General features: G+C 41.9%; 1 protein-coding gene and 1 pseudogene across 1 annotated transcript; one reads left to right on the top strand and one right to left on the bottom strand.

Moving 5' to 3' along the window:
* Positions 1–30,051: 30,051 nt before the first annotated feature.
* GSH1 (glutamate-cysteine ligase) lies at positions 30,052–132,793 on the bottom strand. Its single transcript, XM_087661470.1, has 16 exons — positions 132,105–132,793; positions 131,641–131,791; positions 131,340–131,447; positions 131,164–131,256; positions 130,930–131,013; positions 94,516–94,584; positions 94,339–94,409; positions 93,456–93,524; positions 88,737–88,830; positions 88,239–88,328; positions 88,014–88,094; positions 53,212–53,304; positions 52,924–53,004; positions 52,770–52,839; positions 31,290–31,381; positions 30,052–30,763 (listed from the first exon to the last, which is right to left on the bottom strand). Exons 1-15 carry the CDS (start codon positions 132,365–132,367, stop codon positions 31,293–31,295), a joined length of 1,506 nt encoding a protein of 501 aa, XP_087517596.1. The 5' UTR covers positions 132,368–132,793; the 3' UTR covers positions 30,052–30,763; positions 31,290–31,292.
* LOC148017792 (uncharacterized) lies at positions 117,043–118,995 on the top strand (annotated as a pseudogene).
* Positions 132,794–144,179: the final 11,386 nt, after the last annotated feature.

Here is a 144,179-nt window from a genome sequence, read left to right as displayed (position 1 = left end):
AACATTCTGCCCTTCTTCTTTCCTTTTGCTATCAAGCGACCTTTGTTTTTCATATCCTCAACAAAGCATCCATGAGAATTAAATTTGACCTGCAAGCCCTGCTCAACCATTTGACCAACAGAAACCACGTTCTTGGTGATATTCGGGACATGAAATACATTCGACATCCTTGTCACTTGTATCCATTCGACATCCTTGTCAACATACCACACATCGTTTCTTTCTTCTACACTTGTCACAGAATTGGTTATATGCTGCACCATAAACAAATGCTCATTTTTGTCATCACCCTGTCTACTAGAAGATGCATAATTCCCTTGTTGCAATTTTCCATTCATGATGTCATTCTGCTTTTTATAGCAGTCTTTAGCCATATGACCCATTTTACCACAGTAGTAGCATTCAACATTGCTGTTTGCATTTTGGCCTCTTTGCCATCCACCACGACCTCTTTGGCTCCCCTTGCCTCTAGAGTTACCACGTCCTCCTCCATAGGACTGGTTTTCTTGAGTTTGCTGCATATTCTGATTTCTACCACGGCCTCCAGATCGGCCTCCTCTACCTCTGCCTGTATCTCTTCCAGCATTTGAGTAGAAGACAGCTTCTTTTGAAGTTCCTCCTGAAGAAGATGCACCACCATTTCTCTGCTCCTCAGAAATTAGAAGAGCAATCAACTCCTCAAAATCAGGAAATCTTTCACGGACGGAAATGGATGTTCGGAACTGTGCATAATCCTTTCCTAGACTATTCAAGGTCACAGAAACTAAATCATCATCTTCCACTGGCGACCCAATGGAAGCAAGTGCATCTACAATCTTCTTCACCTTCATGTGGTAGTCATTGATGCTCATACTTTCTCTTTGCACATTGTGCAACTCTTGCTTGAGTTGCATTTTCCTGGCTTGCGTATTTGTGCTATACATTTTTGACAAAGTATCTCATGCCTCCTTTGGCGTACTTGCATCTTGAATATGCACAATCATAGAGTTTGAAATGCTGATAGACAGCTAGTACATAACTTTCCTGGCTCTCTCATACCATGCTTTAAATGCCTGCATTTGCTGTTGATTGGGAACATCAGGAAGAACTGGTTCTTCTTCATTTCCTGCAACGAATTCCCAATATCCTTTTCCCATAAGGAAATTCATCATTCTAAACTTCCATGCTTAGAAGTTTTCTTGTCAAGCTTTTCAGTGACAATCTGTGAAAGAGAATCAGACGCCATTATAGAACACTGTAAAAAATTCTGTCACTGCAAAGAACACAGCTTCAGCCTCACAAGAGCAAATCTGCAAACCTGACGAAAGTGGTATTTGACCACACAGTCACTTCCTAGTGACGATTTTGCATCAACAGGCAACAAGGATGATTCTGTAACTCCCAATGTCTCTGCGCACAAGCATACGATGCAATTTCTACAGTAACTTTTCATCGACCTGTAGAACAGTGGTCACACAGCATTAAAAAATACCTTTTTCTGAGTGTGTGCAGAAAACTTCCGCCTCCAAAACAGGCCCCGAAATGGCCTCAAATCAAAAAAACAGAGCAACCAAGGACTAAAGCCCTCTCTCGCAGCATATACTGCCCTCTTGCTACACCGCGAAGGGAGTCTCAATCTGAGACAATGCACTCTTGCACTTTCTGGCTGTGCTACCTGCAGAGACTTGCTCCCAAAACAGAACAATGAAAGCAACACTGGTCCTCTTACCAGAACACCGCGAACTTGGTTTGCTTTCTTGAGCTCCTTACCACAAACAAGGCTCTGATACCATGTCAAGATTATGGGAGAGATGGAAGGAGTCTCACTTGTAGCTTTCTTTCTTGCACAATGGGGGAATACACACACAGGTGGAGACTGAAAACAGTTTTCCTCTTCTTAGTTGTGTAAGCCAAAAGAACTCTAGTACAAAGAAATAGAAGAACCCTATATATGGGTCTCAAACCAAACTCAACTAACTAAGGTGGCATACTAACTGAGCCACGAACTAGAGTAGATAAGGATAGCTGTCATCTAGCTATTATTCATGGGTGGTGTACCAACCGCATCTCCAGCTAACAAGTCGGTGACATAAATGCACAACGGTCACCCTGGCATATCACGAGTGGAGCTCAATATCTCAACAGACTCTACATCGGGGATCTTGGATTACTACTCCAACACTCCCTTTTTTATTAGGGCCGCTGGACGCTCCGTCAAAATATAATGTGTACGTCCACAATGGGTTTACATAGCCTGTCATCACAAACTTCTCTATTCATAATTATGATAGTCAAAAGTTAACATGTTTAGAGGTTGAACTGACGGCTCCATCCCACCTTCTTCATTAAACTCGACAGGGATACTTGTCAACATTCGTAAGTAATGATGGTAGAAGACTTTGATCTCCCACACAAAGGTTCTGTCTTCATGCTCAATCACTTTGTATCCTTTGCTCCACCAGATGAGTTTCCCCTGATGGTATCTCTGCTCCAGATATGGGTGCTCCAAATAATGAATTAACCACCCCATCAACCAGCTTTAAGCTCTTTTGCAGGTCTCAAATCAGCCCCAGCATGGACCTGCAATGCATTTTCCCCGTGTTGGCATTCTTAGAAATAATAAGGTTTAATCTTATTAAGATTAACCTTATTTTTAAATTCTACTCCCTGCAAATTAGCTAGTAGAGCTGTAGACCTATTTTTCCCTATCCTGGCAATCTTGTAGGGACCATCCCATCTAGGTTCCAGCTTCCCTGGAAACAGCTCCCTACGAGCATCATAATACAAAAATAATTGTCCTTTTTTAAAGGTACACTTCTTTGCTTTAAGGTCGTGCAACTGCTTCATTCGACGTTTAGCTACCTCCTGGTGTAATAAACTCTGCAATTTTAGCTCATCCAGGTGGGCTATGGTCATGAAACGTTCAAAGAGTGAATCGTCATCTCCCAAAGAGTGGTTAATTGCAAACCGTATGGTTGGCAACTCGATTTCGAGGGGTAACACACACTCTTCCCCATAAACTAATTTAAATGGAGTATGGCCGGTAGCTCACTTGAACATTGTATTGTACGCCCATACTACCACATATAACTTCCTGTCCTAGTCTCATTTCTTTTCCAAGACTATTTTAGACAAGATACCCACAAGCTGCTTATTAGTACTTTTGACTTGCCCATTTGCTTGCAGATTATAAGGGATCATTTTATTGTGCTTGATTTGCCAAGCTTCAGTCAAGCTTTTGATCACTTTATTCAAAAAGTGAGTTCCACGGTCCGACACTAGTTCCTTCGGTGGACTGAAACGGTAGATAATCTGCTCTAAGAGAAAACTTGCAGTCTCTTTTGCATTGTCCTGCCTCATCACCCGTGCTTTTGACCATTTTGTAAAATAATCAGTTGCTACTATAATGTACCTCTTCTGAGTAATAGACGATCGGGTGATAGGACCCACAAAGTCAATGCCCCACTTCTCAAATGGAAGGTTAGCTATGATAGGCGTAAGTGGGCGTTTTCTATTCTCTCTGCTGTCATGTCTTTGACAGGTATCACATCTCTTAACATACTCAAAGGAATCTTGAAAGATGGATGGCCACCAATATCCAGCTCTTAAAGCTTTCTGTGCCATCAACCGTCCAGCAAAGTGCCCTCCACATGGAGAGTAATGGCACTCTTCCAAGATGAAAGGAACCTCGTCAGGCATCACACATCAGCGGTAGATATCATAAGCACCCTACCAATATAGTGTTCTTGCGATCAAGGAAAACTTCAAAGCCTGTTGTTTGATTTTCCTCTTTTCTGATTTTGACAAACCAGCTCCAGTCTCTCCCGTTGATAGATAATGCGTGATAGCAGCATACTAAGAAGGGATAGAAGCTATCTATTTTAAACTTTTCTTCAATATCACTTCCTTCAACCAAAGTCTCTTTCGGCTCCCCAAAATCCACAAGGCATTCCACAATCCCTTGCAACCTCGGTGGCTTACTTTTAATCTCATAATCGAACTCCTGCAAAGTGATTAACCACTTTGCCAGACGATCAGGCGGTTGTAGCTTGTTCATAAGAAATCTAAGCCCTTCCGCCTTCGTATAGAAAACTACCTTCTCATAAAGGATGTAGTGCCTGAATTTTTTTGTCGCAAAGACCATCGCAAGGCACAACTTCTTCATGTAGGTGTAGTTAATTTTTGATATGCCCAATTTTCGACTAGCAAAAGCTATCGAATGATACCACTTTTCCTCCTAGATTTGGGCTAAACAGCAACTGATACTATGCATGGTGGCTGTAGAAAATATGTAAAATATCTCACCTCTTTTGGATGCTTTTAAAACTGGTGCTTTTACTAGCTCATGTTTCTTAATGGCAACGTCCTTTCTGCCAAGGTATTTATAAACCTCTGATAGTACCCTATCGATGACAGAAAACTATGTACCTCTTTCGTAGTGTGTGGTGGACTCATAACGACTATAACCTTGATCTTTTCAGGGTCAGTTGCAATCCCTAATGAACTAACCATGTGGCCTAGAAATAGCCCATAAGGCACTCCAAAAACACACTTTCGTGGGTTAAGAGCGATACAAAATTGTCTGCAGTGCTGAAAGCACTTTCTTATATAATCAAAATCCTTTCCCTTATAGTGGCTGCCCCCAGGTAATCGATAAATACTTTCAACTCATCTAGGGCGATGTCACCAAAGGTCTTGTCTGCTGCTTGTTGCCATGATCCATGTGCATTGCATAAACCAAAGGCCGTCACATGGTACGCAAAAGTACCAAAGACAATAATGAAAGTTGTTTTCAACTTATCCTTTTCTGCAATTGCCATCTGGTTGTATCCTGCAAAGTAATCCATAAACGAATATATTTTCCTACCCGTTAATTGATCCAAAATCTGGTCAATAAATGGCAACGGGTAGTAATCCTTAACCGTATGCTTATTCAGCTCTCTAAAATCTACACATAGTCGGATTTGGTTGTTTTTCTTCTTCCTAATAACAACTGGTGAACACCATTCTATGTGCTGTACATGGAAGATTAAACCAGCTTTCTGTAACTCCTCAAATAGCCCATCTCTCAATTCAAAAGGCATACGCCGTACTTTCTAAAGCACATGATGACTGGCTTCTTTTATAGGAATAGTATGAACAACCAGGCTGGGAGGAATGCCTCTCAGCTCATCATAACTCCAAGCAAAGATGCCGCGGAATTCTTGAATCAAGGACACATAGTCCTCACTTTCTACTGAACTGAGCATGGAACCTAATTTAATTGGCCGCGAATCATTCAGCGTGCCAAGGTCCAACTCAATCACATCCGCGTCTCTTATCCTATCTTGCGGCTCTATCGGCTCATTTAGAGTTATCTGATAAATATCCTCTGTAGTGGATCCCTTTTTAGATTCATCACTGGATGATGTCTCACTACCAGATGGATCATCTGCTGTTTCTAATTCAATAGAGCATAAAGGAGCTCTCTCACTCTGAGGAGACTAAGGGTAAGCATCGATTATTACTCGATTAGCACCTCTACCTAGAACCACTCGACCGACGGGTATATCGACTTGACAGTCTGTTCGTAAGATCCAAGGTCTGCCTAGCAAGACTCGATAGCTAGGATGTCCTGCAAATCTTATCACCCTAAAGTCCAAGAAGCATTCTACACTTGCAACTGTAACATGGACTTTAGTAACACAACCTTCTGGTTGCCTTAGACTATCATCAACCATTCTAAGAAGGGTGGAGCCATCTTTTTGGATGCCTAGACCCAACCTCTCCATCAACTCTAAACTCATGATATTGACGGAGGACCCAGTGTCTACGATAGCATGCTCTACTAATATTCCATCCACGTATGCTGAAACCCTAGGGCAATTCTTTTCAGTATGATCAAACCAATCTTCCCCTACTCGTGCTATGCCCAAAGGTTCTACAATATACCCAATACACAGGATCTTCTTGAATTCCTTGCGTACTCCTAGAGATAATTTAATCAACTGTAAAAGGTTTACATTTGGTTTGACTTCGCAAAGAGAACATGTTAAATCAAAATCATGATAGGTAGCCAAAGCTCTCTTTTCTCGCCAAACCATCCTTTCTTTTGGTCTCGGGACCGGCTTTGGTGCTTCTCTTTTAGCTCTTTCCTTCTTTCTTGGCACTTCCTCATCCTTCTTAGGATCGACTTTTTTGTCAACCGGCCTTAGAGGTCCACCTTCCATGCCAAGATTCAGGACTTGCGTCCCCTTATCCCCTTGCTTAGGGTTTCCCTCGACCGGTTTTGCATTATCTTTGTCAATCTCTTTAGCCTTTTGGCCTCTTGTCACGGCTCGTAGGTTAGAGGTTTCAGCGTCATTGATGCGTATAGTCTCAATAAGGCTGACTCCATTGCCTTGTGGCAACTCTTCTATAGAGGTCTTTCCCCTTTGCAATATTTGTCTTGGTCCATCATTTTGCTGCAGGTTATTACCTTGCGCTCTATGATTAACTGGACATGGCTGTTTACTCCCTTCTTGGAGGGAACTAATCTTACTCCAACAGGTAGCGGCTAAGTGGCCCGACTTCCCACAAATATCACACTTAACATTTGGACAGTTTCTAGGGAAATGTTGTCCGCCACACCACTTATAGCTAAATCTTCAGGGGCCACCCTCTTCAGGGCATGACTCCCTATCAGATTCTGTTGCTTCTTCAGGAAATTGACGTCCACAGCTATTTGCCAATATTGTTCAGAAATCATGTCAGTGTAGTACTTCATCATATCCTTAACTTCACTAAGGACATTAGGGGCGCTCGACTCATAGCCTTGATCGTCTATCCGTCGTTCCATTGGCCTAACCATTTGATTGGGCATTGGTTGTTGACTCACAGGAACAACATTAGGGTTCAAAACTTAGCCTCCAACATTTGGTGGAGCCAACTGACTAGCCATAGGCATAGTCACACTAGGAGGAGCTGGCAGCAAAGGTACATTTTGAACCATGCTTCCTCTCCCATTAGGGTTATTCATAGGCATCCCTTGACTTCCATTTATCAATGGTAGATTGCCTCCAGGTATTAAACCCTCATTAAGATTTATTTGAGAGGAGTAGGTCGTTTGTAATCGTGACTCTACTCCTTCTGCCCGCGTGATGGCGGTATCTATATCAGCCAAAGCCACACTGCTCAATTGTACCTGAATATTGAAGTCCAATCCATGCAAGAAGTATTGCAATTGGGCAGCCGGCAGAATAGGAATGTAAGTTCGTAACTTACAAAACACTTCCTTAAGCTTCTTGGCATAGGCTTTCACATTCTCATGGGGGTCTTGGCGCATTACATTCAACACATGCAACCAGTATTAGCCACCTCTTTCAGGGGCATATTCTCCTCGGAAAGCTGCATAAAATTGGTCGATGGTCGTTATGGTTCCAGTCTCTATGCTATGATACCGTATTGCAGCCCTTCCTTTTAATGTCAAGTTAAAGAACATCATAAGATGCCCCTCATCTTGGATGCGGTAATTAAACATTAATCTTTGGAATTCACAAATGTGAAACTCCGCATCTTCTTCGGCTAAACCATTAAAAATGGGCAAAGGAACTCCTAAAGTTGGCAGATCCGGCGTCCCTGTAAGAATTGCAATGGGTTGTGCCATGACGACAATCGGATTGACACTAGGAGTTTGAACTGATGGAATCACACCCCCACTTGAAGTGGGTTGACTTGGTAGAAGAGAGGAAGAACTTGTGCTTCCTCTTGCACCTAAAGGACTATATGCAGTAGATGGGTTACTAAGACCACTGCCTATTATGCGAATCGGGCTACTCCTTTGAGGAGAATAGCGACTTACGATCTCTAACCTTCGTTTAGCCTTCTCAGCACGTTCTGCTTTTTGTATTTTGGCTTGACGGTCCTTGTCAGAGGATATAAACCAACTTTTTGGTCCCTAAAAACCCTAGATTCAAGAACCACCACTTGTTGGCAGTTCCCAGCAAATGCACCACTGATGGGACCTAAAATGGGCCGGCACTGGCTATGGCACTAGCCGGGACCTCATGCTCATGATAGACAAACACACCCTCACGGCCTCACGGACCAGGAGCACCTATCTACTGCTAAAGGATGAATTTTTCTAAAGCCTAATCTATGTGTTTATAGTTTTATAGTTTTGTAGTCCAACGTTTCCCTTTCTATAAACTCCACAGAGGGAGAACCCACACATGTTGGCAATAAATACCACAATAATCACATACATGGGAGGCAACCTCTCTGGGAAACACCACGGCCCCATTGCAGCTCTCCTACATCGCAGGGATTGGCCCCTTGATGCATTGCTCAACATATAAAACAAACGAACAAAATCCACTCTTTCATTTTAAAAGTTTCCAGGAGATACCATGTTTCCTTACCAAATGATCCCCCCAAGAAACGAACGACTATCCTATGGCTTAGGTGAGAAATTTCATGATATCTATGTAACTAATTGTCTCGTACTTACAAGAGTACACCCTTCAAATTGTTGTGACCGGAAAAATCTCAAGATTTTGAGAATGTGGCAATTTCATGATATCTATGTAACTAATTGTCTCGTATTTACAAGAGTATACCCTTTGAATTGTTGTGACTGGAAAAATCTCAAGATTTTCAAAGATTCTTTTGAGTGTTACCACCTCGAAATTGATAGACTACTCTTTGAGGGGTGTATAGCCAAGCAACTTGTAAAGAACCTTGTGCTTTTTTACGACTCCAAGTACATAATGTCCAAGGGGGATCAAGAACATGGAATCTTTGAGTTATGCATGTACCAAATCTCAATAGCCCAATATTCATGTATTGTAGATGGATGATGTGTAAGGGTGAATGGTTATGCCTTGATTAAGACACACATGAAAGTACAGCTATAGATGTTATGGTCATCTGTGAGGGTTGTGAGCCCCAAGTGTTGTAAATGGAGGATGATGGCCCTTGAGTAAAATGTACCACGAAATCACACTTTTAATGGAGAATCCACCTAATAGCTTCTATTTTAAATTAGATTGCAAGAATATTCGAAGCTAAGTTGAGGGTACTATTATTAGTGAAAAGTGTGTGGCTTCACATATTTGAGAAATTATAGTCTCCTTAAAAATTCCAACTCCACATTACATACTTTATGCCTAGTTTTCATGTATTGTGTAGATGGAGGATGGTCAAGGGTGAATGGTTGTGCCTTGATCAAGACACGCATGAAAGTATAGTTGTAGATATTATAGTCATTTGTGAGGGCCACAAGCCCCAAGTGTTACAGATGGAGGATGATTAGCCCTTGAGTAAAATGTGCCACAAAATCACAATGTTAATGGAAAATCCACCTACTATCTTCTATTTTAAATAAGATTGTAGGAATATTCAAACTTAAGCTAAGGATATTATTATCAATGGAAAGTGTATAGCTCCACATATCTTAGAAATTATAGAGTCTCCTTAAAATTTCCAACTCCACAAGTTGTAATATCCAACACTTGTAAGCTTTTGGATTTTTTTAGCTAATGAGATATGTCACTTCACAAAATCATATACTTGTAATATTTTAAAATTTTTATTTTTGAATTTATCATGTGCTTATGTAATTATATTCAAAACTATTCAAACATATGTATGTGTACATGTACTTTAAATTTTAAGATAAGATGCATGTGCCTAACTGCACACCACGGGAAGAGAAACACCTACCCTAACCTTAATTCTTTTAAACACATATGCATACATTTTTTAATCGAGACAAGACGCATACATCCAAGCATCCACCTAGGGTTGGGAAGAAGGCACCTCCCTTCCAACCTTAATTGATAGAGTGCATGTGTATTCTTGCAATTTACAATGAAATTTTTGAAAATTTGTAATATCCTTTTGTTGGAAGATGACATATAAGTACACACCTACATTAACGAGGGGAAGGGGAAGCTCCTTCCAGAGCATAGCTATAATACAATGTATAATTTCCACATCAACATGTTTACATATACATGTGAACTTTACAAAGAGACTAAGCAAATCCATAACTAAACATTATATGCAAACAGTCCTTTAATCGTTTAAAACATAGGATTTTTAAGGTAGAACTACTTTAATCTAATTTCATTGATTCATTTCACACATTCTCTCTTCATCTCTTTACATCCATCACAACCCTCCTCTTTGCTACAATGGATGCTTCTGTACACTTTAATGAGTGGATCCATGAGACTCTCTTTACCAACTAGGGAATATCTTTGAGGTCTTCTCAAAGAACTTCAACCTTGAATGTGTGCTCTCACCATTGTAAAATATTACATGGTGCAGCGGATAGAATCTGAGAAAGAGATAGAGAGTACACAACAAATAAGAGGAGAATCAGTAAATTATTTGACTTCAAACAACTGATACAAAGATGGCTCTGTCCACCCGTGCGCTTCCACTGTGTGAAGCTTAGATGGCGATCTAGACAGAAGATAGGTGAAGAGCTTAAGGCTAGCTGGAACAACAACTCTGACTGGGTGAAAGATGAGTGAGAGATGGCTGCGAAGGGGTTTAGCTTTTATAGCCCGCGAAGGTCGTTAGGTCGGCCTGCTGACCAACCTACCATATGAGCCTCCACTAGTCGGCCAGGGAATATTCCCTTTACCATCGGACCCCACCAGGGGGGCCGCTGGCCCCCTAGGACCCCCCAACCAGGGGCCGCTTCCGCGGCCCCCGAACCCCACAATAGGGACCCCTTTTAACTCCCTTACACCGCAACTCGATGCAATGCACCTCGAGTTGCTACCATCTTAACCACTCTGTCTAACCCAAAGATTAGACCCACAATGGTCACCTTTTTGCCATCCGATCACATAGACCTCATCTAATATACAAGTCAGGACTCAACCAATGTCCGGGCTCACATTTGGCTTCTCCTCATAATGGGGGCCTTACAACTTTGAGCACCATGGATCATTGGTAGCACCTAATGAGGGTGGGGCATTGGTCATATCTAACAACCATTGGATTCCCCCCTTCAAGTCTTGGAAGACTTTGTGAGCACTATCACCACCTGCACATACTCCATCGAGGGATCTATCTTGACTTGGGTACGTTTGGAACAACTCATGGTATTTCAAGCAAGGAAGAACCACTAAAAAGTGATGAATAGGTGTCTAACCACGTAGATCCTTCACACAAAGTATGCATTGTTCCCATGGATAGTAGAGATCCATGATCACTAACCAGTTCTAGTGGATAGCCAAAGCAAGTAATAATATTCTCATAAGGAAATAGAGTGACTTCTTTCCTCAATCGGTCTTAAGTGCTTTAGTTTCCACCCATTTAGTTACATAATCAATACATACTAAAATATATCTATTAGAATGATATCCGGTAGCTGGATCAATGGTACTAATAAAATCTATACCCCACTTCTCAAAAGATACAAGTGCTAAGATGGGGGTTAATGGCATCGCATAATGTTTAGTTGGTCTCCTAGTATCTTCACATTTATCACACTTCCTATAATGTTTATATTCATCCTTATATAATGAAGGTCACCAATAACCTACGAAATACACTTTCTTTGCTATCAAATCTCCTACAAAATGGCTACCACAAGGTTTATCGTGTAACACAGTTACGATTCATGGTACCTCATATTCTCAAACACACCTTTGACAAATTTCCTCACAAGGAAAATACTTATATAGATAGCCCAACATCAAAACATAGGATCGTGAGTGCAATAAACTACAATGATATTCATGCTTAGTTGCACTTGTTGTTGGGTATTTAGCCATACAAAGAAAATTAGCAATATCATTATACCATGATATTGTGATAGAAACTTCAAACAGTTGAGCAACAAGTAATTCATCATCTACACCCTTATGTGTATCATTAGTAATTAGGCAAGACACATGGTTTGCAAGACCATGCGATCAGTCGGCAAGAAATTAGTTCAAAATCAATTTCCTAAAAAAGCAACATCCATCTCATAACTCAACCACTAAGTTTGGGTTTATTTAATAAATACTCCATTGCTTCATGATCCACATAAAAGGTAAACTTGTTGCCCAATAAATAATATCGAAACTTAGTAATGGAAAACACCATCGATAAGCACTTTTTCTTAGTTGTGGTATAATTTCTCTTCACATCACTTAGATTTCGACTAGCATAATAAATTGAGTTATCTATGTTCTTATTGTCTGCTTGGAATAGAAAAACTCCCACTGTATCCATAGAAACATTGGCATGAATCTGAAACTCTTTAGCCCAATCAGGTGAAACCAAAATTGGGCCTTCAACCAACTTAGCTTTCAATTTCTCAAATGCAACTTAGCACATTGAATCCCAATCATAGACTTGATTCTTTTTTAGTAAGGCTGTTAAAGGTGAATCTACCATTGCAAATGACTCGATAAAACATCAACAAAATTTTAAATGACCAAGAAACCCTCGTAATTACTTCAAAGTTTGCGATGAACATAAATCACTAATTTTATATACTTTTTCCATGTCCATTGCAATACCATTGCCTGAAATTATATGTCCTAATAATATGCCTTGTGGCACTCCAAAAACACATCTTAGGATTCAAAGGAACTCCTATACTCACAATGTTGGAACACCTCATCTAAAGGATCAGTCATATTATCCTCATCACCATGCACACAAAATCCATCCACAAATACTTCCATCCATTTGACAAAGAATCCTAAAAGATTTCCATCATCGCTTTCTGAAAAGTAGATAGTGCATTGCACAAACCAAATGAAATTACCTTATAAGCAAAGATCCTCGACTCTATCGTGAAAGTAGTTTTGGGTTGATCTTTGGGGTTAATGAGAATTTGATTATAGTCATGAACCCATCCACAAAAGAATATAACTAGTGTTTGGCCACTCGATCTAACAATTGATATAGAACAAGCAAAGGAAAATGATCTTTGCGAGTATGCTTATTTAATACCCGATACTCCACACATTTGCAAAATTTATTGAAATTCTTATTAGGAACAGTTACTATAGGTAAAATCCAATCACTCTATGTGATAGGATAGATAAAACCCACATCTAACAGCTTAGTAATTTCAGCATGCACATTGTCTACATAATTAGGATTTGTGCATCGTTGACATTGGCGTATAGGTCTAACACCTAGTTTAATATCAATGTATTGTTGACACAATTCAGGTTTCATGCCTTTCAAATCTACATGGCTCCATGCAAACACATGAGAACATTTCTTAAGGACATTTCGTAACTTTTCTAGCCACTTGATATGGTTTTCTTTGGCACTTAAGATAACACACTCTTTTTGTGACAAAGTGATCATCAGTACTTTCATTTGCTCTCTTCTATGAGAGTTGAGCTTCATTCACTACTATGATCTTGTACTACCAAGACAGCAATTGGATCATTGAATTATTACCATTCACCCCACCACCATGAGGCTGCACCAAGTTTAATTTAGTCATCAAGATGGATACCATCAAGATAAACATTTAGAGCACATGGGCCTCACCAACACCACCATCTAGAAGTAAATACTCTTGAGAGGCATGGGAGGACAAGATGTTCTGGAGATACCAAATGCAAGAGGTGGAGATAGATTTGCATATCAAGCACTACATATGCAAATGCCCTGCCTATATAAGACATAAGGCCAAAAGCACTACCCTCTCCAAGATGATTTGGTTCTCTATGATAATGATCACATTCCTTGACTAGAAATAGCTAGGAATCTACATTTTGGACATTTGCAAATATAGAATTCCTTGATCAAGCATGGGTGTGGAGGACATGGGATATCAAACATTCATTGACTTCTATATGGTCATAGCACCACATGCACATGTTCAACCACTTACATCAACTCAAACCACTATTTGAGGTGACTACACACAAAATCGGATTTTCTTCAATATGCACCAAGTGCTATCCAATGTGAATTTTCCATCCCTTGTATGGAACAAAATCCAATGCTTCCCTTTTCTGCAATCTATGGCCCAAGCACCTCAAGGATGTGCTACAAAGGCACATATCACACATGAGTAAAAATATGCTCAATAATTTATACAATTTATACACTTTTAAAATATTATCCTAGTACACATCATGTAATGTATGATAGGACCTTAGTTCCATGCTTCCACCATGTTTTTATAGAAGCTATGCACAGCATCAATAAACTCTTGATTATCTTCATCATCAAACACCATCTTTCGAACCAAGGGAGCCAATTTACTAAGACTAATCCAAACCTTGACTTTAACCAACATTGTTTTACCTCCATTACTTTGATCAAGAACTAAGGAATGCAACTTTCTCCACCTATCATAGTCTTGCGGCCTATGAACTGTGGTATTCTCTTCCTCATTCATGGGTATTGAAAGAAACTTCCTGGCCTTTGCTCCTCCAAAGCAATGCTTTTTTGGAAAGTTACCAATTTTTTGCAATCTCTTTCCATCTTTTTTAATCATTACTTGATGCTTGCGTAGCTCAATTTCTGATAGTACTCACTCCACATTCCTATATGTTGCAATGGCTTCTTTTTTCAATTTCATCCTAGAAGCAAAGTAAATATACTCATATACAATTTTCTCCATGATTCTGACAAAAGCATGTAATGAACAAATATGAACACAGGTCAATGAAATATTGAAGATGGGTTTCCAAGTGGGATCTTCTTTATCATGCATTGGTGCAACAGCACTTGTCACCCTTTGCTATTTCTTTTTTCCTTTTCTTTCCTTCCACTCTCTTGGTCAAGTAATAAAGACATAGTTGCTTTGAATTTGCACCATTGGAGATTTCACACATGTATTTTAAAGTTTTTAAGTCTTCTGTAAGATGCCATTCCACCAAGTATTTACCATACCCTTCAACTGAGAGCATCTCATGTTCTTGTGATGATCAATGATATTTGAAATGCTTGTGTGCGTAAAGAATGGTTGTAGAATCTCAAATGTTTTCTTAGAATCTCAAATGTGGTGAGCCACCATGCATGATGCTCTGATTGAATATTAAAATTCTGTGGATTGTTCTTGTTGAATTGTAAAGCTTATTTCATCAAAGTTATACTAACTCTTTCAAGCTTTACACCTTTGATGACCTTACTTTCATCCATTTCATGATAAACTATAGTTTGATTTACATTCCTCAACAGGCATATTATAGTATATTACAATTGCCATCTACACTTTGCATAAATCTAGATAGTAATTTTTGACTTCATTGAACTTCATCTCATATGTATTTTTGGTCCCAACCTTTAGTGTTCACGTGCCTTCATCTCATATATATTTTTGGTCCCAAAACCTTTAGTGTTCCCATGCCTTGAACATGCATAAGATTTTCTATTAGCTCCAAAACCTTTGCATTAATTTGTCGTCAAGCCTCTATTAACTTTGAAGGTCTAAGAAGACACATGATTCTATTTCTATTCAGCACATGATCAAACCCAACCTTCACATCCTTCAATATTTTCGTATAAGTCATTCTGCTAATACTGGCCTTGCCATAAACAGATTGTACATCCACAACTAAGAACTCATTTGAGACATCTTTCAATGTGGACTCAATTACCTTGTCTTTCATAGCCTTGAACTTTGGATTTCTCAAAGCATTTTCCAATGTACTTTCCTTTAGCAATCTTTTAAGAGATGATCCAAACACACCCTCATCTAGATTTTCATTTTGAAGTTCCTTGCATGCTTTAATATATCGCTTCCATTGGTTGTCATTCACAATTAACTCATTGATTGTCTTCTTTTTTCGTTTGTGCTCCTATGTTAGCTTGTTGTTCATCTTTCAAAGGTACTTCGATTGTGTTGCCTTTGCCTCCTCATATGAGATACCAATGTCATGGATAGTGTCATACATTGTGCTAATCTAATTATTTTGTTAAATTATAATCTCATTTAGATGCATCACTTGTCTTTTGAGTTGTTGTATATGAACTTGATATGCAGTTATCACATCATGATAATTTCTTATGGTTGCTTAGGAGATTGTAAACGCTTTGAATACATGATCATTGAGTTGCTTAATGTAATCGAGAAACCCATTGTTACCCTCACACACATACTTCAAAAAAATTGTAATTCTTAAGAAAGTTGGAGGTTTATTGGTTAGGGGATCAATTGGATAGATTCTCCCATCAACTCACATTACATGTGCTTCAGTATCCATCTGCATGTAACTTTGTAGAACGTGAGGGTTTGTCACACTAGTATGTTGGGTCATTTTAAAAAATGGGGCATATTCGACCTCTACCTCAATATGCATCTCCTTCTTTCCTAAATTTATTTTACTTATTGCTCATGCCCCAGTTGCAAGTATATGAATTGATTACACACAAATGCTTATGAGAATATGAGTTTTAGTATCTCAAGAGTTAGACTAGGGAGAAGCTAAATGACACACTTATATGTTAATAGGAATAGGACTATTGAGTTTACAATGATAAGCTAGAGAGGCACAAGTAGAGACACTAAGATAGGCACATAAAGAGGTTAATAGAAATAGTTGGTTTAATGCCTATATGGAGATAGGTTGGAGAAGATACCCAAAGGTATTAATAGAAATCGGGAGCTTACTTGGTTGTCTTAGAAGATAGAATGGAGATTCTCGGGAAAAATGGCTCAAAGAATAGAGGTATCCAAGAGTTTTCATAATTTAGACATTTCAATTTACCTCCAAAAACATCTCCAAAGAAGTGAAAAATTGACCAACATGTTTGTTTTTTTACCAAAAGCTAGGATATAAAAAATCCCCAAAATATCTCAAAAGAAACTTTCAAATTTTTATTTTTCTCATTTTTTATTAAAATATCAATTACTTCATATCTACTAATCATTTTGCATTGAAAACCAAGCATCACACTTCCATAACTAACTCCTTTTTTAATATAAAATTTGGTTTAAAAAGGGATTTGCAATAAGGAGAGAAAAAATATAAGCAAATCCTTTGTAGATATATAAAAAAGGCAAAACGAGATTGCATAAGTGGAGAGAGAAGAGGATTATTTTAATATAATTCTCTCCTCTTTTCCTTGTTTTGAGTGAGGAAGGGGGTAAAATGCTCATCTCTAAATTTCTTTTTTTCCTAATTTCTTTTTGTATTTTGCTACTTAATTATAATATTTCTTATATTATTGGTGAAATATACTCAGGTTTTCCTTTGAGTATCAAGTTTGCAAGTCCCTTTCTAACTTGGAATCTTGCATGATTGCATCAACACACAATAACATAAAGACACCCAAGAACTAAGATACAAAGACTGATACTATGCAACATTATCTAGTTAGTCAAGCTAGCTACTTAGGTGAGAGAAATCATGGAGAGGTCACCTAGCTAGTTAATAGTGTAGTATTCATATTAAATATGAAAATTTAGTTAGTAAGAGTTTGTCCAATATCTAAACTTATCAAAGATGAAGGTAGTTAGTGACATTAATCAAAATAGATTGAGTAGTTGATAGGGTTATTAATTAATTACAATAGATTACTTAACTAAGTTACATGGTTCATTAGTATTGATAGATTTATATTACTTAAGGTAGGTTACAATGGTAGGTTTGATAATGTAAGGTTTAATAAACCTTAGCTAATTAAATCCCTTTCTATCTCATTTTAAAGTGTCGGCTCGTGTCATCTTTGTCTCCCCTATCACAATTACATCACCTCCTCTAGCCTAGCTATATTGGCTATAGGTGGGTATGTTACACATAGTATTAAAGTGAAACCTAATAATGAATCGGTTGATATCATTAAACCTAGCTATCTTGCCGATAGGTGGGTATGTTATACATAATATTAAAGTGAAACCTAATAACGAATTGGTTGATATCATTAACCCTTATTCCAAGGAACTCATAATGCAACTTGAGTGGATTAAAGCAAGACTCAAAAACAATACACTAGTTCTTGTCAAGACAAGAATACCTCTTTCTTGGAATCTCCACATGCTCACATCACACAATAGCACAAAGACATGCACAAGTCAATATGTAAGCATTAATACTAAATAATATTATCTAGTTAGTCAACTTAGAACATAGAGATTACCTAGCTATTTGTTAGTGTAATGTTCATATCAGATATTAAAACTTTAATAAATAAGAGTTAGCCCAATACCCAAATTTATTGCATAATAATTTAATGAATAGGGTTAGTAAGATTAACCAAAATAAAGATTAGGTTAATGAATAAGGTGAATAAGATCAACCACAATAGATTATTAGCCAAGCTAGACAGTTAAGGTGAGTTAGTAAGGTAGCTTGAATAATGCAAGTTTTTATAAACCTTAGCAAATTAAATCCCTTTCTATCCCACTATAAGAAGCTAGCTTGTATCATCTTTGTCCCCCCACCACAATTACATCACCTCCTATGGCGGCCTGACTTTTGTGGCTAGGATTGGGTACATCACAATTGATTTCAAGATCTAAAACGTGTAGAAGATTGTCAAAACTTATTGCATCTTTACTCTTGTTGCAATTATAGGATCTAACATTTCTAAGGATCAATCATTGCAATCATAACACCTTAGTTATTAGTCCGTGCATAATTTTGAGCATAATATTTTAAAAATATCTAACCATAATGGAATGCATCAAAACTTGCACATGCACCACTAAGGTGGCCAATAGTACACATGTTTTGAAAAGTGCTAGAAAGGGCTTGGGCTAAATTTTGGTGTCTAGATCCATTTTGCATTTGGCAATGTTTTTATGTGAAATGGTTCCAAACACCAAACTTTAGTCCAAGCTCTTCCCATCATTCTTTTTCCATGAAAAAAGAACATGTGTGCTATTGGACCATTTCATGAGTGCACTTGCAAAGTTTCAATTGTATTTCAAATTTGAAAACGAGCATTCACGTGTATGATTGATCATTTGATTGTAAAGACATCATTATTTATCCGAATGCAACAAAACTTTGCACATGCACTTGTGAGTGGGCAGCAACTCACCTATTTTGTTTCATAAAAAACATGCCATGAGGGTCTTGGACCTAATTCAAGTGTCTTAAACCATTTTCATGTGATTACAAAGTCATCATTTCTCATAGCTCGAGATGCAAAACTTAGGCCCATAGACTTAGACCCAAGCCCTTTCTAACATCTTTTTTTCATGAGAAAAAAGTTTATAAGTTATTGGCCACATCACAAGTGCACATCCAAAGTTCCATTGCATTCTAATAAAAATTGAGGCCTTTATAATCACATGAAGATGACTCCACACACCTAGGGAAGATGACTCAAGATGTCTAGGGCCTTCCTGCATATTTTTCGTGAAACAAAATAGAAGAGTTATTGGCGACTTCACATGTGCATGTGAAGAGTTTCATCACATTCTTATAGAAACAATGAGAGCTTTACAATCATATGATCAATCATACATGTGAAATTGTATTTAATTATTCTAAGATGTACAATGGTTATTAGTTCATCATTCTTTTCATGTTATTCTACATACATAAACTACATAACATTGCATATATATTGGGTCATGAGGAGGAAAGATGCCCCTAGCCCCCTTGGTAGACATTTTGGATGTATGTGTTGTACCTCAAAAAAGAATGCATGTATACATATTCAAAACATTTTAAATAAACTATACATTATGAGACACCAACTTTGATGAATATTCATCGACATAACAATTGGCTTTATAGAGTTCATCATGTTTGCTAAAATCTTTGTGTTTTAATAATCTATGGATAATAATGTTATTATCAAAGAAAATATTTATAATGCATGTTTAGGCAAATTCAAGGTATGCTGACCTTATATCTTACATAAAGCTTATGTTGTAGACTTAATGCCCTAATCAGAAGCTCTAAAGGGCTACCCAATCTATCATATAATCGTTATCCATCTATCCATAGAATGAAGCATCGGCTTATGATCCTTCATTTAGACCAGGTTGAGCTTACAAGGCTAGTGAGTGTGGTAGAATTTGCAAAACCTTGCAACAACCACCTTTTAAGTGAAATATTTTTTATGAATAACTCATACCTTGTGGCATGTGCCTCACCTCACTTAGGGATACAATGCCTAATTAGGCTTTAGGATGAGTAACTCATACCTTGTTGCATGTGCCTCACCTCACTTAAGGACATAATGTCTAATTGCCATCTTCTCTTCTTTAGTGGTCGTCTCTCTTGGCTAAGGTGCCTCACCTCACTTAAGGACACAAGGTCTAATTGCCATCCTCTCTTCTTCAATGGTCATCTCTTTTGGCTAAGAAAGGATATAACAACTTTGAGAAGGACCCACCTTGTACTCCATGGTGTATCAAAGGAGCTTTCTTTGGTGAGAAGCAGTGTGGCTTGCTGGTGCATTGTAAAAAAAATTACACGGCGCGACGAACAAAATCTGAGAAAGAGAGAGTACACAACAGATAAGAGGAGAATCAATAAATTCTTTAACTCCAAACAACTAATACAAAGATGGCTCTGTCCACCCGTGCGCTTCCACTGTGTGAAGCTTAGATGGCGATCTAGACAGAAGATAGGTGAAGAGCTTAAGGCTAGCTGGAACCCATATAAGCCTCCACTAGTTGGTCAGGGAATATTCCAGGAAATATTCCCTTTATCATGGGGCTAGGGACGCTGCCCCTGGACCCCTGCCAGGGGGGACGTTGGCCCCCTGGGACCTCCCAGCCAGGGGCCACTTCCGCGGCCCTCGAACCCCACAATAGGGGCAATGCGCCTCGAGTTGCTACCAGCTTAACCACTCCATCTAACCCAAAGATTAGACCCCACAACGGTCACCTTTTTGCCATCCGGTCACATAGACCTCATCTGATATACAAGTCAGGACTCAACCAATGTCTAGGCTCACATTTGGCTTCTCCTCATAATGGAGGCCTTACAACTTTGAGCACCTTGGATCAAAGGGTAGCATCTAATGAGGGTGGGACATTGATCATATCTAACACCCCCCCTCAATGTCCACCCATAGGTGAACTATCTCCTCGGCCCAATGCCGAGTCTCTGAAGATGAACTTGAAGCAGATCCTTCGTAAGTACTTTGGTGAAGATATCTCCTCCATTCTCCTCTGTTGGATAGTAGACCAGTTCCACTATCCCATCCTCCATCAAATCACACACATAGTGATACTGGATCTCTATATGTTTGGTGCGTGCATGAAATACCGGATTTTTGGCAATGGCGATGCAACTCTGATTGTCACATCTCAGCATAGTTGGTTCTTCATCCTGCACTCCCATATGCCATAGAATCCTTCTCAACCATACTGCTTCACATGCAGCAAAATAGGCTGCCTTGTACTCTGCTTCGGTAGAAGACAATGCCACTGTTGGCTGCTTCTTACTAATCCAAGAGAAATTTCCTGAACCCAAAGAAAAATAATAACCAGAAACTGACTTCTTGGAATCACTGTCTCCTGCCCAATCTGAGTCACAGTTCCCCACAAGAGAAGTTCCGAAACTGTATGTGATACCATAGTCAAGAGTTTTCTTCAAGTATCTGAGCACCCGCATCCCAGCCTTCCAATGACTCTCATGAGGTTTGTTTGAGAACCTGCTCAAAACACCAACAGCAAAACTGATATCTGGTCTGGTGTTACACAAGTAGATCAAACTGCCAACCAACCTCCTATACCTCCCAATGTCTGCTAGTGCTGATGTATCCTTGACGGATAACTTTGCATTCACCTCCATAGGTGTAGCTAGCTCCTTGCACTCGGTCATGCCAAATGCCTTCAAGATCTCGCATGCATACTTCTTTTGAGAGATGAAGATCTTTCCTGGCTATTGCCAGACTTCAATCCCCAAACAATAGTGCAGTAAGCCCAAGTCTGTCATTTCAAACTCAGAACTCAAAGCCTTTCGAGTTTGGTTGATCATATCTTCATAGTCACCTATAATAAGAAGGTCGTCCACATATAGGACAAATCACTATAGAATTTTTACCATCCCTGTAAACATACAAGTTAGCATCTAAGGCACATCTTTTGAAGTTTAGGTTTAAAAAGAACTTATCTATCTGCTGGTACCATGCTCTAGGGGCTTGTTTCAGCCTATATAATGCCTTCTTAAGCTTACACACTTTGTTCTCAGAATGGGGGGCCTCAAACCCTGTGGCTGAGCCACATACACCTCCTCCTTGAGGTCACCATTTAAGAACGTTGACTTAACATCCATTTGGTACACTGGCCACTTCTTGTGGGCAGCCACCACTGCAAGTACCGTGCAAATAGTGGTCATTCTAGCAGTTGGGAAAAATGACTCAAAAATCAAAACCTTCAACTTGTGAAAATCCTTGGGCAACCAGTCTAGCTTTGTACTTTTCTAAGGTACCATCAGCCTTGTACTTTACCTTCCAGATCCACTTGGTGCCAATAACCTTCCACTTTGCTGGTCGATCCACTAGCTCCCAAGTGTCATTCTTCATTATGTTGTTATACTCCGCCTGCATAGCAACCTTCCATGAGGGATCTGCAAGTGCTTCTTCTAAGTCAATTAGCTCCTTTACTTCTCTCATAATCTCAACTATCAAGGCCATATTGACTATGTGAGCAGAAGCCCTCCTTTGCTCCTCTATTCTCTGAGACCTCCTTGGTCCGTCTGCCTTCTCCTCAACAGATGCAGGCATAGGATTATTGTGGTCATAGAGCTGCTTCACCCAGCGCAGCAATGGATTTTCCAGTGGGGTGATGTCAAGTTGGTGAACTTTTCCCTCATCATCTGAAGATGATGCTTCCTCCTCCTTAAGGATAGGGATAGCTCTCGGGACAGGTTCATAGTGGACTACTTCTTTGCTTGATGATAAAGTGGAAAAACTTGCATTCTCCTCCTCCACTGTATGCGGCTCCTCCTTGAACACCACATCATGGCTCGTGATGATCTTCTTTGCCTCTTGGTCATATAATTTGTAAGCCTTCTACTCATCACTATAACCCAAGAAGATACATTTTCTGCTTTTTGGTTTTAACTTGTTTCTCTTCTCATCTGGAACATGTGCATAACATTCACATCCAAAAATTCTGAAATGTGAGACAGATGGTTTCTTACCAGTGTAAGCCTCATGAGGTGTTTTTCCCTTGAAAGCCTTTGTGTAGCTCTGATTTAGAATGTAGACTGTAGTATTAACAGCTTCAGCCCAAAAATGGTTAGGCAATCCCTTTCCCTTTAGCATGCATCTTGCCATCTCCACAATGGTGCGATTCTTGCGTTCCATAACACCGTTCTGCTGAGGTGTGTGAGGCGTCGTCAATTGACGCTTGATCCCTTTGCTCTTGCAAAAGCCTTCAAACTCCTTTGAGTTGAACTCACCACCACCATCTGTTCTAAATTTCTTCACACTTTTCCCTGTTTCATTCTCAACAAGTTTTAGCCATTCTTTAAACTTACCAAAAGCTTGAGCCTTATCATGAAGGAAGTACACCCACATCTTCCTACTGTAGTCGTCGACAATCAACATAAAATAAGAAGATCCCCCCAAGGCCTGTGTAGGCATCTTACCACACAAGTCAGCATGCACTAACTCTAGAGGAGCCTGTGCTCTATTCTTGCTTTATTGTGGAAATTCCTTTCTCTGTTGCTTGCCCATCATATAAGCTTCACATGGTTCTTTCAATTCAGTTATTGTAGATAGGTGAGCAACCATACCTTGCTTGTGTATCTCCTTCAACATTGCCAAAGCTTACTTGTGCCCACTCCAGCGGTGGCTGTAAGAGCACTTAGCTCATACAGGTTGTTTCTTCTTTCTCCTTTGCCAACAATTGTGCCAGCACTATCAAGAATTTCTGCACCTGTCTTCTTGAACCTCACTTCATGACCAAGATCAGTTATCGTAGCAACTGATAAGAGATTTCTCCTGATTTCGGGAACATACAACACATTTGAAAGATTTTTTACTTCACCATTTGCAGCAACAAAAGAAATAGTACATGTGCCCGCAGCAAGGCATTTAGCATCATTTCCAACCGTCACAGTGATGGATTCTTGTAGAGGCTCCATAGAATTGTATAGACCTTTCTTGTTGGTCATGTGACGGGAGGCCCCACTATCCAACACCCATGAGTCAGTGGTAGATTCTTCTTGTGCCGAGGAGCACACTTCCTCAATGGTCGCCATGAATAATTCCAGCTCTGCTTCAGCCGTATTGGCTGTCTCTTTCCCTTTACTTTTAACGGTACCATTCTTTTCATCTGCCTTCTTGACACGACAATCTGCAATTGCATGTCCTTTCTTCTTGCAGTAGAAGCACTCTCCTTGAAACTTTTTCTTTCCGCCCTTCTTCTTTTTGTCACCATCATTTTTGGTGGAGGAACCACCTTTGCCTTTTGCATTGGCAGAGAATGCATCATCTTCATTGTTGCTTCCTTCTCAGGCTTTCAGCCTCAACTCCTCCTCCATTAATAATGCACAAAACTCCTCAAAAGTCAAAGCTTGAGGTCTCACCTAAGTATTAAGGGCAGTTACTAGTCCATCAAACTTTTGTGGACAAATCCGAAGACACCTAGCTCCTCGCTAGTCTTTTGTATCCCAGCGCCAGCCATCTGGTCGCGCAGATTCTTAATCCGAGTGATGAATGCTTCAACCGTCTCTCCTTCAGCAAACTTCTCCGCTGCTAGTTGATTCTCCAAGTTTTGAATCCTTGTTTGGTTTCGTGTTTCATACTGACTCCTTAGTACATTTCAAGCCTCTGACGCTTTAGTTGTATGCTGAATCAAAGTCAAATCATTGTCAGAACAGCTTGTAACTAAGGCACACAATGCATCTGCATTCCTTCGTTTCCAAGCTCGTAGAAGATCTGCATTCGGAGGAATCATCACACTAGGATTTGATGGGTCGGGGGTAGGCTGTGGTTCTGCGTCAGTCCCCAGCACAGTCTCCAGAAGCTCATAAGAATCAAGGATAGTTGTAATTTTGAACTTCCACAAGGTGTAGTTTGTACCATCTAACTTGCCTTCGCTGAAGGTTGGTGGACGAATCCTCAGTGTTTGAATAGCCCGTACAGCAACACCACCTCCTGCACCGCTTCCTAATGCGCCAGAACCGCTTCCGGAAGTCAACATAGTTTCTCTTTGCTGTTGAAACCTTTGCCTCTTGCACACTCTCCGATCTCTAGAGCCCCCTGGGCTCTGATACCATGTAAAAAAATTTACACGGCGCAGCGAACAGAATCTGAGAAAGAGATAGAGAGTACACAACAGATAAGATGAGAATCAGTAAATTCTTTAACTTCAAACAACTGATACAAAGATGGCTCTGTCCACCCGTGCGCTTCCATTGTGTGAAGCTTAGATGGCGATCTAGACAGAAGATAGGTGAAGAGCTTAAGGCTAGCTGGAACAATAACTCTGACTGGGTGAAAGATGAGTAATCGATGGCTGTGAAGGGGTCTAGCTTTTATAGCCTGCGAAGGCCGTGAGGTTGGCCTGACCGACCTACCATATAAGCCTCCACTAGTCGGACAGGGAATATTCCAGGAAATATTCCCTTTACCATGCGGCCGGGGGCACTGCCCCCGAACCCCCGCCAAGGGGGCCGCTGGCCCCCTTGGGACCCCCCCCCCAGCCAGGGGCTGCTTCCGCAGCCCCCGGACCCCACAATAGAGGCCCCTATTAACTCCCTTACCCTGCAACTCGATGCAATGCGCCTTGAGTTGCTACCAGCTTAACCACTCCATCTAACCCAAAGATTAGACCCACAATGGTCACCTTTTTGCCATCCGATCACATAGACCTCATCTGATATACAAGCTAGGACTCAACCAATGTCCGGGCTCACATTTGGCTTCTCCTCATAATGGGGCCCTTACAACTTTGAGCACCATGGATCATTGGTAGCACCTAATGAGGGTGGGGCATTGATCATTACAAGTTTAGATTCTGCTACCATTATAGATATAAATCTAGACTCTATTCATGGTGGCTCTTATCGCGTTGTGAATAAGAGGCAATTAGAGTTAGAAAGGATTTAAGCCATTCATGTAGCTCGCTAAATGAAGACTTGCAAATCAAGCAAATTGTGGGGCTTTGCAGTAGATCCAACTACTAGGTCTTGATAAACCCCCATCGAATCATCATGCTACAACTTTCACGCATCCTTCTCTCTTTTGTCATAGATTCACGGAATCCGGTTTTGCTAGCCTCATCTAACCAATTGCCTGAGGACCCATGAGATTGCATGGCATAAAGCCAAAGTAGTTTCCTCTTGAGTAGGGCTTATATATCTCCTCATGGGTGGAGAGGAAAAAGAGAAAATACACCTCTACATTGATCCTCATGGTTCGCAATCTCTCTCTCAATATACACATGAATATTCTCTAAGGACAAACCCATCCATCTCAAAATGTGTATTAGCCCGAAGAGGAACCTCTACAAAACTATATATAACATCAAGATTAGTGAGAACACAAATAACAACAATGTAATAACATAATAATCTATGTTTAGCCTACCCAACACCTAAGCCTAGTATATGCCTATGCAACCGAGCTTGCATCTATGCTTGGCCTAGCCTATACCCATGTATATACTTGCCTAGCCTAGCCTGGCCTATGGTTGTGCCTAGTTTGGTCTATGCTTATGCCTAGCCAAACCTAGGTCTACACCTATGCTTGCCTAGGGTAGCTTAGCCTACATCTATGCCTACCACTAGCCTACACTTAGGCCTATGTCTACACCTTGTCTAGCTTAGTCTATGCTAAACTACCTCTACATAGATGTCTTTACCTACGTTTGCCTTAGTTGTATGGCCTACACTTACATCTATACCTACTATATGCATAGCAAATGCCCAATCTTATGTCTAGCCTAGCCTATGTCTATACTTGCCTAGCCTAGCCTAGTATTACGCTTATGCAAACTTCCCTATGCTTGCTTAGTCTAGTGTCCCTTACACCTACACTTGTCTAGCCTAGTCTATGCCTAAGCCTACAATAGCCTATCCTCACTAGCTTAGCCTAGCACATGCCTAAGACTAAGCCTAGCATATGTCTATACCTACGCATAAGCCTAGCCTATAGCTACACCTAATGCTTGCCTAGTCTACACCTACGTCTATGGTCTAGCTTCGCCTAGATTATGCATGTCTAGGCTAGTCTAGCCTATGCCTACACCTAGGCTACGCTAAGCCTGCACCTACGCCTAGCTTAGGCTATGAAGAAAATTCCCTATAAAAACTCAAAGTATAGATAAATTGATGAATTGAAAAAGGGATCACCCATTCCAATACATATCACACCTCTCCTATGTTTGTGGATTGTGGACCACTCCCCTGATGACTGACTCAATGTACCACACACAGTCAAAACACAAATTTCCTCTCAACCTACCCAAAAGAAATTCAACATCTAGTCTACATCTTTGCAAAGCTCACTACATTGAGTCATGATCAACACAATTTCTATGCATTGGTATCTTTCTTCATGTACTATGTAGTGATGTTGCCCAAAGTCTTCAAAATCGACATCTCATTATTGGTTAGCATCTTCGTCACATGAAATATTAAACATTACCCATGATTCACATAAGACAAATCGGAGACGTGTATATTCACGCTTCACTCCTCCATACCTTTCTTTGCAGGTGGGTACAAGAGGATGTTCGGCTGCTCTGGAATCGTAAAACTGGTGGGGGTTTAGGAAAAACCCATAAGAGGAGTGGAACTGTCCGTAAGCCTTGCAGATCCACACAGCAAACACCCCATTTCCTCTCTGTCGGCCATGTCCACACGACGACTTCATAATCAAACAAGGTCCGAAAACTAGACTTCCCCTTCCCTAATCGATCAGATGTACGTGTTTCCCCCATTTATAAGCACTCCAACAATACAGAAATTTGAGCTCTACACTGTTTCCTCCATTTACAAGCAATCAAACAATACAGAAATTTGAGATCTATGCTAATGCACACTTCCATTGGTGTACGCCATTGCTTATACGATTTCAGATGCCTGCTTTGTTTTATTTCTTATGCAAAGAAATGGCCATTCGAAAATGCATGGTATTAGACACTTGGATATGTAGTTTAATAGCCATGTGCATACCCATGTTAATAGCTAGCTGAATACCCAAGTTAATAGGTGTTTGAATATGCATGCAAGAATAGAACAAGAATGATCATGTTAGGATAACAATAATTAGCCTTGGTACACATCACACTAGCTTGTCTATGAGACAAGAAGAGTAGTTCGATTGCCCCAACTTCAAAGCCTTAATGTTTCTTACAATTGAAAGGAACCCAAAACTTGGCAAAGAAGATCGCTATCTATTGTTATGATAAGAAGAGAGATAGGCACCAAGTGCACACAAAGGTGCAAAGATGGATAATGCACTTTTCAAGAGTTGAACAAAGCCTCCAATCTCTAGGGGCATTGATTATAAAACGCTTAATGATGGAGCAATGTGCAGACATATCACTCTTACAAGATGTAATTCCTTACGTCACAAGATTATTAAAGGAAACAAAACCTCTCACCTCACCCTATTTTAGAAATATTTGCGGCAAGTATTCCAAGGAAATCATCAATCATTTCATCCATAGCTTGTGGGGAATCATCATAGTCAATGTACGAAACCTCTCACCTCACCCTATTTTAGAAATATTTGCAACAAGTACTCCAAGGAAATCATCAGTCATTTCATCCATAGCTTGTGGGGAATCATCATGGTCAATGTAGTTATGTATTATTGTACCTTTAGTAACTATATCCGGATTAGATATTCTATTTTATCATCTAAAACAGGTAACAAGATCTAATCCATATTCAACTTATTAAAGTATGTTATAAAATAGTAATTTACTTAAGTCTATGAGAACATTTGTATAAATATTAAAGCAATGCAATATTGACCTTGTTGAGAGAATAGGATGATAAAACGCACTTTATGCCAAATCAATTCAACCATTAATAAAATAAATAGCATAATGGAGTGCACAGCCCAAGAATGAGGTACAAACGAAGATTGTACACAAAGAAAACCCTAAAGGATAGCAACAAGATCTTGGGGAAGGGGAAGCTTGGTCTAAATCCAAAGGATCCCAAAGAAGAGAAGTAAAGAGTGAGAATGTCCTACTACAATCAAATAGAAGATCAATTTCGTTATGCTCTCAAGCTAAAGGAATGGACTTCAAGCATACATGACAATGACTTAGCATGAAATTCTCATAGTGACAAGGCTACTAACATGCAAAGCTCACACAACCTTTAGCTTTGAGATCTACAATGATGTCATTCTTATTATCCAAGCAAGAACGTAGAATTCTCAATTGCCCACATTTGACGGTCATCTAAGTCGTGTCCAAAGCAATATATATCCACAAGCAACAAGGGAAATAAGAAATAGGTGATAAGTTACAAGCAAAGTTTCCAAATAACTATATTTTCACAAGGATTATCATTGAGATGCATTGAATAGGTGTTTAGGGTGATCGCTCTTCAAAGGGTGTGTCTAAATCCAACATTAGGGAAATTAGTGAGATTTTCATGGCAACATTAGAGGTGTGAATATATTGACCACTTGTACACTTGAGAATATTGGATTTACTTGTTTGTGCTTACAAACATCTACATTCGACAAGATACAAGATCCCTCAAAGGCATTAGATCATCCTTATTGATCTACCATTTATTTTCTTGAGACAAAAAAAACCTATCAATAAATATCTCAAAAATAAACTTCATAAACATAGAACAAAATGGTTACCTAAAAGGCTCCCATGGTATAACTAATATCAAATTATTCTAACGAGTGTTGGATGAACATTTACCTACACAATCTGTAAACCATATCCAAATGCTAAGAAAGGTGACTCGGCCTTCTCATGCTCGCCTTTCTCATCTCTTGTGGAAATTGAAAATCTCTGTCCATAATAGAAATTTTCTCTATATATTTTGATGCGTCATGACTCCAAATGATTTGATTTGAGCTAAAGTTTTGTGTGTAAGAAAATGATTTCCACGCACACTCGGGCACTTTGGTAATTTTCTCTATATATTTTGATGCTTCATGAATCCTAAGTTGCAAAATACATCAACAATTGAAGATTCAAAGGACAGTTTCAATGATGTTGGCTCCAAAATGCCTGATACCTTTGCATAGACTTACGATAAAACACTATTGATTAATCCTTTTAAAAGGCAGCTGATCCTTACAATCATGCAACTTACATGTGCTGCAAGTAATTTGCATCAACATAGACTGTTACAATGTGATCTTCAGACCGAAAATGCAAGTTTTTAGGCCATTTCTAAGGTTACACAAGGTCAAGACTGATCCAAACTCTTGGTAACTGGCACATAAATAAACTTGGGATAAATAATATTTGTGCTTGAATATAAACATGTAATGATTTGCATAACAACTATCGACAAAAATTACATATTTGATTTTAACAGCAGCCTAAATTTTGAATCTAAATCAAGAAAAGGAGAGATCAACAAAAATGAGCACTGATTACATATCTGTCACATCCCACAATTAGCGTTTTGAATCTAGAGCAAGAAAAGGAAAGATTCGCATAAATGAGCACTGATTCATATCTGTTGCATCCCGTTGCTGATTCTGGAATTATTACTGGGGCTGGTATTGGTTCCAGATGAGCAATCCCTAATAGTGCATCATCCTGATGCATCATCAGTGTAAAGACATCTAGCAGTAGGAACTTCAGAAAGACTCTAATCTCCATGAATGTTGCTATTTTGTAGCGAAATTCGGTATCTATGCCAACCTTGAAAACTGGCCTTTCTCTGACATGCGTGAGAGGTTTATTGCCAACTTGAAAACTGGCCTTGTTATGAAAGAGCAACTTCCACGGGCTTAACAGGTACAAAGCTTGGCTCTGCATAACCAGTATGGCTAATGTAAGATGAAAGAAAATCTACAAGATTTTATCTTCAACAAATGCATACCCTTGATGTGCTCAATGGATGGAATTACAAGAGCATATACAGGCCCATGGATCAAGACCCTAGACAAAAGGCCCAAAAGTGACTGAACACAAAAGTAGCCGCACGTTTTTCCTTGAAATGACTGAACACAAAACCACTCAGGTTGAATGATGAAAAGCAAAGGCCAAGCGACTACATTATATCCACAATAAGCTCTTCTTGATCACACCAAAAACAAGAAAACCATTCTTCACCATGAAAAGCACAGCTTTTACCTTTTTCTTTAATTAGCAATAAGATGGCCACATTCTGCAACCAGACAGAATCCCCCAAAAGGAGAGAACAACATGCACTTAAGTACATACTAGTCAGCCAACTGCCACCAAAATGACAAGAAAGGCTGCGCCATTGAACCTATCAATTGACAACAGTTGATGTTCAAACCATGCACAATTCCAAAGATGGATTTGGGTATACCTTTTAATAAAGGAGTTCCTCGAAAACAGGATCAACACTTTCACCCCACTTATTCTTGTATAAATCCAAGAGTCTCTCTGCAGGAGTTATGCCTGCAACAAACATGGAATCAGATGAGTCCTAAATCTACATATTTCAGTGTATGATAACTTATTATCAATGCTCTTATTATGCTTTACAATTGCCTTGACATAAAATGCACGACCTTGTGATGTAAAAAAAGCACTAAGGATGTTACACTAGGGACATGCACACACAAGCATGCACAGAATGTCTTCCGTCGTCTTGTGCAGAAAAAGAAGAGGGATTATCTAGCCAAAGTGGAGTCTGAGATGTATCAGCTCTTTTTGAGCAAGGACAGCAAGAAGTCATGGAGGAAATTTCATGGTAGACAACCCCCAATTTAGTTGACATCACCTACGGTTGGCATGAACATGCTAGTGCACTGTATGATGTTCCATCACAAGAGCAAATTCCCTATCCATCCAACTCTAGGCCAACACAATGTGGATTCTTTATGGACAAAATGGTGAGGTATGCTATTTGGAGGTTAAAGAATGGGAGATCACATGATCAAGATAGCCTTGTAGCAAAACATTTTGTACATGCATGTTATGCATTGGCCCTTATCTTGTCAAATATCTTCAATAGAGCTGTATGTGAGGGGTTTCTAGCAAGTTGGCGTGACCACACAATAGTGCCAATTTTTATGAGCCGAGATCCATAGGTCACTAACAACTACCACACTATTATAATTGGCCATATGCTAGCAAAGATATATGCCTCTATTGTGGAGCATGAGTTGAGTCGGTGGCTGAAACAAAGGGGATACAGTCTGCAGGACAAACTGGCTTCCACAAAGGATACAATACATTAGACCATATATTCACGCTACGGGCCTTGATCGAGGAGGGAGGATCACAAAGGCAAAATATCTATTGTTTTTTTGTGGATTTCTTCAAAGCTTTTGATATGGTACCACGTGCAAGACTCATGAAAAGGTTGCGAACCATTGGGGTCCCAAAGGATATGCAGTGGTGTATTTATACATTTTATGAGACAATGGCAGTTAGGAGTACGAGTGCTTGGAGACACAACAAACTCAGTGTCTAGAACCGTTGGTGTAAAGCAAGGTTGTCCGCTCTCTCCTTTGTTGTTTGGATTGTACATTGACGAGATTTAAGATTACATACAAAGATGGGGTGGTATGGGAGCTAGCTTGGCTAGGGTATTGATACCAATTTTGTTATATTCAAACGATATTGTGATCATCTCAAATTCACCTAAGGGGCTACAGCGACATCTAGATGCATTGCATGTGTTTTGCGAACAGAAAGGCCTCAAGGTTAATCTTGGAAATACTAAAATTATGGTATTTAATACCTCGGCAGCTTGGGTGACACGCTCAAAGCATCACTTTATGTATGACGGTCAGCCTGTGGAAATGGTTAGACAATATGTATACTTGGGGTCACTTTCAAAGGGCCACAGTTTTCATGGAAGGAGACTTCAAAGACTAGGTTTGCATGGACATTTGTAGCTTTGGGCGGAGCTCGTACCCATCACCACTGACCTGCCACCACGCCCCCCCTTTCTCCTGCCAATCATCGCTGATCTGCCACTGCGCCCCCCCCCCCCCCCCCCCCTGCCGGCCTTAGTACCTCCCCCACGCTGTCTCCTTCACCCAGCAACTTCTATCCACCGCTCCAAGCCCACCACCCTCTACGGCTCAAATCTGACGCCCCAGGCCCCCCCCCAACCCACGCACTATTCCTGATCTCCTTCACCCTGCAACTCCAAGACCCCCCCACCCGTGCGGCTTTGATCTGACGCCATCATATGTGGCGCCCGGTGCCCCCATCATCGCCAGAAAACAAACCCCCCCCTCCTCGCCATCGCCCCTCGCCCCCTGGGTTGCTCCCTCCATTTGCAGCAACACTCCCCTCACAGTACAAGAGTGTGATTGGCAGGTTCTCAGTAGGGGCATGCAATGGAAGCCTCTCGTCAGACGCTGCTGCATTCTGCGGGTGTCCCCCCAGTCAAACACCTTGCGAGCCGTCCTTTATGAGGAACAGCTCTTAGCATTCCATGCCACAGAGCTAGAGCTAAAAGAAACAGTGATCATTGGTCACGTCGTAGGACACTCCCCATCCAGGGCCCAGCTTTGGGATTGGCTTCGCTCCATGATGCTGCACATTGGCACTGCGCAGATCATGGAGGCGATTCTCATGGGGCAAGGGATCTTCATGATATGACTCACCTCGGCAGACACAGCCCATAAGCTAGTGGCCAATTCACCCTATGCTTCCACGAAGGGGGTCATCTACATGGTTCCCTGGTACAATGGCTTCACAATGGAGGCATTCGCACTCCACAACAGGTTCCTTAGACATCCGATCACCCTACTCTTCCCTAGACTAGCAATAGAGTATCGCGAGTTAGTGGAGGACTTTGGACGGCTCCTCGGCCCTCTCCTTCCCGCCTCCTTCGCAAACGCAATGACAACAACAAAAGTCCCAAAGGTACGGGTGGCAGTGAAAGAGACAAAGAGCATACCATAGTTTCTGGAGATTGAGGTAGGCGGACACTCCTTTAGGCAGCAGGTTATTGTGACTAGCCAGCGCCTGCGTTGCCATGACTTTGGGCATCAAGCAACAGATTGTACATGCTTCGGAGCCAAGGCGGCTTCGCCGATAGGCCCACAAGTGGACGGACGGCTTCACACAGGTCCAAAGACGACAGAGAGAGAGACGGCACGGCCTCAGCCGCTCACACAGCCACTGCAGCAGGGAGTAGGAGGGCGAGCGTCCCCCCCTGGCAGAGCACCACATGCCCCCCCCCCCCCCCCCCCCCCTTCTCCTCGCCCCACCCAACAAGACCACAGGCCTCCACATCCACCCCCTACGGAGATGTCACATGCCACCTCACCCGAGGGCCCACATCCCCCACACCCTCCGCCCTCCCCTCCCCCCCACAGTCCCCCCCCCCCCCCCCAACACGCCTTGTGTCTCCAACCACCCCACCATCCCTCAATCCTCCCCCTCACCACCATCTCCTCCGCCGATCAATCCCCCTGATCCCCACCCAATATAGGTGAATCCCCCCCCCACCCCAACAGGAGGTGAGGAGCCCAATACACTGACATCCTCCACGCACCAGCAACCTAGTCCCCCCCCCCCCACAGCCACCAGCTCATCCGGCCTTGCCGCTCGTCACACTTTCTCGAGATAGGCACAGTTGTACCACAGGAGTTTTTTCAGTGTGGTCTGTGGTCTTACCTGAGAGTTGCGGAGCACAGACAGTTTCCACTACCCCTGGAGGTGGGAATCTTCATGGTTCGTAAGTCAAGGAGCGGCAAGGTCCATCTACTAGCACCACCGGATGGACCAAACTATGCGTTCTTCCTTCAGACCTCTCATACAGGAAACTAGACGATGACACAGATAGAGGAGGAGGTGAAGAATCAGGTGGCAGATCACATCTCCCGCTGGATGGAAGTAGGACTGGCACTCTTCTCCCAGCAATGGCCAGGTTGCATGATGGACATAAATTGGTGGGCCGGGGCTCAGGTCCCACATCTGAGCATTATCTTTCGAGCCTCTCCACACTGGAGAGCTCTAATGGATGTGATCAAGTGGCCCCTGGCACAAGCGCAGCCCGTTTCTACCAGTGTACAGAGTCACACATCTCAACCTGGCTGATACATGCTGTAGTGGTACCACCAGGTGCATCTATCACCCCCATGGGCTACCATGGGGAAATGGAGCTCCCCGTCTAAGCCTGCAATAAAGCGTATCCGCATGCCCCATAGCTCTTCTTCTTCATCCATAGCTTCCACACCGAACAGATGGTTGTTCGGTCAGTTGCAGGTTTCTCTATGAGTTTACATCTTACATCCTGGAATGTGAACAGCCTCCACTACAGTGGAGCACGGGGTTCCAGGAAGTTGATAGTTCAACAAGAGTTGTAGCCTGCACTCACTTGATGGATCAACATCCTACTTTTACAGGAGCACAAGCTCACTCCCGTACAGGCCCAACGGGTAGGGAAGGTACTCCCAAGCAATTCACACACTTACTGGGAGCACGCCATCGGTGCCCACAGCAAGAGTAGTGGCGTATGCACCTCTATTGGCTCGAGTCTCACCGTTTGTGTGCAGGACCATGGAACGATTATGGCAGGGAGGGTTTTTTGGATCAGATTGAACATTGGGGACTCGTACCTTGGAGTCCTCAATGTCTATGCCCCTACTGAGGTTAGGAGACGCAACAGGTTTTGGGTGGAGATCATAGCAGGACTCCTAGAGGTGGACTCCTGGATTGTTGGAGGAGACTTCAATACCTTGGAGGCCTTAGAGGACCAGCAAGGCAGAGGCAGAAACTACCAGGGCATGGCTAGGGAAGAGGAGGCATGGGAGGTCTTTCTACTAGCAGTAGAAGCACGCGATACTTGAAGAGACCCTACTTTCCATAGGAGACAAAGATCGCTAGACTTTTCTTGGGAATACAAGCAGCTAGGTGGAGTTTTGCTAGAGCAACTGGACAAGTTTTATGTGGGAGAGTGGGGATGCTCTCGCGGAGGCCAAGTAGGCCAATTGGCAGGCACCACTTGCCGAGTGGGGCAAGAGGTATCAAGCTATGCCCTATATGTAGCAGTTGTGGTCCCCTTCTTTGTGTCTTCATGGAATTAAATTGATAAAAGTATTCATTTCTTCTTATGGTATTTTTTGGGGATAATCAGTAGTGGCATGTAGTAGCATGGGGAAAAACAACCTCTATCAAATTAGATGGCAATTTGGGGTTGGAGGAAACACGTGCTAGAGCATGTCAATTGGATTTCTTCTTACTGTTATGATTGTTTGATGGGCAGCCTTGGGCTATTTTAATGTTGCATTAGATCAATGAGGTATCTACTTTGGGCTATTGATTGTGCAACCCTTACCCATAGTGAAGATGCTTTTTTGGGCCAAGGCTAGTTAAAGATCTTTGATTTAAAGAGCCAGAGAAGGTTGCAGAGCCCCTATTCGAGTCGATCAATATCTGCCAGGAGGTAGCCCTACAGGCCAAGCAGCAAACCTCACACGCGGAGAGAGCACTCCAGCAGGACCTAGCAGCCACACAAAGACTCCTACAGGAGGTGTGCACAGGAGTGGCCGTCGCTGGCCTAGAGGACAGGTGCTCAGAGTTTTCATTCCGCACTTTAGCAACTTTTTGGGCGCGAAAGGGGGACATGATGTGCTAGGAGTTCTTCCAGTTGCACCAGCCCCGCACCTCAAGAGAGCATATACGCAGCCTCCGAGATCAGTATGGGAGGATTTGCTCCAGCCCAAATGAGGTGATGGAGATTGCCACTGACTACTACAGACGCCTCTTCCAGCAAGAGATAGCATCAGCCAAAGGACAGTGATGCAAACAATGGGCTGGGATCACATCCCGTCCCTCATCAGAGGAGATGGCACACTCCCTTCTAGACCCCTTCACAGAGAAGGAACTAGAGGAGGCTTTCCATGCACAGGATGGGCAGAAATGCCCGATGACCTTTCCAAGGCCTTCTTCACTACCTATTGGGAGGTGGTGAAGGACCCCCTACTGTTGGCCTTCGAGGAGATCTTAAGCTCAGGGCGAATGCTAGGGAGTCTATCGATAGGTCTTATCAATCTCCTCCCCAAAGGGGGAGACCGGTTGGAGCTATCCCACTAGAGACCGATCACCCTGTTGTCAGTGGTCTATAAGGCACTGGCCAAGATGATTGGTAGGCAACTCTGTCCTATGCTTCTAGACATCATTCATGACACACAGACAGGCTTTGTCCAAGATAGGAGCATCCTAAACAATGTCTTCACCTTCTTTGAGGCAATGGAGTGGACCCAGCACAGTGGTCAAGGATTGGCCGTACTATTCCTCGAGTTTGAGAAAGCCTATCACAGGATTGATTGGGACTTCTTAGAGGCTACCATGGTGAGGTTCGGCTTCCCCCAGGCATGGATCCGCAGGGTCTCTGCACTTTACTGATCAGCTACCAGCAGGCTTCTCATAGGTGGCAGGCGAGGAGAGGAGTTCCGGCTAGAGAGATCGGTCCAGCAAGGCTGCCCTCTCGCCCCATATCTGTTCCTACTCTTTGCAGAGGCGATGTCTTACTTCCTCAGGTCACGTGCGAGAGGGTTACATGGCCTTCGACTTCCGATGAGAGGAGACAGAGCTGCTAGACTCAGAGTATGCAGATGATACAACACTCTACATAGAGAATGATGAGCTGATGTTGGAGAGAGTGAGACTAGCTCTCAAGGTGTTTTGCACTGCAACGGGAGCAAAAATCAACTGGCGAAAGTCAGTTGGTTTCCTTACAGACCCGAATTCTAGCACAGAATGGGGTGTCCACTTCGGATTTAGATGGGTGTGTAGAGGGTAGAACGTCCATTACCTAGGATTCCAAGTGGGACTCAACATCACTCCGGCCCAGCAATTTCTTCCAATCCTCGATACTATTCGGCAGAAGCTAACTTACTGGAGCACTCCTCACCTTTTCCTAGCGGGCCGAGCCCTGGTAGTTAACCAGGTCCTCCTAGCGACGGCCTAGTACATTGCCTCGTGTTGGTGCTTTTCCTCGTCCTATGTAGTTCAGCTTCGCAGCCTCGTACGGAATTTTCTCCGGGTAGGGTCCGACAATTCCAGGGACTCTCGGGCCAAGGTGGCATGGGTGACCATCATCCAGGATCGATCTGAGGGAGGGCTTGGAATCATAGACCCAGAGTATCAGAGTCTGGCCCTTTTGGGCAAGCTAGTACTCTGTGATCTCACACCAGAAGGGCAAACATGGAAGGTCCTATTGCATGAGGGCCTCCAAGAGTGCAGACCAAGGCTTGGCGGTGATTGGAGGCCGTCCTTGGAATGGCTCTTTACAACGGCCCAGATCACACCCCCTAGATCCTCCTTCCTCTTCTGCAGCCTACTTCGTGTGTGGCAGGGCCTTCATGAGGCCCTTATTCAAAGCCCCCCAAGTTGTCAGGAGGATAGACTACCAACCGGTGATCTGGAACCCCCAAGTTAGAGATCAGGAGGGGGTACAGATTGGCAAGCGCCCCCACATCCAATGGGCTAGTTGGGAGGCCAGCCCGGCTCATACCATATCAGGACATGGCGGGAGGTATACATGATGGCGAACCAGGAGGTGTTGCAGCGGGCATCAGGATGCCACGGAGGAGTTGAGGTGAGGAGAAGGGAGATTGACACTACGATACCTTAGGAGTGGCTTGACTTCCCGATATAGTGAGGCCGAGATATATGGATGCTCAACTTTCTCACGGGCTTCGAGTTGCTATTGGATAAATCCGCACCTCATCACATCAGGTGATGATTGAAATAAGTCGATGGAGCCATGTTGCAACAAATGAGAGGATGTGCAAGGCTTGTGGATGGGAGCCAGAGACGAAGAAACACTACATGTGTAGATGCACTGTATACTATGATATCCGAGGCCATTACCATTGCCTCTTTAAGGAGGCCTTTGGACCACTAAGATGGGTGATGGACTATGAGGACCAGAGATGTCTGGGCCCTTTCTTATTGGAGCTCCAACAGTGCAAAGCAAAATTATTATGGGATCACAGGCAACCCTAGCCACATCCACCCCTCCAAAGAGCAATTACAAACTTTTTCAGTATAGCTGACCCCCTGGCCACTTAGACACTACATCTCGTACTGACAGGCACCATCGAGGAACATCATCAAGTGGCATCACAATAGACAAAGCTACAACATCATGCAAAGCATGATGCCCTAGGGTACCTACTCAGCAATGTAGACATGCTCGTATGCGACACATTCGCGTCACGATTTCTCGTTACAGATGAAGATTACCACAGTGACTCAGTCAAAGGTAGCTTGCAAAGTCTTGGTGGATTCCATACACTAAGAGGGAGATACACACTACTCTTTTCGGTTTTTCAGTTTTCCATATTTTTCATTTCACATTTCAATTTATCATGTAGACCTAGACATATTTCTGTTTTCTTCTCTGATGAGAGATGATGATACCAGTTGTATTAGTTATGGTCCCATAGGCCATTCTGGCCTTCTAGAGATGTTAATAGATCTTTCTTTCTTTCTAGGCATGTGACTCTCAAGTGGTCTGATCTGAAGAGTCCATGCAAATGGTGACCATCTCTCAAATGGTCTGATGCAAATGGTGACCATTTTACAAATGGTCTGACTTCAAGAGTCTGGCATGTGACTGTCCAATGAATATTCTGATGCGCGACTGTCCGATGAATGGTCTGCTGACATGAACTGCTGGCCTTAAAAGTCTGATGCATGACTGTCAACATGAATGGTCTGACATGAATTGCTAGTGTGAATGATTTAATGTGTGACTGCTAAAAGATGTTAGTCTAATGTATGACTACTGGCAAACCTTAGCCTCACTTAGGATGCTAAATATGTGATCACGAGCTCCGGATGCCTCCATGTGACATGCAACACCTGTACTAAATGAGACCTGTCACTGCTGTTGTGACACAGTATACAACCAGAAACCGCAGTAAATGCAGGAATACAAGTAACCTAGGACACAACATTTTCAACTGCAGCACTGTCATCACTAGGGGAACAAACCTGTGATGCCATGCTTCAGACTGCTGAAAACCTGTGATGCAACAGTCGTGACCAATTAGTTGTATCTGAAACTAATGCAGTAGCAATGCATTGGATACTGTCATGAGGGTGATGCAGTCATATATGCTCTATGATTTGATATTGCAAGTCCGATCGTGACCTGCAGCAAGTGACCTTGGTAATAATGCAGTTCTGAACACATCTAATGCAGAAAACGTATTGGAAAGAGTGAAGGCAACTGTGAGCCCTAATTACACTCCATAAAGACTTCTACAACAATTACCTCAGTACTGAATTCAGCATTCACTGTCAATTACCTCGGTACTGAATTCAGCATTGAACAGTGAATGCTACAGTGGATGTAGTCAATGTAGCAGTGATTTCTACCTCTAAATAGTGAAGGCACACATGAACCAATGGTGTCGACAACAAAGGCGATTGTGAAAGATTACGGAGCTTGCAAATGCACTGATTTGATAGTGTGTCATTACAATCAATCATGGGATGAATTATGCAGACAAATGTAAACATTAAAAAATGGAACAGGAATATTTGAAATACGAATCTGACCAAGAGCTGACACAATCACCAATGGAAGCAGTGTACCACACCCCTTCTAAGCACACACGGTATAAGACTTACCCTTATAGGGTCTGTGAGTGGGCCATCTCCCTAGGATCTGACAGGCATTATGCACCATGAATGAAAGGAAAAACAAAATTTCATCTCATGATCATCCGATAGGAATTGGAACAGAAATAGGAGAACTGGTCAAGGCTCAATTATTAGCAGATCAGAAGGCATAGATGCAAGATATGCAAATAAAGATTAAGAATTACTTGCAAACAAAATGTCATCCGAAGTGGACACATTGAAAACTAAAATGCAAAAAATGATAAAGGCTTGCAAATCTCAAACCATGGAATTGAGAGAAGAATTGAATACATTTAAGAAAACAGAAGTAAATGTGTAAGAAGAACTACTAAAGGAGAAAGAGGCACTAAAGACATGTGAACAAGAAATCCACTCATTGGCAAAAGTGGCAAAGACACCACAAAAGCAAATAGAGGAGGGGAGCTATTACATCCTTGGGTATCCAAATGGGCACTAATAGCATTGGTCACAGGAGTCATGAAGTGACTTAGTGTGAATGCACTAAGAGCACTTTGGGGTTAGGGAAGCCGAGTTCTATTTATAGGACTCAAGGCTCTAGTGTGCACATTCATTGTATGATCACCACTCTTGGTGGACACTTGGCCCATAGGCTGACACGTCCATACACCAAAATAGTGTGGACTGGTGGTACGGGATGCCATGGTAGACCATCGTTAGTAGTCGCAACGTTGTGCTCAAAATGGCATCAATCATTAGTTTTTAAGTTAGCATGTAATGTTAATGACAACATTAAGTTTAAAATTAATGTTAGATTTAATGTTATGGGTGCATTAGCATTTAATGTACTGATGTTATGGTTAATTTTTATCTTTAACATTATTCTTATACAAATTTATTATGTGTTGTTGGGGAGACAATAAGATGGTGTTAGGGAGAGAGAAACCAAGGATTTCAAGAAGAGGAGTGAAACAGAGATACACGTGGCAATTTGACATTTCATCACTACTACTGTAGGCAGCATGAACAGAATTGCAATGTGGTGGGACATACGGTGTTTGTCAAGAACAAGGAGAGAAAATGAAAGCTGCAAGCATCGTGCTGGACAAGGCATGGCTTCAGCTAATTGCGCTGGGCAAGGTGTGGATGTATGTGTCATGTTAAGTAGGGCATCACTTACCTTTTTTTACAAGTGGTGGGTGCAAAGGTGGTGCCACATGCTGCACTACACCAAAGACAAGGTGTGAGAATTGTGATGTGGCTCGTGGCTTGTTACACCTATCAAAAGGGGTGCCTCATGATTACTTACATGGGTGCCACAATTGAGAATCCATGTCCCTTTCCTTTTGATGGTGATAATATATAATATATTTGATCAAATGAGGAACCTTACTTTTTCTTTGGGTTGCTGCTAGACTATCAAAACGAGGTGTTCCACGCCCCTGTACATTCTTTAGAGGACGTCTACAAGTACGCCAAGAATTTTGGCAATACTTTGACTCCAAGTAGGGGCAACTAGTCAACAAGTGGGTCCCATCAAGCTCCCTCCACCTTCAAGTCAATGAAAACTCTATCCCCACAACATCCCATCAGTTGCCTTCAAAGTCACGTAAAAAGAAGGATGGTAAGCATAGAGCAACTCGCTGTGAGGATCGCTTTGAAGGTCATCATTTTGCATGCCATCAAACTGAGCACTTTCACAGAAACAAAGAGTGTCCACAATAAGAGAGCGAAATCAACTTCAAAAGCTTCGGGAAGCAGAATGGAGACTCCAAGCATTTCTTTTGAATTTTTAGAAGAGGATTTCTTTATTAATGCAAGTAGTTGCAATAGTTGTTTCATAAATAAAATGGTGTTTGGCCCATATGACCTTTTAAAAGTCACTAGCAATATTAATGGCTAAGCACTTACAGTGTTATTTGACAACCGTTCTATTTACAATTTTCTTTCATCTTGACTAGTGCAAAGAGTTCAACTCCACATGGTGACCAAATTGGATCTTTTGATCCCATAGTACCATGAGTCTTTGGACTTCTGATTGATAAGCTTAAACCATGTTGATGTCATCCTTGGCATTCCACGGTTCTTTGACAGATCATCATCTTTATACATGGATTATAAAGCTCATGTACTTTCTTTTTACCTTAATCGATTTCATGTGATCAAGGGCTGTCCACTCTCCAAGATCACTGAATCTAATGTACATATGATATTAGCCTTGGAATTCAATAAATGTTTTCATGATCCAAACATTGTTATCTATATACCTGTTGTCGAAAAAGTCCTATCATCAATTATACAATATCATTGTCTGTCTCAATAATAATGTTAATACTAATTCTGATATAAGTAAATATTTGGATCCGATTCTACATGAACACATTGATGTCTTTCTGTCTAATATCATGGACGGACTTGTATCTTGTATCATATCACAATACATTAGATCATAGGATCGAGATGTTTCCCTATAGCCATCTTGTCTCTCAACAACCTTATCAATTTAGACTGAAAGAGTAAGACGAGATAGCTAGGAACCTTCAAGATTACCAAGCAAAGGGCTTCTTTGAACCTATTAAACCTCATGTGGAGCGTGCCTGTATTTCCCACAAAAAAGAAGAATGGCATGATACACTCTATATAGATTAGAAGAATCTTAATAAACTCACCGTCGAGAACAAATATATGTTACCTCAAATGAATAATCTTATAAATAAGCTATATATGGTACATGTTATTTCACTAAGATTGACCTTAGGTCTAAATACCATCAGATATACAGATAGCTCCTAAGGATGTTTTAAAGGCTACGTTTTTTAGTACGATATTGACACTCAGTTTTTGGTCTTATCTTTTGGATTGAATAATACTCCCACAACTTTCCAACAGATGATGAATGATTTATTTAATCTATATCTAAAAAAAGTGGATAGTTGTTTTTCTCAACAACATACTTATGTATAGTAAGTCATTGGAGAAACATGCAAACCACATATATATTGTCTAATGTCTCTTAAGAGGAGAGCACTTGTTTCGCATGAAGCATTTACATCTCAACAAATCATCTTGATTGATGGCATCTACATTGATCCCAAAAAGGTTCGAGTAGTGCTAGATTGGCCTATTTCGAGGACCATAAGGCAAGTAAAATCTTTTTTGGATTTTACTAGCTTCTTTTGAAAGTTCATTAAGCACAATGTTATCTTTTGTTTGCAATGTTGTCTTTTGTTTGCAGCACCCTCCCCAGTTTAGTTATAGACTCTGTTAGTGACATCTTTATATGAACACAACTATTGTGTCAGCAGTGTCGCACTTATTTTTGACATTATGGTAGCATTGCCATGTAGCAAGCTATTGGGTATACTTATCAGCACCACGACTATGATACTGCATTTTCTCTCGAGAGTCCTGTTGTCCAGTATAGGAAAAATCGAGAGCAATAGGAGTTTGCACGTTATTAAGATCTTGTTTATCAATGTGAATCCTTAACACATTTGCTTAAGGGCATCCAAAGCAAGAAAAAGCATGTTAGTCCACTAAATGTTTAGACCAAGGAGCTTGATCAATGTTTTCAAACATTGAAACAATTGGTTACTACTGCAAGCGAAAGAATTGTTGGTAGTCATTCATGCGCTTGAAATTTAGCACAATTATTTGTATGGCACCCAGATCGTTACTTAGACTCCCCATCATCCATTAGAGCACCTCTTGTCAAAGTGTAGTGCATGTGGAAGTATATGACTGAACTAAAAGAAAATGAACACGAGAGAAGAGGGAGAGAGAAAAGAGACAATAAAATGCAAAACTCTACAGTAGATGAATGCTGAAATGAAGAAGGCATGAAAAAGGAAAATGTATACTCTATCATTGACTGCATGGCATGTTAGGGGAATAATGACCAGAGCAACATCCTTGGTGTCCTAACTCAGGAGGACAAACTTGATGGCTCAAACTACCTACTGTGGAGTTTTATGGTCTGTAACCTTCTTGTGGCAAAGGACTTGTGCGGCTATGTTACAAGTGATTTGCAGTGACCAGGAGGTCTTGCACCTCTTAAATGTATCTCTGCAAGCCATGCTCTCTCATCACCTAAAAAGACAAACGAATGATGATCGGGGCAGGCTGCCTATAAATAGTCATCAAAAATAACAATAAAATAATCAAGTTGGCCAGTGAAAATTGTCCAACTGCTGTACATATGCAATCCTTGAATAAAATAATGCCTAAAATGCTGCACACTAACGTGTAGCTGCCACATGGTATCCTGCACAACCTGTCTAGCATGCTTGACTACCCAGCAAAGCTGAAAATGACTTGTAGACTGCATTGAGCTGTTCGACCTAATAAATAGAAAATGTGTAATTGTGTCCTAGAGTACTAACTATACATCAATAACCTGCCAATGCTTGTCCAGGGGATAAATAAATCTCTAACTTCCCCCTTCAATTCTTGGATGGGACATATGGCTTAGGGATTTGGAGTGTTATCGAAGAATGGTCTGAGCCTTCATAAACAAATCTGCCAAGGTATCCTCCATCTTGCAATAAACCACATCAATGGTCTCATCCAAGATTTTCACCCGAACGAAATGTTATTGTATCTCAATGTGCTTCAACCTAAGCATAGAATATGGGATTCCATTCCAAAGCAATGCAACTCTCATTGTCATAATGCAGTGTAGTAGGGCCTATTTAAGGACATAAAGTTGAACAAGGTAGGTGGTGACTAGAGGGTCTTTGGTTTATCTCCTACATTCCACACGGCCATTTAGTACAAAAAGGAAGAATTGAACCCAAGTTAATGGATTAATAAAAACAAGTGGCTTACCAGTAGAGTAACCACTTGATTATGGGAAAAAAAGAAGTGGGAGAAGGCTGTACTTGCAGTTAAGAGGCTATAACAGCTATTACCAAACCCTAAAAGACAGCTCCCTTGGAAGATTGCCAAACAATGCAGAGCAGAAGTTTGGGTTGGTGACAGCCCATTTTGGGCCTCCTAGCAATAGCTGACAGCAAGAATTGCACTCCTAGACAGGGCAGCAACTGATTTGATTAGTTTTTGGTAATGATATTCTGAAGTTTCTATGGGTACATCATTCTCTCTAATCCTCTAGCCATTTCTCATCTTTCCTCAATGATTTCTAGCAATTCCAACCATTGGAGGTGGAGATTTTGAAGAATCTTTGCTATAAACCCTAATTTACAATAGAAATTAAGGTCTAACAACCTCCTCAGGAAGTCTGCTTAGATTTTGGAGGCTTAGAGACTTGAATTTGAGTCACTAAAATTGGGGAAATTTTGAAGAGATTTAGGAGGCCATTCAGGCAACGGTGATTTGGGGCTGAATTTGTCACAGAAGGAGCATAACGAAGGCCAATTCCTTGAGCAAACCAAGGGAAAATTTGGTTTGAAGGCTTGCTGGTCACTTGTGATAGCAAGAGGCAAGGAAAGCAAAGGAGATTCAAGGAATCTCAATGTATTCCATTGAGATTGCAATACTAAGCTACGCCCATGTTTGATCCAACCTTCTCTCTCTCTCTCTTTTTTTCGTAATCTTCTCTCTCTCTCTCTCTCTCTCTCTCTCTCTCTCTCTCTCTCTCTCTCTCTCTCTGCTTCAAAATCCTACGTATTCATAGAGGATTTGGATTGCAGTTATTCCAAGAATAAGTCTAGATAGTCCACATTCCAAAACTTCATGAAATAGTGCAACTTCTTGTATACTGAAGTGATTACTCATGTTTTGTTTTAGTTAATAAAATTTCTTTATCTTACCACAAGAAGAAGCTATCGTAGACTTCCCAAACCAATAGCACCTCCTCAAATTTCCATATGAAATGCAAACACTTTCTGATTGTGCCAAACCCCTGAGGCAGCTATGGCTGTTAGAAATGTATATGGTACTCTGGTGATTTAGGGGTTTCTCTAGGGAGGTGTTCATTGTGAACTCGTGTCTCAGGCATTTGTAGCCTATATAAAGGCACCCCACTTGGCATGCCCCACTTGGCATGAGCTCCTGTGCACTTATCATTACTGACTTGGTTTACTCTAGGTTGAAACTGTCTATTAGGCTGCTGGACTAGTTTTGACACTGTTAGACTGCTAGGCTGTTTCTTTCAATACCCTTGTATTGTGCACCCCTCTTGAGCAGAATCCAGGGAGATGCTGGCTGATGTTTTGTTTTTATTTTCATTCCTTGTTTTTTGGAACTTTGTATGATGTATTGGCTTTGTTGATGATTATTACTAAGGTGCCTTTAGTAGAATTTTCTTTTCATGGGAGAAAATATCTGCCTCTGGCAGTCACTAGATGTACATTTCCAAGATTTCTGTGACCTGAATGAAAGCTTGGCAAGTGAACATGTGTGATTTTAATTTGTGTTTTACTCTGTACGGTATTGGCAAATCTGGTGAAATGGTGCAACAAACCAGGTTGATGGCAGCTTGGCATTGAATACATTTTCTGCCTCTGTGTGTGTCTCCGAGGCCCATCAGCTGCCTTCCCACTAGTGCCACCTACTGTCTGCATTGAACTTTCTAAAGGTTTAGGGAATCATTTAAAAGGAAAGCTAAATTCTAACAAACATTTAGAGAGGTTACTAAACCTTTCTAAAATTCACATTAAGGTTTTCCTTTTACCTTAGGCAAAGCACAAATACTTTCAAGTAAGTAATTGCACACTTTATTGCATCTCTTGAGTTTGAGTGATTGGCTCCACATTCATGTTTGGCCTTTGATGCAGGATATACAAGGTGTTTAAATCATCCCAACCTTTGGTAAGCCACGGGCCGTCTTGTCATGAGCTGCCTTCTGAAGGTACTTGTGGTTGAGGTGATTGAAACAAGCATGCCACACAAGTGGGTAACTCAGTCTGGGACTTACAAAAAAGGAGATCATTTGAGAGAGCCATTTTGCTCTTCAACATGTAGATGCCATGCTCCTCATAGAATTGACACACCATCACATGTCTAGCCATCTTGGATCCAGAAATAGTTAGCATCAAACTCTACAAGCAGGCCCAAGCTTCAGGTCTTGTTTATTGACAAGAGTTGGAAGCCAAGATCGGGTGCATCTTCGATATGAAAGCACTGCCATGTCCATTTGGAATGATCCGAATCTCTCCAATGCCACGACTTGGAACTAAGGAATTGTTGAGAATAAAAACTTTGCCTTGCATTGAACAGAAGTGCAAAATCCTTCCTTTGACGGAGTCATGTAGCATAAAGCACCATTGTCCACGATCAATGCCACATCCTTGGAGGGTGATGACTCCAGCACCTCCAAAAGTAGAAACATAGATCAAGATGGAGCAGCCATTGCTCATGGGAATCCTTCTTGGATGTCCCCTTCTTGTCTTTCTTGCACTTGTTTGGGTACTTCTTGAAGTGGCTTGTCTTACCACATTTGTGGTAGATGGACTCCTCTTTGGATTTGTCCTCCTCTTCCTTGCCCTTTCTTCTCTGAGTTTGCATTTTGACCTATCAAAGCCTCCATATTCCCCTTCAAGAGAGAATGTAGCTTTGGGTCGATGCTCCTGATCCAACATCGTGGCACTAACTCTTCCCATATGATGTTATCAACTTGTTTAGAGCTTGGATGTGATCAAAGAAGAGTAAAACCCACTATATTGAGAGGGTAAGTGTATCAACAATCTTGCAGCCATATTTTTGGAGGAGACCACCTTCCCTACCTAGAGAATCTCCTGCTAGAGCTATTGCAGCTGGTTGGTGTGATCTTTTGTTGATGTAGACTTGTTTAGATCCTAAGCTTGCATCAGAACCTCCAAGTACACCCATTCCATGGGCGTCAACTGGTTGTATAGCTGCTCCAATGTTAAGCAATGACTGCGTGCATGAGAGAAATATGAAGGAATAAATGCAAGCATTTGATTTTTCTCAATGCACATGGGTCTTTTCCAAATCAACATCCTTAGATGCAGAAAGAGGGTTGGTATCCTTACCCATTGGATAGTTGGTCTTCTTGATCACCATCTCTGCAAGATCACAAGACTCCAAAATGGCCTCCATCATCAACTTTGAGAAGTTGAAGTTGTCTCCATCTAGTTTTTGATCCTAGGGAAGTGTAGGTAGAAGGGGACCTTATGGTCCAAGAGGGCCCAAGACACACCAAGATGGTGTGGACTAGTGGTATGGGACATTGGTACTTGGGATGCGGTTGTGAACCGGAGTATTGCTACCTCCTAGGCTTGAGGGTGAGCCTATCTAGCTCTATGGCTAAGAGACGAGTCTAATGCCCAATCCCTTCATGTTAGCGGATAAAGCGTGTGTCGTATCTCATGTGTAAGTTGGATCCTAGGTGGGCATTCCAAGGGTTCTCTCCATCTAAGCCCGTTCATTGTAAACCTCTCCTCCATCTAGTGGTGATTGCTCTGCTATAACTCTCCTCCTATGACAGAGGCTGTCAAGAAACAGGTATGATGTGATACCATTTCAAGATATGTGGCAATGCAAAGAGACAGTAGGATGGTATGTACGGCAAATATTGAGAGAGGAGAGAAACTAAGAAACACAAGAAGAACCCGATGATGATGCACTAAATCATACTATGAGAAGGAAAGCTAATACAACAGAGCCGAAGCTCAAAAGATAACTGCACTATCATGTCTCACGCAAGGACCAACACTTGTGGGGAATCTGCACAGTGAAGGAAGTAAAACCCGGTCCTCCAAGCAATGGCCTATCGAAGTAATCACTGGAAGGTGGAGGATAGCTATCGAGGGAGCGTCCAACTATAGTCCCCTAATACCGTCGGAGATGAGGAATAAGATCACCAGCACAATCCTCAAATGCCAAGGAGATGGCTTGGGCAGCAATCGCAAATCCCTAAGTGTGTCAGAGTTTTCCAGTGCAAGGAGAGCGGTCCAAATGATGGCACCATGTGCCGGATGATGACACCAAGTGTGGAGGAAGTCCCCAAGCAGCAAAACGCAAAGACCAAGGGCTCAAGGTGTTGACGCCAGGGGAAAGAAGACTGATGCCAAGTGTTGAAAAGCCGATGCCAAGTGGAGAGAGCCAACACCATGCAGAGGGAAGACCTCCAAACCGCAAAACGCAAATGCCAAGGTGATACTAGACTGATGGGAGTTGATGCTTGTTGATGAAGAGCCTCCAGATGCTGCTGCAAACACAGGAAGTAGGATGACGCCAAATGATGGAGACTGACTCCTCGATAAGAAAAGCTAGTGTCTAATGAGGGAAGATGATGCCAGGGTGAGTAAAGAGTAGAGATGGCCACGAACTACGATGTCCTTTGATAGGGGTGTGGGCAACATGGTAGCCAGGAGTTTTGAAGATGGCAAGATAGGAAATGGGTTTCAAAATAGTTTCCTAAAGTATTAATTTTTAGGAAACATCTAAAAAACGCTTCTTATCTACATAGTAAAAAATATGGGTTATAGAACACATATACATGAAATACTCAAAGAAGTAATCCTACCTATCCATTATCTATATGACCAATGATCAAATTGTACACTATAAGCATGAAAACAATATCAAACCTTCAAGAAAATAGGTGTTACTGACTAGTTGTAAATCACATTTCGGTTTATGACTGTTGACATCCTTATCAATGATTGTTAACATAAATTTAAAAGGAAAATTTAAGTATCATTTTAAAGCAAGGATTAAAGTAGCAAGCATAAATAAAATCATTGAAGTAATGAAGTGTCAAACAAATCCAAAGCCTCAAGAACCTTGTTAAATATTCAATACAAAAATGGATAATGAAAATTACTAATAGCCAATCCTAAGACCTAGAGAATGTATCATGAGTCATGACTCATCTTGCATGTCCTTTTCACTGTCCTCAATCTCCTCCTCCTCCTCCTCATCACTCTTGTTGCTAGAGTTGGAGCTCTCAAGTAGATCCTCGTACATAGCTACAACAACACTTATGCGAGCTGCAATACAAGTATGAGGAGTATCTTATAGCTCGAAGAGGCATTATAAGCTCCTCATAAGGGTGGAGTGCAAATTGTTGATGGACTGTCTAAAAGGCTGTAGTCTATCATGATTCATGAATCCCAAGGTTTTAGGTAGAAGGCACAATTGCAAGGGGAAAACACCACTTTCTGGTGCTTTCACAACGAGAAAAAGTTGCTTTCATGATAGAGTATACTTTTTTGGGCCAAAACGTCACTTTCAAGCCACTTACATTTTTTTGATATATTAGAAATACCTCAAAAAGTTAACAAACGTTGCTTACCCATTTTGTACATTTCCTACCTTAGGAAATGTATTTCCATGCAACTATGGCGAGCAAAAGTGGCGTGGAGAGAGTGTCGGAGTGACAAAAGAAGAGGAGGGAAGAATGACTAAAGTGGAGTATGGAATGAATGGAGTGGCGGCTTATTTATAGGCATAAGCTGTCTAGAGTGGTGCGACACTGAGTGGGCACCTACTAATGAAGTAACCAAAATATGGACATCGGCTCTATTTTCGGCTGTCAGTGTGAAACCCTAATTGAAGTGTGAAAACTGAAGAAGTGGTTTCTCAATAGAGGCTCGATCCCCAAATAGGAGCTCCTTATAAGAGTATTGGTGTAACCAATGTGTCAAAAAGACAAAGCTTCGTGCAAGGTTCTTGGCACTGTATATGCATGCATTGGTTCTCCATGGCTCCTAATGCTGCATAGCCTTAGGTTAGCCTATCCTTAGTTGCTCTCATCATTGTAAATCTCAACCTTGCAAAAGTAATCTCAAGATAGTTGTATCTTTGCTAGGAGCTAGGAATGGTAATGGGAATGAGACTCTTTGGAATAGGGGGAGTGCCTAGGGTCAGGGACTGGGAATTGAGGGAAATGGCATGTGAATATACATATTATATATGTACAAATATAAATATAAATTAAAAATTTTCAAAAGACACTTGAAACCTAGAGATTGGAAATGCATAGAAATCATTGATAAGCCATATACCAGTTACCAAACAGTCTAAAACAGTTAGATTTCAGTACTCTAATCACAAAATCAGTCATATGCTATATACACATAATTTATGAATCAATCTATTAACTCTCAAGACTTAATTTATATATCAGTCTATTCCAAAATCAGCCATAATCCATGAAATTGGAGACAAGATTCAAATCATAATAATCAGCAATGGTGCATAAGTAATAATCAAACATAAGTCTAAAAGATGGGTATTGCCATAGTTGCCAAGAAACCCGTTTCATAAGGTTAGGAGACTCATTTCATAACTACGTGTTTCATAAATATATGAAACACCTATTTTAAACCCGTTTCATAAGGTTAGGAGACTCATTTCATAACTACGTGTTTCATAAATATATGAAACACCTATTTTAAACTTTCACAAATGCCATACCCTAAATGTCTTGGAACTTTTGTAATCAACATTTATCATGGATTTATTTAACACATTGACATGGATATTGGCATTGATTGTTTTGAGTTGTTATCCATGATTATTGCATATATTAATGATGGCTTGTTTTACAGCTAAAGTTGATGTTGGGTATGGATACTGGGCCATGATACATGCAAATATTGGTGCTATATTGAATGTTCATTTGCATTGTATAGATATATGAATCATGTCAATCTTTGATTTGTATGTCATATGAGTCCTATGTATATGTATATAAAAACTTTCATGCAAATATTGGTGCTATATTGAATGTTCATTGGCATTGTATAGATATATGAATCATGTCAATCTTTGATTTGTATGTCATATGAGTCCTATGTATATGTATATAAAAACTTTCATACTTTTTTTCATCTCGAACGAAACCCCTTTCTAACATTTACAAAAACTATTATGAGACCTATGAAACCCATTTCATACCTCCTATTTCAAAAACCCTTGACAATAAAGCCCCAAAATATGCATTGAAGATGCAAGTTATGAGAGCTACTAGTTGATGTTGAGTCAATACTCATGGCCTAGCCAATTTAATTGTTGGCTGATTAGATTATTTTTTCGAACATGAAATAATTATTTAATTATTTTTAAAATTAATATTTTAAATTAATATAATAATGTTAGAAATTGTTGGAAATCAGTTTACGAAGGTTACCACTTGGCAAAACTTGCCCATGCAAGTAGGGAGAAGGCTGACGGGAGATTGGGAGGAGCTCATTTCAGCTTGTGTAAACTCACCTATGAACTAGTTGTCCCTCATCAAGCTACTGGATACTTCAATTACAAAATTGGCAATCACTACTTGCAAAAGGATCAATTGATCATGTCAATTAGACAGGAGTAAAAGATTTACCTGTAGTAACAACTTCAACTATTTCCTTCAAGAAACCAGACTCTTGATACCCCCTTCGTTGCAACCCGTCCTATATTGACCAAAAAAAAGTTAAGAGGAAGACTTACAGTTTGTAAAGCTTAAAAGTGAAATTGAGAAGGCAAAGTTTGGCTACCTTTGCGAGAGAGACAACATCTTGTGCCACATGTCTTAAATACCCATCCCTGAATGGAGTCTTCAGACCCAGGCTCGTGACCTGCAAAAAGCCACTGTCCTGCTTAAAAAAAGTCCTTGTGCAAAGCTGGCCAACTTACAGATAAACCACACTCAAAAACTTTTGCCCCCCTCTGAAATCAATACTGAAACCACCATCATCCTTGGCATGTCAAGAACCCATTTCTAACTCAGACAAAGCAACCTAAACTCAAAGCAATGGGAAAATGAATAAATTCATAATTTACACCTTATTCCTCAGCATTGTGCGTTCTTCCGGGGTCCAATCCTTAATCAAATCCAGAGCAGCTTGAAGTGATGTGTCATCATATAGAAGGCCAACCTGTATGCAAAAGAAATATGCACATAGGCTGAAGCTTCAGAAAAACTTTCAAATATTCCTAGAAAAAGCACCATAAGGGCATTTGTACATACAAAGATATGAACATCGCCCATGTCATGTGAAACGGTCCACTGAAATGTCACCACAACTTTTTGCAACTAATATAACAGAAAACTCACTAATGATAACTTTCTGAAGAGAGATATATTCGAGGACCCCAGGTACAACAGTTTTATGAGAGCTATCAACAATTTATAAAAAGATAGCACAGAATGCATAAGGAATACGTGAAGAGTATTCACACTTATAAAGATATAAACATTGCACTAGTGTTGCATGGTAGAATCAACATACCTGAAGCATCATTTAAGCATGTACAGAGCACCATAAAAATGCCTGAGTAGTGTGAGAGAAAATTCACTAATGATAATATTCAGAAGGAAAATACATATTCTAGCTAAAACCAGGTACAAGAAAAAATACATCCCTGCAGCTTTTAGTGTTTCTCTAATCTTGGCAGACCACTCGGCTGCTGACACCGTATCCTGTTAATCCTAATCTAGAACACTGGTTACATTAACAATTGTTGATGCTACTGATTATAAAGCTGGCTTTGATTAGTAGAACTAAATGTGCAAGTTTGTCAAAGGCAGTAGCCTTAGCCCCTGAGGACTGTATACTTACTCATTCTAGAGCAAGCCATTTCTCTACAAACAGACAAGCTTACACATTGTGCACTTGTACACATGAAACAACAGTGATATAGCGTCCATGTTAACAACTCCAGAAGTTCTATAGTTCGTGAATGGACAATGGTGACAGGAGCAAAGCAAATGCATTCAAAAGCGCATTAAGTGTCATGACTCTCGCAATCATAATATCCAAATAGCCAATCCTTACACACCTACCCCTATTTAGATCCTAGCTGCAAAAAGGAACGTTCTTTGCTTTCCCTTCTCTTTTTGCTTTCAAAACTATAACTTGAGGGCCTGGGCTAAATAGACTATAACAACTTTTTGTGCAGCTGGTGCTGGTGTATGTTGTTGGGGGTTTGGTTTGATCTGTTTCTCTAGCATGCTATGACTTCTTCAAATTCTGTCATACTTGTAGTGCTACTCATATGACACTTGTACTATATTTACATGAAAGAGAGAGAGAGAGAGAGAGAGAGAGAGAGAGTGTGTGTTTTACGAAAAAAAAAAAAAGAGAGTGTGTGTGTGTGTGTGTGTGTGTGTGTAGTGACGGGCGAGCGCGAGGATCGAGACACGCAAGGATTGTTAGAAGCAGAGAGAGAGTGAGTGAGAGTGAGACTGAGCACGATCTTTTTGGGTACAATGAGGAGTGTACCACTTTAGCTTTTAGACAGATATGAAAGTACAAGTGCTAAGCGTGTGTTCACACCCGAGCACATTAAAAGGCATGAGGGCCTTTATTCCCAACAACCTCCCACCTAAAGACCTGCCTTAAGAGGAGAAAAGAATCAGCTAAGCCTAGGTATCTACAAAGCTGAAATGCTTATATCTATCCAACTCCCATCATCTGTCGGCAATAACCAAACCGCTCTATTGGAAGGCCCTTCGTGAGAAGGTCTGCAAGATTATCATCTGTATGCACTTTGACAAGCTCAATGCTCTTGCTGTCAAGTACATCTCTAATAAAGTGGTACTTCACCTGTATGTGCTTCGTCTTTGCATGAAAGACAGGATTCCGTGCTAGCATGATAGCACTCTGACTGTCACAATGGAGAACAAGTAACTTTGTAATGCCAAGCTCTCCCACCAAACGTAAAAGCCATAAAGCCTCCTTGCATGCCTCAATGGCAGCCACATACTGTGCCTCTATACTAGATAATGCAACACACTCTCTAGCCTGGAGATCCAAGAGACTACTCCTCCTGTGAAGGTAAACACATACCCAGAAGTGGACTTTCTACAATCCGCATGACCAGCATAGTCTGCATCCGTAAAGCCAATGACAGATGCCTTCTGCTTTCCAACACAGATGCACAACCCCTTTGTGCCTTTCAGGTATCTCATAATACTTTTCACTATTTCCCAATGCTTTTTACCAGGTTTTGCCATGTATCTGCTAACCACTCCCACTACAAAGGCAATGTCAGGACGTGTAGCAACCATAGCATACATCAAACTGCCAACAGCTGAAGCATATGCTATCTTGCCCATTTCATCCTTCTTATCATCAGATGTAGGGTTGTCCTCTGTACTGAGTTTCAAATATAGAGGCAATGGAACCCCAATTATTTTCCCCTCCTCCATATTCAAACGCTGCAAAAATTTGGAGATATACTCCTGCTGAGATAGATAGAGTAAGCCTTTCAATCTTTCTCTGAGTATTCGCATGCCAAGAATGTGATTTGCATCACCAAAATCCTTCATGTCAAAGTTGCCATGAAGACTTTGCTTCAGTGAGTCCAAGGCATGAATATCCCTGTCAGCAATCAGCATGTCATCAACATACAAAACCAAGATAATCACGCTGCCATCTGCTGCCTTCTTGGTGTACAAGCAGTGATCTACTTGACTTCTATGAAAGCCTTGGGACTGCATGAATGTATCAAATTTATAATACCATTCTGTGCTTGTTTCAGCCCATACAAACTCCTTTTGAGTTTACATACCATTTTTTCCTTCCCTTGTTGAACAAACCCTTCAGGCTGCTGCATATATATGTCTTCATGCAGATCACCATGTAATAACGCAATCTTTACATCCATCTGTATGAGCTCCATATCCTCAACTGCAACCAAGCCCAAAATGGTTCTCAATGTAGTCATCTTGACTACAGGAGAGAAAATCTCATCAAAGTCAATTCCATGTTCCTGCTTGTATCCCTTTGCAACCAATCTTGCTTTGTACTTGGGTGAAGAACCAGAAGCTCCTGAATAGCAACTCCAATGCTTCTCTGTAGTTCACTAGTGAACCAACTAACCTTTACAATCTCAATAACTTCAAGTATTCAGGGCTTGCAACCAGAAGACTGTGTCCATTAGAGGAGCTAAAAACCTTTCTGTAGAGATAGCATCAATATCTTTGATTGGATGTGGATAATTTTCAACAATGTAAACTTACATTTTCTTTGTTCTTTTCTACTATTTCTTGTGCATTTGCAGCCAATGCTACTTCTTCTTTCTCTGCTTTCTCTTTCAACTATTCCATGGTATCTCTTAACACACTAATCAACTGCTTTGCCTCCTTGCTAGTGAGGCTATTGTATTCTAATGGGTTATGTGTCCATGAGATGGTAGTCTAGAAAAGCATCTGTATGCTTTTGCAAACTTTGTATGATAGGGGCTCCAATAGTCAGGTTCGGGAGAAAGTGCCTCATCGGGTTTTGCATGGAAGGGTTTTCTACCCTTTAGGCAACTGCACCAAGTCCCAAGTGCCATTTTTTTCAAGAGATTCCATCTCTGACAGCATGGCTTTATACCATTTCTTGCTATCATGTCTGTTCATTGCTCCCTTGAAGCAAGATGGTTCACCACAGTCTGTCAACATGACATAATCAGCCGCATTAATTGCACCAGGAACAAACCTGTCAGGTTTTCTAGTAGCCCTAGACGATCTCCTAACCTAATGGTCATTGTTTGCTGGCTGTTCCTGCAAATTTCCACTTTCAACATGCTGTCCTGGCATTTCAACCTACAAATCAGCATTAACAACTTGCTGTCTTGGCTGTTCCTGCACATGTAATGGCTAATTTTCATGGGCAATAGCTGGCTGATCATTTTCAGCATCATTTCCTGCATTTACAGGTTCATTTACAGCAGGTATTTGCTGCTGTACAGCGGGCACATTTTGCTGTCCAAAAGGTATTTCTTCCTCGAATACAACCCTACGGACCTCCTCAGTCTTTTCGGGCTGTTTGTGCATCAGATCTTCCCGGAAGATAACGTCATTGCTGCGTACTACTTTCCTTTTCTCGGGATCCCACAATTTATACCCCATTTCACCCTCGTCACCATATCCTAGGAAAATGCATTTACAGGACTTTGGCTCAAGTTTGCTACGTTTTTGTTTACGAATGTGCACAACAGCCTCACAGCCAAACACTTTCAGATGAGCATATGAAGGTGGCTTGCCCGACCACGCTTCTTGGGGAACTCCCCCTCCCCCCCCCCACCAAAGACTTGTTTAGTGACCAATTAATTAAGTGAACAGCTGTCATAACAACCTCTGCCCAAAAACCATGGGGTTATGCAGCATGAGACAGCATCGTACGGACTTTATCATGTACGGTCCGATTCATACGCTCTGCAACTCCTTTTTGGGATGGATTATGAGGAGTAGTGAGCTCCCTCTTTATCCCTTTGCTGTCACAAAATGCCTGAAAGGCCTTGGACACATATTCCCCACCATTGTCAGAGCGAAGACACTTAAGTGTCTTATATGTCTGATTTTCAGCCAATGCCAAGAATTTTTTAAACTTATCAAGCACTTCATCCTTGCTACGAATAGGCTAAACCCATACTTTCCATGTAGCATCATCAACAAAGGTGACAAAATATTTCTTTCCCCCTAAAGATAATCCTAGCATTTGACAAACATCCGAATGTACTAACTCTAGAGGAGAAGATTTCAGTGAAAGAGACTTTTTATGAGATGTGTATGCATGTTTACCATAAATACAATGATCACAATGCTCAAAATCAGCATAACGAAGACAAGGCAAGTAACCCAAACGAGAGAGAACTTTCATTCCAGTTTGACTCATGTGTCCCAACTTGCCATGCGACAAAGAAACACTTGGTTGCTCGATCACGGCAACAACATGATCACTCACACTACATACATAGAGAGGATACAAGGTATCACTTTTACAACCTCTGGCAATCACTCTAGATCCCTTACAAATATCCTATTTCCCATCACCAAAGGTGGTATAAAATCCATCATCATCTAGCTGCCCTGTGCTAATCAAGCTCTTCTTGAGCTAAGGTACATGCCATACATGCTGAAGTGTGAAGACAAAACCATGCTGAAACTGCAACTACACACTGTCAATACCTACAATGTCACATGCATAGTTGTCCCCAAGATGAACAACACCATGTCGACCCCCTGTATAGGCAGAGAACCATTCATGATGAGGGATGGCATGAAAGGAAGCACCTGAATCGAGAATCCAGATATGCACGTCATCATCTGTATCTGCAAGTAAAGCATGTGCACCAAAGTGTGAAGAGACAAAGACTACGTCATTCCCATTGTCACTGTCATAAGTGACTACATTCACTTCTTCAATTTTAACACTGCTCTTCTTAGGTTGACCCTCTTTCTTCTCTTCCTTGCTATCATCTGTCTTCTTGCCCTTTCACCTCTCTTTCTTCCATTTGTAGCAGTCACATTTTAAGTGATCCTTCTTGCCACAATGATGGCATTCAATATCCTTACCACACGATTTACTACGTCTCTTGCTATCAAATTTGCATTTCTATTGTCATCTGCCCCTAGTATGCTGTTAACCCTCAAACGAACAAGGTGGAAAAGTCGGAAAATCTGAAGTAGAAGACAAGGCCAAGGCAAAAGTGAAACAGAAGACGAAGGCGCGCCAAGAAGAATGTGGAAACATAAAAAGTGCTGAAAAGTCCTAAGGCAAGGAGAAAGGCGCACGAGAAAAAGTGCAAGTCAATACTTTTGTAAAAAAGGCATAGGGCGCACCATGACTTATTTTAAGAGTATCGGGCTCTCACTCGTGCAATTTATGAAGGTAGATGGACAATAGGAAGGAAGCTAGGAAGATAGGAGGACAATGGAAAAAAGGGCCTAGGCCACGGCCGGCCATGTAAAAAAGGAGATAAGGGAATGACCCCCCAAAAGGGATTTAGGGTTTCGTATATAAAGTTGAAAAGTGAATGAGAATATCATTCTTGTGTGTGGCAAAAAGCTTCTTCTTCTTCTTCTCTTCTTCTTGCCTTCTTGCTTGTGCTTGAGAGAGGGAGTGAGTGAGTGTGAGGGAGTGAGGGAGTGAGAGAGAGTGTGTGAGAGTGAGGGATCAAGGAGAAGAAGCTCCTCATCCCCTCTCTTCATCTTCTTCTCTTCTCTACCCTTCTCTTGTCTCGCGCGGCTATGGAGGATCAAGCTTATTGGAGAGGGATTGAGGTTGCTTGAGCTTGTCTCAAGGATCATGGAGCTACCGGCATGCACGAGAGAGGAGGATACTCGATCGGGCATCAAGGTAAGCTCACTACACCCCATAGGTAGGGAGGGTGCTTCAGCTATATGAGAGGTAGCCATGGCCGCTCGGCTTGAAACGCTTGACCAATAAGCGATCCGTAGGTCTCGGGGGTTGAGCTTGTAGCTCCCTTCATTTTGGTTCCGTTGCTAGGACCAACGGAATCGAGCCTTGAGCGCCGCGCGCTTCGAATCGAGCATAGGGGTAGGGTTTTCAACCCGAACCGGTGCTTGGGATAGATAGGAGATCTAGGTGGTTTGATCTTCGGAACAAGTAAGTATTTTGGTTTGTTATTGAGTAGGCGAGTAGCTAAATCAACCTCAGCGACTGTTTTTGATTTTTTGTTGCGCTAGAATAGGATTAGGACCAAGGAAACAGGGAAAACAAAAGGCTTTTCTGCTGCTGAAAACTGGCTGAAAACTGGGAGAAAGAGGCATAAAATCTAAATCTTGAGTAGATGGGTGCAAGAGAGGCAACCATGAGGTTGAAGGAGACTTGAGCAGGGAAATAAGAGGCTCAAAAGGTCAAGGAAAGCCTCATTTTGCAGTCAAACATTGAGAGAGAGAGCTTGAGAGAGAGACTGTGAGTGCAGATACAGAAGGGATTCAATCCGGTCATTTTGCTATCACCCCGTCATTTTGGGTATTCCTTGACCTTCTCTGAGTTGTGCTTGTTTGATCTGGAAAGTTGAAGCTTGTACAAAGACCACCACACATAGCATTTGTCATTCGCGCCCTCGCAACTGCGCCGCGGCAAACGCAGTCGGACTAGGCTGCAAGTGTCCGAGTCCCAAAATCGGACACTTGGACTGTCCAACTCTCAAAGTCGAACCGTCCGACTCGGACGCACCACCTTAGAGTCGGACCACCCGGTCCAATCGGACCAACTACGCGATCGGACCGTCCGACTCTTCCAGTCGGACCCTGCCACGCGGCAGTAGGACCCATTTTGAGACTCGGACCACCCAATCCGATCTACCAGTCGGACCAATTCCAATCGGACCATCCAGACTCGGATGGTCCGACTCCCAGACTCGGATCCCCAGGGTAAAACATTTTAAACTGGTAAGTGAGCCACCTCCTCAGGCCAAGGCCACTCGAAACACAAGCATGAACCCTATTAGGCCAACCAGAGCTCACACCGACTAATACAACTCTTAACCCTTATGGGAGACACCCACAAGTACTTATAGGGAAGTGCAACATCCTTGTAATCATTGAAACTAAAAGCTTGCCTATCCTATTCCATGTCCCTCCAATTAGTACTAATTGTGGAAAGGAAACCCTTCTAAGACGACCCTTCAAAAAGGCGATGAAGTGTGAGGCCAATTATGTAGCACAGAGGATACACTTGACGCTACCGGGTGTGAGGATAATCGCAACCTTTAGCAAGGTGACCTCATTAAACCTCGAGGGAAAGACAAGGAATGTTCTAACATACTAGGCAAACCTAGTAACAAGAGTAAGGACTTGTTGAAAGAGTTGATACAAGCACATGTTGAACAAAGAGAACCTGTGAGCGAGGCCATGCTTGAAACAAGAAGGTCAGGAGACAATGCCCAGGACAAGCTTTGGACTTACAAATATCGTAGAAGACCACAAAAGAAGCCCAAGCCTTACAGACGAAGGCATCGATGGAGAGCCAGCACAATTCTGCGATGGATATCCAAAGCGTTGCTATGTGCTCAAGGGTACTACGCAGGTAACCGATGGATTTGGGTACCAAAGCCCCCGGCTAAACCACCTCTGTCAGCTGAAAGCCAGATCGTATCAAAAGCAAGGAAGCGCAGGAGGAAATCTAAACGAAAAACTAAGTTTCGAGTCAAAAACATTGGAGTGACCGGGTCCCTCACTATCGAAATCAAAAAACCAAACGGGACTATTCAAAGGGTAGATCCTCACCCTAGCATGCTAGATAAGCACATATCACATGTAATTATTGAGGGTACGCAAAAGCCACTAGTGCCCAAGGAGCCTTTGATTTTCCAAGTGGATAACAAGCATCATAAGCACAACATTACTCATGCAAGGTTAAATCCTCAACAACGCAAATGGCAGAATTATCTAACAGCCACGAGCAAATCTCCCAGCCAGTGTCAAAGCCACTTAGGAGTCCCAAGTCTCCTACACCCTCTTTCCCTAAGCGGACACAAGAAGCACAACAGCAGTCATCAAGTGCAGCCGCTCAATCCTAATCTCTATCTTCATCCAAGCTTCCAGATGTCCAAGAGGTGGGAAGCTCCTGCATGAATGCATGCAACTCTTTTCTGATGAGGAAGCCGACAAACTACGCTTAACTGCGACATTCAATGATGTACTCTGCCAACCAAATTTCTTAGAGATAGAGCAACTAAAGTGACAATCAGAGGGTCTAAGTCAATTTGAAAAGCGTTGGTTTGAAAACCGCGTTACAATGGCCGAACTGGGAACCCAGATTATGACAGTCTTAGAGGAGCGATTGACCAAATGGCGGTCTCAAAGAGGTCCAACCTATATGGTGCCAACTTCCTTTTGAGTGATGACTATCATTCGGGGTATGGACTTAGCCGAAACTAGCCAAGAAAACTCTCTAATTGATAAGGTTCTCAGTTGCAAAATATCTATTGTTATTGAGTAAGCTACCACGAGTACCGGATGCATGTGCCACACTTCAATACAATCTTGAGTTCTACAATTGGTTTTTATCCTCACGAAGTGATATGGATTCGTAAATATGTACATAAATAAACAATGGGTTTTGTGACCCTGTATAGATAATATCAACACACACAAGCAATGATAGTCAAGCGTAGGGAGAAGAGTTGGGTTTGACAAGCTGAGCTTCTCTGGTCCTCCTCTCACCACACGTCTAGAAGTCGTGTGACCATTCCCATCTCCAGGTGGAGAGTATGTAACCCTCATTACCGCCATAGGAAGCCCTGACCAACATCTCTGACGGCGTAGACAGGGCGATGTTCCCTTCTATACACCTTTTCTCTTTTCGGTCTATCCTTCCGGGGACGAGCCTTGCTCCACTCCATCACAACCAGTCCACGCAACTTAGCATAAGCCAAGATCTGCTAATGGCTGGAATACGCTCCGCAATCGAAGCACGACAAATGTCATCACGGGGCCGTCCCTCTACAATAAACGCTACATGCCTCACCTCACCCCTCCTCCTAATAAGCACTTGATAATCCACTGTTTAATCCCTTTCATGCAAATAATTCTATCCTACCTCAAAGCCTAACCTTGGTTCACATTTTGCAGATTTCCCCACAAAAGCCATCATGGAGCACACAATACAGCTGGCCTGCAAGGAAGCTCTCTGCCGTTGGAGGGAGCATAAGACACTAGCGCCTCTACCAGAACGCTATGTGCCTACTCTAAAGAGATACGTGCCGAGAAGAGGCCCCAAAAGACTCTGTCCAGGACGCAGGCCGAAAACTCCCCAAGCCAAGAAGACGAAGGCTCAAAGGAGCACCCGGGGTGTAGCAATACCGGCCGTGCAAGCCCCACCAGACGCTTGGGCACCAGGTACTCGAAAGAGGAGAAGGCAGCTAGAAACAAGCAAAAATGTGATGAATTGTTTAAAAGCATTCTTGAAACAGTTGCAGCCAGGGACTACACCATTTGGATCTCGGCCGATATCTTCCATGTCCAACCTGATGGAAACCCCTCACTGGCACAGCCCCAGTCGCCCGACCACCCGAACTCACCCCGCCTCATACAAATAGAATAGTCCCCCATGTTGTATATGCCGCTTAACAAAGGTCATGTTGCCATAACTTTTTGTCCTTAAATGGTTAAAGGGGCAGGCTCCCTAATTGTACAAACCTCCCTTACCTACTACTAATACATGTTGCGTCTCTAACAAGCACCGATGATATGCATCGCAGTCAGCACCATAGGACAAGTAGATGCAAGACGACACAGGTCTTTGTACAAAAGTGTTCAATGCCCAAGTCACCGCAAGACCACCAACCTCACAAAGAGCCATGACGAAGCCACACCGCCAAAGGTGAAAACCACCGTCGCCGATCACCCACATTGCATGGCCCAAAGCATGATCAGTGGCCACTCTCTCCCTCAGAGTCAAACTCTACACCTGGCACTTAACGGTAGCTGTTACCTCAATTGTACCAACATCGCACGTTTCAAAGAGGTTTTGCAAAATCTCCAGTGTCTCTCTCCATCTCAACAGTTGTTCCTCTAGCAACAAGGCTAGGACACAATCATCACCGTAATATCCACTTTTCGCAGCATTTGAATCTCGATATTTCCCAATCTAATTGAAAGGCTGATAGCCTCAAAGGATTGCAATGGTTATACTCATGTTATTCTTTAAATTTTATTTTTTATTTTTTTAACACACACAAAAAAAGCACTCACAATCACAGCACGACACCTAGGGCCCTCAAATTAGGTACGCCCAGTAAACTTGGTCGGGTGGCTCCGTCGTCCCTAGCCCCCTAGCACTCTACACACCCCCCACAACTGTTCAAGGCACATCAAGGGCACGATATACCGAGGGAGCTTATCTTGCCTATGGTTAGACCTGTCACCCTGATCCATTTGCACAATTCCTTTTTGCACTCCGCCTTAATACCATTGCAATATATCGTGGTAAGTACCGCACGAATGGCCATGAAAAGTACACCGTACTCGTCAAGCAAGCCCAATAGCTACCAGCAACCAAAAGTTTGGTGTCAATATATTCAATTATGCTACATCGTGTTGTCACAACGCAAAGGATGTCTCATACACCTTTAGGTGTACTTCTCAACAAGGACAACTTTGCTTCATCTACATGTTGTCACAAGGAACCAGTCAGCGGTCTTCTAACTACGTAATATCTAAGTATGCACGAGCACTCACATAATATCTGCACCAAAATATATACACAATTTGGGTCCTCAACTGCAGGGTACTCTCAACTTGCTTAGAGTTCGACCTGTCTCCCAAACTTATTGAACTACGTCTTGTGCACGATAAAGAAGACTAGCACTACCCTGAGGGAGAGACCACATATGCAAGGTTTTCAATTGCAGGTATTGAAGACTCCCATGAAAGTGTCGTTCACCATTAATCAACACTCAACTCTGAATTCTTATCCTTTATCATCATGCAAGCCCACCAAGAATCGTCGGCCGTAAAATCCCCAGAACATCAACACCTGTGCCCACCCATGAGTGCCACTCCTAGTCCTATCACCACCAACATGCCCCCAACGACCTTCATCCGCACCACCACCAAAACTCCTCCACGGCAAACCACAAATGTCCCTTCCACCCACGTCTTCGGTGCATGCCAAAGCCTGCTACCTATGACGGTGAGTGCCATGGGACTGGCACTCGTCTAGAAGGGGGGTAATGTTAACCCTCAAACGAACAAGGTGGAAAAGTCAAAAAATCTAAAGCAAAAGACAAGGCCAAGGCAAAAGTGAAACAGAAGACGAAGGCGCGCCAAGAAGAATGTGGAAACATAAGAAGTGCTGAAAAGTCCTAAGGCAAGGAGAAAGGCGCACGAGAAAAAGTGCAAGTCAATACTTTTGTAAAAAAGGCACAGGGCGCACCATGATTTATTTTAAGAGTGTCCGGCTCTCACCCGTGCAATTTATGAAGGTAGATGGGCGGTAGGAAGGAAGGGATTTAGGGTTTTGTATATAAAGTTGAAAAGTGAATGAGAATATCATTCTTGTGTGTGGCAAAAAGCTTCTTCTTCTTCTTCTCTTCTTCTTGCATTTTTGCTTGTGCTTAAGAGAGGGAGTGAGCGAGTGTGAGGGAGTGAGGAAGTAAGTGTGTGAGAGTGAGGGATCAAGGAGAAGAAGCTCCCCATCTCCTCTCTTCATCTTCTTCTCTTCTCTACTTTTCTCTTGTCTCGCGTGGCTATGGAGAATGGAGCTTGTTGGAGAGGGATTGAGGTTGCTTAAGCTTGCCTCAAGGATCGTGGAGCTACCGGCGTGCATGGGAGAGGAGGGTACTCGATCGAGCATCAAGGTAAGCTCACTACACCCCATAGATAGGGAGGGCGCGTCGGCTATATGAGAGGTAGCCATGGCCGCTCGGCTTGAAATGCTTGACCAATAAGCCGTCCGTAGGTCTCGGGGGTTGAACTTGTAGCTCCCTTCATATGCAAAGCACTGGAAGACTTACTGGATGCATTGTTCTGCCAATTCATTTCTTCCATGAATAGAGAACTCTCTACATCAGCATACAAAAGAATCACATTAGAATTGCTCATAGCAGTCCTGAATATATCCCAACTCTCTGGAAGAGTGCAAAGCAGAAACGTAGCCTTAATTCTTCATCAATCAAGAACTTCAAGGCAACCAGCTGGCTGAAAATGGAGTTAAACTCACTCAAGTGAGTAGACATTGTTGTACCCTCTTTCATACGCAAATCCATAAGCTTTTTCAGCCAATACACTTTGCCTGCGGCACTCTTCTGTGTACATAGTTTTTCCAGCCGAGTCCAAATAGCACATGCAGAATCCAAACCTTCAATGTTAAACAGCAAAGCATTAGAAATCGATAGCTCAATGGTTGAGCGTACAAGCTCGTTTAACTCATCCCAATCGTCTTGTTCCATACCTGCGGGTTTTTCCCCTTTTGTCTTAATCGGCTTTGCCTGCTTCTTTTGCAATAGGATATTGTAACATTGTTTTTGCCAAACTGCAAAGTTATGTGCTCCTTCAAGCTTCTTAATGTGCATGAGATTACTGCTGTCACTGCTGCCAGCCATGCTTTTCAGCCCAAATGTAACCAAAAAATTTAGCAAATACAGGCCCAAACTGTCACACAAGTGGCCAAGGTACAAATAAGTACCAACCAACAATAAATGACCACGTAGAAGTAGAATTTCCAGATCTGTAAGTAAATTCTCAGAAGCATCAAACCATGTGCTACAGCATTCCACAATTGATTACAACTGTTCCAAGGGCAAATACATCACATTACATGATCCCAAATTTTAGCTGCAATTTCTGTTGTACATGTACCCACGAGCATAAAATTTGACACGCACGGTCAAAAGCCCCAAAAATTTTGTGCTCAAAGCATTGATCATACATCTAAATTGTCTCTGGCATGCATAGAATAGGCCAATTTTGCCAAAATAGAGTAATTTCAGCAAAACCCCCAAATTTTAATGACCAATCTGTCCCAATTGCATTAATGCATGTTCTCCCGAAAGTATAAAACAGGAAAAATTAGCAAAATTTCACAAAATTTTGCAAAATCCCCAAATTTCTCAGGTCCAAGTGTGCACCAATGTCAGCCAATTTGACTCAGCTGAACAAAATTTCACCAATACAGTGAAAGCCCCAAATTTTATGGGTCCAATGTTGAGAAATTTCACTCAAATTAGTAAAATTTCAATACATTTGGCGAAATCCCCAATTTAAACACGCTCAATGTCTGCAATTTCTGACGGAGATGCCTCAATTTTGCATGAACAGCACTCAATCTGGAAAAGCCCCAAATTTTTGGGCCAAGATTGCATAAATCTGACCTTCTCTGCGTACGCGAATGAAACCCCGTCGAGTAAGAGGGTAGAAGCTGATCTTTTTGTTTTTTGGAAAAAAAAAAAGAAACGTGATGGGGAGGGGTGTCTCTGTTGGCCCACCGTGCAGGTCGCCACTTGGTCGCCTGTGAAGTCGCCCGTTGGACCCACCATTTCATCAGTTGCAGTCTCGTCCGGTCAACTGCCACACTTGCGCCCGGTCGCTATCCGCCAACTAGTCATCACATAGTCCTATCAGCCTGGCAGCACGTCACTCGCCCGTCAGCCGCATGGCCGTCATATCCTGTCCGCCTGGCATCGCATCACTTGCCTTACCCATCACGCAGGTCGCCCGTTCTCCAACAGCGACTCTGGCAGTCACGACTATTGCCCGTCGACCTACAGCAATTGTCAGTTTGTCGCACTCTCCTGCACCTATCGACTGCCTCTCCTGCACAGGAGCCTGCCTTCGACTTGTCTCGCCTACCTGCTCGCGACATGGAACTGTTGCCTTGGCAGTCGCCTCCTCACCCAACCAACTCACGCCTGGTGTCTCGAGAAGCGCACAAAACCCGATGGCTCTAATACCAATTTATAGTGATGGGCGAGCGCAAGGATCAAGACACGCAGGGATTGTTAGCACCAGAGGGAGAGACTGAGACTGAGAGTGAGCACGATCTTTTTGGGTACAATGACAAGTGTACCACTTTAGGTTTTTAGATAGATACACACACACACACACACACACACATATATATATATATGAAAGTACAACTGCTAAGGGTGTGTTCACACCCGAGCACATTAAAAGGCACGAGGGCCTTTATTTCCCACACACACACAGAGAGAGAGAGAGAGAGAGAGAGAGAAAGAAAGAAAGAAAGAAAGAAAGAAAGATATATTAACGTCTACGCAAGGCCAATTCCGCCTATGAGACAAAATCTAGAGTACATCCATGTCTAATATCATAAGATAATAATAAAATAAGTAAGTGTCCTATGAAACAATGCTAAGAATAACTATACGATGGGACTATGTAGGGTTGAACCATGTCTGGTCTTGTCCCATTGGTATGAAAGAAGAGGAAAGGAAAACCAAATCTGATAGAAACATGTACAAAAAATGTGGTGGAAACTATAGATTGTAGCTAATCTCAAGATCTACACATGATCTCAACTATGATGCCGTCCCTAACTGCTCCACTAATATGCCCAGTGGTAAGTCTTCGGTGTCTCATGATACTGGCTCTGATCCGGCTACGATGCAGCTCTTGTGCTAAAATTGCATTAGCCTAACTTAAACAACCCCAAAATAATGAAGAAACCTTCTTATTTAAAAAAGAAACGCGATCCTAGAGAGTTACTATGTCCCACATGCAAAACCCTAATTTGGGTGTCCTAAACTTTCTATAAATAGACATGCAACCCACCACTCTCCCTCAATCTTATTTTTGCAAGTTTCAAGAGCCGTATCTCTGCTACTCACACCCGATTCGTGGAAGACATCACGGTCAAATCTTCTCCTTGTTGTATACTACCATCTGGAGCCTAATTCCAACCTCCATCTCCTTCATCCTTGTTGGCGACTGCATCCGGAGGCTCTTTAATTGCTGGTGACTGCTCTACACTAGCATTTTGTTGATCCCTTTTGTCGCCCAACTCCACACACCCTTCTAGAGGTTGCATTTGCAGTCTAGAGCTGCTGCCCTAACATTGTCTCTTCTTCCTAGGTTACTTTCTGTGGCTGCTGCCCTGACTTTCTCTCTCCTCTCTCTACTGTGTTTGCCTCCTATAGTTGCCGCCCAAATTTTCTCTCAAGTACCTACGTTTTTGGTTTTTCTCTCTCCTCACTACCTATCTTTTTTTGCTATGTTTGCTAGTGTTCGACACACGGTGGCTGCCTTGCTACGTTTCGGAATCCATTCAGAGTACAACACACTCTCCAGCTCATAACCTTTGCCTTGATCCCAAAGATACAAGAGTTCGAGGTTCAATATTCACTGCACAGTGTGTTTATGTTAGAATTTGCTAATTTTATGGGCAATGACCAATGTTTTAGTCTTTAGTTCTTTTTCAATTCTTAGTGTGAACAAAACTAAAGTTATAAGTTGTGTCACCACTCATATAGTTAGAGTTAGAGTCAAGTAACTCTAGTTGAGTTACAGCTATGTCTATCTTAGATCTATATTGTACTTTTCATTCTCATTCTTTCAGTTCAGCAAGTATACTCTACTCTTTTGCTTCAACACACTCTAATTGTCTGTCTTGCTCTTTTAGAGTAAAACCCTAAAATGGGAAGCGGTTCGAGAGAGTTCAGTGGAAACCCTAAAACGGGCAGCGGTTCGAGAGAGTTTAGTGAAAACCCTAATTTTTGGAGCGCCCTTCCACATCTATAAATAGACAGGCTGCCCCCATTCAGCCATCATCCTTGTTTGCAGGTTACACCAGCCCACACACCCTTTGCTGCTGTTGGCGCCCAGTTTCCAACCTACATCCTGCCTCCATCTGCTGTCTAGCCATCATCGACTGCAGCCACATTATCTTCAGCCTATCCATTGCTGTAGGTGACAGCTCTCAGCTGCTGGCGACTGCTCCAGACTGTCCCAGACTGCTGTTCAGCCTGCTGTCCATCATCTCCAGGGTCAATCAGCCTGCATTTTCAGCATTGCAGGCCCTGACACTCTCAGACATTGTTTCAGCCTACTGTTGACAGCAAACTATGCACAATTTTCAGCCTCCGATTGGTGGTACACTGCTGCATTTACTAGTTTCCAGCCTTCAAACTGCTGCATTTTGGTGACCAGCCTGCTGCCATTCACTGTTCAGCACTTCTACACTCCGACTGGTGGTCACAGACTTCGGATCCGTCTTCAATGGATATCACACTCTGACATTGCTCTACCCTTGAGCACACTGTACACTCTTACATTCATTTACAGCATTCATTCACTTCAGAGTTGTGTTCTCTCTCTCCCTTCTTCTGTTTGTGTTTAAGTTTTGAGTTTTGCGTTTAGGGTTTGAGTTTTGAGTTTTGCATTTAGGATTTGAGTTTTGCCCTCTGTGTCTGTGTCTGTCTCTTGCATTTCTGTCGTGGTCGTACACTCTGTGTGTCCTCAGTGCAAACCCTAGCAATTTCCTTCACAACACTTAGGGTATATTGTTGCAAAGAACCTAGATAGTGAATACAATATTTACCTTTGGTGGAATTTGCTTACAATACGTCCTATCATCAAAGCATTCAGATGACCCCATTTCAAGCTCTATATAGGCAAGAATGCCCAACTCCGCTAAACTTCTCCGACTCTACCTTAAAGGTCGAAGCTTTTAAGAAGATGCTTGAAAAGATGGACAAACAAGTCAAAACCATCAAGCAAGATTTACAAGCTGCCAAGGATAGGCAAAAAGCCTATGCTGACCTAGAAAGAAAAGAACGAATCTTCCAGAAAGGGGACAAGTTTTTAAGCCGTGTATGCCCGAGGAATTCTTTATTCTTGGAAAATTTCAAGAAGCTAAGCCCAAGATACAGTGGACCTTACAAAGTCATAAAGGCTCTTGGACCTAATGCTTATAAGCTGCAACTTCCTGAAACCCTAAAAGTTCATGATGTATTCCACATCAGTCTCTTGAAGCCCTATGTACCTAATCCTGATCATATTCCTAATGATCAACAAGTTGTAATGCCGAGCCAAGGTTTACTTGAACTTCAACCTGATAGAATCTTGGATGTAAAAGAAAGAATCCTTAGAAATAGGACCCTTAAAGAATATCTCATCCAGTGGAAGGATTATCCTGAAGAGGATGCCACTCTAGGCAGAAGACATTGTCGGGTGGGGAGTTTGGTTGGGGCGGCACATCTGTTAAAAGATAACGCAGGTGTTGCTCCCTTGTTAAGGCGAATGCATATCCTGAAGTAGACTTCCTACAATCAATCTGAACAGCATAGTCTACATCCATAAAGCCAACGACAGATGCCTTCTAATTTCCAAAGCAAATGCACAAATCCTTTATGCCCTTAAGATATCTCATGATACGTTTCACTGCTTTCCAATGCTTTCTACCGAGATGTGCCATGTACATGCCAACTACTCCCACCGCAAATGCAATGTCAAGACGTGTAGCAACCATAGCATACATCAAGCTATCTACAGATAAAGTATACGGGATCTTGGCCATTTCAGCCTTTTTATCATCAGATGTAGGGTTGTCCTCTGCACTAAGTTTCACATATGGGGGCAATGGTACACCGATTGCTCCCCCCCCCCCCCCCTCTCCATATTGAAATGTTGCAAAATCTTAGATACATACTCCTACTGTGACAGATAAAGAAGACCTTTCAATCTGTCCCTCAATATATGCATGCCAAGAATATGATTTGTTTCACCAAGATCCTTCATATCAAAGCTGCTATGTAGGTTTTGCTTCAATGTATCTTAACAGATTAATATCCCTACCACCAATTAGCGTGTCATTCACATACAAAATCAGTATAATAAGGCTGTCATCTGCCGCCTTCTTGGTATACAAGCAATGATCTACTTGACTTCTCTTAAATCCTTGAGATCGCATAAATGTAGTAAATTTATAATACACAAAGCTTGTTTCAACCCATACAAGCTTTTGTTGAGTTTACATACCATCTTTTCTTACCCCTTAGCCACAAAGACTTCTAGTTGTTGCATATATATGTCCTCATGCAAATCACAACATGTAAGAAACACGTCTTTACATCCATCAGTATGAGTTTCATATCCTCACATGCAACCAAACCCAATATGGTTCGTAAAGTAGTCATTTTGACTACATGAGAAAAGATCTCATCAAAGTCAATCTCATGTTCCTGCTTATATCCTTTGGCAACAAGTCGTACTTTGTACTTTTGGCGAGGAACCAAAGGTCACCTTCATCTTCTAAACCCATTCGCATGATACGATTTTTTGCCCCTTAGGCAAATGCACAAATTCCCAAGTACCATTTTTCTTTAAAGATTCCATCTCTGACGGCATAGCTTTATGCCATTTCTTGTTGTCCTCTCTATCCATTGCTTCCTTGAAGCATGACGGTTCCCCACAATCTATCAACATGACATAATCAGCAACATAAGTCGCACTAGGAATAAACCTATTTGGTTGTTTGGTATTTCTAGTCAACCCACAAACCCAATTATCACTGTTTGTTGGCTATTCAGCTTGCAAGTCTACATTAACAGCTTGCTGTTCAAAAGGTTTATCATGCTGTCATGCCTATTCCAATGGCACATTTTCTTGCTGAGACTATGGTATATCAAGGGCAACTTCTTGCTAATCAATTTCAACGTCATTCCCTGCATTTATGGGGTCATTTGCAGCAAGTATTTGCTGTTGTACAACACGCACTCTTTACTGTCCTACAAGTACTTCTCGAAACAAAACCCTTCTTACTTCCTCTATCTTTTCAAGTTGTTTATGTGTATGATCGTGAGGAGTTGACTGAGACCAAGAACCATACAAGATGGGGTTTGGGTATTGGTTTATGATAGCAGTTTAGACAACCAGCATAGTGCCATGCATAAAGTTTCCAAAAGATGGTTTGGGCCCTATGTGGTAAGACAAGTGTTTGATAATGCTACTTATGCATTAAATGAACAGGATGGGACAACCATAAAACTTTCGATAGAAGGGAAAAGAATCAAATTATTCAAGAGACAGGAATCTAATGCCTATGAGTTACCAGAATTGGAAGAAAATAGTGGCCATGACACAGGGGGTGGCCAAGAAGATATGGAAGATGAAGAAGCGAAGGATATGGTTGTAGAGGATGGTTTGGACTCAAAATCCGGTGACAACTAGGATTTTGGCACATACCAGAGGATGTGCAAATTCAGAGGGGGAGGAAGCATCCCAGTTAGAAGAGCTAGATAGAAGTCACCGCCATGATAGCATCAAGACAGATGCTGCACGATCCGCCTCGGGTGGAGAAGCCTCCATGCTAGTAGAGAGCAAAACTCCAAGGATGATGAAACCATGAAGGAACAGCGCACATCCCAAGTCTCCAGCCCAGGTAGGACTAGGCAAACCTGCATGTTAGCCCTACACTGAAAACAAAACCTGCAAAGGAGATCAAAGTCTGCAATCACAGAGGTCAGTAGTGAGAGGCTCCAAAAAACAAAACTAAACTAAAATGAAAAGCTAACTGAAGGAACAAGTGCAAAGATGCAAATGTGTATGTGTATGAGTAAATGCAGCGGAAGACTTAAAATGTAGAGACAAAAATCCTATGGGTCCGACTCTAAGAGGGCGAAAAATGAATACTAGACTAACCTAGGGTATCCGAAAGGACCTAGAGACATGCTAGTCTAAGAAGGTGGCCACCATCGTGTACGTCCAATAGCAGGGCTCTGCCAAGGGAACGCCTGACGAGGTGGGGAGGAAGGTAAGATAGATGCATGAAGTGCAACGGGATCGGAACCTGCAGACCAATCAACCAATCCTTCAAGAGTAGAGAAGGATGGCCGCTGAGGCTGTCCAGGTACCACATGTCCAGCAGTCGCTGTGGGGGCTGGAGGAGCAGATGGGGCAGCAATGGAAGGCGTAGCCCTACTGGACTATGAAGTCACAGCGGTCTGCTGAGGCTTTTTAGGTGGAAGACCTTGGGCCTTGGAGCGACACTCCTCGTCCACATGGCCTGCTCTCTGGCAGTGTGTGCAAAACCGGTTTTTCTTAGGGAGTTGCTGCCAGATAGGTCATGATTCTTTTGTTCCATCGAAGGAAAAGAGGAGTCACCCTTTGATTGGCTTGCCTTCACATCTAGCGAGTTCTTGCCACTGGTGATTTTCCCTCCCGAAGAAGAGGCAACCAACCCTCTCTGCTCTGAATAAGGCTGTGATGAGGATTTCTTGTGGACTTGATCATGCAACCTTGCGTAACGCAAGAACTGGCACTCAAACTCGTAGAAGGTTGGCAATCGAGGTTGGGAGATGATGTGTTGAATGAAATTGAAGTATTTTGGAACACCTTATTCAAGAAGAATGTAACCTCATTGTCATCTGACTTTGAAGAGCCAGTAGTGGCAAACTCGGTAAGTAACCGCCTATAGTCAGCTAGCTTGACTTTCAAATCATCCCATTCCTGAAGAGAGAACTCCTGAAGCTCAAAGTCGAGATTGATGCGCTGAGTACGATCACGAGCCGCATAGCGGTCGAGAAGCTGACTCCAACGCTCTGACGCGAGCGGAAAGTGTTGCAACTGAGAGTGAAACTCAGGAAGCAATCCCTGCATCAGCTCAACATGGGTTGTAGCATTGCGGACTCTCCATTGACGGATGTAGTTAGGATGAGCTTCCGGCATAGGCTCTAGACCAATGATGAGGTCCCAAAGACCCTAAGACTCAAGCACTTGTTGCATGATATTTGACCAAGTAGTGAAATTTGACCCGTTAAAACGTGTCTTATCCGTGAAGGCATTCTTGGCCGTTGCAACAGGAGTGATAGTGCTCGGAGATGGATAGTGTGAAAAAGTGTAGTGGGGATAGGATGGGGGAGTGGAGTACACTTGGAAATGGGCCCCAGAGTGCCCACCAGGCATGCGAGTAGTGTGCAAGGTGGATCCATAGGTAGGGATAGGCTAACTAGGCATGGGCATGGTAGCCACATGAGAAACCCAAGGAGGTGGGATGGGAACATGAGGAGCAGAAGATGGGAATCCCTGCGTAGGTGTAACCCAAGGAGAGTGTGAAGACGCACCATAAGCTGAGGATGGAAACCCCTGTGTATGAGTGGTCATGGGAGATGTGAAGCTGGGAATAGTGAGGGGGATGCCCATTACAGTCGTCCCAGGAGTGATGGGTGTGCTCATGTGCTAAAAGGTGAGAGGCACTGTGTTAAAGGGTGGCATTCTCCCTAACGAAGTACCATGGTGCAAAGAGGTAGAGAATGGGGTGGAGAAGGAAAAGGTGCTATGAGCAGAGATGGAAGATCCAACCCCTAGGATGTGTGATGCAGATGTGGAGTGTAATCCAAGGTTTTGTAAAGATGATGAGAGGTGTGATATAGAAGAGGGAGGAAAGTGAGAAGTATGTGTGTCTCCTCAAATGAAACAGAAGCTGTAGATGTACCTGTATTCCATCTGCTTTGTGAGCCCCCTCTACTGAAATTCACATACGCAAAGCCATCCGGATCTTGTACCTCAAAAGAAGAAACAGGCGAGGGTTTTGATTCATGCAACACAAAAGAATTGTACAAACCTGACATTGGACCTGGCTGAGATGATGAAGATGGATTGCCCGACGTTTCGAATGCCGTATGTCCTCCATGATCGGAGAGGTGGCCAGCCTCACCAATCGGTCCAGATGTGGTAGCAAAACTGGTAGGAGGGTTGTAAACATCACCGTACTTGTTGCGATAGTACTCCTCAAAGTCCTCCTCTGTCATGTTAGTGAAATCTGGTGAAGGTAGAGTGTCGTCCTCCTCACCGAGCCCATAATGCCGTCTCAGGGCCTCCAATGATGGAGAAGTCTGATAAGACATTATAGGAACTGGAGAAGAAAATGTCTGGGACAATGTGATTAAGTTACGAGTCGTATTGTGTGCCTCGCACAAAGACTAGCTCTCAACAATATCCGCAGGATACTCTTTACAAGAGCACCGGCTCAGATACCATGTTAAGAAGACTGCTAGGGTTTGCACTGAGGACACACAGTGTCCGACCACGACAGAAACACAAAGACACAGACACAAACAAGACACAGAGGGCAAAACTCAAACCCTAAACGCAAAACTCAAAACTCAAACACAAAAACTCAAACACAAACAGAAGAAGGGAGAGAGAGAACACAACTCTGAAGTGAATGAATGTAAGAGTGTACAGTGTGCTCAAGGGCAGAGCAATGTCCGAGTTGATGTCCACCGAAGACGGATCCCAAGTCTGTGACCACCAGTTGGAGTGTAGGAGTGCTGAATAGTGAATAGCAGCAGGCTGGTCACCAAAACGCAGCAGTCTGGAGGCTAGAAACTGGTAAACGCATCAGTGTACCACCGATCACGGGCTGGAAACTGTGCATAGTCTGCTGTAAACAACAGGCTGAAATAGTGTATGAGAGTGTGAGGGCCTGCAATGCTAAAAACGCAGGCTAGCTGACCCTAGAGATGATTGACAGCAGGCTGAACAACAGTCTGGGACAGTTTGGAGCAGTCGCCAGCAACTGAGAGCTGTCGCCTACAGCAATGGACAGGCTGAAGATGATGTGGCTGCAATCGATGATGGCTGGACAGCAGATGGAGGCGGACTGCAGGCTGGAAACTGGGTGCTAACAGCAGCAGAGGGTGTGTGGGCTGGTGTAACCTGCAAAACAAGGATAATGGCTGAATGGGGGCAGCCTGTCTATTTATAGATGTGAAAGGGCGCCCCAAAAATTAGGGTTTCCACTAAACTTTCTCCAACCGCTCCCCGTTTTAGGGTTTCTGCTGAACTCTCTCGAACCACTCCACATTTTAGGATTTTACTCTAAAAGAGCATTTTTAGTGTGTTTTGGGGCTGTTTAAGAGACTAATCAATAAGTAATGCATATTTTAGCTCAACATCTGTAGACATCTTCACCTACAATGCCTGCACAAACGCAAAAGAAACTCCCTCGGGTTGTGAAAACGCAGCCTGGTAGGGCTCTTTTCTCCACTTCCCCAACCTTCTTCAGTCATTGAAGGTGATGAAAATGTAAAATCTACGCTTGAAGGCCAAAAACACAACCTTTCACCTCTTCAAACAGCAAAAAAATTAACAAACTGTGCTCCTTGCCTATGCGCCCACGCTCGCTTCAGCCTTGTTCCGATGCGCAGCCCTCCTGCTCATCCTCGAATGCTCAAAATGTAGCCTTGTGTCGCGTTGAAATCTCCTCGTCAGGTAGATTCTTGACTCAGTCAGTCCATCTTCGCTGCTCTGATACCATGTGAGAGTGCAGCAATGCAGAAGCGCGGGACCAAGACTGAGAGAGTAGAGTGAACACAGAGAGGAGAGAGAGAGAGAGAGAGAGAGAGAGAGAGAGAAGAACAAGAAGATCTAATGTATGAAGTATGCTGAATACAATGGAATACAGATATGTACACGGGCGCAGTGCATATGTCTGCATATCTCCACCTCAATAATGCCACTGCTTGTTAGCGATTGTCATCCCCTGGACAGTGCGGAGCAGGGGCAGCTGGACAGTGCGGAGCAGGCAGCCACGTCACCAGTGCCACGTCAGCTGCCACGTGGCAGTCTGGTCCAGGTCGGACAGATTTGTACCAGTCGGCTGCATTTAATGCAGCCGACCTGTCATATTTTATTGCATTTTCCCACGCTATTTATAGCCGACAGCCAGCACATTATTTCTCACTTGTGATTGCAGATTCCAGTAGGAGATCGTGCAGATTGCAGCGTATTTCGAGGTGAACAGCAGGTGGCATCATCGAGGTGGAGACACGCAATCACGCGCACTGCGCCCGTGTACATATCTGCATATCTTTGTATACAGCATACCTTATACAGCAGATCTTCATCTTCCACTGTCTCTTTCTCTCTCTCTTCTCTCTATGTTCACTCTCTCTCTCAGTCTTGGTCCCACGCTTCCGCATCACTGCACTCTGACATGGTATCAGAGCAGTGAAGAAGGACTGACTGAGTGAAGAACTTGCCTGAAGAGGAGATTCCATCGCGACACAAGGCTGCGTTTCCAGCGTTCGAGGGCGAGCAGGAGGGCTGCACATCGGAACAAGGCTGAAGCGAGCGTGGGCGCGCGGGAAAGGAGTCCAGTTGGTAAATCTGCTGCTGTTTGCTGCTGTTTGAAGAGGAGGAAGGCTGTGTTTTTCAGCTTTCAAGTGCAGGTTTTACTTTTTCATCGCCTCCGGCAATTGAAGAAGCTTCGGGACGCTGAAGAAAGAGCCCTAGCAGGCTGCGTTTTCACACTCAAAGGGGGCTGCTTTTGCGTTTGTGCAGGTATTGCAGGTGAAGATGTCTACAGAGATTGACTTGGAGTTCCAGACGATCATGGATCGGAAGGTGCCTGTCTTACCGGCTCTTCCCTCAGATCAAAAGCTCGATGGCGACAATTACCACATCTGGCGCGTGATGATGTTGGCCATCCTTGAGTCTTACGATTTGGCGGAGCTTGTACAGGAGGAGATCGACCGGCCCTCGGCGAGAGATGAGTCCAAACTCTCTTCCGATGCTCGTGCGGAGTTGGCCAAGGCCCAGACTCACTGGGACAAACTGAATGCCCGGATTTGTTCTTTTCTTTTTCTGTCTTGTACTACAGCCGTGATAGCCCACATCGAGCACTTGACGATGGCTCGGGAGATATGGCTGGAGCTTGACCAGGTGTATAACCGGATGACCCTTATGAAGAGGGTTTCTTTGGAGGTGCAGATGCGGACCTTGTCCGTGAACAAGTCTTCTTCGTTGCGGGAGCACATCAACAAGCTTAGATAGCTTCAGATGCAGGTTCAGAATGCGGGGAAGCCGATTTCCTCTGATGACATGGCGATCACACTCTTGTCCCAGTTGCCGCCACGTTTCGGTGCTTTTTACTCCGCCCTTATTGCTTCGGGGTGTGAGTCTACTCTTCGTTGGGAAGAGTTGGTTCCTATGGTCTTGGACCAAGAGGAACAACTGAAGGGACAGCATGCTTCCAAGTCAGAAGCCTTGACAGGTCAAGCATCTCAGAAGAAGGGGAAGGACCAAAGACAAGGACTCGAAGGATTCTGGAGCGGTGGCTGCACCCTCATTAGCTGCGTTTCTTCATTTAGCAGTCATTGAGGACTCTACACCGAAGGCTTCTGATACTGCGATGACAGCCCCACAAGCTCGAGAGTGGATCATAGACAGTGGTGCCTCCCGGCACATGACTCCTTCATCAGTTGGTGTTGCCCAGTTGCGACCTTCGTGTGGGCAGATTCTCATCGGAGATAGCTCTTCGGTGTCTATTGCAGGACGGGGTGAGATGCAGCTTATTCCAGATGGACGTGGCGGTACCCATACCTCAGAGGTGTTGCATGTGCCAGGTTTAGGGTATCATCTACTTTCGGTTCATAAGATTTGTTCACTTGGACTTTTGGTGGAGTTTGACAGTGATTCGGTACGAGTTCTTGATCGTGGATCAAGAAAGGTTCTCTCATCAGGATATGAGGAGAACAGCATCTACAAATTGACGTCTTCTGCCACTCTCACTACTCTTCTTCTTACCTCTCAGACACAATCCGAGCTATGGCATGCTCGGTTTGGTCACCTAAACTATGATTATCTTCGGAGGGCGTCACGTGGACAGCTTGTTCGAGGGTTGCCGGACATAGTGGTGAGCCAGCAACCATGCATCTCCTGCATTCGTGGGAAGCAGCATAGGGATGCGATTCCCACCAAAGCTTCACGGCGGTCTACTTCACCGATGGAGCTTGTATCTACGGATCTTTGCGGCCCTATGAGGAACGAGTCCTTGAAAGGAAGCTCGTACTTCATGTTGATCGTAGATGACTACTGCAGGATGACTTGGGCCTGCTTCTTGGCGTTGAAGTCGGAGGCTTTCTCCCACTTCAAGGATTGGCTTCTCTTTGAGGAGAATCGCTCGGGCCGGCGATTGAAGACCTTGCGCTCCGACAAGGGTGGTGAATTTGTTTCTCATGAATTTGCTCGTTTTTGTGCAGATAGAGGCATTCACCAAGAGTTTGCTAACATCAACACTCCTCAAGAAAATGGCATTCTTGAACAGAAGAACCGAAGTGTAATCGAGAAGGCGCGCACCATGATGGAGCACCAACACACACCTCAGTTTCTGTGGGCCGAGGCTGTGGCTACTACAGTCCACATCCTCAACCGATCCCCCACTTCGGCCGTTGCTGGGATGACACCTTTTGAGGCTTACTTTGGGACTAAGCACGATGTTTCTTATTTTAGGGTTTTTGGGTGTGATGCCTATGTTCACATTCCCAAGACTCATCGTGATAAATTTGAAGCGGCTTCCCGAAGACAGGTGTTCGTTGCCTACAGTCCCAAGGTTATCACTTGTATAATCTCGTAAAGCGGGATGTGTACACCAGTCGAGATGTGCGGTTCGTGGAGGTTCCCGCCATAGCAGCGGGTGAGGAGCATCCAGTTCTTGGAGATCCGGGGGAGAGTTGGGCTCCTGCGACAGTTCCTTTGGAGCCAACACCTTGTGATTCTGATTCTGTTTCAAATACAAAGTCTATTGTTCCACCGGTCACCCCCGAGGAGCTACCACCGGTGGATATCCCAGAGTCTTCAACTGATGGAGAGTGACGAGGAGAGATCCGGCCTCCTCCTCGTTGGGTCCGTGACACACTCCGAGATTCAGGGATCGAGGGGGTCCCTGAGAAGTGGGGACCGCAGGATGGTCCGGGCGGTCACGGCGGCACCAGGCACATTGTACGGAGCTTGTTTGTTCTAACTATTGTTTGATGACCCGTGTTATGCAGGATCGAGAGCCCACCTCTATAAAGGAGGCTTTACAGTCCGCACCATGGAAGAAAGCTATGGAAGCCGACTTGGAGGCTATTGAGAGGAATGGCACTTGGTATCTCGTGCCTCGCCCCTCTCATAAGAAGGTGATTGGCGTCAAATGGGTCTTCAAGACCAAGTACCTTAGCGAAGGTTCTTTGGACAAGCACAAGGCTCGCCTTGTTGCTAAAGGTTTTGCACAGCGCCCAAGGATTGATTGTCATGATACTTTTGCTCCCACTGCTTGTATGGCGACTATTCGAGCTCTTCTTGCCTTGGCTGGCCATAGGAGATGGCCTGTCTACCAGTTGGATGTGAAGTCGGCCTTCCTCGATGGTGATTTGAAGGAGGAGATCTATATAGAGCAGCCTCCTGGCTTTGGATCTTCCGATGGGCAAGTCTACAGGTTAAAAAAGGCCTTGTATGGCCTTAAGCAGGCTCCGCGTGCATGGAACGAGAAGATTGACTCGTTTCTTCAGTCACAATTGGGATATCGGCGCTCCAAGGCCGATCCGCAGCTTTATTATGTATACACTTCCGAGGCTGGCGATTGTCATCCCCTGGACAGTGCGGAGCAGGGGCAGCTGGACAGTGCGGAGCAGGCAGCCACGTCGGCTGCCATCTGGCAATCTGGTGCAGGTCGGACAGATCTGTACCAGTCGGCCGCATTTAATGCAGCCGACCTGTCATATTTTATCGCATTTTCCCAAGCTACTTATAGCTGACAGCCAGCACATTATTTCTCACTTGTGATTGCAGATTCCAGTAGGAGATCGTGCAGATTGCAGCGTACTTCGAGGTGAACAGCAGGTGGCATCATCGAGGTGGAGACACGCAGTGTCGCACACTGCGCCCATGTACATATTTGCATATCTTTGTATACAGCATACCTTATACAGCAGATCTTCATCTTCCACTGTCTCTTTCTCTCTCTCTCTTCTCTCTGTGTTCACTCTCTCTCTCAGTCTTGGTCCCACGCTTCCGCATCGCTGCACTCTGACACTGCTATATACCTCAAAGTATGCTGCAATCTGCCCAATCTCAGCCTTGAAATCTGCAATCGCCAAGTGTAATACTCTCGAATGGCTGCCTGGCTAGAAAATACATATGTACACAACCTAACTGAGGAAAATGCATGTCCAGGGGATGACAGTCTCTAACACATATCCTAGGAAAATGCATTTACAAGACTTTGGCTCCAATTTGCTACGTTGTTCTTTGCGTATATGCACAAATGTCTCGCAACCAAACACTCTCAAGTGTGTATACGAAGGTGGCTTGCCCGACCACACTTCTTGAGGGACTCTCCCCCCCACCCCCAAAGACCTGTTTGTCACAACTCTATAGAAATAGAATTTGTATCCTTTTTCACTAATTTGTCTATATAATGATTTATTAAAAATTTGTTTCCTTTGCACTAATTAGATATAAAGAAAAGTGCATTGGAGCTGGCCACTGATGAGTGGTCACAGGTTATGGTGGATTCACGCGGTGGGTTAGAGAAAAGATAGTTCACACTTTCACCTATATGGCCCGATTGGGCGCCTGTAACCAGAACTCACGCATATCAGGGTTAGACTCGCACACAGAAAGGATTGATGCCTTGAAGTGTGGGCTAGATCCGCCAGAACAAACAGTTACAATCAACAAGATGGCATGATCATGAAATGCTTGTACAATGTGCATGTGTGGGCTGAAAGCTTGAACTGCACATTTCTTTGCATAGGAAAGTCACATGAAGATTCTGATACCATTTTTGCGATGTATACGGAAAAATCTTTCATATGACACCCATATTGGGGGGTCCCTAAATTTTAGGAGGTCCCTAAATTTTAGGAGCCTCAAATTAGCCTAAAAATGCTAGTCCTAAAAAATAGGGATGTCATTCTAAAAATAGTAAATTCTGTACTGTGACTGTGCTTACTAAATTTGGTTGTTTCTATTCTTGACAGTATTCAGCCCAAAAAGGAAAGCCATAGAGAAGAGACAAGTGTCAAGACACTTGTCACACAAGTTTCCAAGTGTCCCACCACTTGTCACATCTCATGACATGTGGCTGGACACTTGTCTTGTGCTACTCCACTTTCCCCTTTTGTACTAGCTCTTCCCCCTCCTATAAATAAGAGCTCGTTTTTCTTCATTCAGCATCATTTTTCTTTGCTGTAAACTCATGTACATCACCCATAGATAGCCAAAAACTGGCCCCATCCATCCCCATCATCATCCCCCACTTCTCCATTATCAAATTCCTTCATATTCCCTCTTCTATCACTACTGTTTTACAGGACAGCAAGCCTGTAAATTCATTACAGCATCTCCTTCTCGAGCTCTTTCTTCCATTTTAGCAACAAGAAGCAAGCCCTATTCATGTACTGCTGATCAACGATGGAGAACGGCTGATTTTCCCTCTTTCTTCTCTCATACTGTAAAGAAATCAGTTCTTATCATTGCATAATAGATAATGCATGTGTGTTTGTACATCTTTGCATGATCTTGTGAGAGTGAGAATTACTTCTACTCACTCTCAGGTTGATTGTAACTGAGCTCTTCCCTAAGGGACTTGGGTTGAGCAAAAATACATTCCTTCGGGGGGGGTTGCCCATCTTCAACCCTCAATCTTGTCTCCATTACTTTTACATTTTCATGGATGTAATTTTGTGAGTAATTTTCATTTTCAGCTTTAAGTGTTCATTCTCTTTTATATTAAATCTCGAAAACAAGCAAATATCATAATTGTTAAGCATACTATGTTGTTCGGGGCGTTTACACTGTTTGATGGCTGATTTATCAAATGTACAGCTATCATAACAACCTCTACCCAAAATCCATGAGGTAATGCAGTATGAGACAGCATGGTACAGACTTTCTCCTGAATAGTCCTATTCATACATTGTGCAACACCATTTTGGGGCGGATTATAAGGAGCAATGAGCTCCCTTTTTATCCCTTTGCTATCACAAAAGGCCTGAAAGGCTTTGGACACATATTCCCTACCACTATCAGAGCAAAGACACTTTAATGTCTTGCTAGTCATATTTTCAGCAATTGCCAATAATTTTTTTAACTTATCCAAAGCCTTGTATTTACAACGAATCGGATAAACCTATACTTTGCGTGTGGCATCATCAACAAAAGCAATAAAATATTTTTTTTCCCCTAGAGACAACCCTAGCATCTAACATATATCTAAATGTACCAACTCTAAGGGTGAAGATTTTAGTGAAAGAGACTTTTTATGTGATGTTTAAGCATGCTTGCCAAAAATATAATGACCGCAATGGTCAAAATCAGCATACCTCAAACACGGCAAATAACCCAAATAGAAAGTATTTTCATTCCAGTTTGACTCATGTGTCCAAACTGGCTATGTCACAAAGACGCACTTGGCTGCTCGATTATGGCAACAACATGGTCATGCACACTAGATACACGTAACGGATATAGAGTATCACTTTTAGAGCCTTTACATATCTTCCATTTGTTATTCCCAAAAGTGGTATAATAGCCTTCATCATCTAGATGCCCTATGCTTATCAAGCTCTTCTTGAGCTAGGATACATGCCTCACATACTGAAATGCCAATTACACATTGCCAATCTGTGCAATGTCACATGCATAATTGTCCCCAAAGTGGACAACACCATGTCTAGCACTATTGTAGTCAAAGAGCCACTCACAGTGTGGTGTTAAATGGAATGAGGCACCTAAATCAAGAATCCATGTGTGTATGTCATTATCAGAATGTGCAATCAAAGACTGTGTACTAATAAAAGCAAAGAGTACATCACTGCCACTATCACTCTCGTGACTAACTACATTGACTTCCTCTATCTTTACATTGCTCTTCTTTGAATGTTGGCTGTCCTTTTTCTCACCTTTGTTATCATCATTGTTTTTGCCTTTGCCCTTTTCTTTCTTCCACTTAAAGTGCCCTTTTTTGTCACAACGATGGCACTCCACATTTTTACCACGAGACTTGTTGCGTACTTTGTTGTTAGAATTGCCCTTCTGTTGGGATCTGCCTCTAGTATAAAGTGCATTGGAAGACTTGCTTACTGAAATATTTTCCCTATTTAGCTCCTCCATGACTAAAGAGCTCTCCACATCTGAATGTAACAGCATACCATTAGAATTACTCATTGTTATTTTAAAAGTGTCTGAACTTCCGACAAAGTGCATAGCAAAAAGGTTGCCTTGAACTCCTCATCAATGTGAAATTCCAAAGCAATCAGTTGGCTGAAAATAGAGTTAAACTCATTCAACTGTACAGACATGGTTGTACCTTCCTTCATACAAAGGTCAATCAATTTTTTCAACCAATGAACCTTACTGGCTACATTGTTTCTTGATATTGAAGAGCAAAGTGTCTGACACTGAAAGCTCTATGGTAGAGCATGCAAGCTCATCTAACTCCTCCCACTCATGTAGATCCATGGTTGCTGGTTTTACCCCTTTTGTCTTTATAGAAGCAATTACAGCCATATCGCGGGCTAATACATCAATTGCATGAGAAAGCCCCAATTTTTAGCTACAATTTCTGCTCCAAATGCATCCACAAGCATAAATTTGACTCTCACGTCAAAAGCCCCATATGTCTTTGCCCAAACTGCTCAAATGACATCAAACATAGCTCCCAAATGGATTGCACAAGTCAATTTTGCCAAAATCTCACAAATTTTGCAAAACCCCAAATTTGTTCAAGATCCTATGTGCTCAATTTGTATAGAAACTCATTGCAAGTACATACCAAGACCAAATTTGACCCAAACTCTGCAAAATTTGCAAAATCCCCAAATTGTACTAGGTCCAATGAGTCAAAATTCCAAGAATTGTACCTGTGCCACTGCAATTTCTGCACGTACGTGAAAAGCATCAATATCTGAAACCCGAGAGAGTGCAAGAATCCTCAAATTGTACTTTGCTGAATAAAATCTTCACGCACATGCCAGAATCCCCAAATTCCAAGAGTAGATGTGTGTCCAATCTTTGAGATTTGTGGAACTGTGCTTGTGCGCATGTGACAATCCACAAAATTTTAACAAAGGATAAACCTTTGAAAAAAAAATAGTGATTACTCCAAAAAAACATTGACACTCAATGGCCGACTGCCCACAAACCTGCGCCTGTGCTGACCTGCCAAGGTGTCGCCTGATTGCCGGCACGCGTATCGCCTGCCTGTCGAGGCATGCATGTTGTTGACTGTCACCCACCTACCTTCACCTGCGCTGATGATGTGGTCTGCACCCTGTGTGTCACCCCCTGCCTGCCTGACATGACCTGCTGCTTACACCTACCTGTCAGCTGCTGACTGCTGGACAGTCCCATGACCTGACTCAGACTGATTCCTTGCAGTGTCACGGCTCGGACAAGCTCCGGAAGCTCAGTCAGGATGGCCTTGAGCTCTGATACCAGTTTTTGGTGTCCCATGCGCAGTGAAGGTTCAATGTTAGGCAATGGCAATGGCGGAGAGAGAAGAAGAAAGAGTGAGCAGCAGCAATAGAGAGTGAGAGAGTGAGATGCACAATATGAGGGTACAAAGAGTTGTACCACTCTTAGGTTTTCTTTTGATAGTTATATGTAAATGACTAAAGTACAAGTGCTAAGGGTGTGTTCACACCCGAGCACGTATAAAAGGCACAGTGGCCCTTTATTCCCGATAGCATAGATAACCCATTGTATACCCTCTAGTACTCCAATATCCTACAATCTCTGTATGATGCATGTACAAGGCACTATATCAAAAGCTTTGCAGAAGTTTACAGAACAGCAATAGATCCTCTTGTCTTGAGCTCGACCCTCCTCACTAATGGCTCTAAGTGTGAGGATATGGTCCAGCATGGTATATCTGCATCTGAAACCTACCTATCCTTGTGCTCTCTTGACTTGCATCTCAGCCCACTCACTAAGTTCATGCTCCAGTATGGATCCATATATCTTGGCCAAACTATGGCCGATCATGATAGTCCTATAGTTGCCAAGGATCAAAGGATCACCACCCTTATAGTGGAATTATAGTATTGTCTGACCAACTCATAGGGAAGCCTTCACATACTGCTCTATTGAGCTTATGTGCTAGTATGAGTGCTAGTATGTAGCAAGCATGTGAGAAATGTTCTACCACTAGCCCATACTCATCCTAGCAGGTCGTACACTTGTCTCCCATAGTCAAGCCAAGCATCTAGATGTAATCTATATGGGGGGCTGTCATTCATGAAATATGTTCCATGCACTCTTGCTATCCTGTCCCAAAATTAAAACAACTAAGTATGCTTGTGCTTACAATCATAAGGATTGCAAGCGTAGGTTACTATCATGTGCAAAATGATCTCTCAATTCCTCTAGCTGAATCATAGGACCCAAGCGAATCAATAGAAATCACTAGAAATGTTGTACCCTGCTCAAGGCAAAGATATCTGTCATGGAGTGATCTAAGATGGTCAGTCCACTGGAAGGTGGCACTCATCTCCAAAAGACAAGCTATTATGGTGGAGACCTATGGAGGCTAAGGATGTCAGGAATGGCAGGCTGCTGGACATGGGCACCATGCTCTACAAAACATGACTTCCTGATCTGCTGTGACCCCCTCTAACCCATGCATGGTGTGCCAGTGCTACTGATATGGCAACATCTGCCAAGCTGGCTATGGAGCTAGCACTAAGGAAATCTGTAAGAACCCACTAGTTCACTAGCAAAGTGGCCTGCGATTGCCTGCTGCTGGCTCACTGGAAAAGTGGCCTGTGATTGCCTGCTGCTCTCTATTCACTCTCAAGACATATGTAAAATATGGAAAAGGAAGGACAGGAAAGAGAATTAAAACTGAACCCCTGGTGTTCTGATCTTCAGTGTGTAGGTCCACCCATATAAATGGCCAGTCATCAAAATTCAATAGTCTAAAGTTGGCACACTGAATGCTACAAGAAAGAACCCTGTTTTCATTTCTGTAGTGAAATAATGCTTGCTCCTCACAAGTCACATACTGAAATATGAACATGGGGAAAACAGGACATAGGTAGAATAATGAATGGCTGGAAACCTGAATCTGACTGATTCTGGGAATCTAACTGAACAATGCAACTTGAGGCAATGGGATCTTCCATCAAACAAATTGCCAAGTGACCACTAAGAAAACAGCAAAAATGGCCTAAAGTATGTAACAAAGCACTAAATATGTCCTTGAACTGATTCAATGCTGGTTAAAACCTGCGATGTTTGCATCTACAGCATCATTTCTAGCTGAATACACCCACTATTACTCTTGTAAGCAAATATCTAACAGTAGTGGATTTCTGCATGACCTGAAACTTTTGTTGATGCATCACATTGTTTGCATTTTTTTCAATCAGTTGTTAGAGGAAACTAACATTTTGATTTCATTACTATATAGCATTGGCATATAACTAAATGGTGAAAGTCTGTAACCAATCTGCTCTATTCCGTAACTTTATAGATTTGGCCCTTTGGCAAGTAGACCTTCAAACTTCAAGAAAGGCTGCTCTATAGTAAAGGGGATACTACAGAACAGACAATAGTCCAAAAACACAAATCAGAGAAACAAGTGAGAAAAGCTTGCAATTGAGATAAGATTACCCAAAAAGCTGGCAATGCACAGAGCTTTCTCCAAGGACCTCCATCTGCCCCTCTCATTTCCAGAAACCTTTTTAGCCGGACCTGGATTACAGATGTACAATCTAGTGGTCTCAAAATTATCTTACAAAGAAAGAATCAAATCTTTCACCCACCCAAGAAAGTGAAACTGCCTCAGATATAACTTTTTGTAACAAACTTCTTTCTGTAATCAAGAGCAGAAGAGACCTCTGGGAAAATTGTTGTGAGATGGTTTTCCCAGTCATTGAGTGTGGCCTTTTCACCAGGTAAACAGGGTAATTTCCCCAGCATGAAATCCTGGATACACAATAGACCGAAATAGGAAGCATGTGCTTAAAACTGAAAGCTGAAAGCAAAAAGACAGTTGCAATTTGTGCTGATTTTGCAACCAATACCAAATATCGACAGCTAAGAAGACAGTCAAAGCTGCTACTTTATGAGCAAGGAACACACAATCATTTCATTCTTTTTTAAAAAGAACCTTGAAAAGAACAGCCACACCAACTTTTCGACTGAGAATATATCACCATTTGAAGCCTGTACACATAATTCTTTGTAGTTTCTACCACCTGATTGAGCTGTAACGTTTGCAGTTTCCCAGGTCACACATTACCCTTGTAATCTCTACCCACCTGATGCTATAAGAAAGTGGTTTACTAGTAAAACATAAGGGATTCAAAACAGTGCAGAAGAGAAGAAACATACCCTAAAAGACATCCCAGAACAATCCACATAGTGCTTATTGCGGTAGACGAAGTACATAGGAACATCAAGTGCATAATCTACATACTTCTCGAATCTGCAAAAGACCAAAATCATAGGAACGTCAAGTGCATAATCTACATACTTATCAGATCTGCAAAAGACCAAAAGTATCAATTGTCCAGCCACACAATTTGAAGGTGAAGGTAGGGCTATTTGTTATCTTAATATCACCTAAGTATTTTGAATGCAGTGAAAACATTTTAAGGGTTTCTCGCTCATATGCTCCCTCAATAATAAGGCTCAATAATAATGTGCATGTTCTTCCAAAGTCTTACAAAGCATACAGTATAACAACTTTGATGCGACAGCGGGATCCAGTGTTCATGACCTTTTGTTCCCTCAAGCATTTTCTAAAGGCTTTGTATTTATATGGGAAAACACACTTACATAAGAAGGTGTAGAGCAATATGAAGGAAACAGGTAAAACATGTTTGGACGTGAACTGTTTGCTTAAATCTTGTACATAATATGCACAAATTCCATCACAATGTAGATGCATAATGCAATACATGTACTGTAAAATTAAGAAGTTCCTGCTCTTATTAATAGGTCCACTTTCAAGTCACAGCAGCTACAAACTGACTACAAACAACTGAAATTAATGCACAATATCACATGATGTACACAATGTTTGAGTTAGGTGCACTTCAAAGTTCAGCCTCATAGTCATTCTATAGGGGCATATAACAAAACTTTATATGTAGTCTTATCAGTAAATTCTTCCCAGCACGTTCTCCAAACGAGCAACAGACTTTGTGCATCAACCACTATTGATGCACATGCAGCCTTACTTGGCCTCAACCTTGAGAGTGCAGAAAATGACCAATACACAAGCTACCAAAAGCAAGGGTCAAGCAATTCACCAACCCAAAACCATCCCTCACCACTTTCACCAAAGATAGAAAACTTCAATCGCAACTAGAAAGAACTTTGATAAAGGTAAAAAGGAAATTTCTTGTCTGCTATCTAGCCACTTTGCATGGAGCTGTCCTAAACTAGAAACAGAAAATATGAAAATAATTTTTTTAACAAGGGAAGGTAAAAAAACAAGTGCACGTACTGCAAACAATAGTTAGATCAGGGCATGAAAAAGTATAAATCTTTGGAGGTTATGAATATGGACAACACACATCAATGTTACATGTCACCATTCATGTCACAGCCCACGTTTGGGCCACATGAATTAGTAAGAATGCATGGATTTATTGCAAGGCAATGGATTAGAGTCATGATAGATAATTCAGCCACTCACAACTTTATAAATTGTATATGACACTCTTGTCAAAAGTATGTCATCTAAACCTTCAAGGTAGTTAAGTACAATTCATACAATGTGTCTAGTACGTTTAAAAACTTATGGGCAAACACACTTGTGATTATATGGTTTGGTGTTTGCCTGATGTACAAACTTTTTCTACTTTCGAAATGGATAAGTAATTCTTCATGCATGTATATACATGAATAAAGACTGAATTGATTGATTTACTAGATGGATTTGAAGTTTTATTCCTAAGGATTTGCATCATGGATTGCCTTCTGATAGAAGAAAGATTAACCATCCAAAGGAATCAGTCAAAAAAGCTAAGGCTATTTCTAAAGGCTTTGTGAAGCACATGTAGAGATGGAAAGGCAAATTGAAGAATATCTAGAGAAGGGGTTTATAAGACCTAGCGATCCACCCTGGGCTCTATAAATTTTATTGGTGGAACGAAAAAAGTTCCTATGCAACTTTGTGTCAACTATAGAGCACTCAATAATATTACGATGAAAAACAGATTTCTAATGCTGTGTACTAAGGAACTTTTTGACCAATTGCAATGGACTAAATTCTTTGTAAATATAGACTTGAAATTTGGCAAAGATTAGGTCAAAACTAAGATCAAAGATGCTTCCAAAACAGCCTTTGGACCAAATAAGTGTACTATGAGTTTTTGGTAATGCCTTTTGGTCTTACCAATGTGCCAGCCGCATACAGGAATGATGCCGTATGGCCAAACCTAGATCATTTTGTTGTAGTCTTTCTAATTGATATCCATATCTATAAAAAGTATAAGAACAAACACTTGGAACATTTAAGAACACAATGAAGATGGATCTCTATGGATAATTTTAGAATGGCTACCTCCATGCAAACTGGAGGACACAACTGAGTGCTTTCCACAAGCAAAAGCTGTCCAACAGCCACTCTCTCTCATGGGAGCAGGCTGGGGGAGAGTGACAAAGACTGTTGTCCTCCATGACAGATCCCGATTGCAGCAACCCACCAATGCCGATGATGAAGGATGTGCTGGAAGGCTGAGCAGGCTGTGACAGCTATGCAAGGGGCTGTCAAAGCAGCATATGACTATGACTGGAACACAGCAGATAGTAACAAAACACAGATGTCAAAATGGTCGCCAGGGTGAGCAGATGCTAGACTGAGGCAAAATGCAGCAGTTGGTATACTAGCAATGGTGGCAGCTGACTTTAACAGCAGTAAACACAGGAGATATGAGGCTGAAGTAGCTGTCCTGAAGGTTGCCTAGCTGCTAGGAGAGAAAATGCAACTAATCTGAGTGCCAGTGACAATGGCAGCAGGTTGAATAGGCAGAAAATGCAGCTGATAGAGAGGGTACAGCAGTGTGAAAAGAGCAGGGTGTGGCAACAAGCCATACAGCAGCAGTGGCAGCTGGCAATTGGCAGTAGGGCAGCACACTGGACAGCAGGCACAAGCAGTGATGATGAGATGAGCTAATGATGATGGGTTGCCGACATTGAAGGTGAAGATGAAGGGGATGAAATTGGGGTGTACACCAAGTCCCCCTTTATAGAACAATTTTAGGTAGCTTAACAGGAGATAGATCTTTAGCAACCAACTCCTACTCAGCAAAACTCCATGCTTGCAATTCCAAATGTTATTCAGGATCAGCTTCTATCTCATTAATTAAAACAAGATGTTGTTGATTCCCCTCTCTAATCAAGTGCATTTGGCTTGGGTATGAATCAACAAAGGGTAAGTTTCAATGTTTTAATCAACTTATTGGATTAAAATAATGCCACCAATGTATATGAAGAATCAAATTAGTGTTTGCAAGGGAACTGCAAGAAAATCCTAGTTTCTCGAAATTCTCCTAAAGAATATTACAAATTATTGATCACATGCAAGCAACTGTATTTTGTTCCTTGAAAAGCAGCTTTCAGTTTCTTGAAATTCTCCTAAAGAATATTACAAATTCTTGATCACATGCAAGCAACTGCATTTTGTTCCTTGAAAAGCAGCTTTCAGTTTCTTTGAATTCTCCTAAAGAATATTACAAATTTATGTACCACATGAAAGCACTGTATTTTGTACCTAGTTTCTTGAAATTCTCCGAGAAAATATTACAAATTCTTGACCACATGCAAGCAACTGTATTTTGTTCCTTAAAATGCAACTGTCCAGGTTAATGGAAATCAAACACGTATACTCTGCTTGATGGCAGATAATCTATCCTTAATCTAAACTCACTTTACTTTCAATCCCAGATATTATAAACAAATCTTTTCTATAATACAAATAAGCTAAAGGGGCCTTCCATGTGTGCACAAAGATCTGTCTCAGTTGCTTATTCAGGCAAGGCCATTACAAAAGTGCTGATTATTAGGAGTATTTGTTCTTCCTAGAAGAAAACCCCAGGCAATTATTGCCAGATCTGTATTCTAATATATAGTGGGATGTCCACACACAAAAGTACCATCCATTTGGTTTGTCCTAGGCCATAGATTAATGACTTGGACTCTGGACAAGCTGTTAGAATATAGAATTTTGAATACATTCGTGTTTAGAAAACAAAACAAAAACAAACTTAACACTTGTCTTCTCTCCCTCAATTACCCCAAACATGCTATGTACTCTTCCTTAATAGCAAAAAGAATTAAAAAGCAAACTCAGAATAAGGCTAGCTTTCAAAATTCACAAAAAGCTCAAATGTTAAATCAGTGGAAGCTACATTCTCTTCTTGCAAGAAGGGAAGAAAAGAAAGAGGATTCGCCTTTTCAGAGCTTAGCTTTGGGAGAATACCTAATAACTATCAGCTTTGAAAATTCTTACTTCAGGAATCACAGGGAGACTGATAGCTGCCACGTGATTGTCATCAAAACTTCATGGCCCCAAACCCTAACCAAGAATTTCAGATCATCAAAGGAATCGACTCTGTTTAAAAATGTGGTGGAGGATTCCAGAGAGAGACCGAAGAAACTAGTCTGACTAAGAAAAATCTTGAAATTACTCCCCTTAGCCAGCTTATATCGCCATTCAAAATAGAATCACTAAACTCAGATCCTTATGAACCTCTTTGGAATTCACTCTTCAAATGCACCAGAAACTCAAACGTCTGGCCTATTTATCCACATGGCAAAATTTTCCTATCTTCTTACTGGCTAAAGTGAAGGTGTCCAAGTCAAAGTTAACTTCTTGCAGTAGTGATGGTTTCTATTTTTCTTATCTCCATCAGCCCTAGATTGCATAGCTCACATAGATTATTCACTAGAAAAAAAGATAATACACAGCCTAAGGCAATTGATACCTTTCAGTAGATTCAATAAAACTGTTAGTTAACTGCTGAGAACACAAATAATGTAATACTTGTAAAACAAGTAATCCAATTTCTGAAAATCAAGGAGTGTGGGAATCATAGTTACCCAAAATCATCATCAAAGACAAACGGAAGCATGCCAGTTCTGGACTTGTCTACATCCTTCCAGATTTCACTGCAAATTATTGAAAATAGTACCAATGAAACTCAAAACACATATACTAAACCATGTAAATATCAAGTAAGAACCACTTCCCTCGCATTAAGTTTGGCTATTAACCTGGGACCAACCCATTAATGGAGGTTTAGCAAGTGTACGTTAAGGCCAATGTGAGTATGAGATTGTGGCATTATACAGTTCAAGATGTGGCTCACTGTCAGGGAGCATAATACACAGCAGAAACCCCAAAAAATATATGCAGATATGGAGGTGAAAGATGTTGGCGTGCAATCTGGTGTACTCACAAATTATGTCACTCAGGTATCCTGCACTTCTACATCAATGACAGGATTAATAACCATGTGCAGGAGTGTGGTACTCACCTTCAAACTACAATGGACCTCGAACACACTCCAGAATATGGTGGGACAGAAGCTCTCTATGAAATCATGTAGGTTCAAAGTGATGAAAAAGCCCCAATCCAATACAAAGCTGACCTATATATACTCCTAACCCAGCCCTAGTGAAAACCCCTAAAGTAGTCCTAATCTATCATAGATGGCCCTAAAAAGAAGGACATGAAACCTAGTAAGCTGCTTCATGACACTCCTACCTTTGTCTACACAATAGGCACTATTTGTAGGCTCATCCTCTAGCTGATTCTATTTTCGCATTTTTGTAACCTGATTCTATTTTTCTAAAGGCCTCTTTTAATGTACCTAATATGCTAACACTTTGAAATCATCCCACAAAGAAAAATACAATTGTCTAAAGCCATACTGTAAAATGACAGTAAACCAGAAATCATTCTTTGTAAAAGCAGGCTAACCTTCTGTAACTTAGAAACCCATTAGGTTTCCCTTCTTTGAAAGGAGAATTTGCAAAGAGTGCTGTTGCAATCTGAAATGCAATAGTGTGTTTGTGAGCACTATGCATCATCTACAGAGGTAAACTTACAGTTAAGAGGATAAAGCATGTATCATAAGACGGTAATAAAACTTCTCACCGGCTGTAATGCAAGCCCCACTCTGAACTTCTTCACCATATCTTCCTCTGAGCTGAAGTCCAAATTAACCTGCTCAAGGTATTTGTTAAACTTGTTACATGATCAACCAATTTGTGAGTTGAAAACCAAAAACCAAAATTTAAGAAAAAATAACAAATTATAGCAACGCAGCAACAAAAGTGCAGTTGCTGTTTGTTGTATCAATCTTGGCACAAAGCTTTGCTGATGCAGATAGCGTTGGATTTGAGGATGAGTAGCAGTCCAAGGAGTGAGAGTGACCGAGAGTTAGAGAGGGAGAGTGAAAGTACAATTAGATTTTGAGTGTACCAACAAATGTTTTGGTACACAAGGAATAAAATGTATTTATACTTAGGGCATATAAGGGTGCATTCACATGAACAACTGAATAATATGGGTGTACTATACACGGAGGTGAAAATGGGCCTTTATCCCAACAACCTCCCACTTAAAGGTCTGAAGTGAACCTCTAACCAACTCCCACTAGGCGTATGCAATGCTCATGCTGAGCTTTGCTTAGACTTTTAGTGAGAACATCTGCAGGGTTGTCCTGTGTTTTGATCTTGGTCAATGTGATTAGACCATCTTCCACAATCTGTCTGATAAAGTGATATCGCACATCTATATACTAATAGACATGCCGAGATCCTCTCCAAGTCTACTCAACCATATAGCTTCCTTAGAAGCTTCAGTAGCTGATATGTATTCAACTTAAGTAGTACTCAGTGCGACAATGTTCTACAACCTGGAACACCAAGAAACGGCCCCACCAGCAACTGTAAAGACATACCCGCTATTGGACCTATGAGTGTCCAAGTCACCTGCCATATCTGCATCACAATATCCCTACAAATTAAGTGCACCCTACCCATAGCAAATACACTTTTTTTGTGTACCCTTTAGGTATCGAAGAATACACTTGACAACCTCCCAATGTGTTTTACAAGGATTTGGCATAAACCTTCTAGCAACTCCCATTGCATGAGCAATGTCTGGACGAGTAGCAACCATAACATACATATGAGAGCCACAAGCTGATGCATAAGGGACTCCCTTAATAACATTTGCTTCCACATCATCTTTTGGGCTATTGGCTTTACTAAGCTTCAGGTAAGGAGGTAAGGGTACCCCAAAAGGCTTAGCTTCAGCCACGTTAAATCTGTCCAGTACCTTTTCAATGTACTTTTCTTGAGATAAAAACAATAATTTTTGCCTTTATCTCTATGAATCCTCATCCCCAAAATATGCTCTGCATTCCCCAAATCTTTCATGGAAAAGGCTAATTTCAGCTGATTTTTGAGAGCATCCAAGCCAATTTTTCTTTTCCTAGCTAGCAACATATCATCCACATACAAAACAAGTATGATGGGGCTGCCATCTGTATCCTTTTTCATGTACAAGCAATGATCTACATGGCTGCGTGTAAACTCATGACATAGCATAAAAGTGTCAAACTTTTTGTACCACTGCCGTGGTGCTTGCTTCAGCCCATACATGCTGCATTTTAGCTTACACACCATCTACTCTTTTCCAGGAACTACAAAGCCCTCAGGCTGTTTCATGTAGATTTCCTCATCAATGTCGCCATGCAAGAAAGCTGTTTTTACATCCATTTGATACAGCTCTAAGTCTAAAACAATAGTGAGAGCAAAAAGCACACGTAGAGTAGTCATCGTCACAACAGGTGAGAAGACCTCTTGGAAGTCAATCCCTTCCTTTTGTGCATATCCTTTGGCAACTAGCCTTGCCTTGTACTTGGATTTCCCATCAACCATCTTTACTTTGTAAACCCATTTGTTTGGAGGTGGCTTCCTTCCCTTGGGGAGAGTCACAAGATCCCAAGTATCATTTGCATATAGAGATTTAATCTCTTCCTGCATAGCTAGCTCCCACTTATTGCTAAATGGGCATAACTTGACCTCTTTGTATGTAAGAGGCTCACCCTCATCTATAAGCATCACATAATGCAAGGAGGGGTCAAACCTGTGTGCTTGCCTTCTTACGCGTGTAGACCTACGTACCCAATGATCTACATTTCCAGGAATCGGGTCTACATTTGGAGGTATGGCATTTTCAGCATTTATTGGCTGGTGTAAGCCATTTTCAACATGCTGTTCATGATGTACAGCACCTTCATTTTCATTTCCAGTACCTGCATTTTCATAATCAGCAAGCCTATCTTGCTGTCCATAAGCTCCTTGTGCTCCTATTTGTTGTCCATCATCATATGGCTCAAAAATAGCTAGCTGATCATCAATTTCAGCCTGTGGTACAGCACCATGAGGCTCATTTTCTGAAGTAATAGGTGGCTGTAAACTCTGAAACTTCACCTTTTTCATATTTTCATTAGAGGCTAAAGTACCTTTCAGCAATTTTTCCTCATTTAACACAACATTACGGCTGCAAATAATTTTCTTGGATTTTGAGTCAACTTTGTTTCTCAGCTCATCCCTAACATGCACAAAAGCATCACAGCCAAACATGTGTAAATGGTCATATGAGGCCGATTTGCCAGACCAAACCTCCTCGAATATGCCATTATTTAAGAACCTGTTTGGAAAGCGGTTGCAAATGTGAACCGCGGTTTTGAGCGCCTCTCCCCAAAATTCATGAGGCGGATTAGCAATGGACAGCATGCACCACACTCTTTCAAATAAAGTCCTATTATATCTTTCAGCAACCCCATTTGAAGAAGGGTTGTAAGGGGCTATAAGCTCCCTCTTAATACCATGCAAGTCACAAAAGGAATTGAATTCAATTGATGTGAACTCACCCCCATTATCAGTTCTCAAGCATTTCAGCTTTGTACCTATTCAAGTGGTCACAAATGCATGAAAAGTTTTAAAAACAACAAACACTTCACTTTTCTTTTTCAGCAAGTATACCCAAATCTTCTTGGAACAATCATCAATAAAGGAGATAAAATATGCAGCACCACCCAACGATTTCACGGGCATACAACATACATGAGAATGCACAAAGTCCAAGACATTGGACTTACGAGAGACACCACAGTAAAATGAACTTTTTATTTGCTTTCCAAAGTGACACTCATTACAAAAGTCAAGTTTAAAGCCTTTTCCATCAACCCTCTTCAGAGAGGTAAGGACATCAAGTCCTTTTTGGCTCATATGGCCTAATCTCTTATGCCATAACTCCAAGTGGCTGCAAATATCAGCAACTGCAAGAAACTTGCCATTCAAGGCTTTACAGTGCAAACAATACAAACTGCCCTTCTTAGTTCCTTTTGCAATCAACATGGAACCCTTTTTCACTTTCCACAAACCACCACCAAACAGTGTGGTGTAGCCATGCAAGTCAAGCTGACCAACAGATAGTAAACTCTTTTTAATGCTAGGCACATATCTGACATCTTTCAACACAAGCTTTTTAGCCATTGTCTAAAGACAAGTGTGCAGTGCCAATCCCATCAATGTTGCAAGCATGGTTATTTCCAAGATACACCTTTCCATAACTGCCTGCATTGAACATACCAAAATATTCCAAGCAAGGAGTTACATGGAAAGAGACACCAGAGTCTGCAATCCAAGTCTGAGTGACACCATCATCAACTAACAAAAGTGCATCAATCACATCAGCCTTGGTAATCTACAAATCCTACATGTGACATACAAGGGCATCATAATCAACTGCACATAATACATTAGCCTCTCTATCCGAAAGCTCCTCTATGACTACACTGAAGGCCATATTCGCCTTTACCTTGCCTTTGTCTGCCTCAAATGCATATGTCCCATCCTCTTCCTCCTTTTTCTATCCTGCGTTCTTCTTTCTCTCTTGTTCCTTCTTGTAATATCTGCAATCAGGCTTCTTGTGGCCCTTCTCACTGTAGTGATAGCAAGTAATGTCACTCTTTTCCTTTCCTTTGCTTTTGCTTCTGTTTCTCTGTCCTACATTTGCATTTTTCTTTTCAGCCTTGCCTCTTACATTATAAGCTAAGTTGTTGCCTTCTCCACTAGACGTACGTCTAATTTCTTCATTCAAGATTAAACCCCTCACCCCATCACATAAGAGATTGGGATTATTGCTGAGGGAAACCATCAAGGTCTCCCAAGAATCAGGTAGTGTCATGATCAAAAAGATCCCCCTCAACTTATCACCAAAATCCAAATTTGCATCCTTGAGTTGATTTAAAATGCCTGTAAATGCACTCAAGTGCTCAGCTGCAGGCTTTGACTCATCCAGTCACATATTCACCAACTTGCACATTAAATACACCTGATTAACAAGTGTGGTAATCTTATAGGTAGTTTTCAACTTCTCCCATATTGCATAACCTGTATCTAAACCCTTAATGTCTGTCAAAATGTCATGAGTGACACCCATCTTTATGTAAGCCACAGCCTTTTTGTTGACTCTAGCCCAATCTACATCAGATATTTGTGCGGGTTTATCTTCCTGCAAAGTATCCTTACAATCCTTTAGGAACAATATGTCTTGCATATGGTCTTTCCAAAGGTCAAAGCCATGACCATCAAACCGTTTGATTTCCATCAAACTCTTGATGTCTGAACTAGAAGAAGTTGCAGCCATTTTATCACGAGCACAAGAGTAAATGCCCTGTACTGCGGAAGCACACACGGAACCAGCAAATATACTGCTGTTCTTTTTCAAACAGTAGCAAATCTCTGTTGTTTGTACATAAACCAGCTACCACACGGTAAAAACTGCAAAAATTTATCAAATTCTGCAAAAAGCCCCAAAATTCCAGGTCCAATAGTGCATAGATGTCAGCCAATCTGACCCAGCTGAGCAAATTTTTACCAATGCATGAAAAGTCCCCCATTTTCTGGGGTCCAATGTCAAGAAATTTTACTCAAAAGAGTAAAATTCTGACAAATTTGGCAAAATCCCCAATTTGATTGAGGTCACCACACACAATGTCTGCAATTTCTAACCTAAATGTCGCTGTCAAGCATGGACGAGATCAAATCCGGGAAAAGCCCCAAATTTTCGGGCTCAAAGTTGCACATAATTGATGACTATGCTTTCACGCATGAACTCCCACCAAGGGAAAGTAATGAGAAAATTTTCTGACCAGAAAATTGACAAGCGGGGCCTGCAACGTGTTCCGTGTGTGTGTGTGTGTGTGGGGGGGGGGGGGGGGGGGGGGGGGGGCTTGCCGCCCTATCGCGTCAGTCACGTGACACGACCGGTCGCCTCTATTCCGTCATGCGCCTACATTCTGCTCTGTCCGCCGGTCTTTCCCCCTCACGTCGTTGCAGCAGTCAGCCGTGCGCTGACATGGAGACCGTCGACTACGACTTGACTGTCACCCGACTGCAGCCATTTCCTGGTCATTGACCTGCCACTACCCGTCACCCACTGCTGCCCTGTCACATGTTGCTGCACGCTCAGTCGCCTACTAGTCACCGGGAGCAGTCTTCTGCTCAGCTGGTAGAACCTGACGACTAGTGAAAATTGTGAGCAGTCTGTTTGACCTGTCAGTTTCAATGACGAGTGACTGTCGGCTTGTACCTTCAGCTCTGATACCAGTTGTTGGATCTGAGGATGAGCAACAGGTCGAGGAGTGAGAGTGACCGAGAGTCAGAGAGGGAGAGTGAAAGTACGATTAGATTTTGAGTGTACCAACAAATGTGTTGGTACACAAAGAATAAAATGTATTTATACTTAGGGCATATAAGGGTGCATTCACATGTACAATTGAATAATGTACGTGTACTATACACGGAGGTGAAAACAGGCCTTTATCCCAACAGATAGACATATAAGTAACAAATATTTTGACACAGGCCGAGTTATTACCAATCCAAGATTGGACACCACTTCAACCTTACATTCAGTGTATGCTCATTAATATATTAAATTTTGAGATAGCTACTATACTTAGAACTAGATGCAGTTGAGAGAGAGAGAGAGAGTTGTTTCGTGTAATGACCCTACCTAGCAGCAGAATATCAGTGACAGCAATTGGCAACAACTTAAAAATAGTCTATTCAATCTACCCATCCTAAGCATGTGAACTAAATAATTTTTACATTGTTTAATAGCTTGCAACCTCTTCCAGACATTGAATCGTGTTAAGTTCTCCCCACAAGATCAGACCTTGGGCACACATAGACAGGTCACAGCATGCAGTCCTTTTTGGTAACCTATGGTACAAGCCTTCTATCGATGAAGTCTGTCAATATCTGTGGTGATTGTGAGGTGGTTGTGTGAAATTTGAGGGAAAAATGTATACTTTAATTAGAGTTTGAGAGGGACCCATATAGATGTTCTCAGCTGCACATTCAATTGTTACAATAGTCGAGAGTGCTTTAGCTGTTAGTCAGTTTCGGGCCTTACCACAATGTGTGAATGAGCAAGATCTCTACACAATCTCGTGCTCAATGTTCACATCCTTGATCTCACGCTAGTCTGCTTGTCTCCTCACGCTTTTGCTCAACAATGAAATAGACCACGGCCCAGTTGCATCGACCCTTCAGTCTTACGTGTTACTTTGGCCATTTGCAGACATTCATATTGCTTCCTTTCCTCTTTCTTTGTGTGTCCATTTCAAGCTAAATCTGACATGATAGTGGATCTCATGTTGGCTATGCTATTTGTCTCCAGAAAGGAGCAGAATCTGATTGCTCCTTCATAATCTGGGGAATGACATGCCTCAGTCCATCTTGTGCTGAGAAACCCCTTAGGTTGGGTCTATTCAGTTTCTGACAACCCTAACGAGGAAGTATCAGTTACTCCAAGCAAGGACACCCTGGGCAGCATGAACTGATAAGGATGTCAAATACGAGTCAAGAATCCCATAAGAAAGACTTGAAGAGCAATCATCATTGCTGTTATGAATAAAGTGAGAAATCTCTAATTTGTGAAAGATCAGTCCATTGCCCAGATGGCCCATGAATCATGACCCCAGTATAATGACAGGCACACTTATGTGCACAGTAGAAATTGAATGCACTTACAAACAATGGTTTGGACAACTGAATGAAGAAATCAGAGGGCCCATATCATTTGCTGGATCCTTAAGGACTTAAAAGGTAAGGAAGCATTTACTGCTGGCTACAAAGTTTTGCTATCCAATTCCCTGTTATTAGATAGAAATAAACAGTCTGGAATATACAAAGTTGTTGGGTGGTGGAGGAAGCAAATGAAGAACAGCATTTAAGGTGTGTGGAACTCCCCTTTGGGAGGATCGAGGTAAGAGAGAGAGAGAACTTGTACACCTAACCTTATACACACTAAGGTGTGTTCACACCTTGAACACACACTAAGGTATGTTCAATAAAGAAAACATGAGAAGGTCTTAACTCAAAAAAGGCAGTGTCTAATCCCGTACAAAAGATTTTGATAGGCGATATACAAAGTAGGAAGAAATTTGCAATTGGAGCTAGAGCATGGCATATTCTACCAACAAGCTCAAGGACTTACAGTTGAGGTTGATTCTGAGTTGCCTATGCATGGCTCATCAAAAGCTAGTGTGGCTCAAGGACACAATGCACATGAGCAAGGTCCAAACTTAAGTATAGCTCTCAAGCTCAATGTACAGGCCATGGGAACTGGTTAAACGCCCCAAAAGAGAGCACTCCTTCAAGGATCAGAAGGAAGCAAATGAGAAAAAGCAAAAATCAATTTAGATTAAAATTCGCGCAAAGTAAATCAACATAGTTATTTAATATATATGTGATGAAGAGCCACAGTCCCATGAGGCGAGGATGGAGGTAATGCTTGTAGGTAGGACAGATGATGCAAGGCAAAGGTGAAGTGTATCCTTGATAACTTCGATCTTTGGGAGTTTGTTACCCACCCTATCCCCGTCCAGTGGAGGATCCCACCGTTGGATCATCGATGGATCGTACGGCCTTACGAGATCGACTCATTTTGAGAGCTCGATCTTTCCTCTTTATGAGCTTATAGGATTCTATCCTAGTGCATGTGTGTTGAGAAACCCTTCACCTACAGTTTGCGTTTTTGTGTTTCTGTGTTTTGCGTTTAGGGTTTGCAACCCCAAAAAGGGGCGCCATCCTAGACTGACTGTGCCTATTTTTAGGCCACTCTCTCATTCATTCCTCACGGCTGATTCATTCAGTCTGTCGCCTCTTCTCTCCAGCCTCTCCACTATCCTCACACTCCTTCAAAAGGACATTGCGGTTCGTGATTTGTGGTTCTCTTCCTCTTCCTTGTGCTCCGGCACCCTTGTTCCCTTGTATCACATTCACTCCATGATTCAAAACTTCATCATTCCATTCATCAAAGTTTCTTCTCTCTTCTCTTATCCATGTTTGCTGAGTTCACTCCGTGTTCCTCCCCCCAAACTCTACTATCTCGCTAGTATGTCATCTTTTGACATGGTACGAAACCGGCCTGTTCACTGGGAAGGGCGGTAGTGTACAACCAAAATATTTAAATGCTTTCACCCAATTTAACAGCCGCCCACTTTACCTGAACTTAAAGACACAGAATCAAGAAGAAATACAGGAAGCTAGAATGCTCATGTTGCCACACAGACACCCTGCTGGCGCCTAAGTTAGGCGCCCCTTGCGGTATTTCTTTATTTTTTAAAAGAGAGAAAGTACAATGGGCTGTCTTTCACCTATTCTGGGTGAAATTTGACAGCATAACAATACAATTACTGACCCAAATCAAGTTGACCAGGAGGGGAAACTCTGCCCAAGTCTGAAACTTCTGGTTGGAGTGCAGAATTGACCATTTCAGCCTGCTGTATTTACTGGTTCAGACCTGTTCTGAAACCTAGTTACAACTCTTACTGTTCCCTGTACTATTCAGCCCACTGTAATTACTGGTTCAGACCTGTTCTGAAACCTGTTTTCAGTTTATACTGCTCCCTGCACTGTCCTGCATCATCTGGGCCAAGTGCCCCTTGACTTTGACATCAATTGGGCACTGAATTAACCTCTGAACAGTCCAGAAACAGTACTGATTCAGTGCTGTTTCAGACACTTACTTGGTGAGGTTACCACCCTCACCTGTCCCTGCTGGGACAGCATACAACTGCTCCTGTTCTTGGAGAAAAGAGGCTCTTGCCTCATGCAAAAACAGCATATTCCCACACAGCTGTACCTGAATCAGAAGAAAGGCCCTTGATTCTGCAGCATAACCATACTGTCAGGGAGAGAGAGAGAGAGTAGGAAGCAAGCTCAGCCCTCTGTGCATCATAGACAAGGTAGACCAGCTCTCAAGAGCTCTCCATCTGCAGCAATCCGTCTCCCTTTCACAAAAATGAGCCCCCCATGCATTGAAACTCGTTTTTGTGCTGCCCTCTCTCTCTCTTTTGGGAATTTATGCCCAAATTGTGACACATGGCATACATGTAACAATTTTCCTATTTAAACCTTTCGGTCTAAAATTCTCCATCCTCGGTGCAGAATTTGACCTCGGCACAGACCAGAGGATTGATCCTCGTACAAAAACGAAGATAATGACGCGAACAGATTCTGGGGTCCAAAAATAGTAACTCCCTAAATTTTAGGAGTTGCTTCCATTGCATCCCCACTAATCTTCAATCATCTTTGCAGACTATGGCTACATCCAAATCTGTAATGTAGCTCAACTGAAAGTGAATTTCCACCGATGACCCCACATGGACTAATCTCTTGGAGATTTGTCCATCTTCACTTTGAACTAGTCTCTTCCAAGCTAGTTCTTCAATACACTTGTCCATATACACTTTCACAAGTCTCTTCCAGACTTGTCAATCTACAGTGCCATCAGTCTCTTCCAGACTTATACTGGACCTTAACTATCCAGTCTTGACTCACTAGACATTCCTGTCCGTTTCACATACTGGCCATGCAACTCAAGCGTTTAGATTTCAAGAGGGATCCTTCCAAAAAGAAAAACCAAATAAAATATGTAATGCCAGTGGCCTCCTGGAGATCGCCGCAATGCCAGTGGCAGTCTTCTCCCACCTATTTTCAGATACAGTGGCTACCATAGCCCGCGGTTCTACAATTTGCTCCATCGAGAAACAGTGATTGTTTAATACCATCTCCTCGTCAATCCGCTCCTTCGAGAGACAATGGCTGCTCGACTCCTTCCTCTTTTTCGGCTTCCTAGTCTGCTCCATTATTGAGAAGAAACGACTGCCCACTCATTGCTCAAACTGAGCGCCACCCTTCACCCTCGCCTACTCAGGTTTGAGAGGCCACCTCTGGGAATTCTTCACCACCCTAGACACCTTTAGCACAACTGGCGGCACTTCCTTCATCCTCAAACCTTTCGGAGTTCGTGATCCCTTTGGATTCTCTATCTACCTCAGAGGAGGATTCAAAGGGGGCTGGCTCTTTCTTTGCCCTCCGAGGGGGCATCTACATCTACTGCGACTTCACAAGGGGCTCCTATTGGTCCAGTTTCAAAGGGGATCCCCAGCCACCACTCAATCCTTTGCACACCATGGCGGAGGCCTTTTACCTTCTTCTTCTACCCTTGGATGGGGTGGCTTCCTTCCAGCGGTCATCTCACCTATTGATACCTAAGATCTCGAGGATCTACCTAGATTGGGGCCTTGGAGGTTCAGCCCTGACTTGGTGACAAGGCCTTCGTATTCCTTCTTGCATGGATGCACGGAGCTAGTGGCGCCTCTCCTGAGGTTGAGTTTCGGGTTCTCCAATTCACTCTGTCTATTGTTCTTTACTACAAGTTACCTTTCATGTGGAAATCTTGGATCTTAGGGATCCTCTACATCTTCTTTCTCCTCTTTTTCTTGCCTTGGTCACTTGGTCAGCATGGAGCCAACTCTTGAGATTGAGTGCAGGCATATCCTTATGGTTCTCGACACCACACAAAGTCTAACATTTCTCCTCCACATTGCATGTTTTCATCATCTTTGTACTAGGGCACTTGGACAAGTGAACAATTTCCCCACGAGGGACACTGTCCAAGTGGCACCTGCTGCATAAGCATTCTTCAACATGTAGCATTCCATCTCCACCTCACTCTTCTCTTCTTCCGCTTTTTGGGCCTGAGAGGGGGTGTCAAGAAACCCTTCACTTACAGTTTGCATTTTTTGCGTTTCTGCGTTTTGCGTTTAGGGTTTGCAGCCCCAAAAAGGGGCGCCATCCTAGACTGACTGTGCCTATTTTTAGGCCACTCTCTCATTTATTCCTCCACACCTGATTCATTCAGTCCATCATCTCCTCTGCAACCTCTCCACTAACCTCACACCCCTTCAGAAGGACATTGTGGTTCGTGGTTTGTGGTTGTCTTCATCTTCCTTGTGCTACAGCACCCTTGTTCCCTTGTATCACATTCACTCCATGATTCAAAACTTCGTCATTTCATTCATCAGAGTTTCTTCTCTCTTTGCTTCTCTTCTCCATGTTTGCTGAGTTTACTCCATGTTCCTCCCCGCAAACCCTACTGTCTCGCTGGTATGTCATCTTTTAACAATGTGCATAGGTTGAGAAAGTAGCGGAAGTGTGGACAAAACTTGCTTCTTTGTACCATCAAAAGACATTTACTCATCAGATTACTCTCGAGAAGAAAAAACAGATGCTCGTTGTTGATGATTCTTCTTCCATGAAGGATCATATCAACATGTTGGAGAACATGATGCACGAGCTTGTGTCCCTTGGCAGGATGATCTCTTCAAAGGATATGGCCATGATTCTTTTGATTCACCTGCCATCTCCCCGGTTTGATGTCTCCTACTCCAATCTTCTTACATCAAGGACCCGTGAGAAGCTTCCATGGGAGGAGCTTGCCCCGCTTATTTTGGAGCATGATGAGGGCACCAAAGTGGTAGCTAGTGTATCCAACTCCACCAAAGCTTTTGTTACAGGTTCGAGAGTGTTGGGATAAAGGCCCGATTTAAACCCCCCCCCCCCCATATATAGTACACACACATTGTACATGTGAATACACCCTTACGTGCCCTAAGTATAAATACATTTTATTCTTTGTGTGACAACACATTGTTGGTACACTCATATCGAATCATACTTGACTCTCCTCTCTCTCTCTCTCTCTCTCTCTCTCTCTCTCTCTCTCTCTCTCTCTCTCTCTCTCTCTCTCTCTCTCTCTCTCTCTCTCTCTCTCTCTCTCTCCAACAGTCACTCTCACGCTCACTTCTCGAACTTCTGTCACTCTTAGCTAAGGACCAACAACTGGTATCAAAGCATTAGGCTTTGCGCACTTCCCGAGATCTGACGGGATCAGCTGACAGTGCTGACGACCAGCAGACAGTTGGAGTTCTTGGCGATCAGTGTGCCAGGCAGTTGCAGGCGAACGGTTCAAGCAACTAGTGGCGTGGTGACGAACCGAGCAGACAGAAGCAAGCGTATGGCGTGACTGGGCTGCAGAAGGCAACGGCTGCTGGATTTGTGACGACCAACAATCGCGACGTAACCAAGGCAGCCGAGCACAACACGCAACATCAGTCCGAGTGCAGGCAGGCAGTCAAATGTAAGCTACGTGATGCCTAGCAAGTCACACGACGCTTGGCGGGTCAACAAACCCCCTTTTCTTTCCCATTCTCGTTTTTCTTTAATCAAAAATTTGAGAATATTCTGATTTTTTCTTTTGTCTTAACAGGGTTCACGCACTCGAGGCACAGATCTTAGATCTGTGCAAAATCGAGCTCGAAAATTTGGGCTTCTCCCAAATTTGACATTGCTTATGCCCATCAGTGGTTTTGAAGTCTGAAATTGTAGACATTGCGTGTATGACCTCAATTAATTTGGGGATTTTGCCAAATTAGTCAGAATTTTACTTTTTTTAGAAAAAATTCTTGACATTGGATCCCAGAAATTTAGGGTCTTTCATGTATTGGCAAAATTTTGCTTAGCTAGGTCAAATTGGCTGACATTTATGCAATTTTGGACTTGAAATTCTAGGGACTTGTGCAAAATTCAATAAATTTCTGCAGTGTTTGCCGCGTGGTGGCTGGTTTATGTACAAACAACATAGATTTGCTACTGTTTGAAAAAGAACAACAGTGTATTTGCTGCTTCCGCGTGTGCTTTTGCAGTCCAAGGGATTTACTCTTGTGTTCTTCATAAAATGGCTACAACTTCTTCTAGTTCAAACATCAACAGTTTGATGGAAATCAAACGGTTTGATGGTCATGGCTTTGACCTTTGGAAAGACCGTATGCAAGACATATTGTTCCTAAAGGATTATAAGGATGCTTTACAGGAAGATAAGCCCGCACCAATGTCTGATACAAATTGGGCCAGAGTCAAACAAAAGGCTGTGGCTTACATAAAGATGGGTGTCACTCATGACATTTTGACAGACATTAAGGGTTTAGATACAGGTTCTGCAATATGGGAGAAGCTGAAACCTACCTATGCGATCACCACACTTGTTAATCAGGTGTATTTAATGTGCAAGTTGGTGAATATGCGACTGGATGAGTCAAAGCCTGCAGCTGAGCACTTGAGTGCATTTACAGGTATTTTAAATCAACTCAAGAATGCAAATTTGGATTTTGATGATAAGTTGAGGGCGATCTTTTTTATCATGACACTACCTGATTCTTGGCAGAACTTGGTGGTTTCTCTCAGCAATAATCCCAATCTCTCATACGATGGGGTGAGGGGTTTAATCTTGAATGAAGGAATTAGACGTACGTCTAGTGGAGAAGGCAACAACTCAGCTTATAATGTAAGAGGCAGGGCTGAAAAGAAAAATGCAAATGTAGAATAGAGAAACAGAAGCAAAAGCAAAGGAAAGGAAAAGAGTGACATTACTTGCTATTACTATGGTCGGAAGAGCCACAAGAAGCCTGATTGCAGACATTACAAGAAGGAACAAGAGAGAAAGAAGAACACAGTATAGAAAAAGGAGGAGGAGAATAGGACATATGCATCTGAGGCAAGCAAAGGCAAGGTAAAGGCCAATATGGCCTTCAGTGTAGTCATAGAGGAGCTTTCGGATACAAAGGCTGATGTATTATGTGCAGTTGATTATGATGCCCTTGTATGTCACATGTAGGATATGCAGATTACCAAGGCTGATGTGATTGATGCACTATTGTCAGTTGATGATGGTGTCACTCAGACTTGGATTGTAGACTCTGGTGCCTCTTTCCATGTAACTCCTTGCTTGGAGTGTTTTGCTATATTCAATGCAAGCAGTTATGGAAGGGTATATCTTGGAAATAACCATGCTTGCAACATTGATGGGATTGGCACTATACACTTATCTTTAGACAATAGTCAAAAGCTTGTGTTGAAAGATGTCAAATATGTGCCTAGCATTAAAAAGAGTTTACTATCTATTGGTCAACTTGACTTGCACTTGAATGGCAAGATTCTTGCAGTTGCTGATATTTGCAACCACTTGGAGTTATGGCATAAGAGATTAGGCCATATGAGCCAAAAAGGACTTGATGTCCTTACCTCTCTAAAGAGGGTTTATGGAAAAGGCTTTATACTTGACTTTTGTAATGAGTATCAATTTGGAAAGCAAATAAAAAATTCATTTTACTGTGGTGTCTCTCGTAAGTCCAATGTCTTGGACTTTGTGCATTCTCATGTATGCCGTATGCCAGTGAAATCGTTGGGTGGTGTTGCATATTTTGTTTCCTTTATTGATAACTGTTCCAAGAAGATTTGGGTATACTTGCTGAAAAAGAAAAGTGAAGTGTTTGTTGTTTTTAAAACTTTTCATGCATTTGTGACCACTCGGACAAGTACAAAGCTGAAATGCTTAAGAGAGAGCTTACAGCCCCTTACAGCCCTTCTTCAAATGGGGTGGCTGAAAGATATAATAGGACTTTATGTGAAAGAGTGCGGTGCATGCTGTCCATTGCTAATCTCCCTCGTGAATTTTTGGGAGAGGCACTCAAAACCGCGGTTCACATTTGCAACCACTCTCCAAATAGGTCCTTAAATAATGGCATCCCTGAGGATGTTTGGTCTAGCAAATCGGCCTCATATGACCATTTACGCATATTTGGCTATGATGCTTTTGTGCATGTTAGGGATGAGGTGAGGAACAAACTTGACCCAAAATCCACCAAAGCCATTTTCATGGGCTATGGTGATGAGGGTGAATTTGGCTACACAATGTGGTTACCTCAATCCAAGAAGATTATTCGCAGTCATAATGTTGTGTTTAATGAGGCAAAATTGCTGAAAGGTACTTTAGCCTCTAATGAAAATATGAAAAAGGTGAAAGCAAACCGCTCTGCTGGAAGACCCTTTGTGAGAAGATCTGCAGGATTATCATCTATATGCACTTTGACAAGCTCAATGCTCTTGCTATCAAGTACATCTCTAATGAAGTGGTACTTCACCTGTATGTGCTTTATCTTTGCATAAAAAAGAGGATTCCGTGCTAGCATGATAGCACTCTGACTATCACAATGGAGAACAGGTAACTCTGTGATGCCAAGCTCTCCTACCAGACGTGAAAGCCATAAAGCCTCCTTGCATGCCTCAGTGCAGCCAAATACTCTGCCTCTGTAGTAGACAATGCAATACACTTTTGTAGCCTGGAGATCTCCAAGAGACTGCTCCTCCACCAGTAAAAGTAAACACATACCCAGAAGTGGACTTCCTACAGTCCGCATGACCAGCATAGTCTGCATCCGTAAAGCCAACAACAGATGCTTTCTGCTTTCCAAAGTAGATGCACAACTCCTTTGTGCCTTTGAGGTATCTCATAATACCTTTCACTACATCCCAATGCTTCTTGCCAGGGGTTGCCATGTATCTGCTAACCACTCCCACTATAAAGGCAATGTCAGGACATGTAGCAACCATGGCATACATAAAACTGCCAACAGTTGAAGCATATGGCATCTTGGCCATTTCAGCCTTCTCATCATCAGATGTAGGGCTGTCCTCTGCACTAAGTTTCACATATAGAGGCAATGGAACCCCAATTGTTTTCCCCCCCTCCATATTGAAACGCTGTAAAACTTTGGAGATATACTTCTGCTGAGATAGATAGAGTAAGCCTTTCGATCTTTCTCTGAGTATTCGGTTGCCAAGAATGTGATTTGCATCACCAAAATCCTTCATGTCAAAGTTGCCATGAAGACTTTGCTTCAGTGAGTCCAAGGCATGAGTATCCCTGTCAGCAATCAGCATGTCATCAGCATACAAAACCAAGATAATCAGGCTGCCATCTGCTGCCTTCTTGGTGTACAAGCAGTGATCCACTTGACTTCTATGAAAGCCTTGGGACTGCATGAATGTATCAAATTTATAATACCATTCTCTTGGTGCTTGTTTCAGCCCATACAAACTCCTTTTGAGTTTACATACCATTTTTTCCTTCCCTTGTTCAACAAACCCTTCAGGCTGCTGCATATATATGTCTTCATGCAGATCACTATGTAAAAACGCAATCTTTACATCCATCTGTATGAGCTCCATATCCTCAACTGCAACCAAGCCCAAAATGGTTCTCAATGTAGTCATCTTGACTACAGGAGAGAAAATATCATCAAAGTCAATTCCATGTTCCTGCTTGTACCCCTTTGCAACCAATCTTGCTTTGTACTTGGGTGAAGAACCAAAAGTGTCCATCTTGTAAACCCATTTGCATGGAAGGGTTTTCTACCCTTTAGGCAACTGCACCAAGTCCCAAGTGCCATTTTTTTCAAGAGATTCCATCTCTAACAGCATGGCTTTATACCATTTCTTGCTATCATGTCTGTCCATTTGCTTCCTTGAAGCAAGACGGTTCACCACAGTCTGTCAACATGACATAATCAGCCGTATTAATTGTACCAGGAACAAACCTGTTAGATTGTCTAGTAGCCCTAGACGATCTCCTAACCCAATGGTCATTGTTTGCTAGCTGTTCCTGCAAATTTCCACTTTCAGCATGCTGTCCTGGCATTTCAGCCTACAAATCAGCATTAACAGCTTGCTGTCCTGGCTGTTCCTGCACATGTAATGGCTAATTTTCATGGGCAATAGCTGGCTGATCATTTCTAGCATCATTTCCTGCATTTACAGGTTCATTTACAGCAGGTATTTGCTGTTGTACAGCGGGCACATTTTGCTGTCCAAAAGGTATTTCTTCCTCGAATACAACCCTACAGACCTCCTCAATCTTTTCAGGCTGTTTGTGCATGCGATATTCCCGGAAGATAACGTCATTGTTGCGTACTACTTTCCTTTTCTCGGGATCCCACAATTTATACCCCAATTCACCCTCGTCACCATATCCTAGGAAAATGTATTTACAGGACTTTCGCTCAAGTTTGCTGCGTTTTTGTTTACGAATGTGCACAAAAGCCTCGCAGCCAAACACTTTCAGATAAGCATATGAAGGTGGCTTGCCTGACCACACTTCTTGGGGAACTCCCCCTCCCAAAGACTTGTTTGGTGACCGATTAATTAAGTTAACGACTGTCATAACAGCCTCTGCCCAAAAACCATGGGGTAATGCAGCATGAGACAGCATCGTACGGACTTTATCATGTATGGTCCGATTCATACGCTCTGCAACTCCATTTTGAGGCGGATTATGAGTAGTAAGCTCCCTCTTTATCCCTTTGCTGTCACAAAATGCCTGAAAGGCCTTGGACACATATTCCCCACCATTGTCAGAGCGAAGACACTTAAGAGTCTTATATGTCTGATTTTCTACCAATGCCAAGAATTTTTTAAACTTATCAAGCACTTCATCCTTGCTACGAATAGGCTAAACCCATACTTTCCGTGTAGCATCATCGACAAAGGTGACAAAATATTTCTTTCCCCCTAAAGATAATCCTAGCATTTGACATACATCCGAATGTACTAACTCTAGAGGAGAAGATTTCAAAGAAATAGACTTTTTATGTGACGTTTGTGCATGTTTGCCATAAATGCAATGATCACAATGCTTAAAATCAGCATAACGAAGACAAGGCAAGTAACCCAAAAGAGAAAGCACTTTCATTCCTGTTTTACTCATGTGTCCCAACCGGCCATGCCACAAAGAAACGCTTGGCTACTCGGTCACGACAACAACATGGTCATACACACTAGATACATGAAGTGGATACAAGGTATCACTCTTGCAACCTCTGGCAATAATCCTAGATCCCTTACAGATCTTCCATTTTCCATCACCAAAGGTGGTATGAAAACCATCATCATCTAGCTGCCCTGTGCTAATCAAGCTCTTCTTAAGCTGAGGTACATGCCGTACATGCTAAAGTGTAAAGACAGAGCCATGCTGAAATTGTAACTGCACACTGCCAATACCTACAATTCACATGTATATTTGTCCCCAAGATGGACAACACCGTGTTGACCCCTTGTATAGGCGGAGAACCACTCACGATGAGGGGTGACATGAAAGGAAGCACCCGAATCAAGAATCCAAGTATGCATGTCATCATCTGTATCTGCAAGTAAAGCATGTGCACCAAAGTGTAAAGAGACAAAGAGTACGTCACTTCCACTGTCACCGTCATGAGTGACTACATTCACCTCTTCAATTTTTACACTGCTCTTCTTAGACTAACTATCCTTCTTCTCTTCCTTGCTATCATCTGTCTTCTTGCCTTTTCCTTTCTCTTTCTTCCATTTGTAGTAGTCACGTTTAAAGTGACCCTTCTTGCCACAATGATGGCATTCAATATCTTTGCCATGTGATTTACTGCATCCCTTGCCATCATATTTGCCCTTTTGCTATGATCTGCCCCTAGTATGCAAAGCACTGAAAGACCTACTGGATGCATTGTTCTGCCGATTCATCTCTTCCGTAAGTAGAGCACTCTCTACATTAGCATACAAAAGGATCAGATTAGAATTACTCATAGCAGTCCTAAATGTATCCCAACTCTCTGGTAGAGTGCAAAGCAAGAAAGTAGCCTTAAATTCCTCATTAATCATGAACTTCAAGGCAACCAGCTGGCTAAAAATGGAGTTAAACTCACTCAAGTGAGTAGACATTACTGTACCTTCTTTCATACGCAAATCCATAAGCTTTTTCAGCCAATACACTTTGCTTGCAACACTCTTTTGTGCATACAGTTCTTCCAATCTAGTCCATATAGCATATCCAAAGTCCAAACCTTCAATGTTGAAGAGCAAGGCATCAGAAATCGATAGCTCTATGGTTGAGCGTGCAAGCTCATTCAACTCATCCCAACCGTCCTGATCCATGCCCGCAGGCTTTGCCCCTTTGGTTATGATCGGCTTTACTTGCTTCTTTTGTAACAGGATATTGTAGCATTGTTTTTGCCACACTGCAAAATTATGTGCGCCTTCAAGCTTCTTTATGTGCATCAAATTACTGCTGTCATTACTACCAACCATGATTTTCAGCCCAAATGTGACCAAAAAACCAGCAAATGCAGGCCCAAACTGTCACCCAAGTGACCAAGGTACAAACAAGTACCAATCAGCAATAAATGACCGCGCAGAAGTACAGATATCAGATCTGTAATTAAGTTTTCAGAAGCACCAAACCAAGTGCTACAGCATTATCCAATTGACTACAGCTGTTCCAAGGGCATGTGCATCACATTACATGAGAAATCCCAAAATTTCAGCTGCAATTTCTGTTGTACGTGTACCCACGGGCATAAAATTTGACACGAACGGTCAAAAGCCCCAAAATTTTGTGCTCAAAGCGTCAAACACACACTGCATTTCCTCTGTCATGCATAGGACAATCCAATTTTGCCAAAATAAAGCAATTTCAGTAAAACCCCCAAATTTTACCAAGTGTTGATGTCCAAATTGCACGGAATTCAACGTGCACACACATAAAATGACCAAATGCTACACAGATTTTGCCCAAATTGCAAAAGCCTCAATTTGCACGGGGTCCAATGTGCCTCAATGTCAAGAAATTGGGTTAATTTCAGCCCAATTTGTGCATGTACATGAAAAGCCCCAAATCTCGGGGACAAAATGTCACAAATTCCTGCAATTTCCGAAACAAATTTGCTTGTCCTGCATGAAATCTCCCAAATCTGGGAAAAGCCCCAAATTTCTGGGCCTAAACCTGCCCAAAATTATGATTGTGCTTACACACACGAACGCCCGTCAATGGGCAAAGGCTTGTTTGCAGGAAACCTTTGAAAAAATTAAAAAATTTTGCAAAGAAAATGACGAATCTGCTCCCGTTGACCAGCCGCAGTCGTCGTGACCTATCGCCTTGCAGTCACGTTGTAGAAGAGAAAAGTGCCGCCTGATGCCACAAGAGCTGTCGCCTGCCAATCGCCACAGGAGCTGTCGCCTATCAGTCGCCTGCAGTCGAAAGCTGCCGCCAGTCAGTCATCACTGACCTGCCATGAGCCTGAAAGCTGTCGCCTGGTGTTGCCTGGTTCACGCCTACTTGCCAGATCACAAAACGACATGCTGTCTGTCTAGAGATGTTACCAACATTAAATGCTAGTCGGTCATATTTTGGCACCAAATTTCAGGTCGGCCAATTTTTGGGATTTTTGGCTATTTATAGCCATCTCCCAATTGGCAGTCAGTTAGATTATCATCTTCCCTCCTTCCTTGGTAGGTGCACACTCCGACTCCGTCATCTCCCTCCATCTTTAGTGTTGCCATCATCAGCCTAATCCGGTGCCCTCACTGACGCTGTGGGCTGCATGCAAGGACTGATCAGTCCTCCTTCTCTATTCAACATTTGTTCCTTGTTCAATGCAGGTTTCTTTTCTTCTTCTCTTGCAAACTCTCTCTCTCTTTCTCTGTGTTCGAGTTCCTTCTTCCGTTCCGCACTCTCACATCTTTTGGATAACATAAAACGTTATGCGTTTCTTTTAAAACTCTTTCCTTAAAGACTGCCAATCGAACGAATCCAGGACATTCCAATAGAAAATCAATGACCACCACAATGTCATGATGGCACCATTAATACCCATTTTCTCTTCCGTTTCATCTCAACTCGGACTGTTGCAGAGATTCGAATCATAAATCTCTCACACACACACACACACACACACACACACACACACAGTCTCTCTCTCTCTCTCTCTCTCTCTCTCTCTCTCTCTCTCTCTCTCTCTCTCTCTCTCTCTCTCTACACTGCACTTGAAGTGCATCTAGATTGTATCAAGTCTGTATACCATTTTGTACCTACTCACCTAGTTTACCATAACACTAGATAGTAGCTTTATTGGGACTTCTATACAAAATGTATCGGTACCTACCACTTCTATACCAAAAAATCATTTCTATTCAGTTGTGGCAAATGACTACAGTAGTACAGTCTATCAGTGTGACCATTGACCACACATGCTGCAACAGAAAATCCCTCCCTCCCTCCCTCCCTCCCTCCCTCTCTCTATGTGCTGGAAATACGACGCCACACAGATCTCCTCTGGACCTTGGAACAGAGACAAGGAGCCGCCCAACGCCTACTCACAGGATTCAACTGAGAGCCAATTACCATCCCCACCCCTGAGCCCCCACCAGCCCCACTGACCTCTTGGCTGCGGGGGACCACCTAGCCATAGCCACGGCAAGAAGCAAAGCCCAGTGCCCATGCCCAACCGGCCCCCGCCCCCACAGGAGCCACATGTCGAGGATACAAAGGATATTGCGCCGCCCCTAGAGGGCCTTGCCCCGCCGATTCAGCCTCTCGATGTTAGATAGACCCATGTGGGACATTTTAGGATGACCAAGCTCCATGAGCAGTTCCACACCATACTTGGAATACATATGAATCATGCCCAGCCTATATACCACCTTATACCTACTCAATTAGTTTATCATAGCATTAGATGGTAGCTTTACTGGGACCTAGAAAGTTTCCTAAACATTTTGTATGTAACATTTTGGTCTCGTAGGCCACCTTGGCCTTTCGTAGACATTAATATAACTAACTCTCTCTCTCTCTCTCTCTCTCTCTCTCTCTCTCTCTCTCTCTCTAGCTGCAATACATGACTCGTAGTTTGTTTCATGAATAATGCCACATCACAACAAACTCTCTCTCTCTCTCTCATTAACAATTATTCCCTCTCATTATTCACATAACACAATGATAGATCAGCTTACAGAGTGCTCAAGTTTAATCTAACAAAGCAGATCACCCAGATTCTCTCTCTCTCTCTCTCTCTCTCTCTCTCTCTCTCTCTCTCTCTCTCTCTCCCCCGAATATGTGTAAAACAAAATATTTTGGAAAAGTAAAATACAGCATCAAACCTTTACCTTATATCTTATCCTAATCCTATAAATAAGTGCACGAAGCATCAATCCAACTCACCTCAAGCCTCAAGCCTTTCAATTTCAACTTCAAGCCACTAGCCTTTCAAGTTTCAATTCTAACTTCAAGCCACTTCCAATTCAGTAGCCAGCTTAAGTCTCAAGCACACTTCTCACTCTCACATCTTGCATTTTAATCTGAAGCCTCAAGCATGCTTAATCACCCTCAACTTCGGCCTTAAGTCACTTCCAATTCTCTCTCTCTCTCTCTCTCTCTCTCTCTCTCTCTCTCTCTCTCTCTCTCTCTCTCTCTCTCTCTCTCTCTCTCAGTTTCTCCCCTTCTTACCTCATAATGAGGCCTCAAACCACGGAAGACCCACTTAATGAAACCCCCTAAGAGAAAGAAATGACCCAAACTAACTATTCGTAGCAACAAGTTAGTGTGATGGGATCATACAATAGCAAGGTGGGTGGAGCAAGACGTTTTGAGTGTCACTTTTGTGGCATCAAACGGGGTGGAGGTGCTGATCAAGTGATGGTGCATCTCCTTAATGTTCCTGGACATGGTATCAAAGGTTGTGACAAGATACCCCCAGAGGACCGTGCTCACATGGCGACGGATGTGAAGATGTATCTAGAAAGTGGACCTCCAAAGGACACTCATGTCATCCAAGCATCAATCCCTTCAACTACAACTACTAACACTGGAAGTCACAACCGTAAGAGTGGAGCCAATCAAATGACCACTTTTCTTGCGAGGCACAAGTAGTGGCACACAAGGCACATCATCCAACCCTCAAGCAAAACAAAGTAATTTGTTCACTGCATGGCACCCACAAAGGAAAGCTCAAGTAGATGCAACTGTAGCGCGCTTTTTTTACTCATGTGGAATTCCCTTCAATGTGGCACCATCTCCTTTCTTCAAGGAGATGGTTTCCAAAATTGCACAATTTGGCCCCATCTTATCAACCTCCTACCTATGATGCTTTACATGAGAAACTTTTGCACGAGGAAGTGACCAAACATAACGGCCGCCATCACACCAATCAAACAACAATGGGATAACTACAGGGTAAGTCTCATTGGTGATGGTTGGTCTGACATACGTAGCCACTCCTTGGAAGGTGTCCTTGTTGCATGTTGTGGCAAGGCTCTCTACATAAAATCCACAGAGTGCGGCGCTCGATAGAAGACAGCTCTTGTCTTATGCGAGATATGGGTAGAAGCAGTTGAATATGTGGGGCTGAAAAATGTAATTCGGTTTGTCTCACATGGGTAGGCAACAAATAGGGCTGCAGGTGCTCTGTCAGAGCAACAATATCCCTATATTACATGGAGTCCATGTAAGGCCCATTGTCTTAATGATTTATTAAAAGGCATTGGAGGACTAGCATGGATCAAGAGCATTATCATTATAGGTAAGGAAATAATCTCTTTTGTCACCCACCATCACTTCTCTCTAGCCTTGTACAAAGAATATGCTAAAAAGGAGCTACTAAAGTATTTTGAAATCAGGTTTGCTTACATTTATCTTATGCTTCATCACCTTTACAATATGAGGCCAGCTCTAAAGCACATGGTTGCCGCTCTATCTTGGGCAACTTGGCCTACTTCAAGAACAATATTGGGTCAATTGTGCTACATAATTGTGACCCAAGATGTGTATTGGGAAGAAGCAAAGCAATTGCTTCTTCTATGCTTGCCTATAGTTAATCTCTTGCGGAAAGTGGATAGCAATGCCCCATACATCGGTAAGGTGTATGAAGCAATGGATTGTCTCAATGAGAACATCCGTACTCTTGACCTTGCTTCATCCAAAAATCAAGAAATTAAGGAGCTTGCTATAAGAAAATGGAACCAATACTACTCATCGCTTCATTGTGCTGCTTATATGCTTGATCCAAAGTTTAAACATAAGGGAAGGCAACTCCAAGCTGATGCTGAGGTTATGTGAGGTTGGAACTCCACACTTCAAAAGTTGGTGGAAACTCTTGAGGAATGTTGGCGATTCAAAGATCAACTCACAAGCTATCGTAAAAAGGAAGGCATGTTTGGCTGGCCTGAAACCCAACGTGATAGGTAATTTACAATTGTCTTAGTTTTTCTACTTATATAAGGTTTTGATTTTCAATACAACTTTTCTTATTATTATTTTTTGTTGAAATGCTATAGATTCCATGTAGGTGGAGTTACATGGTGGGAGGACTATGGGGCCGATTCTCTAGAGTTGTAAAACTTGGCTATGAGAATCCTAAGCCAAGTTTGTGCATCTTCTGCACTAGAAAGACTTTGGAGCACATTCAACCATGTCCACACAAAGAAGGGGAACAGGTTAGGCACACAAAAGGCTGATGATTTAGTCTTTGTTAATGCAAACTTGCATTTGCTACAAAAATGAAATTGGCTTTCATAAAGATAAATAGAATCTAGCTTCTGTACAAGAAGCTGTGACTGAAGAGGAGGATGCTGACGAAGAGATTCAAGACAATGAGATCAATGAAGATGATAAAGAGGAAGAAATTCTAGATGAGACAAATATTCAATGTTTTTTATCTTCTTAGCACTTCTACTTGTTGTAGAATTTGTATTTTCCATTTTGTCCTTCAAATCTGAATGCAACCTTTAGATCTTTTATATTTTATAAGTTTGATCTTGCCTCCATTATTAATTCAAAATGGTATTCTGATTCTTAGATCTCTATCTTTCAAGCTTCAACTTAAAATATTGATAAATAAAGCTTTCTAGTATACACATCTTAAAATATTCTTAAGAAGGATACTATGCAACATGTACCCTTGTATCCCCTTGATGATGTGGCGTTCCCATTCCCATTTCGCCCCCCCATTTGAAAATTGACGTTCCCATTCCCGTTCCCGTTGCGACGTTTCCCTGGACCATAGATCAAGAAGTACGTCAGAGGCAAAGGCTTCAATAGCAAGGAGGAACGATGTTGACTTTCCCAAGCGATTCTAGCGCATTAGGAAGCAGTTCTGGAGGCAATGCTGTTGTACCAACTATTCAATTCAAACACTGAGGATTCGTCCACCAACCTTCAGTGAAGGCAAGCTAGATGGTACAAACTATACTTTGTGTAAGTTTAAAATCACTACAATCCTTGATTCTTATGAGCTCCTAGAAACGGTGCTGGGGACTGACCCAATATCACAACCGACTCCCGACCCATCAAATTCGAGTGTGATGATTCCTACAAATGCCGATCTTCTATGAGCTTGGAAACGAAGAAACACATATACACTATGTGCCTTAGTTAAAAGTTGTTCTGATAGTGTTTTGACTTTGATTCAACATATAACCAAGGCATTAGAAGCATGGACTGTTCTAAGAAGTCGGTACGAAACATGAAATCAAACAAGAATTCAAAACCTGGAGAATTAACTAGCAAAACGGAGAAGTTTTCTAAAGAAGAGACAGCTAAAGCATTCATCATTCGGATTAAAAATTTGCACGACTAAATAGTTGCCGCTGTGATACAAAGACTAACAAGGAGCTAGCTTGGAGGTATCTTCGGATCTGTTCACCAAAGTTTGATGGATTGGTAATTGCCCTTAATACTCAAGTGAGACCTCAAGCTTTGACTTTGAGGAGTTTTATGCATTATTAATGGAGGAGAAGTTGAGGCTGAAAGCCCAAGAAGGAAGCAGCAGTGGAGATGTTGCATTCTCCGCCAATGCAAAAGGCAAAGGTGGCTCCTCCATCAAAAATGATGGTGACAAAAAAAAAGGGATGGTAAGAAGAAATTTCAAGGAGAGTGCTTCTACTATAAGAAGAAAGAACATGCAATTGTAAATTGTCGTGTCAAGAAGGCAAATGAAAAGAATGGTATTCTTAAAAGTAAGGGGAAGGAGACAGCCAACACAACTGAAGCAAGCTAGAGTTATTCGTGGCAACCATCAAGGAAGTGTGAAACCAGCCTTCCTTCTATGGATGGGTGGTAAATCCTTGATTACAACTTAATTATAGCAGCAAACAATAAATGCAAATCTGAAAATACAACTTTACCTACTACTGATCTTGAACAATGCACATCCGATTGGCCCCAAAATTGGTGCTCCTTTCGATATTTCTTTAGCTTTATTAAAGAATAAGTCAAATTACAATGGGATTCTCCAGATCCCCTTCCCAATCCAAACTCCCCTTGCTGTCCAAAGTGACCAGCAAGTTTTCAATCTGTTTTGCCCCTTGATTCAGGCACTTAATTGGCCTTCACCCACTTCATAGACGATGAAAATGCCCCAAATTCAATGGTTGGCTAGTCCTCCACCCTAATTTAGCTGAAATTCACCTTCAACCCTAAAATCCAAGTCTTAGAGCTTCCAATTTCTGGCATGCTTCCCGAGATTGCTGCTAAATTAGGATTTACAACAAAAAAATTTGCAATTTCTCAACCTCCAAGGGTCCAAATGCTGAGAACTTTGAAGCAAGGCTATGAAATGGCTGAGAGATGAGAGAAAAAGCTGTAGAGAGAGAGAATTCAGATTTTTGTCGCGAAGAATGACTGAAAATCAATCAAATGCAGCTGCTGTCCTGCCACAACAGCATTAAATGTTGTTGCCTACAGCTGAGACATCCAAATCAGCTGTCACCTTGTACCTAGATGCAATTGCCGAGCTGTGGAGGGTCCAAATCTGCAATCGCCTCCTCAAAAACTCACTCGTGGCTGGCTGCAATGGCCGAAAATAGGCTGGCCATGGCAGCTCACAACTCTCCCACATTTGCTAGAGCAAGAATAATCTCGCTTTTCCTCTTCTTCAGCCTTTTACCAGTCTATATGGGCAAGATTGCCAAATGACAACCTTCCCAAATGGTTTTTCCAACATTATCCATCAATAAATATTAATTTTCTGCCTTTAATTATTGAAAATTAATCTAATATTTATTTCGGTGCCCAAAAAAATAATCTGACTAGCCAATAATTAAATTGGCTAGGCATTTTCCACTCCCGAGTCTCTCTATGCCATCTTTGACCATTAGATTGGTATCAAGTACCATTAAACGCCACATCTCTAGTCTCACCAACTGACACTTATGGCCAAATGAATGACCCAAGCCAACAATTAACACCAAATACCACCGAGTACCTATGCAACATAACTTATAGCAACTTTTGCCTTTGACATCCAGTGACTTTCTCGGGTCCCGAGCTCGTAAATTTACTCTAATCCCAGTTGCACCTCACATGTGCAACATTTACTTAATCATATGATTAAAAATTAATCTACATGTTAAGTAAGGTTTCAAAAATACATGTCCTCACGACAGCCCTTCCCCTTGAAATCCTTGCAATCGTCCTCGATTGCACTGCCAAATGCATCAAAAGCAAAGTACTACACTGAAATTTCCATAGGGCATCATAGTTAACACAACATTGTGCACTTCTATTCAACCATTCCATATGCCCAACATATACTGAAAATTACCAGCCAACATAACATAACATAAGACTCACAAAGAATCTCAAAAACATTGCCAGATTATCATACGACATGTCCATTTCTCATGAGCTCAACTCATCAAGCAAAACCAAACCATAGTATACCAAAAACCAAGCATAAACCATGGATGAAACATCAATGGCATCATAAGACATGTTGAGGTCCACAAAACCAGCTGAATGCCACTGAATATTAATGATCATACGCTGAAAACCAACATTCGATAATCAGCCCCTGATGATCATTAACTGACGCTACACCAAGCATAACCAATGCCATACCAAGCATAACTGATTACACACCCAAGCATAACGGATGCAAATGTACAATTTCAAAGTTGTAGTGAAATGTTAGCCGGTCTTCTTTCTTTGCCAGCCTATCAGCTCCTGATTGTGGGCTCCTATCAGAGTCTGGCAATAGACAGAGGAGCTTTGGCATTTCTTGTGCTTGTGTTCTGTGCAGTCGGCCCATATTATGGGCAGGCCGAACAATTATGGGCAGGTCGGCCAGTTTCGATGATTGGGGGCTATTTATAGCTGCCCCTCCTGTAAATCTCATTCACTTCTTCTGTAGATTTCAGCACACTCCTCTGTTCCCACTCCAACATTGGTGCTACCATTGTCTCCAGCCTGATCTGGTGCCCTCACTGATGCTTTGGGCTGCATGCAAGGACTGATCAGTCCACAATTTTGTATTCAGCATTCATTACAGTCAGTGCAGATTTTCTTTCTTCATTTTTTGCTTTCTCTTTCTCTCTCTCCCTCAGTGTTCATGTTTCTTCTTCCATTGCGCACTCTCACATGAAAACCATACCGATCTGCATACCAAACATAGTGACTAGTACATTGAACAGCGATCTCTTGGCAAACATACTATTCACCTACAGTACCCTGAATGTAGGCTGAATACATTCAAGATCCACTACTTCTAGAGCTGTCCATTACTGAGGAGCGGAGTTGCTAGCTCCCTCACAAGCATGAAGTAATACTCTGGACCTTTGCACTACTGAACCTGATTGAGCCTGAACTAAAGTCGGCTCTAACTAGAAAGCATCAAGGTAAAGCTGCAACAACTGAGGATGATTTGCCAAGTCATCCTCCTCCATCCATTTGGCATCCATTGGTGAATAATTCTGAAACTTCACCAAGTACCTTCTCGAGCTCTTCAATCTCCGGCTGAATTTCAACAGATACATCCTCTGGCACATCTCCATGAAAAGGTCTAAGTAAGCTCACATGAAAGGCATTGTGTATCTGCCAGTGTGGAGGCAATTTCAGCCTATAGCATGCATCACTAATCCTCTCCAACACTTGAAATGGCCCATAATATCTCATAGACAGCTTTGGATACAATCGCTCTTTGCCCTTCATCTTTTCCAGCCGTGCCTTTTCAAATTGCAGCAATACATAATTGCCCTCTGCAAAGTGCAAAGCACACCTATGACAATCAGTTGCTCTCTTTTGCTTAACCTGTGATCTTTGAAGCGCATACTTAACCTTCTGATAAGTTGCATCCATGCTTTTCACATAGTGATCAGCCTCAAAGATCTTTTCTTTTGTGTGCAAAATAGGGGGGCAGAAGCTAAAAGATCATTTTTCATTACTTTGGAAATAGCACTTCAGATACAACAGGGACGAATTCCTCTTTCAATTCTATATCCAAAGTATGAACTTTGCCTCTATGGAAGACGGTCACAATCTTATCACGAGTATCAATCACTGCATGCACACGATGACACCAAGGCATACCAAGCAAGACATCACATCCTTCCAATGGAGCAATAAAAAACTCTTTGCTGTTTACATAACTTTGAATGTGCAAATGAAGCTTTCCAATGATAGGAGTGACTAGCAATGCACGTCCCTTGCATGCCATGCCAATCTCACCCATAGGCCCCATCTCATCCTCTCTGATGCCTAAACGGGCTGCCATATCAAGAGAGATCCAATATCACTATGTGCATGATTTGATCAAGAATGGGATAATGAAGTTAGTCTATTGTCCAACAAATGAGAATGGAGCAGATATCTTCACCAAAGTACTCTCGAAGGATCCGCTTCAAGTTCATCTATGGAGACTCGGCATTGGGCCAAGGCGTTAGTGGGTGTTAGATATGCTCAATAGCCTACCCTCGTAAGGTGCCACCAATGATCCATGGTGCTCAAAGTTGTAAGGTCCTCATCATGAGGAGAAGCCATGTGTGAACCTGGATATTGGTGGGTCCTGGCTTGTGTGTCAGATGAGATCTACATGGCCAGATGGCCAAAAGGTAACTATTGCAGGTCTAGCCGTTAGATTAGACAGAGTAGTTAAAGCTAGTAGCAACTTATCTTAGATGCCTCTGTGAAGTTACCTTGCATCAAACTATTAAATAAAAACAAGTGCTTTCAGCCTATCTTGTGCACCACTGAAAGGCTCAAACTTCACGCTTTTGCCACCCTTCATCAGTCCTTCAGCAGACCTATGGGAGTAAAGTTATCATAAATGGGCTGCTGCAAAAAGGGTGCATTGGCTGTATTTGCATAAAAACCAGTACTATTTGAAGCACCTACACGACCAGCACCAAATCCTTGTGCTCCAACAGTCCCTGGGGGTGCCGATACATATCCATATGGCCCGCTTTGTGCCCCAAGCATCATGCCTATGCTGCCATACATGGGATTAGGCATTCCACTTGTGTTACCTGGATACATTGGGTGTTGTGAGCCATGCATTGGCTGCTGCATACCATAGGGACTTGTGCCATACATTCCCGTATGCAGTGCCTGTCCAATAATAGTATGAGAAATGGTACCACCACCAAAGTATCCTTGCTGTCCCATGCTTGCATATGCATAATTGCCTTGCTACCCATGTTCCCATGGATTGGCACTACCAAGTTGGCCATGCATTTGCACTTGCTGCCCCACGGATACCAACTATTTGTGCTCATCAGGCATTTTGGGCTCGTGGCTATCCCGAAGTTGTAGAAGGTGTCTTCTTCCCTTTGCCTTTACACCTTCTTTGGGGCATTCAAGAATCGAGTAAACTAGGGATCCTTTGCCAATTCAGCAAAAAGATTTGTTGCTGTACACATTCGATCCTTGAAGCTATCATCAAATTCTTCAGCCCCTTGCTGATCATCAGCCTCTTTATGCATTGAAGTGCCAACATTTGGGTCATTTCCCACATTTTCAGCATGCTGTCCATGCTGAGAACCATGCCCAACATCAATCATTGCATTTCCCCCTTCACCACGTGATTGACCAAGGAGTAATGCATCCTCTCCACTTGATCCCGTATCACCATGTGAAGACATGCTTGCAGTAATTCACTGCTGAGAACAATTTCAGCAATAATCCAATCGTCCCAAGTTGCAATCAAGTACCACGGGCCTACCAATTCAAAGGATTTGATGGTATCCTGGCAATGGAACCATGAAACCAGCCTTCCTTCCGTGGATGGGTGGTAAATCCCTAATTACAACTTAATTACAGCAGCAAACAATAAATGCAAATCTGAAAATACAAATTTACCTATTGATCTTGGACAATGCACACCCAATTGGCCCCAAAATTGGCACCCCTTTCAGTATTTCTTTAGGTTTATTTAAGAAGAAGTTGATTTACAATGGGATTCTCCCGATCCCCTTCACAATCCAAACTCCCCTTGTTGTCCAAAGTGACCAGCAAGTCTTCAATCCGTTTTACCCCTTGATTCGGGCACATAATTGGCCTTCACCCACTTCATAGACAATGGAAATGCCCCAAATTCAATGGCTGGCTAGTCCTCCACCTGAATCTAGCTGAAATTCACCTTCAACCCTGAAAATCTAAGTATTGGAGCTTCCAATTTCTGGCATGCTTCCCGAGGCTACTGCTAAACCTTAACAAAGAAATTTACAATTTCTCAACCTCCAAGGGTCCAAATGCTAAGATCTTCGGAGCAAGGCTGTGAAATGGCTGGGAGATGAGAGAAAAAGCTGTAGCGAGAGAAAATTCAGAGTTTTGTCACAAAGAATGACTAAAAATCAGTCAAATGCAGTTGTTGCCCTACCACAACAGCATTAAATGATATCGCCTACAGCTGAGACATCCAAATCAGCTATCATCTTGTACCTGAATGCAACCGCCCAGCTGTGGAGGGTCCGAATCTGCAATCGCCTCCTCAAAACTCACTCATGGTTGGCTGCAATGGCTGAAAATAGGCTGGCCATGGCAGCTCACAGCTCTCCCAAATTCATTGTAGCAACAATGATCTCGTTTTTCCTTTTTCAACATTTATCAATCTGTATGGGCAAGACTGCCTAGTGGCAGCCTTCCCAAATGGTTTTTCCAATATTATCCATCATTAAATATTAATTATCTGCCTTTAATTACTGAAAATTAATCTAATAATTATTTCGGTGCCCAAAAAAATAATCTGACTAGCCAATAATTAAATTGGCTAGGCATCTTCCACTCCCGAGTCTCTCTATGCCATCTTTGACCATTGGATCGGTGTTAGGTACCATTAAACGCCACATCTCTAATGTCACCAACTGACACTTATGGCCAAATGAATGACCTAGGCCAACAATTGACACTAGATACCACCAAGTACCTATGCAACATAACTTATAGCAACTTTTGCCTTTGACATCCTGTGATTTTCTGGGGTCCCAGGCTCGTAAATTTACTCTAACCCCAGTTGCACCTCACATGTGCAACATTTACTTAATCATGTGATTAAAAATTAATCCACATGTTAAGTGAGGTTTCCAAAATACATGTCCTTATGACAAAGTGTGTTTCTTGACACAAGAAGAATCTACCACTAATTCATGGGTATTGGATAGTGGTGCATCCCATCACATAACCAACAAGAAAGGTCTATATAGTTCTATGCAACCTCTACAAGAATCCATCACTGTGACAATTAGAAATGATACAAAATACCTTGCTACGGGCACAGGTACTATTTCCTTTGTTACTACAAATGGTGAAGTCAAAAAGCTTTCAAATGTGTTATATGTTCCAAAAATTAGGAGAAATCTATTATCATTTACTGCCATAACTAATCTCAGTCGTGAAGTGAGATTCAACAAGACAAGTGCAAAAATTCTTAACAGCTCTAGCAAAGTTGTTATGGCAAAGGAGAAAGGAGGAACAACCTGTATGAGCTAAGTAATCTTACAACCACCCCTAGAGTGGGTACAAGTAAGCTTTGGCATGAAAGATTTGGACACATTGAATTTGCAATTTTGAAGAAAATGCATAAGCAAGGTATGGTTGCTCATCTACCTGCAATTTCTAAATTGAAGGATCCATGTGAAACTTGTATGATGGGCAAGCAACAGAAAAATGCATTTCCACAAGAAAGCAAGAATAGAGCAAATGCTCCTCTAGAGTTGATACATGTTGGCTTGTGCGATAAGATGCCTACACAAGCCTTAGGAGGATCTTCTTATTTCATGTTGATCGTCGACAACTACAGTAGAAAGATGTTGGTGTACTTCCTTCATGATAAGGCTCAAGGTTTTGGTAAGTTTAAAAAATAGCTAAAACTTATTGAGAATGAAACAGAGAAAAATGTGAAGAAATTTAGAATAGATGATGATGGTGAGTTCAACTCAAAGGAGTTTGAAGACTTTTGCAAGACCAAAGGGATCAAGCGTCAATTGTCGACACCTCATACACCTCAACAGATTGGTGTTGTGGAACGCAAGAATCGCACCATTGGGGAGACGGCAAGGTGCATACTAAAAGGCAAGGGATTACCAAACCATTTTTGGGCCGAAGCTATAAATACTGCAGTCTATATTCTCAATCGAAGCTACACAAAGCCTCTCAAGGAAAAAACACCTCATGAGGCTTACACTAGTAAGAAACCATTTGTCATACATTTCAAAACTTTTGAATGTGAATACTATGCATATGCTCCTGATGAGAAAATAAACAAGTTAAAACCAAAAAGTAGAAAATGTATTTACTTGGATTACATTGATGAGTAAAAGGCTTACAAATTGTCTGACCAAGAGGCAAAGAAGATCGTAGCAAGCCATGATGTGGTGTTCAAGGAGCAGCCGCATACAGTGGAGGAGGAAAAGGCAAGTTCTTCCATTTTATCAAGCGAAGAAGTAGTCCACTATGAACCTATCCTAAGAGATATCCCTATCATTAAGGAGGAGGAAGAATCATCTTCGGATGATGAAGAGAAAGTTCACTAACCTGACATCACACCATTGAAAAGCCATTGCCGCGATGGGTAAAGCAGCTCTATGACCAAAATAATCATATGCCCACATCTATTGAGGAGAAGGCAGATGGACCAAGAAGGTCTCAAAGAATAAAGAAGCAAATAATAGCTTCTACTCACATAGTCAATATGGCCTTGATAGCTAAGATTATGAGAGAAGTAACGGAGCAAACCAACTTGGAATAAGCACTTGCAAATCCAACATGGAAGGCAACTATGCAAGTTAAGTATGATAGCATCATGAAGAATGACACTTAGGAGCTCATAGATCGGCCACCAAAGTGAAAGTTTATTGGCACCAAGTGGGCCTAAAAGGTCAAGTACAAGGCTGATGGAACCTTAGAAAAGTACAAAGCCAAACTAGTTGCATAGCAATTTTCACATGTTGAAGGATTTGATTTTCAAGATTCATTTGGTCCAACTGCCAGAATGACCACTATTCGCACAATACTTGCAGTAACCACCCACAATAAGTGGCTAGTTTACCAAATGGATGTTAAATCAACCTTCTTGAATGGCGACCTTAAAAGGAGGTATACGTGGTTCAGCCACCAAGGTTTGAGGTCCCCATTCTGAGTACAAAGTGTGTAAACTAAAGAAGGCATTGTATGGGCTAAAACAAGCCCCTAGAGTATGATACCAACGGATAGATAAGTTTTCAAAAGATGTGCCTCAGATACTAACTTGTATGTCTACATGGATGGTAAAAAGTCTATAGTTATTGTTCTATATGTGGACAATTTTCTTATTACAAGTGACTATGAAGATATGATCAACCAAACTCAAAAGGATTTGAGCTCCAAGTTTGAAATGACAAACTTGGTCTTGTTGCACTATTGTTTGGGGATTGAAGTCTAGCAAGAGCCAGGAAAGATCATCTCTCAGAAGAAGTGTGCATGAAAGATTTTGAAAGCATTTGGTATGACTGAGTGTAAGAAGATAGCTATACCTATGGAGATCAATGCAAAGTTATCCGTTGAGGATACATTAGTACTAGCAAACATTAGGAGGTACAAGAGGTTGGTCAGCAGCTTAATCTACTTATGCAACACTAGGCCAGATACTAGTTTTGTTGTTGGAGTTTTGAGCAGATTTTCAAACCAACCCCGTGAGGGTCATTGGAAGGCTAGGATGGGAGTGCTTAGATACTTGAAAGAAACTCTTGATTATGGTATCACATATAATTCCGGTACTTCTCTTGTGGGGTACTATGACTCACATTGAGCAAGAGACTGTGATTCCAGAAAGTCAGTTTCTCATTATTGTTTTTTTTCTAATTCAGGAATTTTCTCTTGGATCACTAAGAAGCAACCAACAGTAGCATTGTCTTTTACCAAAGCAGAGTACAAGGCAACCTGTTTTGTTACATGTGAAGCAGTATGGTTAAGGAGGATCGTATGGCATATGGGAGTGCAGGATGAAGACCCAACTGTGCTAAGGTGTGACAATCAAAGTTATATCGCCATTGCCAAGAATCCAACGTTTCAAACACACACAAGACATATAGAGATCCAATATCACTGTGCATGATTTGATCGAGAATGGGATAGTGGAGTTAGTCTATTGTCCAGCAAAGGAGAATGGAGCAAATATCTTCACCAAAGCACTCTCGAAGGATCCGCTTCAAGTTCATCTTCAGAGACTCGGCATTGGACCGAGGCGTTAGTTCACCTACAAGTGGACATTGAGGAGAGTGTTAGATATGCTCAATAGCCTATACTCGTAAGGTGCCACCAATGATCCATGGTGCTCAAAGTTGTAAGGCCCTCATCATGAGGAGAAGCCATGTGTGAGCCTGGATATCGGCGGGTCCTAGCTTGTATGTCAAATGAGGTCTATATGGCCAGATGGCCAAAAGGTAACTATTGCAGGTCTAGCCTTTAGGTTAGACAGAGTAGTTAAAGCTGGTAGCAACTTGAGACACACCACATCGAGTTGCACGGTAAGGAAGTTATCAGGAACCCCTATTTTGGGTTTGAGGGCCGCGGGAGTAGCCCTTAACTAGGGATAAGGAATATTCCCTCGCCAACTAGTGAATGTGCACATGGAAGGTCCACATACACGTGCATACAGAAGGTCAATAGACACATCTACACATGGAAGGTCAACAAACACAGGTGCATATGGAAGGTCATGCATCATGACCCCTTCACAGGCTACAAAGGGTAGACTCCTTCACAACTTTCATGATCTATTCTTTCACCCAATCTAAGTTATTCCAACTAGCCTTAAGCTCTTCACTTATCTTCTATTTAGATCGCCATCTAAGCTTCACATTGGAAGCCCAAGGGTGGACAAAGTCATCTTTGTATTAACTTGTTTGAAGTTAAATAAATTATGTTCTCCTCTTATATGCTGTGTACTCTCTTTCTCTATCTCTTACTCAAATTCTATTCCCTGTGCCATGTAATTTTTACACCTGCGACTTTTGGTTATACACAAAAATCCCCAAACAATGGAGACAATCAATAAGTGCATGTGATGCTTATTCAACTCTGATGGACTGCTGGAGCAACTGAGCAGGCATGTTACACAAGGGAATTTTAATCAAAACGTACACTAGAAGAAGGTAAGCAAGAGCCAACCACAAATTGAACACCCCTCTCAACTGACAGGATTTTACCACCTCTCAATCATCCTTTGCTGAAAAATTCAGCACATACCTGAACTGTGCATGTTCGAAACATCATATCATGGCCGTGACTGCCCACTTTAGGCATGTAGTTCCGCATGATCTGATATCTGCCCTGCAAGAAAATCCCCACCTTACATCAAGAATCGATTGACTCAATGTGCTCGCAGCAAAGAAAAGCTTTTAAGTGAGAAGTGACATGTCAAACATCAATTCGCACTGATTATCAGCATCTTTAACTGAAAAGACTGTAGCAGAATTGAACCTTCGGCATAATTGGGATGGCACTGATGGGCCATTTAGGATGAAATCCAATTCCTAAAAATCCAAGCCCCATTTCCTCTGTTACTGCCTTGACCTGCATATGCAGATCACCACATGGAATCAGCAGACAGAGACTCCAATCTTTACAATAACCTTTTTCCCATTTCCACATCCTACTTGGTAAAGGTGAGAGTTAACTTCAGCACATGTTTGGTGCAGTGTCTCCAGAGGAGCACCACTGAGCTCAAACTGACCTCCTGGCTCCAGAGAGACACTTTGTCCATCCTGCTCCACAGACAACACAAACATCACTCATATGAATAGTATACACAGTTCTAATGGATGTGCCTACTCAACCATGACTACGCACACAGTCTACCACAGAAGATATTGTAGATAGTCTATCACACAATAGCCTTTTTAAAACCACACTCAAGTGGAACCCTCAAATCTTTTTGAAATACCCATGCTTATACACCTGTGTAAGTCCAATGATGCGACCATCTTCTGTCAGTCTTTTCCAATTGAATCGTTCTGCAATGGACTCTAGTAGCTGTGCAATCTGATCATAATTCATGGGTTTCAAAGTCCCCAACTCGAATCCAAACTTTTCATGCTCAGTTCCTATCCTGCAGCAACACTTGTTCAGATGTGTAACATTGAGCATGGTTGACAACAACATTAAATCAAGCCGTAGGGTTTCTTGGAAGGAGCTTCTATGGCAACTGCAGAACCTCAAAATAAGTGTCTTTGCTAAGATCTTTCCCAGCATGCCCAAATGTAAAAGCCATGCATAATCACATGCAGATGCACGGCACACCAATGCAATCATTCTCCTGTTGGTTGAAATTGCAATATGGACTTGCAACCATCCTCCCACTTTCTTTAAGTGTTCCTGTAAGTAGACGGTTGTTTCTAGAGAAATCTTCCCGACTACATTACCTCCATTTCTGTTTCGGCTTGCATCCGGAAGCTAAGAAGTCGATCAGGTCCTGCTTAGTCAAAGGCTCAGTAGCTGTAGCAACCTCTTCTGCTGGGGCACTAGCTGTGATCCTTAAAGGCTTTCTGTGTTTATCCGCCACCATTTTCAAAGCCTCGTTTACCCTCCTAGGGACAGGCCAAAACATGCTGCTCCGCAAAGCACGCTTTTCTTCAACGAGAGAGCATGCTCGATGCCCGCCATGAAGCTCCATAACTCGCATCATGATGTCCTAGCTTGAGGGAACAGGCGGCAAAGCTCGCAAAGCCTTCCTGTTCGGACCTGTACGTAGACCTAAAACATGGTAAAGGCTTGTTCGTGAATTCTGCCAATCCTGCTATTAGGTCACGGCGCGGCAAAGGTGGGGCGAACCGTGCGGTCACAGTGGGCAAGCTTCTGTGGCAGGCCCCCCAAAAAGTGCGCACGACGACTGAAACGTTGGCCTAGGCTTTTCTTGTCTACAGTGTAGCAAGCTCTGTATCCTGAGAGGGTGAAGCTCGCCCTCGCTGCAGTGTTCCGCGCTGTCTCGTCGTCCGAAGGGAGGCTGATCGACGGCTCCACCACAGCACAAATGATGACTATGACGGTAACGATGATGATGATGCCGATGACCCGTGTGCATCAATGATCAAAGCCTGGCGACTTCACGAGCCTTTCAAGAATCTTTTGAAGGCCCGCTCTTTTAGACTTTAATTATTGAGATTGAGAATCTCAGAAGCGAGATCCTTTCTTTTCATTTGGATGGCTCTAATGGAGTCTTGTCAGCTCCGGCAGCACTTTATTCAACACGTGGCACTCTTGGAGGGCGTTCTCGCGCACATTGCGAGTGTGCTGTCCTTGTTGGCAGTTGTTTGTTTCTTTTCCAATAACTGTAGAGTCAAGACAAGTAGACACTCCAACTTCCTAGTCTCCAAGAGTCTAAGGAGTGAAGCACTTGCTTAACTTCCTAATGGCATGGTGCTTTTGATATTTTATATAATGTGCTTTACTTGCCTTTCAACACTGTTTTTTCTTAATAATGTGCATTGTATTAGTGTAAGTAATATTTACATCCACCAAGATTGGAGTGGACAATTTTGGGTTGAATGATTTCAGCCCACAAGTCAAGTGACCCTCCTTTTCATCCTTAGGTGCAATCCTATTGCACCGCAAACCATAACAACCGTGTCACCCTAGGGCTAATGGGACAAACACTCGTGATACACTGCAAATCTTTGAGCTCCCATAAGAGTCACATCACTCTCAAGCTAGTGGGATGAACAAAAGGTCCGAGTTCTAAAAGCAAGTGGTCAAACCAACAAGTTTACAGATGATTGTCACAATGAAAGTTGCTAACAAAATGTGAGAGCTTGCTCCATGTCAAAGTGAGAAACTAATTGGCGTGACACTTTTTCATAGATCAATGGGAGTCATTCTACAGCCTTCTAGCGTTGGATCTACTTTGCGCAGAGCATCTAAACCGAGGCGGACTCATATCGCACTTGGTTCACACAGAATGGAAAACGAGAGGGATGCATCGCTCGACCTCTCTACTCGTAGGGTAAAGTCCCATTCCAGTCCCCTAAAACAATATGAGCCAGGGTTCTACCCTACATTAAATAAGGTCAATACATCATCGTGATTTGAATGTTGAGAAGCCTCCCAGTTCTCTGCGACCACCCTACTGTAGGACGGACCCGTCAAGGGTTCCACCCACCCGCTTCCCTTGATAGCTTTAGTTTCCTACTTACCTAAGGACACATTAGTGGTGACATATACAAACAGCTTCCTTAATTATCCCATTAGTCACATGTTCCTTTATGTAATTTTATGCACTGATACGAAAACAGATCAGACAAATTCCTTGAAAGTAAACTTTATATTAAAATATCAACTGAGATACAAATCCCATCCATAGGACGATTCCCGCAATCTATAAGGATGCGCCTTATTTTCCTTCAAGTTTCCGCCCTTGCACTAGTAACAGGGTCTCGACATTCCTTACGGAGTCACATAGACCATCTAAGTAGGACTCGGAGGCAAGGGATTTACAGCCAGAGCCCTCCTGGCACTCGAGCATCCTCCTACAAACAGACGTTTCTACGAAGAGACCTCTCACAACGAGTTCAATCCACATTCTCGACGTGGCTATCAAAAACCCCCTTGGATAGGGTTGGCGGCTAGCTCAATGCTCACATGGTCTAATAAATTTTCTAGGCGGGGGGTGGTGGTCTAATAGATTTTCTATTTCAAAACACATGGAAACAAAAGTAGAGTTTTTCAATAGTGCTTTGGGATGTCTTCCTATTAATATGGTCCAATAATTATGTTATTTTAGATCACAAGGGGACCAAAATAGAGCTTTCATCATGCAAGATTGACAATATTCAAGGTAGAAACTATTATCTACTCTTTTAACACCTTAATATACATTGTACATCTCTTCTTTTAGCCCACAAATTATTAACCCTCAATAACTTATTAGTTTAGTAGTATGGCATGTCCTTGTGCTAAATGTCTCCTATTTCTATTTGCAAATGATGCTTTGTCTAATACTACAATTTCAAGGACTAGCTCACCTCCAACCAAGCTAAAGTTAACGGTGATTGTATGACTTAAGTTGCAAAAAGATGTGAGGGAAGTAATATTTAATACAAATTGCGTCTAACTTTTTGTTATCACTAGGTGTTCACTCCCTTGTTTAATACACTTACAATAATATGTTTGAATGCATTAGCATGATAATGTTGAAGCTACAACAAACAACTCACATCTGAATATGTTCTTGTCTTAGGGTATGGGAGCTAATATAATTAAAAAGTATCGAGCCGTTGATTTATTTGCATAGCAATAGAACTATACTAGTCCATGATATGTAAGGTGCATGATTTGTAAAGCCAACATTTGAAAAAACAATATTAGCTTTAAAGGAGCTATAAAGTTGCTATTATTTAGCAAAAAAATGAGTCATGACAAGCACCTTCTTGTGTTTTTACACTTGCGGACTTTGGAAGTTCAAGGCGCTTGACCAAACCATTAATCCCAAAATGTTCCACTCTCTTGTTGAATTTCATTGTAAAGTAGACGATTCTCTAAGGTGAGCGTGAAAGAAATAGGAGATCATCAATCACCTTGAGTGTTTTTATTTGAATTAGCTAGGGTTAACATGTCACAACATATGTTTACCTCTCTTTGATGTTTTCTCAACAAGGGCGCACTATCGTGCGCAAGAGCATTGCCCTTTTGTCCTCTCTCTCTCTCTCTCTCTCTCTCTCTCTCTCTCTCTCTCTCTCTCAACTCTTTAACTCAAGTAGTGAGACACATGTGGTATTTAAATGATGAGATGCATTTTATTCTAGATCGAGTTAGGCCCATTGTACGTTCATGATGCTTCTTTGGAGTGTTGTGCATGATATTTTTGAAGGAAAATGATGCTTAGTTTACATTCATATACTTGAAGGTAATTGAAACATATCAATTTTATGTATTTTGATGTATGCATTAGCTGAAAAGTAGTTATAATCAAATGAAGCTAACAAATTTTGAGCTATCCCTCTCACAATCTACACAGAATTGGCATTATCACAATTGCTCAAAATATATAGGGCAATAGCTTTGGTGTTTTGATATTTTCACACAATTATCATAGTGTACCTTTATAAGAGTACAATAGTTTTTTTTTTAAAGCACAAAACCGTGCTACTTTAATAGCATGGCCAAAGAGTTGGCACAAATCTCTTCATTTTTTTCATAATTGTATGTAATTGAGAAGAATATGTATTATTATGTTCAATATTGCAAGGACAAGTATTAAAAAATAGTTATGAAAATGCTTTCCACCCTATGACCAAGATCAAACTTGTGACAGTTATGTGTTTCCTTTGGTACAAGAGCAAGCATGTTTAGAAGGTACTTTCTTCCCTCCATTAACCAAGGCACAAGATTTCACAACATTCCATGCATAGCTTCAATATTTTGTTGCATTTGCTTTTGACAATTTGTGCTTTTGTAGCTTCCATTTGGATTAAAATAAAACGAATGGTGGCTACATCTTGATGTGCGCATGAATGTGCATGCAATGTTGAGAATTAACTACAGTATATAATTACACATATTTTTTAAATATCAAGTGACACTTCTCATTCAATGTCTTGAATAACAAATTACAACAATTTTGTATGCCTTACAATGTGTTCTTAGTTAAGTAACCTAGATAACTACACATTGCTTCTAAACTGTCACTATGGGTAGTTGAATCACTTTGATCATGCTTTTGTTGCAAATAAACATTATGTGTGAGATATTTTTGTACGTATTTTTTATAGGTGTCTAGAAACATTTAGATGTAAGAAAACATGTAGATTGGTAAACTAACATCAATAACCCTTTATGCCACACAATGTTGTTTGCACCAATCCTAAATGACTAAAAGGAAATCTCCATTCCTAGAATGACAACATGAATAATACTTAAAATATTCACAACAAAGAAAAAATCATAGTGTAGTGTTTTATATATGTGTGTTGTGAAAATATAGTAGATGAACATGTATGCTTTTTTTTTTTGGATAGAACTCAAACGTTGTTCCATCTTGGTCACAAGTGTAACCCCACGTAACTCTAGGATGTCGTAAAGCTATCTAGATTCACCACTTGGTGTTCCACATACTTGCTCCATAGGCTACATTCACTAGAATCTCTAGATTGTGAATAAAATATACATAAATAATCTCCAATCCCATGTCCCTTTTTTTCAATTCTAGTTGAGTCATTAGCTATGCAAAATGTGAGGCATTGAATTTAGTAAAAAAAAAACTCATCACTACTTTCTCCACTAAAGGATTTATTAGGTCCTCCTCTATATATATATTTATAAAACACATTAATCAATTATCTTGAAGTTTGGGTTTCTTATGCCACTTATTCTCACTACATTGTAGTTGTATCAAGCTTGAACACTTAGTAGTTTGTTAGACATTATCAACTTTGGATCATTTATGGGTGTGTATTGGGAGCTAGTTCCAAATCAAGCATCATGCCACATGCTACTCACAATGAAGCCAATATCATCAACTTGAACTTTACAATTATGAGTGATCACAATAGTTAATTGCTATAGCCAATGGTATGTCGTCCCAATAGATAGCTCAAACATGACTGCTCCCACCACTCTTATAACTAACCTATGGCAAGAGCAACTTAAGTGGAAGCTTTGATTTTAAGGAAAATCATAATAAAAAATCTGCTTCAAATATCTTTTGCACTTATAGAACTTCTAAATTTAGACAACACATGATGGAACTTTCTTATACTAACACAAAAGTTGTAATGATAGGCATGATATAGTATCTTTCCTCGTGACAAAATAACATCTACAAATATAGCATGTGCTAGAAAATTCCAAGCACCTTAGCACATCTAAAGGTTGGAGAAAATCAAAACCAATAGCTTCTCATAGGTTTGGATGGCCTTCTAAGCGATCTATGTGTACTCCAATTCATTGTTGAGCTTCATATTCTACCACCAAATTAGATCCTAGCTGGAACCTATATCATCACACATACACAACAATGAGGAGCAACCCTCTAGTAGTGGATTGGAGAAAGTAATTGCATCACATTTTGACATCGCAAGGCTTTAGTCAATCTTTTAGCTTGATGTCCTCACAAAAAACATGATGTTGCATATGGGTTTGAACTATGTCATTGCATATATGAAAAGTAGCCCTGATTGCATCAAATTTCAACCTTAGAGTTTTGAAAGCCTAAAAAATGTGTTCAAGTTGTACCATTGCAAACATACGACATGTATGAAAGCCTCAAGACTAACATCAAAACCACCTCCATAACCTTCAATTTAATGCTATAGAATTTCTTTGCATGGATGCTTGGGTAGCACAATAATTGTAAAGCATACTGAATGATGTGGAACAAACAACTTCCATAGCCACAAAGTGACAAAAGATTCCACTTGTTCTCATAGAAGCAATGTAGATATTCAACCTTAGTATATATAGAGACTAAGGATGCTTACACTGAATATGAGGCTGTGGAGAGCGCAATAAATGCATGAGAAAAAATGTCTCTTATTAAAGAGAGAAGAAGATATCATGACCTCCAAAAAATGCCAATTAAGAAGCTTTTGCTTCTTAAGTGAAAGAAAGAATGGAAGAAGCAATTGTACTTGTAGAGATAGGAAAAGAGTAGGCCTTTATAGCACATTAATTGGGTGACTGAGGCAAAAAGAACGAATGGAAATGCAAAAAAATGATAGTTTTAAGACATGTTGAATAGCAAAGAAAAGAGAGAGATAGTCAAGGCAACAAATTAGGACATGTTGGATAGTTTTAAGACATGTTGGATAGTAAAGAAAAGAGAACGACCCTCGTAGGTTATCGGAAACAACGAGATCTACAACTTTTGTGTTGGACATTTTTTCATCTGAGCAAAGCACAAAGAGATATCTCGAAATTGGTACTACATAATAGGTCCTGGAACAGCCACATCTTGCATGAAGATCAACGCACTCGAGTCTCTCTCCAAGAAGAAAAGCTCTTGAAATGCTACAAAAGAGGAGGCTCTCCTTGGGTGTGGGGGAGGTGAAGGGAGCATCACTTTGCATGAATCAAAGAGGAGAAGAGGAGCGAGTGCTGCGGAAGCCCTGCCAAAATCGAGTTCCAAGAGGAGGAGAGAAGGTGCAAGTGTTGCGGAAGCTCTGCTGAAATCAAGTCCCAAGAGGAGATCCCTGCACATATTTTGTAGGAGAGAAGGTGCAAGTGCTGCGGAAGCTTTGCTGAAACCAAGCTCCAAGAGGAGATCCCTACACATATTGTGTAGGAGAGAAGGAGAGACTCAAGAAGGATCAAAAGGTGCTAACTTCCAAGTTGTGCAAGTGTTAGCCGGTTGTATACCATGCAAGGAACCATGATCTTGTTCTCAAGATCTACAAGTAAGAAGTGGTTTATGTGTAATGGGGGAGCTTGCTCCTTGTCAATAATATAACTCCATAAGGGGGGGGACTGACCCATCTTCCAGTCCCTAGTGCGTTGTCAATCTCTCTCTCTCTCTCTCTCTCTCTCTCTGTATATATATATATATATATATCTACATCTTTCTTTTCTCTCATATGTCCTCTCTTTGTGCCAACATAATATTTACCATATATCTTTTAAGTATATAAGAAAGTCGACCGTATATCTTAGATCTTATAACACTAGCATGCAAGGACAAGGGAAGCTTTGAAATGTGGGAAATTGGGTGGTATGAATCATCACTCATCTGTACATACCCTAGATTTTGTAAATCTTGCATGTCTCCAAATCATTCAACATAACTAGTCATATGATTAGATAAACTTGAATTGATATACCATACATCATCATGTGTCCCCTTTCCTATAATAACATTTATCATATACTATATAACAAAAAGACACTCATTTTTTTGTTCATTCTATCATAAAGACGATACATAGTTTCCTTGCTGCAATTTATTACTGTAGACTATCCTTCTTAGCATAGCAATGGGCTGCAATATAACTTGTTTTCCCACAATAATGATAAACAATATCAGAATTGCCAGAACCTTTGTTCTACCATCCACCTCTTCATCTAAATCTCCCCTTGTCTCTAAAGTTTTAATGGCCTCCTAAAACTTGCATTTTACCAGATTGTTGATTTCACCGATTTTGTTGATTATCACTAGCACATCCTATATCATGGCCTCTTAAAGACAATCTACCATGCCCCCTTCCTAAACTTGAGCAAAAAGCTTGGACCTACTCACCACTTCTTTCAGATTATTCACCCTACATGTTGATCTCTTCGGTGATCATGAGAGACAAATGGCTTATATATATATATATATATACACACAGAAGTGACAAATGATTTCCAAGCCTTATTATTGTTAGGACCACCCAAAGGAGATGAAACTAAATCATCATAATTTGGCATTGCATCAATAATTGCTAAAGTATATGTAATGCTCCTCACCTTCAAAACATACTCATTGTCAAACGATTTCCCTTTCTCCAAAGTATTCAACTCTTGCTTGAGCCGAATCTTCCATGCCTTTGTATTTATTGAAAACTTGTTCTAAACAATTATGCATGATACATGTGAAGTTTTTACATTTCTAATATACCCTAGCGTAGTATTATCAATAACTCTAGATAGACAAAAACATCACCTTTTTGTTCTTTATATTCCATTCTTTCCATGCCTTAATTCATATGCAATCATAGGATTACTCAACTTTGGCTCATTTTCTTCACTTGAAACGAACTTGTAAAGGGATTTTCCAATAAGGAAGTTTATCACACAAAACTTCCATGATGGGTAGTAGTTGTTCTTGTCTAGCTTCTCAATGATAGGGTTTCCACTATTTGCTACCATTGTCATAAAATTAGTACAAACTAGCAAGTAAGTCTTTTGCAATCTTTCATAACAAGTGCATAGTAATATACCAAGCAGCCCTTTTCAGTGATGACCACTTAGTAATTTGTTGGGATAAAGGACCTTTATTCATCTCCATGTATAGTACACATGTATTACTTAGCTATACATGTAAATGCACCCTTACGTGCCCTAAGTATAAATACATTTTATTCTTTGTGTACCAATGCATTGTTGGTACACCCAAAAAAATTGAATTGTACTCTCTCTCTATCACTCTCACTCACCTGCTCACTCCTTTAACTATGGCTCTCACCCTATCAACAACTGGTATCAAAGCCCAATGTTTTGCACGTTTTTCAAGACAAAGGGTAGCTGATAGTGTAGGTAGCACGCGAATAGGTCGTCATGGCTTGTGCAACATAGGCCGTGCTAAAAACAACCAGTGGCGGGGAGTGGGCGCCACCAATTGTGTGACGACGGGCAACAGGCGGGTGTGCGATAGACGGGCAACAGGCGGGTGTGCAATAGACAGGATGACTAGCAGGCAATGAGCAACAGGCACACAACGTCAATGAAGCGGGCAATAGGTGCACCAGACGGGACGGATAGTGGGGCGAGTAGCGACATTCGTGTAATAGGCATCAGTCGTGTCGCCAGTCCCGCAGCGCAGTGTGGCAGGTCAACAGACCCCCCTAGATATATGCAAATATGGCTCAAAATTTTAGGGCTTTTCCCAGATTTGATCCCGTTTGTGCATGTACTGACATTTGTGTCAGTAATTGCAAACATTGTGCACGTTGACCTCAATCAAATTGGGGATTTTGTCAAATTTGTGGGAATTTTGCTCATTCAAGTAAAATTTCCTAACATCGGATCTAGAAAATTTAGGGCTTTTCATACATTGGGGAAATTTTGCTCAGCTAGGTCATATTGGTTGACATTTATGCACTGTTAGACCTAGAATTTAGGGATTTTGTACAGAAATTGGTAAATTTCTACAGTATTTACCTATGTAGTAGAGCTAGTTTATGTAAAAACAACATAGATTTATTTCTAGTCGGGCAAGAACACTAGTGTATTTGCTGGTTCAACTTGTGTTTTTGTAGTTCAGTGCATTTACACTTGTGTTGGTGATAAAATTGGCTGCAACTTCTTCCAGTTCTGACATTAAGAGTTTAATGGAAATCAAACGGTTTGATGGTCAGGGCTTTGACCTTTGGAAAGACCGTATGTAGGGCATATTGTTCTTAACGGATTATGAGGATGATTTATAGGAAGATAAACCCACACAAATGTCTAATGCAGATTGGGCTAGAGTTAATAAAAGGGCTGTGGCTTACATAAAGATGGGTGTCAGTGATGACATTTTGATAGCCATTAAGGGTTTAGATATTGGTTATGCAATATGGGAGAAGCTGAAAACTACCTATGAGATCACCACACGTGCTAATCAGGTGCATTTAATGGGCAAGTTGGTGAATATGCGATTAGATGAGTCCAAGCAGCCTACAATTGCACTTGAGTGTATCTACTCACATTTTAAATCGACTCAAGGATGCAAATTTGGATTTTGATGATAAGTTGAGGATGATCTTTTTGATCATGACTTCCTGATTCTTGGGAGACCTTGGTAGTTTCTCTTAGTTATAACCCCAATATCTCATATGATGGTGTGAGGGGTTCAATCTCGAATGAAGAAATTAGACATAAGTTTAGTGGAGAAGGCAACAACTCAACTTATAATGTTAGAGGCAGGGTTGAAAAGAAAAATGCAAATGTTGGATAGAGAAATAGAAGTAAGAGCAAAGGAAAGGAAATGAGTGACATTACTTGCTATCAATGTGGTTAGAAGGGCCACAAGAAGCCTGATTGCAGGTATTACAAGAAGGAACAAGAGAGAAATAAGAATGTAGGAGACAAAAAGAAGAAAGAGGATAAGACAGATGCATCTAAGGCAACCAAAGGCAAGGAAAAGGCCAATGTGGCCTCCAGTGTAGTCATAGAGGGGCTTTTGGATACAGAGGTTGACGTACTAGTGCAATTAATTACGATGCTCTTGTATGTCACATGTAGTATTTGCAGATTACCAAGGTTGATGTGATTGATGCACTTTTGTTAGTTGATCATGGTATCACTCAGATTTGGATTGTAGACTCTGGTGCCTCTTTCTGTGTAACTTCTTGCTTGGAGTGTTTCGCTATGTTCAATACAAGTAGTTATGGAAAAGTATACCTTGGAAATAACCATGCTTACAACATTGACAGGATTGGCATTGTACACTTGTCTTTAGACAATGGATAAGAGCTTGTGTTGAAAGATGTTAGATATGTGCTTGGCATAAAAAAGAATTTACTATTTGTTGGTCAGCGTGACTTGGATGGTTACACTACACTGTTTGGTGGTGGTTTGTGGAAATTGAAAAAGGGTTCCATGCTAATCGCAAAAGGAACCAAGAAGGGCATTTTGTATTGTTTGCACTGTAAAGCTTTGAATGGCAAGTTTATTGCAGTTGTTGAAATTGGTTGTCTTTTGGAGTTGTGGCATAAGAGATTAGGCTATATGAGCCAGAAAGGACTTGATGTCCTTACCTCTTTGAAGAGAGTTGATGGAAAAGGCTTTAAACTTGACTTTTGTAATGATTATTAGTTTGGAAAGCAAATGAAAAATGCTTTTTACTCTGATGTCTCTCGTAAGTCCAATGTCTTAAACTTAGTGCATTCTGATGTATGTAGTATGCCCATGAAATCGGTGGGTGGTGCTGCATATTTTTTCTCTTTTATTGATGATTTTCCTAGGAAGATTTAGGTTTAATAGTTGAAAAATAAAAGTGAAGTGTTTGCTGTTTTTAAAACTTTTCATGCATTTGTGACCACTCAGATAGGTAGAAATCTGAAACACTTGAGAACTAATAATGGGGGTGAGTTCACTTCTATTGAGTTCAAGTCTTTTTGTGACTTGCATGGAATTAAGAGGGACCTTATAGCTTGACTGAAAGATATAATAGGACTTTATGTGAAAGAGTGAGGTGCATACTATCCACCACTGCTAATCTCCCTCATGAGTTTTTGGGGAGAGACACTTAAAACCGTGGTTCACATTTGCAACCGCTCTCCAAACATGTCCTTAAATAATCGCATCCCTGAGGAGGTTTGGTTTGGCAAATCGGTCTCATATGACCATTTATGGATATTCGGTTGTGATGCCTTTGTGCGTGTTAGAGATGAGCTGAGAAGTAAACTTGATCTGAAATCCACCAAAGGCATTTTCATGGGATATGGTGATGAGGGTGAATTCGGCTATAGAGTGTGGCTACCTCAGTCTAAGAAATTATTCATAGCCATAATGTTGTGCTTAATGAGGCAAAATTGCTAAAAGGTACTTTAGCCTCCAATGAAGACATGAAAAAGGTCAAATTTCAAAATTTGCAGCCACCTATTACTTCAAATGATGAGCCTCATGGTGTTGTACCACGGGCTGAAACAGATGATCAGCCGGTTATTTTTGAGCTAGATGATGATGGAAAACAAATAGAAGCACAAGGAGGTCACGGATAACAAGATAGACTTGCTGATTATGAAAATGCAAGTGCTGGTAATGAAAATGAAAGTACTGTACAACATGAACAACATGCTGAAAATGGCTTACAACAGCCAATAAATGCT

Source organism: Lygodium microphyllum, chromosome 21, assembly GCF_053477565.2.
Source record: "Lygodium microphyllum isolate KBCC chromosome 21, Lygodium_microphyllum_v1.1.10, whole genome shotgun sequence".
Classification (NCBI taxonomy): domain Eukaryota; kingdom Viridiplantae; phylum Streptophyta; class Polypodiopsida; order Schizaeales; family Lygodiaceae; genus Lygodium; species Lygodium microphyllum.
This window is presented reverse-complemented; position numbering and strand designations above follow the sequence as displayed.

Coding starts and splice junctions, on each gene's coding strand:
- GSH1 (XM_087661470.1), bottom strand. CDS start 132,367: ATGATGCGAGTTATGGAGCTTCATGGCGGGCATCGAGCATGCTCTCTC. Junction 131,257..131,339: donor TTAACTCTCACCTTTACCAA/GTAGGATGTGGA, acceptor CTGCATATGCAG/GTCAAGGCAGTAACAGAGGA. Junction 52,840..52,923: donor ATGTTGTCTCTCTCGCAAAG/GTAGCCAAACTT, acceptor TGGTCAATATAG/GACGGGTTGCAACGAAGGGG.